The sequence below is a fragment of the Tuber melanosporum genome (genome assembly GCF_000151645.1).
Source record: "Tuber melanosporum whole genome shotgun sequence assembly, scaffold_61, strain Mel28".
Taxonomy (NCBI): domain Eukaryota; kingdom Fungi; phylum Ascomycota; class Pezizomycetes; order Pezizales; family Tuberaceae; genus Tuber; species Tuber melanosporum.
Genome location: NW_003299108.1, coordinates 63,171 through 206,704, shown reverse-complemented (window position 1 = coordinate 206,704; position 143,534 = coordinate 63,171). Strand labels below are relative to the sequence as shown.

General features: G+C 44.7%; 11 protein-coding genes; 4 read left to right on the top strand and 7 right to left on the bottom strand.

The window, feature by feature from the left end:
• Positions 1–15,268: 15,268 nt before the first annotated feature.
• GSTUM_00009848001 (uncharacterized protein) lies at positions 15,269–23,488 on the bottom strand. XM_002840951.2 has 7 exons: positions 22,620–23,488; positions 19,967–22,535; positions 19,465–19,768; positions 19,338–19,399; positions 17,945–19,271; positions 16,685–17,569; positions 15,269–16,615 (listed from the first exon to the last, which is right to left on the bottom strand). Exons 2-7 carry the CDS (start codon positions 21,250–21,252, stop codon positions 15,968–15,970), a joined length of 4,512 nt encoding a protein of 1,503 aa, XP_002840997.1. The 5' UTR covers positions 21,253–22,535; positions 22,620–23,488; the 3' UTR covers positions 15,269–15,967.
• A 45,285-nt stretch (positions 23,489–68,773) lies between these two features.
• GSTUM_00009846001 (uncharacterized protein) lies at positions 68,774–70,536 on the bottom strand (the record flags this gene model as incomplete). XM_002840950.2 has 5 exons in its annotated part: positions 70,442–70,536; positions 70,118–70,360; positions 69,210–70,059; positions 69,109–69,170; positions 68,774–69,056 (listed from the first exon to the last, which is right to left on the bottom strand). Exons 2-5 carry the CDS (start codon positions 70,216–70,218, stop codon positions 68,774–68,776), a joined length of 1,296 nt encoding a protein of 431 aa, XP_002840996.1. The 5' UTR covers positions 70,219–70,360; positions 70,442–70,536.
• A 3,834-nt stretch (positions 70,537–74,370) lies between these two features.
• GSTUM_00009844001 (uncharacterized protein) lies at positions 74,371–75,410 on the top strand. XM_002840949.2 has 1 exon: positions 74,371–75,410. Exon 1 carries the CDS (start codon positions 74,461–74,463, stop codon positions 75,160–75,162), a length of 702 nt encoding a protein of 233 aa, XP_002840995.1. The 5' UTR covers positions 74,371–74,460; the 3' UTR covers positions 75,163–75,410.
• A 722-nt stretch (positions 75,411–76,132) lies between these two features.
• Positions 76,133–77,062, top strand: GSTUM_00009843001 (uncharacterized protein; the record flags this gene model as incomplete). The annotated part of the gene is made up of 2 exons (XM_002840948.1): positions 76,133–76,543; positions 76,589–77,062. 2 exons carry the CDS (start codon positions 76,133–76,135, stop codon positions 77,060–77,062), a joined length of 885 nt encoding a protein of 294 aa, XP_002840994.1.
• A 2,755-nt stretch (positions 77,063–79,817) lies between these two features.
• Positions 79,818–80,813, bottom strand: GSTUM_00009842001 (uncharacterized protein; the record flags this gene model as incomplete). XM_002840947.2 has 4 exons in its annotated part: positions 79,818–80,069; positions 80,130–80,480; positions 80,544–80,710; positions 80,773–80,813. The coding sequence occupies 4 exons, from the start codon at positions 80,811–80,813 to the stop codon at positions 79,996–79,998; spliced, it is 633 nt and encodes a 210-aa protein (XP_002840993.1). The 3' UTR covers positions 79,818–79,995.
• Positions 80,814–92,566: 11,753 nt separating this feature from the next.
• GSTUM_00009841001 (uncharacterized protein) lies at positions 92,567–93,652 on the bottom strand. XM_002840946.2 has 2 exons: positions 93,183–93,652; positions 92,567–93,112 (listed from the first exon to the last, which is right to left on the bottom strand). Exons 1-2 carry the CDS (start codon positions 93,349–93,351, stop codon positions 92,706–92,708), a joined length of 576 nt encoding a protein of 191 aa, XP_002840992.1. The 5' UTR covers positions 93,352–93,652; the 3' UTR covers positions 92,567–92,705.
• A 937-nt stretch (positions 93,653–94,589) lies between these two features.
• On the top strand, positions 94,590–96,059 carry GSTUM_00009840001 (uncharacterized protein). XM_002840945.2 has 2 exons: positions 94,590–95,347; positions 95,393–96,059. The coding sequence occupies exons 1-2, from the start codon at positions 95,178–95,180 to the stop codon at positions 95,874–95,876; spliced, it is 654 nt and encodes a 217-aa protein (XP_002840991.1). The 5' UTR covers positions 94,590–95,177; the 3' UTR covers positions 95,877–96,059.
• A 1,411-nt stretch (positions 96,060–97,470) lies between these two features.
• Positions 97,471–101,604, bottom strand: GSTUM_00009839001 (uncharacterized protein). XM_002840944.2 has 13 exons: positions 101,462–101,604; positions 101,271–101,405; positions 101,015–101,185; positions 100,719–100,950; positions 100,521–100,667; positions 100,406–100,442; positions 99,509–100,285; positions 99,359–99,448; positions 99,087–99,310; positions 98,903–98,972; positions 98,648–98,740; positions 98,278–98,590; positions 97,471–98,227 (listed from the first exon to the last, which is right to left on the bottom strand). Exons 1-13 carry the CDS (start codon positions 101,487–101,489, stop codon positions 97,827–97,829), a joined length of 2,718 nt encoding a protein of 905 aa, XP_002840990.1. The 5' UTR covers positions 101,490–101,604; the 3' UTR covers positions 97,471–97,826.
• Positions 101,605–102,240: 636 nt separating this feature from the next.
• GSTUM_00009838001 (uncharacterized protein) lies at positions 102,241–103,858 on the bottom strand (the record flags this gene model as incomplete). XM_002840943.2 has 3 exons in its annotated part: positions 103,350–103,858; positions 103,055–103,295; positions 102,241–102,988 (listed from the first exon to the last, which is right to left on the bottom strand). The coding sequence occupies exons 1-3, from the start codon at positions 103,669–103,671 to the stop codon at positions 102,241–102,243; spliced, it is 1,311 nt and encodes a 436-aa protein (XP_002840989.1). The 5' UTR covers positions 103,672–103,858.
• Positions 103,859–104,337: 479 nt separating this feature from the next.
• Positions 104,338–105,789, top strand: GSTUM_00009837001 (uncharacterized protein; the record flags this gene model as incomplete). XM_002840942.2 has 3 exons in its annotated part: positions 104,338–104,403; positions 104,458–104,632; positions 104,687–105,789. The coding sequence occupies 3 exons, from the start codon at positions 104,338–104,340 to the stop codon at positions 105,694–105,696; spliced, it is 1,251 nt and encodes a 416-aa protein (XP_002840988.1). The 3' UTR covers positions 105,697–105,789.
• A 1,211-nt stretch (positions 105,790–107,000) lies between these two features.
• Positions 107,001–109,177, bottom strand: GSTUM_00009835001 (uncharacterized protein; the record flags this gene model as incomplete). XM_002840941.2 has 4 exons in its annotated part: positions 107,001–107,591; positions 107,640–108,251; positions 108,310–109,016; positions 109,086–109,177. The coding sequence occupies 4 exons, from the start codon at positions 109,175–109,177 to the stop codon at positions 107,284–107,286; spliced, it is 1,719 nt and encodes a 572-aa protein (XP_002840987.1). The 3' UTR covers positions 107,001–107,283.
• Between the last annotated feature and the right edge of the window lie 34,357 nt (positions 109,178–143,534).

Below are 143,534 nucleotides of genomic sequence, written 5' to 3'. Positions count from 1 at the left end.
AACCCATCGAGCCAGCAGGCAAGCCAGCAAGCCAACCCGGCCCGACTTGACAATTGGTACGGTACAGTAGCTTATCGAGCTTGAGTTGACTTGACCTTAACATTCCCTACCCGTAATAATATCTCTATTATACACCCATGGCGCCTATCTTTTCTTCCCAGTTGCTGCTCAAACCCATCCTATCCCTGGTTACCTTTTGCCCTGAACCCTTTTTTCCCCCCTTCGAATCCCTCACTCTTTACCAATGGACGCTGGGCGCGGTATGATACCCCCAGAGTACTTGGGGAGCTCTTCGCTACCTATGATAATTATATTTTGTTTTTACTTTCTAAAGGGTCAATGCTCGCGCAATTGCTTTTTTTCTTTCCTATTTTCTTTTTCAAATCCTCTTCCGGGTTCGAACAAGCTTTGCTTTTTCCTGCTTTCTTTTTTGGTCATCGGAACTGCGGCACCTTGGCTTCACCAAACCTCAAACAGCCGCGGATTTGATACATATCTGAATTTGTGGAATTGATGACCGGGTCACCTTACTGTGCTCCCGTATGATACTTTCTATCTATTATATCTATCGCTCTATCGCTCTCTCAACCGTTTTCTCGTAATAGGGGGAGAGAGGGAGGGGAGGTGTTTGACATCAGCTTGGTTGGATTGGAGTATTAAAATAAACATTCAACTCAATTGCACTTTTTGCCCCCTTGCATCTGCCCCCTTCTCCTGATAAGGGGGAGAGGGCAGCTATTGTGGCTTCCGCCGGGCTATTGATATTGCCATCATCATTTACTTTGGCTGGTTGGTTTAAACGATGTACGAGTACTCGTACAGTACTGGTACGGCAGGAAGGGGGATGCTAACTGGAGTATGGTAGCGAGTCCCTCATATCTACTTGTATCCATCTATCCATCCGTTCATCCATCTTTCACAGGCGCACTCTCCATCCTCCTGGAATAGTTGCCGGCATTGGTCGGGAAGTGGGGGGGGGGAATACAATAAAAAAAGAACTAGGGGCGAATAGCGTTCATCGTGCGCCCTCTTCCTCCCTTCCCCGTCCGAGTGATGCTGAGGGAAAAGGTTGTAATCAAGCAGTCTTCCCGTTAAACGGAAAAAGGGTACAATTCGCGGAGAATTGGTTTGCCGTCACCACTCAGAAAGGGAAGCTGCAGCTAGTGGCGGAGGGTGAATCTTGGAACGGGGTTACCTCTAACAGCGTAGATCGCGTCTGTTCCACTCCCGTAGTCTGCTTTGTGCTATCATAGAGTCAGAACTGGATATACATATGTATAGCGGAATGTTACTTTATTTGGTGGAGGTTGCTGTATCGTTGTGTCGGTGCTATCGGGGGGAATGGTTGGTGCTGGTGCTGGTGCTGGTGCTGGTGGCGACCGTCAGGCTTGGTGGTACAGTACAGTAGAGTAGGTAGGGTACCGGTATGTACCAGTATCAGAAGACGATTGTTCGTTGCCCAAAAATAAAGATGATGATGATTGTCATCTGAATAAACAAACAAACATGCCTGCGCATCGAGGTCTCTCCACATCCTCGGCCTTTTCCTGCTGAACCCCCCTAATCGCTGATTCACTTTTGTCTCTGATCGATTACCGTGCCCCTGTTTCGCTCTCTCGCTTGCACTCTCCTTCCTCTTCCTTCTTGATCCTCAGACGGACTGATAGAAATCGAATATGTACCTTCCCGCATTTCAGTGAACCCCCCTCCCTCAAAAGAAATAATAATATTTTTTTCGAAGGAAATAATGCAAAGTGAAAGTTTCTTTTATTGTCCTTGCCCTGCGAAAATGGGCGAGTCGAGTCAAGTGAAGTTACATAAGTCGTTTACAGGACGAATAGGATAGCGGTATGGTATATACTAAAATAATAAAACCAGTGCCAAACGTGCCCGGCTCAATAAACTGGGGGTTATTTTTTCCTACTTTCTTCCCCCCCTTTTCTCCTTTCCTAAAAACTTGGATTAACATGAGTGAGCGAGTGTGAGACATGGAATTCACTTGTATGATACTTGCGTGGCATATGCTACGAGTGAGTGCTCGAGTACTACCGGCCCTGTCTTGTATTGTGTAAGTATTATATACCATGTCGCCTGTTCTACTTGTGGAGCTAGGTAAAGCAGAGTTACTGGTATGTACTGTACGAGTACGAAGTACTGCAGCCTGGCTGCTGATTTTCTCGCCTTGCCTTGTTTTGTATTGTCTCAAAGACGCGCTGCGCAGTACCGGTACGGTACTCGAGTACCTTTTACTGTGCTGCTCCAGAATACAGTAACATGTCTTTCACCATGAACTACCCCTTCCCTCCTCCTTCCCCCCCCCCTCCTCACTTCCCCACCACCGCCAACCCCAATACCGGAAACTACGTGACCCGATCCACCTGACGTTCATCACCTGAAAATACATGACCGACAAAATCTAAGCAACTATTAGACCTGAAGGTGCTGTCCTCCCTCCTCCCCCTCCCCTCCTTTCGTTCCCCGAAAGCAAGAACAAGGACAAAAACAAAAAAACCAGCTGCACACAGAATATCCTGAAACAAGGCTTTCAGTCAGTGAAGGAAAAACATTCACCACTAATGCGACTATCATTTTCATGCTCTTTTGGTATAATAATATTGTTATTCATTATGGTTTAGGACTATATAAGGTCTTATACTAGATATTATCCGCATGACCTGCTTTTTTTTCTTTCTTCTTTTCTTTTTCTTACCCAAAATATACATACATACCATAACTTCTGCGTACCGCGCCTGTGTATAATCCCCCCCCCCTCCTTGGAATCTAATCACCTTTGAGGGGATATACTATCTCTGTCGAGATAATGAACGTGGCAGTTAGACATAGTTCAGTTCAGCTCAGTTCAGTTCAATTCGATTGAAGGAGGAGGAGGAGTAGGGACAAATCATGCTAACAGTTTCATACTTCTTCATCATCCCTGATCAATTACACTTTGGGCATCGGACCGGGCAAGCCAGACAAGCGAGTTAGCTCGCTCGCTAGTCGGCTAGCTATCATAGTTGGCTAACCCTTAGGCGGGCAGACAGTTGACGAACGGACATACAACTTGACAGGTATACGAGACATTCAAATACAGGGATATACCAAGCTCTGGCAACCAGCCATACATACATGCCTACCTTCACACATACGGTACATAACGAGTCCAAATGGACAGCGGGAGAGACAACTCATCAACTTCACGAACATGGAGCGACATGATGGACAACGGTCACTATCCTGTCTAATCCGTCACCTAGCCCCTCCTGTCATGGGAAGACACACATACACCCAACCCACCCACCCACACACCCACACTTACACTAATACACATACCCCTCAGACCTCTCGCTTGTCAAAGGGTAAATGGGAAGAATGATAGACGAGAGACAGAGACAGGAGGACGGATGGACAGATAGACATATCAAGCTGTGATCGTGGTGCTTCGTGGGGGTCATTAGCGATCACTCGGGGTGTGACCGATCATGTGTCACCTCATGTCCAGCGCCTGTTTCACAATTTATATATTGAGCACTTTGGAAAATATTGCCCTGGAAAAGGGGGAGGGGGGGCGGGGGGAAGATGGGGAGGGGGAAAAAAAAACAAGGAAAAAAGAAAAAAAAAACGGTCCAGTGGTTATAAGTTGTGTTAAAGTGAATTAATTTTTTAACCCACTCCCTTCTAGGAATGTATGTATGTATGTATGTGTGTATGTGTGTGTGTGTAATGATATGTATATGGAAAACCTAAAGGCTCAGAAATATATGGTGGGGGGGGGGGGTGCGAATGAATGAATCAATGTGCGCAGTTTTGGTAGCTGGCTATCAACGACGGACGAGAGCTAGCTATCTAGCTAGCTATAGCTAGATAACCAGCTAAGTTCTACACGGCCGATACGGTAGTAGTTAGGTACTGGTACACACGCTACACCGCAAATCAGGGAAAAACCCAGATATGGGAGTGATGGGAGGTACAAGTACTCAGATATGTCTGAAGAGAGGAAAAAAAAAAGGAAGAAAAAGAGAAATAGGCAACAATGCTAAGAAAAGTGCTATACCTTTCCCTCCCATCAAACCTAATCCGTAAGTTACTGTAAAGAAGGGGAAAAAAAAAAAAAAAAAAAGGTCAAGCGGGGTGAAGTGAAAATTAGAGAGAAAATTAGAGAGAAAACAAGACAAAATAAAACAAAATAAAACCCAGACCCGGGGTTAACGGCGCCAGCAGTGAGGGTGTGTAGATCAGTTCTAGCCCCCCTTTTTTTCTTTTTTTCCCTTTTCCCTTTTCCCTTTTTCCCTTTCTCCCTTGTCCTTTTCTTTTTTCATAATAATATTATCATACCTCTCCCTCAAAAAGCTATCATACTCTTCAAGTACCCGACTTTTTTTACTTTTTATGCTGGCTCGTACACAGCACACACGATCTTTCCCTATCATGCCTATCCGCATGTCTCCCACGGAGGTCGGCGGGTGGAGGAGCTAGGATGGCGGGGAAGTCAAAAACGGGATAGAGAGAGAGAGAGGTAATGGACGATTTGTTCGCCAGTCCGCCGTTCCCCCCGTTCACTCATCCTACGATACTTGACACATCCACACCATCTCCTTCCCTACCCTACCCCCCCTCCCCCTATGGGACGAAAAGACCGGTGGCAATCATATAATATCACTCGCCAGTCCGGTTCCCAACGACGATCAATTGAAGCGTATAGGTTATGTTCTGGATTATGTATGTTTCAGCGGGGCGGGAGCGCTCACCTTTCTTTACCTTCCCTCTATAATCTCTCTCCCCCCCCCTGTTCTTCGCATCAACCGGTCCCCCCCCCCCTTTCTTGTGATATTTCTTTTCTTTTCTTTTCCTTTACGGGTGTGTGGTGGGATGGTGATCTGAATTAATGCGTCCTACGAATGGGTGTCTAATGTGTTCCAGTAGGTGTATGGGTATGTTGGCGTGATAAGTTTTTTTCTTTCTTTTCTTTTCCCCTTTTGGTTTTGGTTTTGGTTTTGGGGGTGATATAGTCACTGGTAATATATGATATTTTTGGAGGGGGAGGTTTTTCCTTGTTATTATTATTTTTTTAATCTATACCACGCGAGAATGGTAGAGTAGCGGGGAGTATGATGGTAGGAATGCTCTCTAAATCGGAGGATTTTGGTTCGATAGTGCGCCGTTCGTCAGGGTCACGGATGAAGGACTCATGAGCGGCCACGTAGTGGATAATGTGTAGAGGGGTATGAGTATGAGTACGAGTACGAGTATGAGGAGGAGGAGGAGGAGGAGAAGGAGGTGAGAGTACAGTGTATGGTATAGTTATGCCATCCTAAATTAAAGAAACCACTTTTGTGGATCGTACTCGAGTATAGGGGATATTAGGTTTGCTGATCTCTGTTTTTCTTTCTTTTCTTTTCTCTTCTCTTCCTTCTTCTGCAAGGCGTTTTTTGTTGTAGGACTACGGAAGGTTTCATTGAGGTGCAAGGGAAGGAGGGAAAGTGAAAGGAGAGGCGGGGTGAGTGCCTGCTCCCACTCGGTTGTTAATGTTTTCGAGCTCCCTGATATGATATGATATGAGATGTGATAGGGGTCACCGGTACTGTACAGTTTACCAGTGATCTAATACGATGAGGGATCGGAAATGACGGGTGTTGCGCCCGATATTTTGAAACCCTCACCGGGGAAGCGGGAGTGATGACTTACCGTACGTAAAGATACTTGTGCCAGCGGTCTCTCACTCTCACTAGACTATCCGTGATCCACCTTCATCACCCGGTGCGCGGAACAAACAAAAATAACTGGTTTCATTATTATCTTTCCTGTGGGAGCCATATAAAGTAAAGTAAAATAAAATAATAAAAAAAGCAGGTTTATTCACTCTTCAAGTCAGACACACACACACTTCTCCATTCGTTTACGGCCGGTTGAGGAGAGCGGGTTAACAGGATGATCAAACGACTTCTTGATATCGTGTGCCTCCCCGATTTGGAATGCAAACCACTCGGACATCTTTGCCCCACGTAGCCTGAATTGGGTTCGTTACGTGTACCAATCTCTTGGACTTGATCATTGCTATATCTGGCTATCGGAGCGGCGCTCATAGGAGGGCTAGCATTAAGTAAGATTGTATGTCACTTTATTGCAGGAACTTGGGTTCAGGCATTCCCTCCAATCTACCAACGAGCCTCTTTCTTACCCCATTGATCCAGTGCTTTATGGGGATCATCAACGAGATAGGAAAGTTGGACGGAATGTGAATTCAGTTTAGAGCTGGGGGGGAGTGGTTCGCAGACATCCTTCAGGTATCGTATCCTTGTCCGCCAGCAGCTTTCGGTAACGGGGGGATGGGGCACTACTGTAACTGCCGGACCCCCCTGCCCACCATAACTGACTGATTTTAGCTTATGGGTGTATGGTGATTTGATATTAGGCAATGGGAGGGTGTTCGCGAGTTGATCGCTCGAACTGCCTCTGGGTGCCGGTAGGGGGGGGGGGTGTGAGCTGGTGGTGGCTAGCGTTCACGGCCCGTTTCTTATTGTACGAGTACTAGCTGGTGTATAATTTCTCGTTCAAACGCTAAAGGGGCTAGTGTGGTGGCTCCAGCTGACCATTGGTGGAAAACAGGGTGTCATTCATTGCCCTCGGGGGTGAGGGAGCGAATTTCAGAGCGAACGACTATGATCAGAAGTCCATACCGTGAGGAAGCCCGAATAAATTGTTGATGGCACATTTCAGAATTTAGGATTGACCTGTGTCTCACGTGGGACCGCTGCTTCCATAGCTGAGCTTTCGTAATATATTTAGATATTGGACTCGCTTTTGCCGTCTAGGTTAGCATTGGGGAATGGATAAGGTAGATGAAGGAGTAGCGAAACCTTGTATCATCTTTTACCGGCCGAGAATAGGAGATGAGTTGAATGGTTTGATGAAGAAGTCTTCGGCACCGGAGTGCAGGAGAAATGATGCTCGAGCACAGGCAAATGCGGGGATCGAGATATGGATCCCGGATGTCAGTTGGTGGTTTTTAGGAGATGGAGGCCATCACTACAAGTGTACCCCCTAAATACCCCCCCCCCTCTCACTCATAAGGCAAGCTAGCCAACCAGCACATACTAATGAGGAAGGAACAAATTTGTGCTTAACTCGAGTTGGTCAAATCCAACATCGCCGACGCACCTCTAACCTTTTTTTTTTTTTTTGAAAATCCCTGATTGGCGGAGTATTCTGCATGCTTTCCGCTCATCGATTCGATGCAGCTGCGGTTTCAGGATAAATAACTTTGTGGATGGGTGGATGGATTGGTTAGGTTACCTAGGGCTTTCTGTTATGATATGCACTTTGATGCTGCAAGGTTACTACTATGATACTCCCATTGAATGGTCATAGGTCAAACTTTATCCTCCACAGTGCTAAGAGCTAGCAGCGGAATCACCGACCTGCTCTAGATAGATAGATAGATGAGCTACCAATCTCCATTGGATCGCTAATCTGCTGTTAGACTTGCCTACAGCCTTCAGGATACGCGATATTTGACCTCGTCAGCGCTATTCAAAATCCGTCTTTCCTTTTTTTTTTGTTGAGTAACAATTATGGAGAGTGCCCCCCAGCATGGGCCTAGACCCTTACTGAAAGATTGTAAGCCGAAAACATGCGCAGAGCTCTATTGGGAGGAGGTTTTTTTAAATTTTTTTTACGAGATCCTGGGTGTAACTCTCTGGCACCCTGGCGCAATAGCATATACTTTGACATGGCCGCCCTCGCATAGCCACAGCGATATAATTGTAGCCTATGACAGCGTCCACCAATCGGGGGCGGGGGGCGGGTGCGGAGCGGAGCTCGTCTACCCCATGTAGACCGATATCAATTTCCTAACCCGGGTGATAATGCATGATGGAGTGAAGTAGTTGGCGCAGTAGAGGGGCGTAGGGGAGTCATGGGGCTACTTCGATTGGGGGTGGTTTAATATCAAGCTGTCTTGTGTGAGTGAGAGATTTCCGAGCCCTTTCGTTAATCTACTCTAGGACCTCATGATGCGAACCGTGTATCATACCCAGGGATAGGACTTGTTCGATTTAGGTATCATATCTCTTTTTATTCACTCATTCCCGAATGTTGAATGAAGGGCCATTGGTACCAACTCTTCTCGGGTTTCCCTCGTGATCAGACCTCCCGATCAGTGGGTTTATAACTCTCGTCTCAAGTTATGCAGTTAGCTGAGTATGCCTCGTCGGGCTAAAGATATTCAGCAAATCCCAAAAGCCTTCTCACATAGGGGGCCGGTCGAAGTGGCGAATTAAGAATCTATACATTATCGCTCAAAAAGAAATGAGTGACTAGAGTATATTTAACCTAGCCTGTTAGCGATGGAAGGAATTCCACGACAATACTGAGGTGTATGAGCCATACCCGGGGGTGGGGAAAACACATCATGATGATATAACCAATAACCTACCTCAATGGTCTTTTGACCCCTGCTCTCTTAGGAGACCGTCATATTCGACACCACCAGATCCCGGCTTTATGCAAGGAGCTTCAATGGCTATCCCGTGGAAGGAAAATTTGCTACATCGTATTCCCCTTGTAGAGAATCAACACGATTACCTCGTTACTGTCGAGCGTTTCATCTTCAGAAACTTTAACACAGAGTATTCTTCGTGAACACTACCATAAGATAAACCAAAGCAATTCATAAACCTTTTTTTTATTTCCTTTTTCATTTTTTCGAACATGGGCAACCCCGAAACACCCGTTCCAGACGCTCCCACATTCCCAGAACATTAAAAATTTCTAAAGTTTTGTCCAACCAGCTGCAACTGAGGGTCTGCGAACCTTTACCGCAAGTGCATTCCTAGCCGATATGATTGCCATAGCAGCTCTGCTAAGATATTCACCGGATATCACTCGTCATGTTGAGATTTCAGTTTTTGGCGTCTCCTTCATCGCGCTGGATCCGTCGGGTGACGGATTTAGAAGGTGCGGCTCTCGAAAGGCAGTGCACTGTATCGGCCACCAGCCGCCAGTGGCGTGTTTGGTCATCGCGGTGTTTCGGAGTCGTTGTTTCTTTATTTATTTCGAGATGAATGTGTGATCTGCTCTCCAGGATGTATGATACAAATAAAGCCTGATTTCGCGCAAAAGTGGATAATACCCTTTGCGAAAACAATTTTCCTAATCTTGGGAACTCGAGGTAGAGAATCTGAGCGCAGCATCTCGATAGAGGCGATTTTGGGGTTGTCAGAGGTGTTTTAGGAACCCCATGCTCCCAGAGTATTGTATGTCACACGTTATCACTCGTACCAACATGCATCGACACTTTCGGGGTCGGTGTTCGGATAGCCCCTCCTTCTTACCGCCCTCGTCTGGTGATGTATTTGGAAGTATATCACTTATTAAGGATACAGTTTTGGTTATCCACTCACCCTCGCTGTGTTCGGGGATCGTGATGTTCGGAGGTCCTCTCTTTTCTTTACTATTTATGGGCTCCTGTATTTATTCCTCTTTAGTGATAATCAAGGCACTTTGTTCCTGCCCCTTTCACCCCACGGTCATACAATTGACCTAAAGTCCAATACTCAACACCCGTCAAACCTCGATAATACTATTCAAACAGGGCCATCCAAAGCTCTCATTCCACCCTGAGCGCAGGGCGTAGAGCAAGGAATCTTAGTGTATCCACCAACACCCCAGCAGTAGTGCGAGTGAATCTACATGTCGCTTCGGAAAGAGTGTAGGAAAGGCGGGAGATGCATTGTCACAAAAACTTCGTTACTTGCTCTTCTATTCAAACCAACAATAGAGATAGGGTGGGTATATATATCATATAAAACGTGGTAAAAGCACCCTAATTCTTCCGCAGATCACTACACGTATCTCTGCGTTTCCACACATGTCTCCATTCCACTACACACTCTCGAGATGACAAAAGGGGGGGGGGTTGTCTGGGGAACTTTCTGCGGAGATCACGATGGATCCAGAACAACCCACCGCACTCCCAAAACTTTTCACGATCAACGGCAATGCACACTAGCTACGTCTAGTAGCTCTTGGAGGGAGGGGGGTGGGCTACCTAATCACCCTCAAGCTATAAAATCCGGAACCTTTCCATTTTTGCCCATCCTCGTCACCAAATATCACGCTGCCATCACAGGTGCTCACTCAGCATCCTTGTCCAATACCGAGGATCTCTCTATGTAGTATTATATATATGACTTGTATAGAAAAAGAAAAATATGAGTCAGGTAACTGTAGGTACATTGAAGAATTATGGTATGTGCTATCCACAACTTGAATGTGCACCTATAATATAATTTGTTTAAATTCTATAACCTCTACAACTTCCCAACTGATTCAGAAAATAAAAACCTAGGAACTATTCTCATAGGCTTTCTCTATATTCCTAGGTTTTTATTTCTGAATTTGTTTCATGGTTGTAGAAGCTATTGAATTTTAAAGATTATATTACAGGTATACATTTTGAATAACATATACCTATAGATTTTATTAAATACCAATTTATTTAGTTGAAATTTCTTTATACAAGCATTTTACTCAAAGAATAATATATCTACTAATGGTTTCTCTATATTTAGATAAAAATATCTATTACTGAAGAATAAAAAATAAATAATAGTTTTTAAAAATATATAAGAATATTAAATATAAGTCTTATAGAGATTTAAGGCATCTTCTGTTTCTGGTATAATAGTCAAAATTGATACTAGTATAGTGAATATTAATATATTTTTTTTAGAGTAAAATACAAGTCCCTAGCATGAATGGACTAAATACTAGGGAGTCTTAAGAGCTGAAAGTACTCCATTAAGGACATTGAAACACCCCAGTAAATAGTGAAAGTAGTAAGTATAAAAATAAGTAAAAAGAGATAAAGTTAATAAATAAGTAAATACAGTCCACTGCATGTTAGAATAAAGTATTAAAACTGTAAAATATCATAAATGTATACAAACAAACTGCCAAAATTTAATTAGAGAAAATATTGCCAATAAGTAATTATTTTCTATCTAAGAGAATTATAAGCCATTACTTATATCAATATTCAGAATAATGAAAATTTTAAAGTATAAATAAGTATCCTATAAGCAATAATTCTCAGTCAAAATTTTGCAATTTTCAGCAGGCTGGACATACTAACAGATTGCCAAAAACCAGAAACTAGTTATTAGTATTGTCAATAATATCTGGTATGTACACTCTACCCCGAAAAAGCCTAATAGATATCAGTTTTTCCTTGATACTCTCACTTATTACTAACTTGTAATGGCTGCTACTATGAGCACTACTTATTAAAGATGACTTGTGGAGGTCATACCTGTGAAAGAATTCTCTGAAAAGCATTTTAGATAGAAAGTTACTTCAAAAGTAGTCTATAAAAAGTCTTTCCTCAATAAGTAGAAGTGAGGACTCCACAGATACTTTATAATAAACTACTAGGAGTAAACCAAAGACAATTGATAGCAGGCGATTTGGACTGACAGTAGTATATTTAGCTGTTGGACTGTACAAGTCACATTTAAGTGATCTGACATGTAGGAGAATACTATTCCAATAATTGCCTCCAACAAGTTTTTCAAACAAGATATGATTATATTATGAGGTGGTATTTTGGAAGGAAAAATAGGTAATGAAATTCCTTGAGATAAGGACTGGAGCACAATATTTTCTAAATATTATATTGACAATGTTCTTATCTTAATACTGTAGCCATTTTATGAGTAAGAGAATAACCACTCTGCTATTCATTCTCTCTGACTTATAGAGGATAGAGCTTTAGCCTAATATATATATCATACTCAGTGGCTTTAGGAGTAGTATGACTGTTATATTTCTATATCCTTGTTAGTATATAGCGATGGGCAATGATACCTCTTATATTTATCTTCTTATGATAGTTCTTATGCCTCTTAGTCTACATTACCAACACTCAATTAGGTAATACCTATTGTCATGAACATATAAGATATTGCCCTTAGGCTTGTGAGAAATGTAAAGGATAAAGAGCATGAAGATGTTTTATTTGTATAAAGTAATAAGTAAGAAAATTACTTAGAATATTCAATCTAATTTTATGTATACTTGTACCGCTGACTCCAGCATATGATAAGTCCTAGGGCTGGAACCCCAAGTTAATGCTACCTGAACACTACTAATCCTGAACTAACCAAATCTCTGACTCCATACCTCAAATATGCCCATGCTATGCTCTGACACGAATACTAAATACAAGACTATCAATGATAAAGAAAGTTCTCCTCAGCCCAGCCTACCTGCCAGCCAAGTAATCCTTGCAAAAATCCAAAATTCCACTACTACCATCTGAATATGACCCCATAATAACCTCCTCCACAGTAGAAGCTGACCTGAGTATTCTCACTCAATAATCTAGAGATATTGCCATCGACCACACCAGCAAACTATCATCAAATCCCAAAACAAAACAAACACCCAAAGTCTAAGCGCTTAGACTCAAAGGAAAGCCAATTTACTGAGCAAGAACTTCCTAGTTGAGGGGGTACAAACTGTCATAAACTATCCGAGGAGCACTACAGTAGTAGCACAGCCCAAACATCTCAATGGAAGGAGTCAGAGAGATTACGTTCTCAAGCTGTTAATACTTGGCTGAACATACTTAGGTATTATTCTGCACATACTTCTCAACTCTCTCCACAGATAGTGGACCAGCTGTGGACTCCATAGTAGTGGAGTGTAACCAAACGCATACTGGTAAAGGCGATGACTTATCAGAGTCAGAGACAAGTGGCATGTGTGAGGATTGATTACATTTTACCCAGAGCTTCTTGTTTCTCTTCCTCTTCTCACCCCCAGGTGCAGGTCTAGAGACAGGAGTAGATGGACCACCCTCGGCCCCACCTACCGCCACAGGAAGGATGCTATAAGAGGCATTATTCTGACCAGCTATGGGCTCAGGCACCTGCCCCACCCAAGGGGGTAATACCACTGCAGCTGGTGCTACCATAGTAGATTCCTACTATCTACACTAGGAGTATGCACCTCCATCAGCCCCAGTGAACTAGAAACTAGACCACCCATACTAATACCCACAACCACAGCTGCAGGTAAGGGCAGGATAAATGCTGGAGCAATATTCCCCATAGGCGCTTCTCTGCTGACTCTTAAGAGTTCTTAGGATCCAGCCCACCTCCTACAATTGAGACCACTGTGGTAACTGAAATGACTGAGGGGACAGGCAAAGAGGAGATAACAGTAGAAGCAACAGCAGTAGTCAGCAAAGTAACTAAACTGTGAATATGTTTACCTTGAGAGACAAGAACAGATGTCAGAGTAGATACTTCCTTTTCAGCATGAAGAAATTATGAAGAAAGGACAGAGATGTGGTGCTAAAGGTGAGAGACTTTGGCCTTTAGGATGAAGTTGTTCTTCACAGCACAAGACAGAATCACTGATGAATGCAGAGCAGAAGTGGCTGAAGGGGTGGAGGCTCACTTAGCTATTGTAACTGTAAAGAGGCAACTTAAATGAACAGATGTAAAAATAGGTACAAGGAAGTAAGAACTTCCAGCAAACGTAGAGAGAGGGATAACAACAAGGCCTAAAGAAGGTGCTTGAGGTTAAGAACTTAGAGTCTATTGTAAGATAGAAATTAAGAACTCTGATTGGATGAGGGTAAACTTTTACGTTCTGAGGCAAGGTGAAAGTAAGGACAAGGAAATTACTTAGAATAAAGTGTGAAGAGCCTATCCTTCTTAGCTGTACTGGTCTCCTTATATAGTACTCTCCTTGCAAACCCTAACCCTGATGACTCATAATTATGAGTTATGTGAAATCCTTGTAATAAGTCACATGACTTGAATGAGTCAGATGCATGAAACCCATGACTCATAATCGAGTCATGTACGAAACATAACAAATCATAATATAAACAAGTCATATGACTCAAGTGAGTCATATGCGTGAGACCCATGACTCATAATTGAGTTATGTACAAAGTCATGTTACCTCTGTGACAATGACATTCTGAATCTGGACTGGCTCTCCTCTTCTTTAGACCTTAATTAGATTAAAAATGTTTAGTTTATCTAAAAGGATAAATTAAACAAGTAGCATTTATAGCTATAAGTATTAGAGAAAATAGTAGAAGCAATACAGGAAGAGTAGGATTGAATCTCAGAGGTACATCTTTTAATCTTTATTGATTAAAAAATACAAGCTATCATCACCACTTCTGGAGGTTATACTTGCTAGTGAACTTTAAATAATTTCTAGTCTTTTTGTATTTATCATTATTTTCAATATTTTTAATCTTTAATATATATATTATATAAAGAATATATCTTTTGATTATTTTTATACTAACTACTTTCACTATTTACAGGGGGGATTTAGCATTCTTTACAATGGACTTTCCACTCTAAATACTACCTGGTATTCAGTCTGTTCATGGCAGGAACCTGTACACTTATAATATATTTTAATTTTTTAAATATATGCTTATACTATTCAGGTAATTACTATCTTATTATAGGTTAAACCTATAGTATAGTATGTTTTTTTATTGACTATTGTCTATCTACCAGTATTGTAGTCTATAAATAAAAACTTTAACTATTTTTCATCTGATAAAATAGAAGATATTTTAATTATAAACTTCAGCTACATGGTTGTGTTGAATAATTTTAAAGATCCTGATACAATCTTTAAAGAGTATTATCTTCTATGATATGAGTGTTATTTTAGAGCTGTAAAAAAATGTTCTCTCATATATTTAATGTTTCTTTATAGTGCTTTAGTAATATTAACTCATGTATTTATAATTACCTTAATGTTTATACTACACCTAGTTTAATCTAAAATCATCTCCCAAATCTTAAGCATTAATTTCTATATTTATAGTTCAAGACCCAAGTATATAATAGGTAATTTTTGTTAAAATTTTATACTAAACTTTACAGATTCTAGTGTCAACATAGTGTCAAAAATCAAAGATATTTTAACTTTATTCTTATGCATAATTCTACTCAGGCTGGTTGATAATCTAGAAGTAAATTTTATTTTATTTACATGCTGATTTATTGGAACAAGTTCAAGGTTGAAGTATTAGCTGGTATCATATCCATTACTATACAAGGGTGTGAGGACTTTCCGGACACGACTGTGCCAGTATAATAATTTTATTCATCTAACAACCACCAAGCACCCGGACCAATCATTATTTCTCTAACAGCAAAAACATCACCGCGGCCTAATCTACTTGCACCCCCAAATAACACCAAAGCTATAGTACTATAGCGAATTCCCCTGCAATCCAACCCAACGATTCAACCATCTAAACACCCTATGATACCATCCCAAAAGGCATAACAATCCAATACTAGTTCCACAAAACCCGCAGACTGCGGTATACACACCCAATAAACCCATCATAAAAACACCAGACTAAACCAACAACCCACCCCCGACATAAGTAGTAAAAATGAGACTTGATTTTTTCTTTTCCCTCGAAGACTCCACCCAAACACCAAATAGCTTGCCACCTATTGCATATTTGTCGAAGAGGTCACAGGTATAAGTTTAATAAACCGGTTCGCCTAACCATACCCAGCCCCCAGCCCACGCAAATCGTGATCTTCAACAGATAAATAAGCAGAGCTAGGCCAACTCGCTAAGTTAAGCCATGATCAAAAATACTATGAGGCAAGGCTGTGAACAAGCAAGCAAGCAAGCAAGCAATAAAGCAACCGCAAAATCTACCCCCGCCATGCTGGTTCTTAATAATGAATGAAATAAGAAGAAAACAACTGCCCAGTTCGCCCGCAAAAGGAATAAGGAATAGAAAATGCGAAAAAATGAAAACAACAGAAGATGGGTACAGGATGCATGCTGTTTAGGAAAGAGGGGCATTTTCCGCTTGCTAGGGATAAGGTACGCTATGATGGGTATGGTATAATGGTATGGGTATAACAAAAGCAAAGGAAAGCAAGGTATCATATCATTTCATCTTCTGAACCCCTTCAAGATAGATATCCCCCCCCTCACCACTAACCCACCTTCTCCATGCTTCATGATAGGCATCTTCCAAATCGCGCACCCAGCGTTTTGTATCGAAGAGCGCCGACTTCCACCGATGTTCAAACAGCACCTGCCTGATAGTCCCCAATTGCCCAACTCCCCTCCCCTCATCATTATCGTAAACGAGATTGGACACCAGCGCCGCCGCCCGGTCTTCATACTCCTCCTCGCTATCAACAATAAGACTATTAGCCATCGCCTTCCCCTCCGGCGTCTGCGGGACTGCAGCACGGAGAATAGAAGCGGCGATGCGGGAACACATTTTGTGCTTGTGTCGTGGGAAGGTCAGTAATGGCGTTCCAGACCAAAGGACGTCTGCAGCAGTAGTGTGTGCGTTGCATTCCGGCGTGTCGAGGAAGATGTCGCAGACTTGTGCTCGGGATATGTGTTGGAGCTTTGGAGCAACGTCTGTGAAGATTATGCGGGAGGCGATTTCTTCCCCCGCCCAGGCCACTGCGAGTGCTTTTAGGTTGCTCTCGCCGAGGTCGGGAAAACGGAGGAGCCAGAGGACGGCTTTGGGCACGCGGGAGAGGATTCGGAGCCAGGTTCTAAAGGTTGTTGGCTCGATCTGTAACAGTGATTAGTGGTGATATTGAATGATAATGGTGTATGGGAGGCCGGAGGAGGGTGCTCATACTTTATATAGCTGGTTAAAGTTTCCAAGGATTACATTATCCGGCTTAAGTTGAGGGAATAGCTCCTTCCTTTTCGCCCACCGACGTGTCTGCTCTTCCTCCCAGCCTAATTGTCTTGATTTTGAATCCGGCGCGCTCTGCCTATGGTCGCAGCAAAAAAAGCTGTACTTGGCAAATATAATATTCTCTGAATAAACCCATTCTCCATTATCACTTGTTGTGCCTTCGTGTCCTTCATCCTCAAGATCGACATTTCGTCTCCAGGGTCGCAGAGTTTCTTTAGGAATTGCCGTCGAGTCGGCGTAAAGATAATCACACCACTCGGCCCCCAAAGTGCCAGCAAATCCCATAAAGCTCATTTGAATTGGCGCTGGCCTAGCAGCAAATATCTCATTCCGGGCACCTCGTGTAAAGCCATTAAGGTTAATTAGGATATGGATGCCGTCGTTGACAATTTGTTGGACCAAACGATCTGGCCCCCAGCTGTGGGCATCGTGGAACACAGGTGATTCCCTCTCAATCTGTTTCCTATGCTCTGAGTTATCACTCGCTGTGGTAGCATAACAGTAAGCTTTGGCGCGGGCTGGGTCATGGAGGCCAAACACGGACTGCATTAGATGGGCTAGAGGGTGATTATTAAAGTCTGATGAAACATAGCCAATTTTCAGGCAGGGTGCTGGTGGCGCTGGTGGTGGGAAAACATGAGGCGGAAGCCATGGGGCTCGTAATGTAGAACAGGATATTCGCAAACCATTCCTCTGAGAGATCATTCTGACTTGCTTGGCCGAAAGCGGACAGGTGAATGTATGGAATGGGAGAACTGTTGGGGCGCTTGGGGTTGACAGGCTTGATGGAACTGTGGGCCTGGAATATTCATTCAAGGATTTCTCAACACCTTGGACATATTTTTCCTGATACCACCTCCAGACAGTCCTGCGAGATGCCCTCTCGATGAGTCGGATAACCTTTGCTCCTTCAAACGGTTTTCCAGCCCAACCTTCAACTCTTTTTACTAACGATCTCTTCCTTTCCTCTGACCACCTCGCCCCGTCCGCCTTCTCAAGTTCCCTCAATAATGTGTCTGCGACCTCCGGAACAGCCACTACACCTTTCCCCCAATGTTCTCCATCTACCAACTGCTTCTCTACGATCTCCACAACTCGTTTCATCCACCCACTAGACTCTGTTCCAATTCCCTTAGCATCTATCAATCTCCCGTTGTCATCAACATGCCATCGGTCCCTATTCCCCCCATCCCTCACAATGCCGCCTCTTCCCTTCCAATCGCAAACACTATTGAGGGCATTTGCTAATCCGCACACAGCTTCCGCAAATTCTGGACTAGCTTTCACTGCCCTGCGGTAAAACTCGATAGCGTCACCGATGCGACCCTGATCCTTGACCGCATTGGCTAGATTCGCGAGCGCAATATCGAAAGTAGGGTCGCAGGCAACAGCCTGTTCATACATTTTGATTGCTGCATTCAATTGGTTGATATCCTTGAGCAGGCTACCTAAATTGGTATATAAATGCGCGTGGCGTGGATCAAGGCTGAGACCAAAGTGATAGTACTGCAATGCAAGATTGATGCCAGATGCCTGCCCAACACCCGGCGACCGCGGAATTATAGAAGGCGGTGATGTCGTCAACGCAGACACTTGCTGAACGCTAGCTAGCAAAATGCCGACATTATTGGCCGTCGAGGGGCTAGGGTGTAATGAAAGGGAAAGATAGTACAGGGCTAGGATATCTTTGACGTCGGCAGCTGACCTTGGCCCTCCCGCACCTGCCCCATGCCCGGACGACATACCGTCTTGGAATATTTTTGCGAGTGAAAGTAAGGAATTACTTGCAGTGGATATGGCCGCTCGCTTGGCTGCCGCACTTGGAATATCGCGTAGTCCCGGGAGTTCTCCGGTTGGGAACACGAACTTAGTGGTGAGAACAGCCTTCTCCGGTGTTAGCAAGACTGCACCTGGATTAGCTGTAGACAATTTTTCCGAGGCGCAGACACCATCGACGGCTGGTCTAAGTGCAGCAAGAATCTTGTTTATTAGCCCCTTTATTCCACCACGTTGCATGTCAGCACCAAGCAATACGGCATCCTCAAAGGCTTTGGCCGCGCCAGCATTATCCCCCAATGTATAGAGCATATTTCCCTTTGCATGTATCAAAGCTAGCATACGACCATTGTCGGAGGAGGGAATAAGGAATTCGCTCGATCCATGGTATACAGCGCTCTTAGCCGAAGGAAATTTGGCATGGTTTTCCTCTGCGTCGTAATCAAACTTTAACTCTGGTGAAGCTGAAAGAGACGTTGAGGCCGATTCATCACCAGACCCACTGCTGCTAAGACTAGGATTTCTTCCATTCAAGCGGTTTGGGCGGCGAAGCTTAGACTCGACAAAATTGATGATATCGACAGCCTCTTTCCCGCGGTGCTCGCCACAAAGCAGACCGACCAAATGTTCAACTGCTTCGAAATAACTGGGGCGTTTCTTGACTGCACGAATCCAATATTGCTCTGCTTCCTCACGTCGGTTTAAAGAAAGAAGCGTCGCAGCTAAATTTGACAATGCTTCCACGTGACTATGTACATGAGAGATGTCAGCATCTTTAGATGAAACAAGAATTGGACACCGTGAGAGGTTGTACCCGTGATCCACCTCCAAGATTTTGGAATACCAGTCAATCGCTCTATTTAGGTCACCCAAACCCTGCTGGAAGCATTAGACTCGCCCCTTTTGCCTAGGGATAAAAACATGGTGAAAATGGCACAAACATATGCTAAACATCCTCCCAAAAGCATCCCGTCAAGCCAAACCCAATTACTGCCCGCACATAACTCGTTCAACATGTCCAACGCCGCCATAGCTGAGGCAGTCGCTAATGATGGCCTTTGATTGATCACACTACCAAGGCCACCAAGGGGTGTAATATTGAGCATGTGTGCCGCATTATTACCGATGCCACTAGAAGCTGGGTGTAATGAGCCTGCAGAGTAGCAATCCCTCGGCTGTTTCTTCTCGTAAGCTTGCTCACCGCTGGACCAAATACCATGAGTGCTGTGCTCAGAGGGATTGTCACTGCCGTCAGGAATGTGTACTCCATCAACTCCGCCAAAAAACTCATCATTATTTTCGAATAGTGCATTTGAATGAGATGAAGATGTGCCAATTTCCGGATGATTTTGCTCTTGGCCGATACTAGGCCTTATCCGTTTCCTTCGGTCCGTAACTTCTCTATTCACAACAAATCCCCCAGGCATAACATTTTGGGGTGACGGCATGGGGCTTGGCGCGGAAAAGAGCTGTTGGGTACGGGCATTATTAGATCGCCAGTTGTCCATCTGAGATTGTAACGGAGGCCGAGGAAATAATCTAACCTTTAACTGTGTCCGTGACCTATTAGCTTCCGGAGAATTACCCTCTGGCTGTCTCTGCTGCGCTTGCAGAGCAGCCAGAAGGTCGACATAAACTCCATGAGCCCATGTTAAGATCTTATCCCGAAACTGAGGGTTTGTGGTATCGTGGTGAGCAGGATTGGAGCTTGGCCCATCAAGCTGAAGATGCTGAAGTTGAACCTCAGGGGTATTTACCAAGGGGGAATTCAGTGGATATGGCGACGTTATGTGCGGCGGAAATGTTGATACAGAAACAGAATCTATTGCTGGAAGCTGCTGGGATGTCCATAGCAGGGCTCCATTTGTTTGATGCGGCGATGGAGTATAAACCGAGTTCACATAGTATACAGGAGCTTGTGGTAGCTGCGTAGGAGTCGTGTTTCCATTCCCCCATGCACCATAATGACCGTACCAGTTGCTATCTCTCGGCACGGGATTGTAGTTACCGCAGCTCATTAAACTATTAAAATCCTCGCAGGAAGCGGTTGGTGCTGTTATAGGGTTGTAGAAAGGTTGAAAACCACAAGGCCTCCCCCCTATGTAGATGTTATCGGATATTGGTGGAACCATCTGATTTTGCTGAAGTAAAAACTGTCGAACATATGGGTCTAGGTTGTCGTCCAACGATGCCTGACCACTAGGCTGGGTGACCCACATTGTTGGAGCAATATTTCCTCCACCAACTATCATATCCGCACTTCTCAATTCCCCTCCCCCATCCCAGGGTCTCACTCCTTGCCCAACGTTATTATCCCAGGATAAATGTCTCGTAAGCTGAGGGTCTGAATGGACTTGTGGGCTATTTGATTGCGGTGTGGGAAGGAGAATGTGTTTAGTTGGCCTGGACCACTCCATCGGGGCCGCGTCATACGCAGCGGGGAGGGTGCCCGATGGCGTCTTCCGTCGAAGTAAGTTCTCCTGGTACGTATGTTGGGAAGGGGTGGGCACGGCTGCCGAGAAGGGTTGGGCTCGATACATTGGTCGAGTAGGCAGGCCTTGTGAAATACTCGGGTGTTGAAGATTAGGTTGGTGGTGCTGAAAATAGTGCGGATTCGGAGCGTTAGGGTTGGAAGGATGTAGAAGTTTGGACATTAGTATAGGTGCAGCGGCAGCTCGAGCTCCCGTCTGATCACTCTGATGTCGATGGAAAGCGGGTGAAGGCAACATTCCGAGAAGCGGTGTCTATAGCAAAGCTCAGGGCTGAAGAAGGTTTGTGGCGACGGTGACCGACACTGTAGAAGTGAAATAGGCAAGGAGGTTGATGAAGGCAACACCAGGCAGCGGTCCTGGGATGACGCGAGACGGTGACGGCAGTTTCGTCTTTGCCGAGGGGTCCTGCTTAGACGGTTGCTGCATTAATTAGCTGATCCGTCCGGTGGTTTGTACCTCTGCTATTCTTGTAATTTTCCTTCCCTGTTTACCGCTGTCCCTATCTGCTCGCGAATGCGGTGGAATAAAAGTGATGATAATGACGGAGATGGTGGGGAAAAAGAAAAAAAAGAAAAAGAAAAGGCTTTCCAAACCACTGGAACCACTTCCCACTTCTTCTGCGGGCTTCACTGCCACAGCCTCCCCCTTGGGTGTAATTGGGGTTTTATTCCTCGGAACAGCCTCTGTGACGATGAGTCTGGGTGGCTGGCAGGGCTGGGATTTGGGGGGGGGGGGGAACGAGGAATTTCGATGGAAACGCTAGCAGCAGAGACAGATAGCAGACATGTGAGACGGCCAACCGTCTCCCTCCTGTCAAGATCCGCTTACCTCAAGGAAGCCAGTCCAAACCCGACTCAAGCTTGTATTTTTCACTCCTCCTCACTCTCTTCTCTTTCTCTGTCCCCCTAAAACCTTCTCCCTCTTATTTTGTCCAACCGACGGAGCTGTTCTCACCCGCACTTTTTTTCTCTTCCTCGCTCTCAGCTTCCTCACTCGGGCCCTGTGCCCTCCCTTTCAACGGCTTCTCACCCCAGCACTTGAATCTCGAGGGTCGATCTTTCTCCCAATCCCAATGCCTGAACGAGCTGGATCCAAAAATAGGCCAACCAGAGAAGAGAAAAAAAAGGGAAAATGGCAAATAGAAGCAGAGAAAGAGAAAACAAATAAAGGGTTTTAAAAACAAAAGATATAAAGAAATGGTTAAGAAGAAGCGGAGGGGTAATCAGAAGTGAAAAAGAGCAGAGCCAAGTCGAAGCAGAAAGTGACAGGATTAGAAGAAAGAAAAAGGAATTGTCGACGGCCTAAAGCTATTGATTGATTGATTTTTTTTTTCCTGCGCTCTTCCTCTCTCTCGCTTCTCGGTCTCTTTCTCGGCAACTGTCAAAAATTTTGTAGGGTACGGCGTCAACGTATCAGTCTGTGGATTTCTAACTTTCCATCACTTTCTTAGCGCTGTGCAAGCAAGGCTGCTTGTGGAGTTGTTCGTTATGTAGGGCGAGTACAGATTCCCTGTCCACTGCCTTTTCAACACAACCGAAGAGATCACAAACACTGGTAAGTACCGGGAGGAGAGGCCGACTAAAGAGAGGGAGCGGAAAACTTACACAAAGAGTATCTGCTCGGCAGGTTCCTCCTGCGAACTGTGGGCCGAATGGAAACGCGACGATCCTAGAATATCTGACCACTTCACGATAAAGCTAAACGTCCGCTTACTGCCACACACCGTTTTACGATTCAGATTTCAAAAGAAGATCATCTCGCAACGAACAATCAAAAACGGAAAAATATAAACACAAGTGAGCAAGCGGGAAGGAGGGGAGAGGAGGGGAAGGTAATAGTTGAAAAAAGCCGAGTGAGATGGAAGGAGAGGAAGAGAGGAATATGAAACAGTCTGAGGGGGGGGACGACTTGCTATTGAAATGGTGGTAGCTGGGCGAAGCTGAGCGTCTTTGAACAAATTGTGCAAAGGTCAAGAGTACTGTACAGCACGGGTGTGCAGGGGCATGCATATATTTGGCTGCATGATGCAGGTGTGGCAGCCCGCAACTATGTGGCGCGAAGGAAGGCTTGATAGACGAATAAAACTCCAGCTCAAAGCCGTTATGATACCTCCCCCTCCACCACCAATCCAATCGCCCTAAAAAAATGAGATAACCAAAAGGAAACCAACATCACATCAAATAAAAGATCATATCACTTCCCTTCAAAACAAAAAACAACAACAAAAGAAAGTCTACCGTACCCAATTCTCATCTCATGCACCAATCCACCGGCCTAGTAACCGAAGAAGCAGGTTCCAACAGGAAAACACCACAGAAACCGTTACTCCTACCCGGTATTCACAAGGATCTCACCCTACCGGTACTCGAGTACTGTCCCAAAGGATAGTATGTGACTTACTCGCATACCGTAGCAGGAACAAATCGGTCGTAAAAAAAAACTCCAAACTCTCCACTCGTATCGTAGTAGGCGGGTAATCGATTTTTCGCGATGCAAGATTTCCCCTAGATAACTGCCGCCCCCACTTTGCGGCCCTCCTCTCTCTTGTGGAGGAAGGGCAAAACTCTTTCTCCTTTCAGAAGTTCGGCCGTTGGGGGGTTTTACGTCTTGGGGAATGATTGATTGATTGGTTGGTTGGCCTATTAATTGCTTATTCCCGGCCGCATGTATCATATGAGGCACAGATCATTTACATTCCTGGAACGGATTGGGGCTGCTCAGACTGTACGAGTACTGCACACTCATTACTCTGCCCGTATCATTCTGCTTCTGCCGTACTCGTATCGATCTGTAATGTACAAGTACTGTACTCGAACAAGTACTCGAGTATTGTAGTGGGTGAGTAGAGCATCATGCTATATTTCGGATTCCTACAGTAGAAGTATCGGTACTTCAAATTAGTCGGGCCGCTGAAAACCCACATTGCCGGTGGAGCACCGAAGAGAAAAGGGATTATCCGTCCCAGCCTGTCTTACTAGTACCATATCACGACAGCAGCACCGCATCACAACACTAGCAGTATAAGGACACTTCTTGTCCTCCTCTCCCGAAAGGTACTCGAGTACGACCACTTTTGCACCCTGGATTGACTTGACTCGCGTATAGCGCTGTAAAAGAAAAAAGAAAGGAAAGGAACAACCTTTCCCCAACCTCCATGATTCCATGCTTAGGCTGCTCGAGTGCAGTACCGTATCACCTTTTCCTCCCACTCCTCCTCGTACAGTACTGTACCGGTACACCAGCAGAACCACGCTTTCCCTCCTCTCCTCTCCTCCCCACCTGCCTTCTCCAACTCTTCATTCTTATGATAACTTACCACACCGCACCCGCCAAAGCTCCTCCCCCACTGCTCGAGTACAACCACTTCTTTGATGCAGTCTACTCATAAATTACGTACTCGAGCACTCAACAAGCCCGCAGATCATTTCTCCCCACGCCCTCCCTAAAACCGAATATAGTAGGGAGTCTCGCCGTGCTGACTCAGATCTGGGATATGTACTACGGTTCCAGGGGGTTCACCGCAGTACGCGTGGAGATTTCTCGATTCATGATATAATTTCGCTGATTGACAAAATCCATAGACTACTCGTAGAGACTAATGTGAAGAGAAAGGTGGGGTTTTTAGTTGGAGTTCCAAGGTGTGGGATGCTGTCAACTTGAAAACTTTTCAACACTACCGGCGCGGTAGTCATTAGACTACACCCACCCTCCTTGCTTTATTAAGCTCGACATTGTACGAGTACCGAGTATCTCTGAACCAGCAACCCGCTTTGTTAATCACCTCCAGAGCCGGTACTGGTACCGCTAAGTTACCGCTGCCTATTTACCCAGTCCGCGGTTCATGGATTACGGATCTCTTATTCGAGCCGCGCTGGACCGCCATGGTTTCAATCTACCGGTAATTTAGAGGTATTATCCTGGCAGGCTGAGACTCCCTACAGATAGCCGTCCGATCGACAGCCCTCCGACAAGGATGGCAAAGGGAGAACCGTATCCAATCAAGCAAGCAGTCAATGGGGAGCGTGACTGGAGAGAAAAATAAATAAGACAAAATTTAATGAAGCTAGGTATCATAGGTTATCCTCTCGTTCTGTTCCATTTTCTCTCTCCCCCAATGGATGGAGGAAGAAGGGTTTAGAGCTTTTTGTTGAAATGACCTCTCTCACTTCCCTCCCTCCCTTTCCTTTCCTTGTGTGGCGGCGGGTGTGCTCGAATAGTACCGCATCGGCAGTGGTGCTTTGGAATAGTTGTGGGTTTGGGTTGTCATTTTGATTAGCGAACCTGAGGGTCGGTTGGGTGTGTGGGGCGGGGGACCGGAGCGAGGTGCCCAGGAGTGGACACTCCGGAAATACTTGGATGTGGGTGTTAATCCGTGAACACCGTCGTACCGGTATTGGTCAAACTGCCGTAAATACATATTAGTACCCCTTCTGGCAAACGGGAAATCGCGGAGTGTTTGCCGAGTTTTCTCTCTCTTTAGAATCATTAGACTTAGTTACAGATCGGAAACTACTTTACCATTCATTGGGAATGTACTAGTACACGTAACTGACCCTGGTATCGGTATACGGTAGTTAGGATTAATTTTTTGAAACTGGTATCCGAGTACCGGTGCTCGTTCAGCCCAGCTGAAGTTAGCTCTTCTGTACTGTATCTACGGTGCAAGGCGTTTTAAATCTGTACCAAGCCCGTTGCATTCTCAAATGTCTCTATTTATCATGGCAAAGGGTCAACTTTTGCCTGGTGATTTTTGTTTCCAGCTCCACAATCTGGAGTCGATAGCAACATAATATTATCATAGAAGTGTGTTGAGTTTGTACTGTAAATCTGATTAAGAACTCTTATACTATATGTAAGAAAATATATACATTCTATCTAACTAGTAAAGTAAATTTCTTGGCCGAGAAGTCCACCCCACCTGAGAGATATATTACTGTGCAAGTACTTGTATTTCCATCTTTCTTACCAAGTTATTTGTAAGAAATATTAACTTTACCTCTTCTGTTTACCAACACAATTATATAATTCAAGTTGTTTCCACTTAAACTTGGAGTTTATTCATTTAATATTTGTATATTTTGATCAAATAAGATAATATGAGTAATGGTAGTTAAGTAATTCAAAAATCAAACCTGTTAGATGATAAAGTTAAACAAGAAAACTCATACAATACTAGTAAATCTTAGTCCCTTTTTGTAAAACACTAGCCAATACTAGCAAAATTTAAGGATTCACTCATGGTTAAGAAAATAACTCTTCAGTTTTTAAGCAGGAAAACACACTTCATAAAAACTTATAAAAAATTGAAATATTTTTTTGAAAATAAACCAGTACTGCATGTATTTATTTGAAAGTAGAATTTTTCTAATAGATTTATTACTATATTAAAATATTAAGTATTAACTGATATTTTATAGTAAATGTCCATGACATACTGTTATTGAAAAAAGTTTCTATAAACTTGAATTCTATAAAAAAACAATTTCTAACTTCTACTCAATTTTCTCTAATATGTAACTTTAAGTATTAGTACTATTACTACTTCTTATTACCACAACTGAAGAATAATTAAAAAAAGTCTATTTAAGTTACTAATAGTGGAAATTATTTTACCAATATATAAAAGGCAAGATAACAGTAACGTAGAGAAGTATTACCTTATTATAGATATTATTTTAGTATAATAAAATAATAGAAATTAAATCTAGCTTTTTTTAGATACTTAAAACTAATTATCTTATTTTTATTAGATATATAATTGTTTTTTCCTACTATCAGATTTATAAAGAAATCTATATTTTATTAATTTTATTTAATAAAAAGTATAGAGTAATTTTGTATTACAAGTTTTTAATTTTTAATTTCTTTTACTAATTTAATATTATACTAATATGATTGAGGATATTTTGAATCAAAATCTAGATCAGAACTTTTTTTTTATGAGATTTTGCATTAAAATTTATATAATTCAATAACTGCTTCTCTTTTTATTTTTATTTTCCTCTAGAGTAAACATTAAGACTAGTATTTTATAAATATATAATTATTTAGATATGTAGAACTTTCTTGTTAATTTAAATAAGTTTAGCTTCATTTTTATTAGTATAGAAATAATTACTTAAATCTATATAGAAGTTCCTCATATCAGAAAACAAATCTCTTGCATCTTAAAAGCTAGTGTATTTTTATATCTTTATACATGCCTTATACATTTGGAGAACATAAGAATATTTGAAAGTATTACAAGTCAACTATTCATATCATACAACTAGTAATGATATACAACTAATCCTTCCTCATACTATATCAATATATATAGTAATCTACTAATTTGAATAATACTTTCTCATATCATGCTATATATAGAAGGTTAGATACAAACTAGTAGTAAAGGTATATGAGATAGTTAAGGAGTATGAAGGTTCTATTTAGACAGTTATATATAGAAAAGAATAATAGAGAATCTGTAACAATCCTACTCCTCTATACTTAGTTCTTCAACAGGTAATGACCTTACCTCTTCTGTCTCCCAGATACCTTGATAGCTCAGAGAGTTCCTATCATCACTATTACTTCTGCTAGTGAGGATAATATTGTACTCGCATTACCTCTTATAAGCAAGAATACTTTCTCATATAATGTTGCGAAAGTGTATATAAAGTATTGATATAACTTGTAGTTTAGGAAAGAACTTAAGTGATTGCATGAGAAGTCTGTATTGGAGGTCCTCTTTTTTTTTCCTTTTTTTTTTGTTATCCTTTTATTTTACCAGTTTTATGTAAATAAGGTTCGGGAGTCCTATCAGCTAGTACTATGGAGACCCTTACCTCCTCCCTGCCATGTTCTCCAGTAGCCAGTAGAAAAACCATAATCCCAGAAAGGCTAACACTAGCAGCCAGGTGCCCAATGCTGAGATCCCACAACTTGAATGCTGAGGGGTCTTACTTAGAGCCACTAATATCCAACCTGTCCTTGATTTAAAAAATCCCGTGCCAGTCTCCCACATGCCTATCTACAAACAGTAAAGACAGAAAGCCCAGAAACCCATTATTCAAAGCAAGGAAATCTACAATTCCGACAATACACCCCCAACTGAACAGAAGAAAATACAAACCAAGGAAACCCCAAACTGCCAGCTGAAACTAACCTCTCACCTACAATGACTTGATACTGGGCCCAATCTGTGAGACAGACTACACTGGTGAAGTCAAAATAATGAATAGGCACACTGGATAAATGACATAAATATATGTCTGGAACATATGGCCTGCAGAGATAAGTAGGAGAAACCATAAGGAAAGAGGGCTCACTGTAGGTAAGAGGTAGTGGTGAAATGAGAGTTCCAAGCTGTCTATTTGGGAGAGCCAATGGGGCTACCCGAGTTAGCAAAAGAGGGAATGGTAGTAGGATATCAGCCAATAGTAGTATGATACCAGCCGATATAACTGAAGAGAAAGAAGGAGAAAGGGCCAGAGGCCCCAGTGTAAACCTAGCTGAAACTGAACCATTACCATATTACTAAGTCTCTTATATAGTTTCTTGTTCTCTGAGAGATAACGCCACTTAGTGGAAGGGATCCTATGAGCAGGTAGGGAGGCAGAAGGGCTAGAAGAGGAAGGCAATTGTAACTTGAATTAGGCAACTGGGAGAGTATAGCCAAATCTCACTGCGAGACAGACCCAGAAGTTACTAGCTAAGGTGTTCTCCAATAGAAATCATGCAAGTGGGGAGAAAGGCGTTCACCATCACCAGCACTGACCGGAAAGGAAGAGAGGAGGCCAACCTTGCCAATGCTAAGTGAGCCTCTATTAGCAAGACAGGACTACTGGATAAGCCCAGATAACCTCCACATCAAGAAGCCAAGAGACAAGTGAGGTAAAGGCAGGAGAGGAGAGTAGAGTTAACTGTACTCCCAGGAAGAAACCAGCTAGAGTGCAGAGGAGAGTGCAGGAGTCTATGATAGTTGACGTGGAGTTGTCAAACTATGTGGGAGGAAAATAGGAGTGATGGTGTGTGCTGTACTGAATGTCCTTTTTCTTTCTTTCTTAGAATCATTTAGTTACTTATTTAAGATATAAGAACATCACATACAGCACTAAGCTATAGCATTAAGAAGATCCCTTTACCCTAGACCAAGAGAAAATCCGTACCCCCAGGACCCTCTGGTATGGGCCTAACAATACACACTCCAAGGACGATCAACTCAGGTGCCCGGTCCTCAGACACCATGACTTGAACATAACAGAGTTTTGCCTAGAAGCCAACCAAATATCCAAGAACATTCCTCACTTGAAAGAAAACCCACCCACTAACTACACATAGCCAATAGTAAGGAAACCAAACAAACTAGGCAGGAAAGCATAAGGAAAAATATCTACCTATAAACTACCGAAAAACCACAAAGAAAAGTATACTACCATCTACTATTGCCAGATTGCCAGATGTAAAACCACCTCCAAAGTGAGTAGCCAGTAGTAGGCCTAAAGGCTGATGCCCCAAGCCTGCTGAACCTAGGAAGTAGTATAATACCAAATTGCATGAGCCAAGAAATGGGGTTACGGTGCCAGATCTAAGGAGTAGATGGTTTGGTAGAGAGAATACCACCCAGCAGTAGGCAGCCAGCTGAAGGAGGAGAGACAGTAGGGTGTAAGCTGATACAAGCAAAGTTGAAAGGTGGAGGGAGGGTCAGAGGCCCCAGAAAAAACCCTGTCATATAACTGAACTGTTGCCGTATTACTACATCTCTCATGTAGTTCCTTGTTCTCTGAGAGATCGTGTCACTTAGTGGAAGAGATCCCACAGGTGGTAAGGAAAGGAAAGAGTGAGGAGAGGAAGATGACTACAACTTGAACTGAGTGACTAGAAGGGTATGGTCAAATCTCACTATGAGATAGACCCTGAAGTTACTAGCCAAAATGTTCTCTAAAGGTGATTGTGCAAGTGGAGAGAAAGACTTCCGCCACAGCCAGCACAGACCAGAAGTGAAGAGAGGAAGCTGACTGTACAAAAGCTAAGCAAGCTTCCCAAGTAAGACAGTACTACTGGGCAAGGCCCAAATAACTCTCCTATTAAGAGGATAGAGAACAAGTAAGGCTGAGTTGGGAGAGGCCACTGAAGAGAAACTGTACCCCTAAGCAGGAACCACCAATGGGGCAGAGGGGAGAGTAGATGGCCCATGATAGTTGACTGTGATGTTGTCAAACAATGTAGGAGGAAAATAGGAGTGACAAAGTATGTTATCTTGGAGGTCCCTAGATCTTGCAATTTATTCTGATATCTTACTCAACCCTAACCCTGTGTGACTCATATCTTCGCATCACCATATTCTATGACTCATAATCGTGAGTCATATGAAATCTTCAGTTAACTCATATGAGTCAACTGTACAATATAACTAAACCAATCATAATCCTTATAACAAGTCATGTATACTAAATGCATTATATATGTGAAACTCATGACTTATAAGTATGAGTCACGCGTGAAAGTTGTAACATCATATGACTCACAACTGGGAGTCATGTGAAAACCTTTATTCCACTTCTTCAATCTGCCTTGTTATAATCTGATTTGTGACAGAATCTTTTATCCTTATACTTTAATGATTTTATTTACAAGTTTCCAATAAATACAAATAAAGAAACCAGCTAAGCCTCTGTACACAAATTCCTACATACCAAATAATTTGAGGTTCTAATCTATTTTAACTCTTATTTAACGATCCCTCCTGGGATGGTTAGTTCTTAGCGATAGGGAACGATACTTTTCTCCTCTTTCTTCTTCTTTTCTTCATCCTATAATAGCGCTAGGCCTCTGCCTACATTACCGATAGTACAAGACCTCTGTCTTTTATCGGGAACACCTATCATAAGCTTTCTCTAACTCTTCTTCGTAAAGAACTTTCCTTGGCATAACAATAACGTTGCAATAACGATAAAAATCGTAAAGGTGTTTTATATTCGTTAAAGTAATAAGTAGGAAAAGTACTTAGAACAAAGCGTGAAGAACCTATCCTCCTTAGCCACATCGGCCTCCTTATATAGTATTCTTCCCATCCGTAGTCATGTGATCCAAAGTGGTCACATGTACAAAACCAAATCATAACAAACTAATCATGTGACCAAAATGGTCACATGCTCAAAACCCATGACCTCATAATGAGGTCATGTGCAAAAACTCATAAACCAATCATAACACAATAAGCAAGTCATATGACTCGACTGAGTCATATGTGTAAAACCCATGATCTCATAATGAGGTCATGTGCAAAACATAAATCATATGTGCAAGGCATACCCACGAGGCACACTCGCAAGGCACACTCGCTAGGAGCAAGTCCCATGACTCATATTTGAGCCATGTACGAAAGCATCACAAATCCCACACATAACAAATCATATAACTCGAATGAGTCATATGTGTGAAACAATAACATACCTGTGACTCATAACTATATGTCATGCGAAAACCGTTTCCTTGCCAAGCCACATTTGTGACATCTTATTACAGTTGTCAACAATCAAACAACATAAAATCTAAATAAGTCTAGGTGGTTTACTTCTAACTAGCCAATTATAAATAAACTATCCTTTAGGTGGTGTAAAAAAGTAAAATTCACACTATACCTATATCTTACTTATCATAGATGATACTATTCTAGTAACAAGAAAGTCACAATACTGGATAGTAATGTTAGGAATCTGTTTAGAGTACTGGGATTCAATACTTAGAGACTACTTTAAGTAGGGTAACCCCACTCAGAATCAGTATCTCTGGTTTTCAACACCCATCTCTGGCTCCTATACAGGGTCTACGCATCATTATATATATCTATTTCAGATGTGTCCTGTGACTATATGTTAGGCAGAGACAACTTGATAGACTTCAAGCTTATTTAGGCCAATCGAGATTCGTTTTTATAGACGGAGATTGTCTAGGAAGGCTCGAACTTTGCTCATTTCATTTATGACTACTAGGAGTGAAGTAAAATAGGTAAAGTAGGGTAGAATCATAAAAACAATATTATATTGTTAAGGTCTCTTCTCCGTTGCTTGATGATGTCTAAAGCTTGGGAGTTACTTCGATATTTATATTCCGCATCTGAATGTTCGCGGACTACATCTATTTATCATACAACTATGTACTTCTTTAATCGTAATTCACAACGTCGAGTTTTCTTCCAAGGTGCGAACACCTGTGGACCCTGAAAACCATCACACCCTCTTCGGTCATTATGATATTTCTTCTTAGGAAATGTACCGTCTCCAATAGTAATATCCCGATTAGCAGAGTCTTTGGACTTATGGCCTAGTTCTTAAGTTGAACTGAGTTGGCTCCAATTGTTTTCGCCATTGATAAAATGATCAGTTTTATCTATGGCTATATCTACAAAGGTGGTCGTTATTACAACTATCGTAGGTCGTCTGACTCTGATCCTTTGTAACTCCATACCCAACCAATAGATTTTCTCTGGATGACTTTTTATCCACTCGTAGGAAGCTATTCCACCAGATTGGTAATTAATCCCTTGGTTGGCAACCCTTCGTTGCTCTCTGGGTAATAGGTTTCAGTAACCATTGTAGTATTGAGGATCATCCCTTGATTATAACGTATTCCAAAACCCAGTTGCAACACTTCGTGAAGTTCGCTAGCTTATTTGGTAGTGTCTTTTGGAGTTCTAGACTCTTCTGGTGGATGTAAATGTATTGGTCTCTAGTAGAGATCCTTTACCATTTGATACTATCTCTTTGTGCGAAACGGTCCCATTACTTACGGCTCGTACCAAAGGTATTCAGTCTTTGGAGTCAAGTAACTCTCTGAGAAGTTTACGGAATCACTCCGTTCTACTTCTCAGACCTAGCCGAAGGTCCCCTCTCATATATCCTGTAAACAGGATCCGGTCGAATGGACGGCAGTGACGTATATGGTGTTATTCTAACACCTTCAATTCTGTAGTAATATAGTCACAGGACGCAACTAAGATTGATATATATAATGACGTGCGGGCCCCGTAAGGGGGCCGGAGGGGGGTGTTGGAGACCAGAGATTCCGATTCTAAGTGGGGTTACCCTACTTAAGGTGGTTTCTAGGTGTTGGGTTCTGGTATTCCTAACACTATAATACTACAGAATTAAAGATATCAGAATAATACTGTAAATGTTGCTACTGTATATCCTACCAGATCCTGTTTCCAGGATATATGAGAAGAGTCATTCAGCTAGGTCTGAGAAGAAGAACAGAGTATATCTGTTAACTATTGAGAAGGATACTAGGCTTCTAAGATGGGATATTTCTGATATTGGCTCTAGGTAATGGGACATTATTGCACAAAGATATGGTATTGAATGTTCGAAGATCTCTACAAAGAGACAACACATTTTCATCCACCCTACAACAATTAGAAGAGTCTAAAACTCCTAGAAAGTACCACAACAGAAGCCAACAGACTTCTCAGAGTATTATAACTAGGTCAAGAAATATGTGATGGTTGCAGCAATTATTATCAATACTAAACAACAACTAAAGCTCTATTACCAAGTACAATCAGGAGTAGTTGACCAAGGTATTATTTGCTAATCTGATAGAATAGCTTCCTACAAATCAGTAGGAAGTCATCCAAACGATATCTGTGAGTAAAATTAAGAATTATAAAGGTTTAATATAAGTACCCAAGGAAGGTTGCATATACGATTACTTCTGTAGAAGCACTTGGTAGATAAAACTAAACATTTTATCAATAAGGGAGACAGTTGGGGCCAGTACAGTTCAACTTAAGAACTAGGTCATAAGTCTGAGAACTCTTTGCTACTACTTCCTGCTTACAGCGGACCTATTTTCCTTACAGGTTTTCCTGCTCGCGTCTGTAGGCTATATGCTCAAAATATACATTTATGTTACCCATCTAGCATACCTATTCATTATTTCGACTTTGTGGGCATAGTCTGTCCCACTGGTTGGGACTGGAATCTGGTGGTTGTAGGTGAGGGGTTGGTTTCAGCTGGCAGTTTGGGGTTTTCTTAGTTTGAGTTTTCTTCTATTCTGTAGGGGTTGTACTGTTAGGATAGGGGATTTCCTTGCTTTGAAAAATAGGTTTCTGGGCTTTCTGTCTTTACTGTTTGTAGATAGCCATGCAGGGGACTAGCAGGGAAGCTTGTTAAACTAAGAACTAGTTGGGTAGCAGTAGCTCTAGGTGAGATGCCTCTGCGTTCAAGTCATGAGATCTGAGGATCGGGCACCTGGCTGCTGGCGTTAGCCTTCTTGGGATTACAATTTTTCTTCTGGCTGCTGGAGAACAAGGCAGGGTGGAGGTTTGGGTCTGCTTAGTGCAAGCTTATAGGATTCCTGTACTTTATCTTTGTATTAGAATAGAAAATAGAAGGATAAAAAAAAAAGAAAAAAGGGGGTCTGAGAACTCCAAAGATCGGATAATTACTATGTAATGATCCCCTCTGGACAGTTAGTTCTTGGCGATAGGGAACGATACTTCTCTTTCCTCTCTTCTTTTATCTTTGTCTTACGATAGCTCTAGGCCTCTGCCTACGTTACTGATAGTACAAGACCTTTGTCTTCTATCAGGAACACCTATCATAAGCTTTCTCTAACTTGTTTTCGTAAAGAACACTTCTTGGCGTAACGATAATGTTGTAATAAAGATAAAGATCGTAACGGTATTTTATATTCGTTAAAGTAATAAGTAGGAAAAGTACTTAGAACAAAGCGTGAAGAACCTATCTTCCTCGGCCGCATCGGCCTCCTTATATAGTATTCTTCCCGTCTGTAGTCATGTGACCAAAGTGATCACATGCTCAAAACCTATGACCTCCTAGGGAGGTCATGTACAAAAACTCAAAAACCAATCATAATGTAATAAACAAGTCATATGACTCGACTGAGTCATATGCGTGAAACCCATGACCTCATAACGAGGTCATGTGCAAAATATAAATCATATGCGCAAGGCTTACCCGCAAGGTACACTCGCAAGGCATACTAGCTAGGCACACATCCCATGACTCATATTTGAGCCATGTGCGAAAGCATCACAAATCCCACATATAATAAATCATATGACCCGAATGAGTCATATGTGCAAAATACTAACGTACCTGTGACTCATAACCATGTGTCACGTGAAAGCCTCTTTCATGCCAAGCCACATTCGTGACATACTATTAGAAACAATACAGTTCTCCAATTGACAAAATAGTAATTACTTAAGAGGATGTGATAATTTTGAGTGTCTCTTAGTATTTGAACTTTAAGAGAATACCCAACATTGTAAGTTATAGTTAGAGAGGTACATAATTTGTATGAGAGATAGAAGTAGTCTGTGAATACTCAGATGTGTAATATAAATATTGAAGTACCTCTTAAACCTTTAGACATCATTAAGTAATAGAGAAGAGACCTTAATAATATAATATTTTTCAGAGGATTCTACTTTACTTTACTTCGCTCTTAGTAGTCATAAATGAAACAAGCAATCCTTTGAGCCTTTCTAGACAAAATCTACATCTACAAAACAAATCTCGATTCGTCTAGATGTGTCTGAGTCTATACAGATTGTTTCTACCTAACAAAATTTCCAGTTAGTAAGAGGACAAATAGAACGTCAAAATACTGAAAGTTACTACAATATCAAATAAGTTTTAATATAACCAGTACAGGTACTAGGTTATTTGTTTTATTTTATGTTTTGTTTTGAGTATCGATTTAATACTTGGTTTGTTTTAAGTATTGTTTGATACCTGATTTTGTTTTATGTTTTGTTTTAAGTATTACTTTGATACTTGGTTTGTTTTAAGTATCATTTGATACATAATTTTGTTTTATGTTTTGTTTTAAGTATTGTTTTGATACTTAAGTTATTTTACTAAGGCATATTATTTGATACTTTTGTTTAGTTTTGTTCATGCTAGACATAGACAGATTTGTATATTTAAAGACTGCCTGATTTCAAGATGGAAAAAGGGAGACTTTAACAGACAGTATTTCAATATACTTAGTTGAACGGTTACTTTTTAATTTTCCCTGTACACCTTCAAAGCCTTCTTTAGCTCTCAGCTCTCACCTCTACTCTGGTAGAGCAGGCCACCTGCCAACTATTGAATCTACTACAGATAACGTGATTAGTACCTTAAGAACACATTACATTTAAGAACCTCTTTCTTCTTTCACTCTTCATAGATAAAATGAATACATTATTCTGGTTAGGCGAAAATGATCTGTATAGACTCAGACTCTGTTAAGCCAATCAAGATTCATTTAATAGACGGAGAATTTGTCTAGGAAGACTTCAAGGGTTACTCATTTCATTTATGACTACCTAGAGCGAAGTGAAGTATAATAGAATCCTGAGAAAAATATTAGATTATTAAGCTCTCATCTCCTTTGCTTAATGATGTTTAAAGCCTTAGGAGGCACATTAATATTTTTATTCTGCATCTGAGTATTCGGGGACTACTTCTATTTCTCATACAAATCATGTACCTCTCTAGCTATAACTTGAAATGTTGGGTATTCTTCTAAAGTGCGAATACTAGGAGATCTTGAAAACTATTACAACCTCTTTAGTAATAAATATTTTGTCAATTGGAGAACTGTATTGTTTCCAATAGTAATTATCTGATCTTTGAGTTTTCAGACTTATGGCCTAGCTCTTAAATTAAACTGTATTGGCCCCAACTGTCTTTCCTATTAATGAAATGATCGGTTTTATCTATAGTGCCCATCTGTAGCAGTAGTTGTATATGCAACCTTCCTAGGTAGCTGACTTTAAAACTTCATAATACTTGATTCAATTAACAGATATCTTCTGGATAACTTCTTACTGATTCGCAGGATGCTATTCTACCTGATTGATAGATAATCTCTTAGTTGATAACTCTTGGTTATCCTAGGTGACAGGACTTTGATCATGGTTTAGTATTGGTGATAATTTCTGCAATCATGATATATTCTCTGACATAGTTATAATACCCTGAGAAGATTTTTGGCTTCTTTGGTGATACTTTCTACAGGTTCTAGACTCAGCTAATTGTAGTGGTATGGATGAGAATATATTAGCTGTTCATAGATATCCTCTAATATTTAATATGATATCTTTATGTGAAAATGTTACGTTACTTACTATTAGGCAGAGACAAGCTGTATAAACTCAGAGTTGTCTAGGCCAGCCAAGATTCATTTCTGTAGACAGAGATTATTTAGAAATGCTTGAAATAAATTTGTTTTATTTATTACTACTAAGAGTGAAGTATAGTGAAATAGGTAAAGTAGAATAGAATCGTAAGAATAATATTATATTATTAAGGTCTCTTCTCTGTTGCTTGATGATGTTTAAAAGCTTGGAAGATACTTCAATATTTATATTCCACATCTGAGTGTTCGCAGACTACATTTATGTATTATATAAACTATGTACTTTTCTGATTATAACCCACAACATTAGGTATTCTTCAAAGATGTGAACATCTGGAAACCCTAAAAACTACTACACCCTCTTTGCCAATTACTGTATTGATAACTAGGAACTTTACTATTCCTAATAGTAATTATCTGATCTTCAGAGTTATTTAGACTTATGGCCCAGTTCTCAAGTTGAATTGAGTTGGCCCCAATTGTCTCCCTTATCCATAAAATGATCAGTTTCATTTGCAGATTGTATCTGTAGAAGTAGTCACAATGTCAACCTTCCTAGGTTGCCTGACTTTTAATCTCCATAACTCTAAATCTAACCTATAAATATCTTCTGGATGACTTCCAACTAATTCGCAGAAATCTATTCGACTGGATTTGTAGATAATGCCTCTGTTGGCAATTCTTTGTTGCTCTGGATAACAGCTTTTCAGTAATTGTTTTAGTGTTGGGAATTATTCCTGCAACTTCAACGTATTCCTGAGCACAGTTATAATACTCTGTGAAGTCCATTAGCTTCTGTAGTAATGTTTCTCAGAGTTCTAAACTCTTCTAGTTATCATAAGGTGGGTGCGAATGTATGAACCTCGTGTAGAGATCCTCTAACGTTCAATAGTATCTCTTTGCACAAAAATGTCCTATTATCTACAGTACTTGCCAAAGTAGTCACAACTTTAAAGCCTCATAACTCTCTGAGTAGTTGATAGATTTACTCTATTCTACTTTCCAGACTTAGCCAAAGGTCCCCTCTAATATATTCCATGAACTGGATCTAGTAGAATAGACAGCAGTAATGTACAGTCGTGTCCGTAAAGTCTTCATACCGTGGCTGCGCAACCACACAACCACAACACCTATTCATGGAAAATTGAAAAAAAATTCAAACAACTCAATTAAGAAAAGTATATAAATAGAACTAATAAGCCTTAAGAAAATATTATTACCACTTTGTATGACCACCATCTGCATCTAGTACAGCCTGTATTCTCTCAGGCATCCTACCTATCTACCCATCCAACTTCTCTTGGAAAATTAAATCCCATTTCTTCTTTGCTGCCTGAAATAATTCAGCAGCACTGTGAGGCCTTCTATCCAACCTAGAGAATCGATTTCTGAGGGCTCTTTTGAGCAGAGCCCAAGTGTTCTCAATAGGATTGAGATCTGGTGAGTTGGGTGGCCAAGGCAATTTTTGATAACTATAGTCTGACTGCAATTTTCTGTTTTCCTCACCACCATTCCAGGAGGCATTGTCTGCTACTAGGTAGATGTTGTCAGAAGGTCTATCCAGACCTTCTATAAAAGAGATGAGGTATGGCTGGTGGATTTCAGTTGCATATTTGTGGGAATTGAGGCTAAGTCTGTCTCTTTTGCTGGTCCTTTCTTCCTCTCCCCTCTTCCTCACAAGAATTGACTCAGTCCTGCCACCCTTCATGATTGCAGCATAGACCCCAATACTAGTCCTCCTAGACTTAAAGCTAGGCTTCAAGTTTTTTTCTTTCAGCTCTTCACTAGGTCTAATTCTGACCTTCCTGCCAGTAGGATTTGGATCATAGATAATGGTGGCTTCATCCACAAAAACAACCCAATTCCATGCACCCCTCCAATTCCTCCTTTTCCTAGCAAACTCCTTTCTCTTCTCCTTCTGTTCTTTCCTCCAAAAAGGGTTTTTTCTAGGTATCAGAAGCTTAAAACCAGCTTCTGATATGATCTTATCTACAGATATCTTTCCCAGACCAATAATCGCTTTTTTGGTAATGTTGTATAACGCTAAATAAGGCTTGGCATCAATAATGGACTCCACTATCTTTCCTTTTTGAGGGGTAATTGTTGTTGGTCTTCCAGATCTAGGGGCATCATGGGTATTTCCATCTCTTAATTCAGCTCTTTTGACTACTGATTGAACAGTTGCCTTAGAGATACCCATAGCCTTAGAAATTTTATTATACCCCATATCAGTATGTTTATACAGGGCATAAATTTCCTTATTTTGGTCTTCTCTAGCTCTTCGGATATATGGGGGGGTCATGGTAGAGGCAGTTGTTGTGGGGATGGAGGACAACACCGTTGCAGCACTGGAGTATGAAGACTTTATGGACACGACTGTATACAGCATGATACTTAACCCTTAAAATTAGTAGCGTTATCGTCACAGGATGCAATTGAGGTAAGTACATATGATGATGTGAGGGTCTCTTAAGAAGGTTGGAGAAAGGTGTTGGAGACCAGAGATTCTGATTCCAAGTAGGGTTACCCTACTTAGGGTGTTTGCTAGATATTGGATCCTGGTATTCCTAATACTTACAGTCTATGCTAAAGATATCCTATTTTTAGGGTCAAGTGACTCTATCGATAGTTGATGGATTTATTCTGTTCTACTTCCCAGACCTATCCAAAGGTCCTCTCTCATCTAACCTGTGAACAGGATCCAGTTGAATAGAAAATAGCAATATATATGGTGTTATTCTGATACCTTCAATTCTGTAGTATTATAGTTACATGACGCAACTAAGATAGATCTGTATGATGATATGTGGACCCTACAAGGGGCCCAGAGTAGGGTGTTGGAAATTAGAGATTTTGATTCTGAGCAGGGTTACCCTACTTAGGGTAGTCCCTAGGTATCGGATCCTGGTACTCCTAACAGTTACTATATCTATACAATTTTGACCAGAGGTCTTCTCAGACAAACTGATTTTCTTAGTATATTTGGCAGTCTACTACTAGCAGTCTTTATTCCCTGTTAAGGGGTTCCCATACCTTCTACCTTTAGAACCTGTAGAACCAATCTTGGGGGTTTCTGCCACTGTCCATATATTATAGAAATAATAGTTGGGTACATAGGACTGATTGGCTGTCTTTTTGATAACCTTCTTAAGCTTATTATCCACTCTCACCTAATTATAAACAGTGTCATCATTTTATCAAATGCTTGTTTAGTACCTATGCAGCACTTAAGATGTAGTATCTGAAGGTGAGGTCTAGAGCTCTTATACCTATTCCTCATATAGGTTGATGATACACCTCACTCATCTCTCTAGGTGCTTCATCTTAGCCATACTGTCACTCACTGCTCGGTACCCTTAGTGCTGTCTGTTTCCTGTCTAGGTTTTAGTCTATTTCCGCTACTAAATGATTTGCTACCCTCCTCTTGAGTCCTCATCTTTTGAGGCCCATCAATGTCCATGACGGACAGAAAAAACATATCATTTTTACTCTCTCTGGCCTGCTTCTGGATGTTCACTACGGGCGCTTTGCTATTCCCTCCCCCCATCGTATTCCCATTAACTAACAAGGCTACACCTTCTTCTCTATCCCTGTTGGCAACCTAGGATGTCCTACCCACCAGTGAGGTGTTGGCAAGGGATACTATTATGGGCCTAGATGACGGAGGCAATTCTGAAGCTACTAGTTTGGGCGACAGCATCTATATGTTCTTCCTAGGAATGGCTTCATCATCCTCGGCCTTTGATGAATGCTGGGCATCCTCTCATGATAGATACTTGTAAGGTTCTCTGAAAATCCCCCACAACACCCAGGCTCCACTGAACATCCAACTCCCAGATACTATGCCTGAGACTCCCAATGCCACTCTGGCTTAAGCAGACTCGATTATGGCAGATGTCTGTGAAATGTTAGACGCAGGTAGGACCCCCTCTTCCGGACCCCACTCAGGTAGTGTAATTGGGTCCATGTTAGAAAGTCTAGAGAATATCCACTCTGGGAATACTCAGCCCCTCTTCTCCTCAAAATTGGGGTCGATTGAGGATGATACAGTCTAGGATGTCTAGACCTGGATGAATCAGGAACCTGTATTTAGAAATGAAGGACTAGAGGGCAGGTGTTAGGAATACCAGAACCGAATACCTAGGAACCACCCTAAGTAGGGTAACTCCACTTGGAGTCGGAATCTCTGGTCTCCAACACCCCCCTCCGGCTCCCTTATGGGCCCGCGCGTCATCATATATATTAATCTCAGTTGCGTCCTGTGACTATATTACCACAGAATTGAAGGCATTAGAATAATACCATATACGTCATTGCCGTCCGTCCGACCGGATCCTGTTCGCAGGATATATGAGAGAGGACCTTCGGCTAGGCCTGAGAAGTGGAATGGAGTAATTCTGTCAACTACTCAGAGAGTTACTTGGCTCCAAAGACATGACACCTTCGGCATGGGCCATAAGTAACGGGACAATTTCGGACAAAAAGATGATACCAAATGGTAAAGGATCTCTACTAGAGACCAATACATTTTCATCCACCAGAAGAGTCTAGAACTCCAAAAGACACTGCCAAAGAAGCCAACGAACTTCACAGAGTATTGCAACTGGGTTTCAGAACATGTCGTAGTCATGAGGTAATTCCCAATACTACAATGAGTACTAAAACCTACTACCCAGAGAGCAACCAAGGGTTGCCAACCGAGGGATTAATCACCAATCTGGTAGAAGTAGCTTCCTGCGAGTTAATAGGAAGTTATCCAGAGAAAATCTATTGGTTAGATATGGAGTTACAAAGGATCAGAGTCAGATGACCTACGAGGATTGTATTGATGACCACCTTTGCAGATATAGCCGTGAATAAAACTGATCATTTTATCAATGGTGAAGACAATTGGAGCCAACTCAGTTCAACTTAAGAACTAGGCCATAAGTCTAAAGACTCTGCTAATCGGGATATTACTATTGGGGGCAGCACACTTCCTAAGAAGAAATATCGTAATTACTGAAGAAGGTGTGATGGTTTTCAGGGTCCACAGGTGTTCGCACCTTGGAAGAAAACTTGACGTCACGAATTACAATTGAAGAAGTACATAGTTGTATGATAAATAGATGTAGTCCGTGAACACCCAGATGTGGAATATAAATATCGAAGTGCCTCCCAAAGCTTTAGACATCATTAAGCAATAGAGAAGAGACCTTAACAATATAATATTGTTGTTACGATTCTACCCTACTTTACCTACTTTACTTCGCTCCTGGTAGTCATAAATAAAACGAGCCAAGTCCGAGCCTTCCTAGACAATCTCCGTCTACAAAAACAAATCTCGATTGGCCTAGACAATCTTGAAGTCTATCAAGTTGTCTCTGCCTAACAGCAGGGTGAATTACTGGGGATGGGTTTACCGGTTGGAATGAGCAGTCAAGGTGCTGACTGATATTGTCGGCAAGTAAGGAGAAGAGATAGAGACCCTGCATGGTAAGTTGTCCTCCTACTGTCACCCTCCTCCCGCTGTGGCCGACAGTTCTCCTACTGTTTCTTTGGAAGCAGTATCACCCTTTGCCTCCTCTAAGGGAAAGGAGACTTCTACAGTGGCTCCGACTGCTAAAGCCTCCTTTACAGAGATGGTAAAATGAATGGCATATGTGCTAAAGTTTCCTCCCACTCTACAAAAACCAGCCCCTCTAATGTGCCTCACGTTGGTAGCCTCTTCCTACCAGTTCAGCCGTGGTAGCTTTTCCAGTGATTGGGGGGGTGGTCCTGCTTGCGGCTTGTAGTGGTGAAGAAAAGTCCATCTACTAGGAAGAGGAGGGTGGAGAAGGAGAAGAAAAGAAGGAAGGCAGGAGATGTGGCAGGTGGCAAAATGGTGCTACCAGAAGAAGAAGCAAAGTTGCCAGAGAATCTGGTAGCAAGAAGGAATCGGTGACTCCAGCCAAGAGTCAGGAGAAGACCATTGACAGATAGGAACCAGTTCCTGCCAACCAGTTGCCACTAAGGCTCTTCTGTTGCTCTACCAGTTCCGTCTGGACCTGCCACTATTGCTAGTTTGAAGGTGGTCTCAACTTCAGCACGACAGGAATACTACTAGGTCCCAATAGAACCTCCTGATCCACTCAACTCAGTGCCAACACTACCATCATCATCGCCAACCCCGGATAGTAGGAGAAGGTACATCACTTTGCGGTTTGCTACCTCCTAGGTAGTTGTCCTACCAGAGGACATTAACATCACAGCAATCTGAAACTGTATCCACATGATCTTTTCTAAATTAGGAAAGATTCATGGAAAGGCTTCTTATATCCATACTGGGCATGTTTGGCCTGAGATTAGATGTATCTTTCTGATCCTAATGGTACACTCTCTTCCAGAGTTAGGTAACTGACTCAACAAAGCTAGGCTTGACCTGCTTAAGAAATTGTCACTCCCAGAGTTAAGTTCCAGATGAATCTGGATAAAGTGGAGACTTTATTTCTGGTATTCCGCTTGCTGACACAGGACAAGGGTTGATTTGGAGAGTTAAAGGGTGGACTGAAAGTGTGGCATTTGATGGCCTCCATACTGGCTTGGAGCAATCCAACACAGGTGTAGTTACTGTTTCTCGACCTGACATTATGGGCTCTATCCATACTATGAGGCTGGCTAATGCTATCTCATATAGCATGTACTTTGTGATTGAAAAGAACAAGGCCATCAGGGAAAGGTTAGTCTAAGGCAAGATCTGATTACGAGGAGGTACCCACAACATTTTGGTCTTTGAGGAGCACTACCTCCTTAAGGTATGTGGTAAGTGCCTGGAGATTGGAAACTTTGAGGTCACCTGTAGTCGCTCCCCCCCACTGCCAGTACTGCTTTGGAGTACACTACTTCCAATAACATATGTTCAACAAACTTGCTTGTCTAGGGGGTATAGGCCAGGCTTGCAGGTACACTTAGAGGCAGTGCTAGCTCTGCGATCAGATAGACTACTTCACAGGATATAAGTGTTGTCTGGGCATCAAGTTGTCTTCCCCTATCCTAGCTTCATTATCATCTAAAAAGAAGTCAGTCTCATCGGCGGAACCTGCGAAGGGATCAGAACAATAGGAAGCACAGGTAAAGGGTAGTCAGAGAAGATGACTCTGCTGTAGAAGATCTCCAACACCCAGGTTGGTTGAAATCAGTAGTGACTAGGAGAATGATGTGGCCCTCTACCGTAAGTCAGACAAGGCCAAGGGTAAGGAATCAGTGCACCCCTCCCCCTCACTCTCCCCAGCCTGTGGGATTTTGAAATCTACTGCCTCCATCAATCTTAGCTGGAAGAATATGTTTTGGACTTCCAAGGATCAGGTTGACAGCTCCCCCTTTGTCTCTGACCCTTGCGGCCCAAATGGATCAATTAAAGCCCTCTTTCAATGCTTATTACGATAATAACATTAAATGTGAGGAGGAGTAGTCAGAATCAAATGCTGGAATTTGATTTGTTTTCTTTTGTTGATTTATTTTTTATTGTTGAATCTCTAGTTGATCCAGAGGGTCAACATATAGATATAAAAGTTGATAGGTGGGATTTGTTTTCTTTTATTAAAGGGTTGGGTATTGAGGTGTTTATTTAGTTCCATATTTATGGGATTTTTGAGATGGTTGGGCAAGGAGAAGGTAGTGCCCATGTTGGGTTTGTGGAAAACGGAGTGAAGAAGGTACTCACTGGAGCTTACTTTCGACCTGGCAATACTAAGAATCAGTTTGTTGGATAGTAAGATGAACTCGGGGAACTAGACATAGCATTTGGCAATTCTAACGCCAAATATCTAGACTGGGACCCCAATGCAGACCATAATAACATGGGTGGATGGTGGCTGAAACAATGGTTTACAACCCCACCTTGCTGTATGAACATGGCGCCTCCAACTGTGTCTACCTTCTATGACATTTCCAGAATCGGCCTATGCCCACACTGGATACTGTACATTAGATATTAGTACCTGGATGCTTCCGCCTGCGAGCATAGTACTCATGTCCTCAAACTGACAGTTGACCTTTCTGACAATATGATGAGGCCAGCTTGGAAAAAGGCAGTCTGGGAAAAGGTTGGAAAACAGCTAGATGACTTGCAAGAGGGGGAAAATAGGAAGTTGTGGGAAGACATAAGAGGTGTGGTGGAGGTACTCCCATGGGCCTCTATTAGCAGAGGTCAGTGCAAGTAGTGGATACCGGACTTAGAAAAGATGAAGTTGGATATGGCTCAGTTGAGAAGGTACTTCAAGTATAAGGCGGAGTGAATGGAGGACTTCAAGTTGGTCAGGTATGTTTACTGAGCTTGCCTGGTGAGGGCCAAGTTTGAGCATATCAGATCCAAGATAAATGAGAGCTTGAACCCAGACAACTTTTGGCTGACACCGAAGTTGGAAGCTAAGTGAACACTTCCCTCTATGTCCTACCCAGATGAGTCCTATACTACCACACATTCCGACATCAGTGACCTGATTGCACAAAAGTTGTCCTCTGGTGACCTTACCCACTTGGTGGATTCCAGAGTTCACATAGATAGTTCTCAAAAGATGGAAATTACTCTTACCAGATTCTCTACAAATACAGGTCCTGGTGAGGATAATATAGGTTACCCTTCCTACAGCTTTAGAAATGAAGGAATACCATAATATTATGGTGTCTTGTTAACTACAGACTATGTTATAATATTCTGAACTGGCATCGGGCAGAGGTAGTTCTCATATCCAAGCTCGATAAACCCAGGTACAACATTGTCAAGTTATGGAGGATCATACATCTCCTTCCAACTCCGGTAAAAGTTGCAGAACAAGTGTTCTTGTTACAATTCACTGCTTACCTCAATCTGGAAGAAACACAATTTGGCTCCTACTAGAAATGAGGGGTTCATGATGCCATGGCGGTTGAGTTTGAATTCCTGTGGTATAATGAAGGCTATAAGCGGCTTATCCTATCTATGGACATTGAGGGGGGCTTTGACAACGTTGATGTTGACCTCCTATCTGATTTTCTGATAGCTTGAGGTTGATCCCTACACCTAAGTCAATGGGTTTGAAGATGGACTGCCTGTCGTTTGATTCGCTTTCGATTTAATGGATGTGATTTTCATATCTACTATGTTAATAAAGGGATGTCTAAGAAATTGCCTCTTTCATCCTTCCTCTTGAGCACCTATGTGGCAGATATATTTAAGACATGCATGTGGTACTCTCCTAGTGTTTGTCAGTTGGTAGCCTCATATGTTGATAATAGGGTCATTATAGTGGCAGCGGAATCTTACAATGCTGTCCAATACCATACTGGAAAAATATTCGCAAACTGTGATCGCATAGTCAGGGCCAGAGGCATGATGTTTAGTACCCTTAAGACCCAGTGGATTGGGTTTGAGGATCCGGCATGAGAAGGAATGAAGTAGTTGGGAGAAATAGTTTTACCTTCTAAGGATTTTCGTATTCTTGGATAAAGGTTTAATGTATTTCTTAACTTTTCTTTTCATATAAGATATTGGTTGGAGCAGGGATTAGATGTGAGGAGGAGGATTTTAGTGTTGGCGAGAAGGTTCGGGAGTTTTGGTAGATTGGGAGTGTGGAAAACTTACCACTTAGTACAGGCAGCCTACCTTCTGAATATCTACTACAGACTTGAGTTTGTAACTGACTATATGTAGTATGTGAAGCAGATTCAGGTTCACATTAACGATTGCCTCCGTTTATTTTTTCAGACCTCCATAAAGCCAGCAAATAACATACTCTTAGCCCAGTTTGGGATATCACCTGTTGCCATTCAAGGCAGATACCTCCAGCTGAGGTATTATAGCCGGTTCATTAACTACTAGTATTGTGACCATTATCCTTGATTCAGTAAAATACAGTTGGATTGGAAAGAGGAAGATATGGTGGCATGGTGGCAGACCTCGGATCAAAAACTCACCTGTTGCCCTACTATTTCAATTTTGAAAGGTAAGGTAGTGATGGCTATATGCCACTATGTACTGTACTCAGACCTTTGTACATCCTCAGACGTGATTATCTACACAGATAGATCTAAATCCTCTGAGGGAGCCGGTGTGGCATGGACGGTATTTGAGAAAGAGGCCTTGACCTATATTGATAGGTGCTCGGTTACCCCATTATGGAATATTGTTGAATGCGAGCTGTTTGCAGTTGTCTGTACTCTCCGATATACTCCTGATGTGGATAAGGACTATCTAGTTTATGTGTTCTTGGACTGTATTCCGGTACTCACCCTGGTTGACAACATGTTTTCAGATGGTGACTCAGCTGAGTTGTGGGAGGTTATGGTACTGCTGTTTATTGCCTTCTCTCATGTCAGTCTTGGTTGGATCCCTAGACATATTGGTATCAATAGTAACAAGACAGTTGACCTCATAGCTAAGACTTGTATTGGATATTCCTTGCGCTCCCTGCTTTGGAACGGGGTTAGCTTCAGAATCAAACATGTGATTCTTGCTTGGGAGTTATAAAAAAAAGAGTGGGGGTCTTGGCATAACAGGAAGAGTCACAGTTAATATACTCATGAACCTACGACACCTCAGCCCCTACGAGGCCTCACCTGTGTGAATTTATATATTTTGTTAAGGATCTGCAGTAGAACAGGCTTGGCCAGCCATGACAGCTGTAAAGGGAAAGAAGACAGATACCACTGGACTGACTGCCTCCGCTATGCCAGAGGAGGTCCTGCTAACAAAGACTGGTATAAAAATTCGGCATTTTTGAGGGGGAAGTTCTAGTGGACAGGTTATAGGTAGTTAGATCTGGGAATTCCTCATTATATTAAGACTGTGGAGGGGGGAGTTGGTTGTAGCAGGTAACTCCTTTGATGGCACACTGATGGTAGAAAGGAATGGTAGGATGGTGATAATAGGGAACCCAACAACTTGGATCTGGTATGAGTGAAAATACGACAGCAGCAGATGGGTTTTACTGGGTACGGTAAACATACCAAAGAAGTGGTTCTTCCTGCCTGACCAATAGCGATGTGACTGTCTTTGCTATGGCACTGCCATTTCTGCCATGGCTACCTAGAAGTGCACTACCATTACAGAATACTTTGAAAAGCAGCCTCCATGTCTCTAAACGGGTCACAATCGATTTTGGCATTCTCAATACCAGCAATAGAATGAGCTAGACCTTGTAACACAGATATCAGTAGTTTTAAGGTGGGCTAAGGTAAACAAGTTGTTAAAGGTACCCAGTTGCTCCTTTTGTGGTTTGTTATTGATGGGAGGATACTTAGATCTTAGGTTGTACTACAAGAGGACAGAGGGTTGTTGGGATAGACTGTATGTTTTATTTGTTGAGTATGTGGACCAGATTGTGTTAGAGGTGGTTAGGAGTGAGGGTATGAGATGGTGGCTAGGTGGTGAGGTGGGAAGACATGTAGATATTGGACAGCACTTAAGCGTCAGAAGTGCTAATGAGCCCAGATAGGTAGTGATTTTTGGATTTATGTTGGGAAGGAGCAGTTGGAAGTCAGAATGGTCCGCAGTAGTATATTTTAAATAGTTTGTTTTATGAGGCATGGGGGAGACTAGTCGTATACCAGTATTGGTGGTACTAGTATAAATAAAATTAGATTGAATTCTGAGTACTTTCCTCATCCTTACTTTCACCCCATCTCAGAAGTGAGTACACCAATACTTTGCCTTATTTCACTCACGATAAATACTTCATCCTTGATCTTTGTTTGTATTTTTCATTCAGGCAGTCAGTTAGAAGTAGTTGTTCTTGCTTAAAAGGCACTTCAGTGTGAAATATCTGCACCCTTGTCCTAGTAATCATTGAGTGTAGTATTGGACGCAAATGGTGTCTTTGATAGCCTCAACTTCTACAGATTCTCCTCCTCCTTCCAGGATATTGTCTGCTATTTAGTTCAACTCCAACCCTTCTTCTTCACTTGAGACTGCCCATGCAGTCTTATTTCTCACACCTGCTTTCAAGGCTGACAGAAGCATCATACTTACAATTACACAGTCTTATGTTGTACCCAGGAGGACTTTAGTTTCCTACAGTTTCACTACTGTCATGGATGTCAGAATCAGGTGAACCTACAGTTAGTTGTAAAAGTTCAGCAAATGGTCACTGATGTGACTATTGCCATGATGATAGAGGTGAAGGTTTTGATACGAGACTTCCTAATGAGGAAAAGCTGTTCAGCCACATGTGGCTTGGACAAGAGCTCTATCACAGGACTCTTTGTTTGGTTCAACTCTGACTACAGCTCAGAATACTCTCCAGCCCTCGAACTCTCCCCCCTAAAGATTCTCAGGTTATTGTCTCTAAATTCTCCCTCACTCCAACCAAAGCCAACTGAACTACCTTTATAATAGAGGCCAGCTCTTGGTCTGTTACCCCCTCAAATACCATGGCTGCCAAGGACAAGATGCTCAGTTTTCTCTACCAGGGCCCTTTCTGCAGGACCGGCTCCTCTACCTCCTTCTTCCTAGCTGGAATGTCATCTGGTGAAAGAGCTCTCTACAAGAACTTGAGTTTCAAGCTGGATGACTCTGATGATGAGGATAACAACCCTCCTACTACTGTTATGCACTGCCGTACATAGTCGGAGTCTCCCGTTAAACAATTTACCGCCACCTTCCTTAGTCCTCAGTTCTTAAGGGCTATCAATATCAACAAGAGTCAGAGAAAACAAATCGTTCTGACTCTTTCTGGTCTGCTTCTAGATGTTCACCATGGGTGCTTGGCCATTCACCCCCCTATGGTGCTCCCATCAACCATCGGGACCATACCCTCTTCTCTATTCTCACTGGTGATCCAGGATGTCCTGCCTACCTCCGAGGTGATGGCCAAGAACACTCCCATATGCCTGGACAAATGAATGTAACTCTGAGGTAACTGGACTAGGCAATAATATACACACCCCCTCTCTGATAATGGCTTCATCACCCCCGGCCTTTGATAAATACTCAGTATCCTCTCCTGGCGGATTGTTGGAAGGCTCATCAGAGATTCCTCATGATATCCAGACCCCGCTGGAGGTTCAGCTCCCAGATACCTCACCAGAAACCACTCATGCTACAATAGCCTAGGCAGACTCGATCATAGTAGGTGTCAGTAAAATGCAGGATGCAGGTAGAACCCCCTCCCAAAAACCCTACCCAAGTAATATAATTGGATCTATATTAGAAAACCTAGAGGATATCTGCTCCAGCAACACTCAACCCCTCCTCTCCTCAGATTCTGGGTTAATTGAAGATGATGCAGTTCAGAAAATCTGGGATTGAAGAAACCAGGCCTTTATGATAGGAGAAGAAGGTCCGGTGGCTGGGGTGAACTACTGTAGATAGGTTCACCGATAGGAGTTGCCGGTTAAGGTACTGACTGATATTGTTAGTGAACAAGAGGAAGAAATAGAGATCCTATAGGGTAAGTTGTCCTCTCACCATCACCCCCCTTCTGCCATACCTCACAGTACCTCTACTATCACTTTGGAGGTAATACCACTCCCTATTCTTTCTATGGGAAAGGAGACTGTTATGTTAGCTCCTACTGCTAATGCCTTCTTTATGGAGGTAGTAAAACAATTAGCATAGATGCCAAATCCCCTGACTGCTCTACAGAAACCGGCACCACCAATAAGGCATATGTCAGTAGCCTCCTCTTACCAGTCCAGTAGCAGCAGCTTATCTAGCAATGGAGGTGTAGTCCTACAAGTAGTACAAGGTGGTGAAGATAAGTCTGTTCACTGGTACGAGGAGGTTAGAGAAGGAGAGAAAAGGAAGGAAGGAAGGAGACATGGCAGACGTCTGAGTGATGCAGCCAGGAGGAGAAGGAAGGCTGTCAGGGAATCTGGTGGTGAGAAAGAATCGGTGACCCTGGCCGAGACTTAGAGGAAGAATGCTGACAAGCAGAAACCAGTCTCTACAACCGCTACCCCTACTGTCCTACCAATTCTCTTAGGTTCTACTACAACAGCTCGCTGTAAAGAGAACATAATCTCTCCACAACAATAGTTCTGTCGAGTACCAATGGGGTATCCAGATCCAGTCAACTCAGTGCCGGCACTCCCACTATTGTCACTGACCCTGGATACTAGGGGGCAGCATATCACTATGCAGTTTGCTACCTGCAAGGAGGTTGCCCTACTAGAGGGTGTTATGATTGAAGCAATCCAGACCCATATCAGTATCTTCCTAGCTAATGAGGGAAGAATTCGGAGAACTACACTATATGTCCTTGCCAGATATATTATACCCAAGATTGGATGTATCTTTATAACTCTGGTAGCGTACTCTGTTTCGGAACTAGGTAACAGACTTGATCGGGCTAGGCTCAGCCTTCTTAAAGACCTGGTACTGACAGAGTTTGAGTTCCAGAAAAATGTGGAAACAGTAAGGATTTTTATTTCTAGTGTCTCGCTTGCAGACATAGGAGGAGGATCAATTTAAAGGGTTGAAGGGTGGACTGAAAGTATGGCATTTGATGGTCTCTGTACTGACTTGGAGCAATGTAACACTGGTATAGTTACCATTTCCTCCTCTGACATTATGAGCTCCATCCACACTATGAGGTAAGCTAATATCATTACATATGTCATCTACTCCGTGATTGAGAGCAACGAGGCAATCAAGAAACAGTTGGCCGAGGGTAGTATTTGGTTATGAGGAGGTACCTATAACATCTGAGTATTTGAGGAACACCACTCTTTTAAGGTGTGTGGTAAGTGTTTGAAGCCCAACCACTTTGGGGCCAATGGTGGTCGCCCTCTCCACTCCTAGTTCTGCTTTGAAGTACACTTCTCCCAGGAATACACGTACAGCAAACTTAGCTGCCTGAGAGAAATAGGTCAGGCCTGTGGGTATATAAAGAAACAATGCTAGTTATACGACTGAATAGATTACTTTACAGGATATGAGCAGTATCCAGGTCTCAAGTCATCGTCTCCCACCCCTGTAACATGTTCGCAAGGTACTAATCACGTTATCGGTAATAGATATGATAGTTGGCAGGTGGCCTGCTCTTCCAGAGAGGAGGCGAGAGCTGAGAACTAAAGGAGGCTTCGAGGGTGTACTGGGGAACAAAGAAGTAACCGTTCAACCAAGTATATTGAAATACTGTCTGTCGAAGTCTGCCTTTTCTATCGTAGAAACAGGCGGTCTTTAAATACACAAATTTGTTCATGTCTAGCATGAACGAAACTAATTAAAGGTATCAAGCGATACACTTTGGTAAAACTTCTTAAGTATCAAAGCGATACTTAAAACAAAACATAAAACAAAACCAAGTATCAAATGATACTTAAAACAAACCAAGTATCAAAGCGATACTTAAAACAAAACATAAAACAAAACCAAGTATCAAACGATACTTAAAACAAACCAAGTATCAAAGCGATACTTAAAACAAAACATAAAACAAAACCAAGTATCAAACGATACTTAAAACAAACCAAGTATCAAAGCGATACTTAAAACAAAACATAAAACAAAACCAATAACCGAGTACCCGTACCGGTTACATTCCCCAAAACAAAATAACTGTTTAAACAAACAAAACCTAATAATCATCAAAGGCAGATTCCGAGAAACTCATGGCTTCAGTTTCCGCCAAAAACTCTTCATCATAGGTATCACACCAGGGACAAGAGGAAACTCTAAGGAAACACTTAGACTCAAAGAAATCTAAATCACAGTAGTCACGAATACCAGATTCGTGCTATACATCAACCCAAGCATGATCGCAATCAGGACAGTAGTCAATCCAGAGGATTTCGAAGTAGTCTTCAAGTTGGATAACATCGCGGTTCAACAACAGTCCAACAACCTGTTGTCGCTGCCTCACATTGAGCTCCAAATAGTTTGACATCGTTATGGTATTCGGATGGTGATTGGTGACTAGATAAAGTTGTCGAGAGCCTGCTCCATAGCCTGGTTCTCCTCATCTCTGCTTTCGAACTCTGACTCAAAGTATGGTGCCCAAAATCCATCTCTAGCTTCGAGTTCTGCGTGCCATCTCTCAGTTTCTGGCATTGTAGGTGTCCAGCACATGGTGATATAGTTGATCGTTGGGGGGAGGGATTCGTTTGGCATATTGTCTTTCCACCATTCGTTCACCATATCCATAGCGTGCTCTAGTCCCTCCAGTGGTTCCCAACTGTTTTCGCTCGTCGGATATCCTTTCCATTTGACTAGGAACTGATCATTTCCATGCCAAAGGCGGTGGTCTCTGATTTCTTCAATTTCCCATTCATCTTTCTTTTCAATGATGATAGGTGCGGGTCGAGAGTGGGTTCTTCCAGGGAACTTGGAGTCGTCATTTGGGTGGAATCGTTTGACAGCAGAGGCATGAAAGACTGCAGTATTGCGGCGGTACATGCGTCCATTCATCTGGACAGTGTAATTCTCTGTATGCTCGTCAAAAGATATGACTTTGAAGGGTCCGCGCCATCAGGGTTGCAGTTTCTTGCTGCGTCCGACATTGGTAATGAACATGTTACCGTGAACCATGAGCATGTCTCCAGGTGAGATGGGGACATGTTTGTGTCATCGTTTCTGGGCGGTAGTGGTGCTTCAGAATCGGGCAGCCTTAACAGCTTAGAAGGCATCGTTCCGAATTGCTTGGTGGCGGTTTAGATGGTCATCAGAGGCAGGGACTGAGGAGTTCTTAAATAGTGTTGTAGGTAGGAGGGAGTATTGATGGCCAAAGACTGCCTTGTATGGTGACATTCCCAATGTATCTGAAAATCCAGCATTGATATATGCAGCGAGCTCAACAAGGGCTGGTTCCCAGTTGGTTTGTCGTTCATTGATCATGTTCCTAATTCCAGTCTTAACCTCGCGGATTTTTCGTTCTGCCTGGCTATTAGTCTCATGGTGTCCAGGGGCAGCCATAATGTGGTTTATTCCGAGGGAGGTCATGGTTTGCTTCCAGAATCTGGCGGTAAAACGGGGATCAGCATCACTGACAATAGATAAGGGGTACCCGTGGGGGGTAAACAAGTATCGTTGGAGGTTATTCCAGGTGTCTTTAGAGGAGTCGGTGACCTTCATTGGTATTAACCAGGTGTATCCAGAGAATTGATCCACAGCTACCAAGATGGTGTCAAATCCAGCGGATTTGTTGAATGGTCCTGCGAAATCGATGGCATATGATTCGAATATTTCACATGGTAGTTGGAGGGTTTGTGCCTTTCCTTCAGGTAGTTGTGTTCACTCCTTGTTTGCCTGGCAGAGTTCACATTGTTTGACGAAATCGCGGAAATCCTTGCGCATCTCAGGCCAGTAAACATATTCTGAAGCATATTGAAGGTTGCGGTCCGCGCTGTGGAGTCCTTTGTTGTGAATTTCGGATATGACATATTCTCTAATCGTCATTCCGTTGAACATATGGCCTTTTGGTATGTATAGGCAATGTTCACCGTAGCGGGTGCTGGTAAAGACCATTCCGTTGGATATGTTGTAGGGAGCAAGATCTCCATGCCTGGAGCTATCCATGGCTTTGAAGTAAATTGGGTCATGGCGGTATTCTGCTATCATTTGGCTTCGGAAAGAGGAGGTTAATTCTTCTGTAGTTGATCTAACATCCCGTTCATCCTCGATTAGGGATCCTCTTGTTGGTTCAATAGGGGCTTCCTCTTCCTCAAAGGTTTCGTAGAGTTGGCGCCGATGCTCAGGAATAGTAGGGGGTATGACCGAGACAATGGTCTCATTGTTGTATACTCGTAAGGGTCCACCATAAAGTGGTCGTGAATCGATTATGGGAGGAGAGGATGGCGGGGCTGACTGTGGGGGGTGTAAATAGGATATTGCATCCACGTAGGCTGCTGCTTGTTCGAGTTCTTCAAGACCTTGGTATCGTGTTGGAGCAGGATTAAGGACATGAGGATATTGGGTTGACTCATTTCCATTGATCATCTCTTCTTCTCCTTCTGCGGTGTCGAAGCTGGTGTCTTTGGAATTATCAGCAGGCATATAGTACGGTCGCTGGTATCTGTTTCCGAACTTAATTTCAGTCTGGTGAAAAGGGCAGGTGTCGTGATAACAGTGGGACCAGTGGAGTCTGCTTTGTTCAAGTTCATGAGGAGGTGTGCTGCGGAGCATGCAATTGTCTTTCCATTCTTCATCAATGTCCTTTCCTCGTTCTGTTCTGGCAGCACTGTACATGGTGTAAGAGAAAGGATTGGAGGGAGTGGCAGAGCTGGTGGTAGCCATCGATGGTTCTTGTTCATAGGAGGTGTCATCAGGGCTGTCCTCGCTTTGTCTTGTGTGGTCGTGAACGAGAGGGGGGTCTGCGATGTCTTGATTCTCATATAGGCGGGAGAGAGCATCAGCTAAATAGTTCGTTCTTCCAGGGGTATAGATGATTTTTGCATCATATTTGCTGATTTCACCTATCCATCTTGTTCTTCTCCTTCCAGGTATCTTTTCTGTTTTAAGATTGGTGAGGGGTTGGTGGTCGGTAACAATAGTGAAGGTATTGCCCATCAGGATGTGATTGAAAGCGGCGAGAGCATCAATCACAGCAAGGGCTTCCTTGTCTGTTGTTCCATAGTTCATCTGTGAGTTAGTGAACTTCCTGCTGTGTAATGCCGCCGGTCTTGCCGTTTCATGGGAGGCCCCTTGCCTAACCCATGCTCTAACTCCAACATCCGATACATCAGTAATCAGCCATATCGGTTCTGGTTTACTATAGTCGATAGGTTGAATAACGTTGGCGTTTTTAATCAATTCCTTGATGTTGGTAAAGGCTTGGTCATGGGTGTGGGTCCAGACAAATTCTGCATTGCCGGTAAGGTCTGTAAGCGGTGCTGTCACAGTGGCATGATGTGGGAGGAACTGGGAAATATAGTTGACTAGTCCTAGGAATCGCATGAGTTCCTTTTGATTCCGGGGTGTTGACCATTCCATTAAACAGGCTATTTTTCCAGGGGCTGCGTGTATTCCTTCATCATCTATGACATGTCCTAGGATATCAAGTTTATCGGCAAACAGGATTGATTTGTTTCTGCTAGCGTAAAATTTAGCTTCCCTTAGTTTAGTACAAATCAATCCTATATGGTAGGCATGTTCTATTTCGGTGTTCGAGAAGATGAGAATATCATCAATGTAAACCCAAACAAAATGGTGGAGGTATTCGCTTAGGAGGTTTTCCATAATTCGCATAAAGGTGGCGGGTGCATTCATATCACCTTGTAGCATAACTCGGCTAATGAAACTTCCGAAGGGCGTTTTGAAACTGTTGTAACGTTCGCTTTCTGGGTCTAGCCTTGTTTGGAAGTAGGCATCGCTTAGGTCAATCTTACTTCGGAACCTAGCCCGTCCAACTGCATTTAGGATTTGGGTTTGGTTTGGGATAGCCGAGCTGTCCATAACCGTGTTTTCATTCCTTAGTTTGAGGTCAACCAATGAGTGGATTCTTTTGCCATCTGCTTTGGGTTGAACAAACATGGAAGCGGTACCTGGGGCTTCTGCCCGGTAGATGACTCCTCTTCTTTGTTGTTGGTTGATCCAATCACAAAGCAGGCTTTTGTATGCATCAGGAATAGAGTAAGTGGGTTGGTTTTTGAGATTGGAGGGGTCTCGAAGGCGGATGTGGTGGTTCACCTCCCTCATAGGCGGTAGTTTTTCGGGTATTTAATCAGGGAAAACATCAGAGTATTCATCCAATAGTTTTTGGGTAGTTGCTTCACAGACTGCGGCTCGGTACTCTCCGCTTGTTGGCTTGCATGAGACTCTGACCTTCTGATCTGGGAAATCAATGGTTGATTCCCCACACCTGATTATAGCTTTGTGGCGGTTCAGGAATGACATGCCTATTAGGGCATTGTATTTGGCTAGGTTTCCAATCAGCATTTCCTGGGGGGGTAGTATAGCAGAACCAAGCCGAATAGTCGCAGAACAGGTTTTATGGCTTGTGGATCGTGATTCTTTTACTGCCATATTGACTGGTATGGGTTGGTTAAGGTCTCGGGTTGGGAGTCCATGGACAGAGACAAAGGCATTACTGATCATATCTCTTCCGATTGCGCCAGTATCGAATAGGACTCGAGCCCTTTTGCCATTGATCAGCATAGTACCTTCTAGAGCGGTGTGTGTTTTGAATGTAGCCGGAGGTCGAACACGGTTGTATTCCACATCGATATATCCAATGTGGATCTCTTCATACTGTACGTCTGGCATGGGGCGTAATCGCTTTCAACATTGTTGGCTGACGCCTCTTTCTTAATAGCCTTTCCTTTTCCTTTCTTCGTAGGGCAGTTCTTTGCCATGTGCCCTGTTTTTCCACATTCAAAGCATTCTCCTTTTTGCCGTCTCGTTTCTTTGGAGGATTTTGTTTTCTTCTTGAAAACCCGTGGGGTATCGTCTTCAGAGTTGCTGGAGGCTTTGTGTCGTGGCTGGCTGTTCCTATTAGAGGATGTCTGTGTTTTGTAGGCCTTGGTCTCATGGAGAATGGTGTCCTTTCGTTCTGCTCTTGCAATTATTACTGCAATATCATCGCCATCTTCCTCGAGTGGTTCTACTTCTCGCCGGAGGGTAGGGTGCATGGTGTCGTAGAATCGTCGCTTCAGGATGTATTTGGAGATACTTCCTCTCTCCATTCGGTCCTTATACATTATTAGGTCCATAGCCACATCGGTGATTCGCTTGACATGCGTTCCGTTAACTTGCTGGAGCCGGTTGAATTTGTTGTATAGGAGGTCGTTGGTTATAGAGGATTGGAATCGTCCTTTCAGGTAATCGAGAACTGTAGATCCTCTTAATCTTACATTCCTGCCGAAATCCTTATAGCATTGGTGGTATGCGTCGGTTGCCTTTCCTTCACAGAATGATCCAATGATAAGTCCGGTTGTAGGGTCTTCCACATCTTTTCCTTGTAAGAGTAGGAAGTGTGAGAGTTCTGTTGCCCATCACTCAAAGGCTTCAGGTTTGAGGTCTTTTCCTTCTCCTGTGAACTTTGCTGGGAGGTGGAGTTTAAACTTAGGGGGTTCAAATGCTGCGGGTACCTCCTCTTCTTCAGGCCTTGCCCGAGATTTCCCTCCTCCAGAGGGCCCTCCTCCTGTGCTAGCCATATCTGATTCGCTACTGGATTCGGGGTTGATTGGAGGTTCAAAGGAAGGCTTCTTTGCTGGAGTAGAAGGGAATTCTCCTGGAGGTTGTGTATCTTCCGTGTTTGCAGGATCGCCTGGCTCCTTAGCAGAGCGCCGGGGTTGTTTCTTTCTTGTAAGGTCTTGCCGTGGGATTTGCTTCCCACTCCTGGTCGTCAAAGACTCTATCTTGGGTTTGAGATGAAGCCGAATGTGCTGTAATTCTGCCGCTTCTCTCCGCTAGCGTTCTGAGGTGGATATCGATAGGTTGATCAGGCCAAAATTCGGGGACAGGTTCTTAACCACTTGCTGAGGTTAAAAAAATGTAACGTGTTCGCAAGGTGCTAATAACATTATCGGTAATAGATACGATAGTTGGCAGGTGGCCTGCTCTTCCAGAGAGGAGGCGAGAGCTGAGAACTAAAGGAGGCTTCGAGGGTGTACTGGGGAACAAAGAAGTAACCGTTCAACCAAGTATATTGAAATACTGTCTGTCGAAGTCTGCCTTTTCTATCGTAGAAACAGGCGGTCTTTAAATACACAAATTTGTTCATGTCTAGCATGAACGAAACTAATTAAAGGTATCAAGCGATACACTTTGGTAAAACTTCTTAAGTATCAAAGCGATACTTAAAACAAAACATAAAACAAAACCAAGTATCAAATGATACTTAAAACAAACCAAGTATCAAAGCGATACTTAAAACAAAACATAAAACAAAACCAAGTATCAAACGATACTTAAAACAAACCAAGTATCAAAGCGATACTTAAAACAAAACATAAAACAAAACCAAGTATCAAACGATACTTAAAACAAACCAAGTATCAAAGCGATACTTAAAACAAAACATAAAACAAAACCAATAACCGAGTACCCGTACCGGTTACAACCCCACTATCATCATCACACAAGCAGGAGCCAACCCTATTGGTGAAACCTGCCAAGGAGTGGGAACAGCAGGCATGAAAGGCAAGAAAGAGCCGAAGAAAATGCAGCAGGCATAGGAGATCTCCTACACCTAGGCTGATTGAGATCAGCAGTGGTAAGGAGGACAAGGAGGCCCCCCACCATAAGTCAAACAAGGCTAAGGATAAAGAACTGGAACATCTCTCCCCCTCCTGTTCTCCAGTATGTAGGATCTTAAAAACCACTACCACTATCAAACCTGGCCGAAAAGATACTTTCTAAACTGCCTGAGATCTGGTTGACAGCTCCCCCTTCACCTCTAGCCTGTGTGGCCCAAGTAGATGAGTTGAAACCTCCTTATAATACTTATTACAAGAATAGTATTAAACATAGGGAGGAGTAGTTGGAATTGGACACTAGCATTTGATTTGTTTTCCTTTATTGATTTGTTTTTTATTATTGAACCTCGAGTGGATTGAGAGAAACAACATGTACCTATAAATGTTAATGGGTAAGATTTGTTTTCTTTTGTTAAAAAGTTAGGTATTAAAGTATTTGTACTATCCCATATTTGTAGGCTTTTTGAGTTCATTGGGTATGGGGATAGCAGTACCTAAGTTGTATAATGAGAAAAAGCGATGAAGAGGGTACTGGCTGGAGTTTACTTTAACCTGGCTATAGCAAAGAACCAGGTTGTTGGATAGCTGAATGAACTTGAAGAACCAGACATCGTGTTTGGTGATTTCAACACCAAGCATCAAGATTGAGACCCTAATACAGACTACAATAATATGGACGACCAGTGGCTGAAACAGTGGTTCACAGTCCCAGCCTACTGCATAAATATGATTCCTCCAACGATACCAATCTTTCAAGACATCTCCTGAATTGACCTTTGCCTGTACTGGGTGCTGCAAAGTAGATATAGGTACTCAGATACTATGGGTTGCAGACACCTTGTCTAAGTCTTCAAATTGACAGTTGACCTTCTAGACAATATGATGCATCAGAGATTGGCTTGGAAAAAAGGCAGTTTGAAAAAAGGTTAGGAATCAGCTAGATTTCCTAAAAGAGGTAGAAGATGGAAAGTTGTGAAATGGAGTAAGCAGTGTAGTAGATACACTCCCATAGGTTTCCATTAGCAGAGGTCAGTGTGAGTAGTAGATACCGGTGTTGAAAAAGATGAGGCTGGATGTAGCTCAGCTATGAGAGTGCTCCAAATGTAAGATGGAGCGAATGGAGGACTTCAGGTTAGTTAGGTGCATTTCCCGGGCTTGCCTGCTAAGGACCAGGTTCGAATATATCAGAACCAAGCTAGCTGAAAGCAACAACCAAGACATCTTTAGGCTGACACGGAAGTTGGAATCTAAGTGAACACTTTCCTCCAAGTCTCATCCTAATGGATCCTATGCTATAATACATTCCGACATCAGCAACCTGATTGCCTAACAGTTATTCCCTGTTGACCTCACCCCTTGGGTAGATTCCACTGTCAATATAGACAGTGCTTAAAAGATGGAAATAGCCCTCACAAGATTCTCCACAAATGTGTCTAGGTGAGGATGAAATTGATTATCCCTTCCTGCAGTTTTGAAAGCAAAGGAATATGACAACACTGTAGCATCTTGTGAATTACGGACTACATCACGATATTCTGAAATGGCATCGGGCTAATATGAGTATTATACTGAAGCAAGACAAGTCCAAGTATGACATCTTCAAATCTCAGAGAATGATACAACTTCAACTGATACTGGTAAGGATTGCAGATTGAGTGGTCCTGTTACGGTTGACAGCTTGCCTTGATCTGTGAGAAACACTGTTCAGTTCCCGCCAGAAGTGAGGGGTTCACAATACTATGGCGGTCGTGTTTGAATTCCTATGATACAATGAGGGCTATAAGTGGCTGGCTCCGGTTGATAGATGTTGAATTGGGATTCAACAACATTAAAATCAACATCCTGTCTGATTTCTTGGTGGTCCAAGAATGCCCCTCAAACCTGTGTCAATAGGTTCAGAGGTGGACTTTCTGTTATTCAATTCACTTTCACTTTAATAGATGTATCTTCCAAGTATATCATATCAATAAAGAGGTATCTCAGAGCTCACCTCTTTCTCCCTTCCTCTTTGGTGCCTATGTGACAGATATATTCACATCACAAATGTGACACTCTCCTAGCATTTGTCAACCAATAATCTCATATATTAATGATGGGGTCATCATGGTGGTAGCGGATTCTTGCAACACTACCCGATACTATGCGGGAGAGGTATTTGCTGACTATGATCACATAGCCAGGGCCAGAGGTATGGGGTTTAGTGTCCTAAAAACTCAGTGGATTGGGTTTGGTAATAGGAGGTAGGAAGGAATAGAGTTATCAAGAAAAATTGTTTCACCTTGTGAGGACTTGTGTGTTCTTGAGTATAGGTTTAATGTATTTCTTAACTTTTCTTCTCATGTAAAGTATTGGTTAGAAAGGGGATTGGGTGTTATGAGAAAGATATTGGTATTGGGAAGAAGGTTTAGAAGTATTGGAGGATTGAGAGTGTGGGAGACTTACCACTTAGTACAGGCTGCCTACCTTCCGACTGTTTATTACAGACTTGAATTTGTAACTGACCACATATCGTTTATGAAGCAGATTCAGGTCCATGTCAACAATTGCCTCCATTTGGTATTTCAGACCCCTATGAAGTGAGCAAACAATATCCTGTTAGCTGAGTTTGGAATGCCACCTGTGGCAATCCAAGGCAGGTACCTACAATGGAGATGTTATTACCGATTCATCAATTACCAGCACTGTGACCAGCACACTTGGTTCAGTACAATGTAGCTAGATTGGAGGGTGGAAGGTATAGTCGCACATTGGCAGATCTCGAATCAGATACTCACCTACCACCCTACAGTTTCAATTGGGAAAGGCAAGATAGTGATGGCTGTACACCACCTTTCCTTGTATGCGGACCTCTGTACATCTTTGGATGTGGTAATTTATACGGATGGGTCTAAGTCATCTGAAGGAGCCCATGTGGTGTGGGCGATATTTGAAAAAAGAGCCTTGACCTGTGTTAACAGGTGCTCAGTTCCCCCATCATGGAGCATTGTTGAATGCAAGCTATTTGCAGTTGTTTGTGCCCTCCAACATCCCTGGGATATGGCTAAGGGGTGCTCAGTTCAAGTATTCTTGGATTGTATTCCAGCTCTCACCCTGGTTGACATGTTTTTAGAAGGTGACTCAGCTGAGCTGTGGGAAGTTATAGCACCTCTGATTAATGCCTTCTCCCACATTAGTCTTGGTTGGATTCCTGGTCACATAGGCATTTTCGGCAATAAGATGGTTGACCTTAAGGCTATGAACTGTGTTGGATATCCCTTACACCCCATACTTTGGTAAGGAGTTAACTTCATAATGGGACATGCAGCCCTTACTCGTGAGTTGTAAAAGGAGGAATGGGGGTCTTGACATGACCTTAAAGGACATGGGTATTATGCTCATAAACTCAAGGCACACTGGCATCTTCACAGCCTAACCCGCATGGATTCCTAAGCTTTGTTAAGGATGCACAGTTGACCAGGCCTGGTCGGCCATGACAGCTGGAATGGGATAGAGGATAGATACCACTAGGCTGAATGCTCCCAATCTGCTAGAGGGTGTCCTGCTAATGAAGACCTATTTAAGGCTTCCACAGTCTTGCAGTGGAAATCCTGGTGGGTACAACATAGGTGGTTGGTACTAGGAATTCCTCGTCGTATCAGGGCAGTAGACAGGGAGTTTGTTATAGCTGGTGACCTCTTCAATAGCACACTGATAGTTGAAAGAAATGGCGGGACAGCAAGGGTGGGAGACCTAATGATATATGCACAATGCGAGAGGAAACATGATGGCAGCAGGTATGTCCTACCTGGGGAGGTGACTATGTCGAAGAAGTGGTTCTTTTTACCTGACCAATGACAGTACAACTATCCCTGCTGTAGTACTGCCATTTCTGTCACAGCTACCAAAAAGGGTGCCACTTTTGCAAAACGTTTTGGGAAGCGACCTTGTTGTCTTCAGACGTATTACGATCAGTTTTAGCATTCTCAATACCCATAGTAGGATAAGCTAGACCTTGCAATACAGACATCGGTGGTCCTAAGATTGGCAAAGGTGAACAAGTTGCTGAAAGTAGCCCACTGCCCCTTTTGTAGTTTAGCTTTGGCAAAGGAGTACCTTGATCACAGTTTGCATTACAAGAGGACAGAGTGTTGTTGGGAGAAACTGTATATTTTCTTTGTTAAGTATGTATGTGAAATTGTGTTGGAGGCGGATAGGTGTGAGGGTATGAGACAGTGGTTGAGTAGCGAGGTGGGAACATGCATAAATCCAAGGTGACACTAGCTATTACAAGCCCCAGTGAGCCCACATAGGTAGTGATTTTTAGATTTATATTTGAAAGAAGCAGTTACGAGGCGGAATAGTCCGCAGTAGTGTATTTTAGATAGTTTTAATTTGAGAGCGAGGGGGAGACTAGTCGTATACCAGTGTTGGCAGTACTAGTATAAATAAAATTGAATTAAATTCTAGGTACTGTTTCTACTTATTCCTTTAAGGAATATAAAACATCATTACGCTCTTTACCATTATCACAACCTTTATTACTATTATGACGAGAATACTCTCCATGAGGTAGAGTTAGAGAATACTTACGATATGTATTACTAATAGAAGAGACCAGTCTTGTACTATCAGTAACCTAGGCATATGCCTAAGAGCTATCGTACAGCAGAAGAAGAAGAGAAGTATCATTCCCTGTCGCCAAGAACTAACTATCTGAAGGAGAATCATTACATATACTCTACTGGTTAAGAAATCTAGTAAACCATTCAGCTGAAATTATAAACATATTTGGTATACTACCATAACATTTTATGAAAAGTTCATACAATTTAGCTCTAAACTATCCTCAGTAAATTAAATTCCTCTTCTGTCTTTTTTGTAAGAATATTATAAATAGTTTTCTTTCTATCCCTGACTATTTGTACATGTATCTTGCTGATAGTTATCTACCAGAACTTCCTGGCTGGTTCACAATACTATTCCTAACTACCTACTACTGCTGTCTGGTACTCTTAGGAATTTCCCAAAAAATAGAAGCTTCCTTATAGATTAGTTAATGATACTGTGAACTCTGTACAGCAGGTACTCAGTAATGTAGTAAGAAGAGTATAATCTATAATATCTGAGTCTTGTTGTAGGAGTCCTGTATTTTCCTTATTGGTTCTTGCTCACAGTAAATTCTCACTTCTAGTGACTTAGGCTTTGGTCCAGGTTATAATATTTCTCTGAGACAAGGTGCTACAACTGGTGTACTGGAGTGTTGAACATTTAGTTCATTTGAGTAAGTTGATGAAGACATCACTGAATTGCTATAACACATGTAGTGAAGCATAATGACTATTAAAGTGCATATAGCTAGTCTTGTTTGGCTTGTTTCAAGGAGGTGAGGTTGACCTGTCAGATTTATTTAAGTAAGATCTACAGTCTTGGCTTGCTATATTAGTTATAATGCATACATTATAAGTACTCAAAGTGCTTGGCAAAAAACCATATAACTTGAGATAATACAGTATGCTTTGCAGGATATACTTACTTTTCTTGTATAAGCCACATTATGTTGTGTCCTATTTTAGACAATTGTAATATTATCATACATACTTGCTTTTAAGTCGGTTTTCTAATAGGCAAAGCATGCCTGTTTTTTTATTGTAATTATTATAATCATCTCAGGGAAGATACACTTTCAGTTTAAATGCTCTGGTAGATTTATTTAATAGCTAGTAATTTAGCAATCTACCAGATTGCAGATTACCCTCATTATAAAAAGTGGTCGTGTTGAGGTTCATTGAACTTCATGTTCTTTTATGGTTGTCATGTGCTCATTTTAATCGTCCGGCACCGTGGTTGAGTAATTAAATTCATATTTACAATATCTCTAGGATATCTGCTACATAAACTCTACCCTTCTTGTATCACATAGTCTTTTCCTTCCTCCTATTTCAGGCTACCACTACTAGCATCACCGATATTGCGGACCCAGATACTACTTTCAATATGTTTTCTAATACTTTATTTACTTTCACCCTCATAGTCGGGTTGTTTCTCAGTATAACAAGCTCTCTCAAGCGCTTCCAGTTTTTCCTCAGTGCTCTCATTATCGGTCTTTGAATCTGCGAATCATAATCCCTCTGCTGGTCCAAATGAGGTATAGTGGTGCCGCCAGGTATGATGAACTGGATTAGTCTTTGAGTTGCAAGAATATACGAATATCTGATGACTTGAAAGGAAAGGTCTTTTTGATTCTGTATTCCTTTCTCTTCATTTGATATGCTTATTTCATGGTACTCTTCCTTGTATGCAAGCTACAGTTACTCTCTATGAAAACGGTATGGTGATAATACAGCAACATTGGCAGCATCTACACACTATTTCCTCAATTCATCTTCTCCCTATCAGGTAAACACCAGCGCAATGGCAAAAAAGCACTGGAATCTGCACCAGAGTAAGGGATTTCAACAATCTTTTCATCCCGTATCCAGAAGTTTACTAAAACATTATCACGGCGACTTAGATCACGATACAGGTCAGAATTGGCAACACCCTCCAAGTGTGGAGCGGGGGCTTCCGCTGGTTCAACAGTGTACCGTGGGATCCTTTCGCTCTTCATAAAGCGTCCGGCTCACAGAGTAGTTGGGTAACGGCACACGCACCGCCAGCTCACATCCTCGTGCTCTCATACTCCTTCCACCCAAACTCTATACAGAGCTGCAGGTTCCACGTTTCCCGATCGTGGGGAGCTTTACCCCGCATTAGCACCATCTCCCTTTTTCATCGCATCCCCCCTTCACATTTCACGCTTCATATCACCCGTTATGGCTCCCTGGATGATTATATTCCGACAGTGACCTCACAGTATGAACCCCTAACTAACCTGTCTTGATGGTCCTACAGCACTCTTAGGCTTTCCCGAGGAAGAACCCCTCCGCTGGAGAAAATAAACCTCATCTCAAGGGTTTATTACCTGAGCCCTTGTAACAGGAGTACCTTAGTATCCTTCCTCCACATAAACAATTCTGGCTAAACCGCTATTGTACAGTACTGTCCTCGGCACAGCTTTTTATCCCTCCTCCTCCTGCAATAGGCCGTGGATAATGGTTATGGCAAAGGGCGAGTTAGATGTTTGACAACAGGATATTCTGTACCCTTGATACTGGATTGGTCATTAGCGTTGACTGTATATGGCACATGATTGTTTGGAACGGGAGGGGACATTAGCATCTGCAGGTTCCCGTAGATTACACATCACCGTTTCTGCACCCCGTCGCTTATGGATCGCCGGTCTCTCTCTCTTTTTTTTTATTTGTTTTTTGCCAAAGGAGGCCGTTCATGGGCTGGATAGTTTACAACTCATCGTTGGAAAACTTTATCCCCTTTGCCTAGCCGAATGAGGATTGGATGCATAGTTGAAGACGTTCTGCCAGGGGGTTCATGAGACAAGCTCGGGCTCCCACCGGGTTGTCCTCCCAGACCACCCCACTACTTTGTTTGGTGGTGCCACGGTCCATCGTATTCGGGTACTGCGCAGTGAGCCTCACCGGTCCACTCAATTTGTGGGGGAAAGTGCGGGGTATTTATCCCAGGCACTGCTCAGCTTATGATACTATATCTGGAGTCGAAGAGTGGGTGGTGGGAAAAGTCTGTACGAGTGATATTTTATGATGCACTATACTTGTTGCACCTGGTAAACCTATCAAACTCGATGGATTATGGCCGGACCCCGAGGGTACGCAGTAGGTGTGTCCCAGAAACCAGAATGGAAATACCGTTTCGTAATTCTCCCGTGAGCTTGCGAGTCATACCGTAGGTACAAGTACGAGCATATATCGTACGGTACCGTACTTGTATCAAGATACCGGCGAAATCGAATAGCCAATCGGCCCCGGATCCCCCCGATCAGAGACAAACAGCCGGAGAAGGTATGGCGTCTTCCAGGCAGAGCGCAACCTGGGGAGGCTGAGCTTGCTACTTGTACATCTCAAATACCGTAGACCGGTAAATTTATTCGTTATTTGTTTTTACCTACCCGTACAGTACGAGTACTCGTACACAAGCACCCGAGAACAACGTTTTTTTCGTGAGAGACAGGGATTATTTCGCGGGTTAACCTAAATTAACTGTGTGCGAAAAACATATTCCCGGATGCCCATACGGTTAACCCGCAAATGCTAAGCCTACCCGGGCTGACGTCGCAATTTATATACGATACATTGGTTCTTTACGGCAACTTTCATATCGCAATCTGAGTCAAAAAAAATCCTTTCGCGGAAAGCACTACCTGTAATAGTACTAACTCACCCTAGCCTTGTTTCCCGGTGTGATATGAGATCGGCGCTGAGAAGGTTTGACAGGATGGCGAATGGTTAGCTATGGAGATCAAACTTGACACCAAATTACCCTACCTATCCGTCGGGCTGATTTATTTTTATTTTTATTTTTTTTTACCCGTCGAGATTTACGAGTACTATGATACGGCATCATACTCCGCTAAGCTTACGGTACTGGTATTGCGCGCGGCGACAGTTATTTCTTCCAATTCGAGAATATCCGAATAAATTTAGTCGGTTTTCTAAGAATGTGAATCGGGCTGAAAATGGATAAAAATAAAACGCCTTGTATAATTATGTGGCTGTGCGGATTCGATTCGATTCGCCAAGGCATCTCATTTTCAGTAAAAGGGGTTCTAATCTAATAATATTATAATGGTTTGACTACCGGTACTGTACGGTACTAGTACTCGTACGGTACCCCGAGGTTATCTTGGCTTTCTTTTAACATGCTTTGTCCAGAGTCGGATTCTTGTGATGATAACCTACAATGCTTCCCCGAGCACCGAATGCGTGATGCCAAAGGGTTCAAAGTGTGGCTGGCACAACGTACAGTACTGTACAGTACAGGAATTTCTGCTTCTTCCGCTAAAAAAGTAGACAAGTTCGAATGGCCCTGCAACTATGATAAATACTACACCATAATTGTGGAAAAAATGGAAAAAAGAAGAAAAACACGGTTATTCTCAAGCATCTTGTTCAGCGTGAGGTTTTTTTTTTTTTTTTCTTTTTTTTTTTTTGCCATTATGCTATTTGTCACGGATCCTTAGGATATATAACAATCCTCAACGCAAAGAAGAAGTAACTACTGGGTCAAGTTCTATCATAGTGCACGTTTTGAAATATTCGAACCATACTGGCCCGAACATTAAGTAGGACCAAAGTAAATTGCCATTCGGGTCCGAATTTAGTTCGGGCAGCTTGACACAGATAATTTGCCATACTCGAGCACAAATTTCCGATCCTTGTGTTATGGTACTTCATACCGGATCTTGTACGAGAGTACTGTACATCGATACCACCACCCCTTGAAACATACAGTATTCGGTTGAGCCCGGGTAGAACCATTCCCAACCGTCCATACCCCCAATCGGAAGGAAAAGGTATTGCTTTTTCGGCATCCCGGGCTTCCAAACTCCCCAATGCCGTCCAGTCCGTTGCCACAAACAACAGCTTGACGCCGGCGGACCATAGTTAAATTCCTACGATACTGTATACTGTAGTGCAGGGATCAAGATATAGGGCTAACCTTCTCCTGCCCCCCTTTTCACCCAACCCGAAATGCCCAATACTCCACCGGGGCCGTTTTTATCGCCGGCCTCACAGCCAATGTCATTGGGTTCGTAGTAGGCATCATTGTCCAAACTCCATTTACGCACGGGAATAGCAGTCGGTGCGGATGTGAAGCCTGCCCGGTACATTTCCAGTCCTGCCCAAGCTATCATGGCGGCGTTATCGGTGCAATACTTTTGTGGAGGGACGACGATGCGGATGTTGTAACCGCTATGGGAAAGGTAGTTCGAAAATCTAAGTCATGGGACGTTAGCCAGAGCGGGGAATGTGATGTGGGGAGCAAAACATGTTTTTCAGGAACTTATTCGCTGCAACACCCCCGCTTATGACCAAAGCACCCGGCGAGGTCTTGGAAGCTTCAAGAGCAGTAACGACTCTGCTCGCCACATGCTCGAATGCGACCATCATAACCTCCCTTCCTAGCGCCCTCCGTTCCTCTACGGAAATACTGCTTGGGCCACCATCTTTCATGCAAAAGTATCTATCCAGAGTACTCCCTAGTCCACAAAATGAGAAGGCACCCGAAAAGCGCGCCTTCTCGCTCCTGGCCAGGGGCTGGCAAAGCTTCCATTCCCCCCACCTTTTCCCCTTCTCCTCATCTTCTCGCTTTCTCTCGGGGGTCTTGGGCGGGTTATACGCATACTCCGGTTCCTCCTCGGGAAAGCAAAACTTTTCCAGCGCTGCCCCGTAAGATACCGCCTCGGGGCGACTATCCATGACCTCTTCTGGCAATAGCCTCCGCGCGCACTTGTCCACCATGTCACCCAACGCAATATCTATCGTCTCGGCAAGTATTTTGTGACTAGTTAAACCACGACTCTCCAGTAGAATGGTATGTCCCCCAGACACTAACAAGGTCATGAAGGGAAATTCGACCCCGCCCTCGCCACCGTTCAGCGCAGCAACCAGTCGAGGCGTTAGAGTGTGCGCTTGCATATGATGCACTCCGATCAATGGAATGCCCCATGCGACGCTCAACCCCTTGGCCGTATCAACCCCTATGGCTAGCGCAGCGAACATACCCGGACCCCGTGTCACTGCTATTAAATCCGGTTTCCGTGATATATCTAGGGATTGCAGGAGGGGCATCAGGTTCCTCCGATGGAACTGCGCCGACGCAAGAGGGTGGATGCCGCCGTAGATCCGGTTCGGGCATGTCAGTGTTTTATGAGCCAGGAGGGTTGCCGTGCCCGGTGATTCGGGAGGGCTGTGGAGAAGGGCTACTGAGGTATCATCGCTGGGGTTGATATGTCAGTCAGTACACAACCCTTATGGCTTTGGAGGGCGGGAGGCACCAAGAGGTCTCGATGGCGAGGACCGTAAACCGACGGGCTTGCACTACGCTCTGCAATTGCCGGGCGAAGCGAAAGTTTCGGGAGGTGAGGAGTTTTGACATGATGGTGGAACCAGTAATGTGTCAGGTGTCTGAGATCGACCCTCACCACGACCAAATCCGACAGCGAACGGGCCCCAACAACAAAGTTTTTAGAGAAATGCTCTGGACAGAAGAACTACTTGAAATTTACCCCTCTTTAATTCTACGAATTCCATTTTTTTGGTAAAGTGAGTATGGTTGAGAAGGGTAAGAGGGCATTTTGGAAAAAAGCGCGTACACTTACAAATTGATGCCAATGCACTACTGTTTCGTACGCACTACTGAGCGAAAAAGAAAAAAAGTGAACAAGAGGTTTGATTTTTTGGTGTCCGGCACTGCGTGGTACTCGAGTAGGTTCGGTGGCATCTTTGGACGAAGGTGATTTGGTGGTTTGTTGTTGGTGTGATATCGTGGTGGAAAAAAAAAATCTGTGGTTGAGATGCGCCAAGACCGGCTAAAGGGCTAGGTTCACATTTGGACAGTCTCAATACCAGTATCATAGTATGATACTAAGTAGAACAGTAATAGCAGCAGGCAGGCAGTCCATAGTGATAGTGGGAAAAATTCCTTTTTCCGCATGAGAGAGCTATGCTGCGCTAGTCCTCGCCATAGAGCACTGGTAGGGTACTGGACAAGCAGTGTTGCACACCCCCTTACCTAACCCAAGCACTCGAGTGCCGTAAGCTCCCATCATGCCAATGTCCATCACAACAGTCCAAGCTGCTACAGTACTACCGGTACGGGTACAGTACGGACTACAGTTTCCCGATCCGAGACAAACAAGAAGACCCGGCCCGAGCGCTTTCATGCAAAGAATGTTCTGGGCCAAGAAAGAAGCAAGGAAGGCTCCCCAACATGGCGTAGGTTGATATTGCACTCCGGTGAGAATATGTAGGATGCTCACCGCTACTCATGTGCTACTAAATTATCATCCCGAAATGTAGTTATCCGTTATAACATGAGTGTTGTTGTGCCCTTAGACGCCGGGGTGGTGGTAATTGTTTGTGTGATGAAGACGGAGGAAGCCGTCCCCCAGGCGCGAGTAGCGCTATCACGGTACTCTTACTTGTACTCTACCGGTAGGCGTCAGTCACCTTGGCGATGGCGCACAAAGTGTTGTGTGAGCATGTCCAGGGATGATATGACGTGGGGTATTAGTCCAATATCGTTTTCGCGAAGGTCGTCGTCGGTTTGTCGGTCCCACTTCCTCCACTGTTTCTCTTCTGTTTCCCCTCCACCCCCACGGTGAGTTCAGGCTGATTCCTTGAGAGAGGTGAGAAGGTAAAGCAGGCTCCGGGAAATACTCGTAGGGCTCGGGTGGGAGAAATCATTAAGGAATTTGGTCCAAGCACCAGCGACCTTCCCGAGATCAAAAGGGGGAAGGAATAACTAATGTACTAGTACTACGAGTAATTCTCGATTGCACTGATCCTAGTCCGGGGAGATGCACGCGCTGACGAAGCATGATACTGGTGGGCCTCAACTCGACCCAAAGAAAAATGCACAATGTCAAGGGTGGTGGTGCTATTCCTGATTTGGGACGAGTTAGACTAACTCAGAGCCTCAGGCTCACCCGTCGCTTTGTCAGAACGTCCCTCAGCACCCAAACTCCAGCGTCTCTCATATCATACTGGTACGCATTGATATCATGAGACAATATTATAAGAGCCAAAAGAGCTCCGCGCCACCATCCATCACAACGATGCTTCGGACCCATTGGTGTTGGAGCGATGTGGTGAAGGTAGGGATGAGAATGATTTGTCGGAGTTGAGCATACCATAAAAAGTGCTAATTCCCTGCGCCTACGAGTATCACACGGTGGGGCTGGAAGTGCCGCCTGGACTGGACTGGCTGATGGCGATGGTGGGGCGGTATTTGACACGACTGAGACCCGGGGCCGGTGAGGGGTGAGGGGGACCGTATTGCATCGTAGCCTAGCTGGGAGGGAGGGAGGGAGAAAAAATCTCTTCCCCGAAGATTGAGGAAGACGTTGCGCTACGGTGCAGGGTGCCTACGGGAGGTGGTATCATAATATCATACCCTACCCGAGTGCTGTAATGTACTGTACTAGTACGAGTACTCGTACTCGTACCTGGCAGCGGAACTAAACCGCTCGTACCTAGTCTAGGGTGTCAGAGGACTCCCGTATGATACTGCAGGTACGATAATATGATACGACGGTGCTGTCCAGTAGCCTCGATTCAGGCTGCTTGCTACCTACTCGAGTACTCGAGTACTCGTACAGTACGAGTAACACTCTACTAGCGTTCATACCGGCAACTCACAGTGCATACCATGATACTAATCTTTTTTTTCTTTCTCCTAGCCATACTAGCCAACCAAACCTCCACCCCCATCCCATCCTCAGCCCAGCCTTCCATCGAGCACCCCGCGACAACCTTCCCAGAACGGCAAGCACAACCACAGTCCACAGCCCGCCATCTTGATTCGCGCGCCGCCCATTATCATCCCTTCTCCAACAGCGAAAAATCAAAGAGGCGATTGGCCCTCGCAGCGTCAGCGCAAACGCGAAACGAAACAAGGACAAAACCACATTATTCAGCTCACCGTGGCCCCCCCCCGGCACGATGCGATAGCCGTGATCCGCAGTGACGGACAAGGCCCGGGACGTGATTGGTCCATCATCTGCAGAGGAGATGATGCACGAAGGAGGAGATGGGATGGGGTTATTGCGCAATTTGAGGATTTGGGGGAGGGGCGGGTCTGTGAAAATTGCCATGATATCGGAATGGTATGCGGAGTCGGAGGTGGGTGTGGTGAGGGTTGCTTTCCCAGCCGCGGGGTGGGCAGACGAGGGAGCACGACACTCCACTCCTCTGCCCGAGCGGAGGAATACCGGTACTATAGCAGGCGCGACAGCTTACGCATGCATGCCCCGCGTCCCCTTTTACCGTTGCTTCAGAAGAATATCCAAAACCAAAACTTCCGTTAAGAATTCCTGACGGCCCCCTCCCTCCTCCAGATCCAGTGACAGCGCGAGCGAAGGCGAATAATGTTCTCTCCCGTTGCAGCCATGTTATTCTTCGAGTTTTTTGTTTTTTTATAGCCCCCGAGACACCATATTTATCTCCCCTTTCGGAGATTTTAGAGTTTCGCTTGGCGACGTTGATCAGGGGTTGTCGGCTCTGGTTGGCTCTTGCCTCACCTATTTTGTTGGAGATTTATTTACTCGTCGATTTATTCCCCGATATATGACACCCAATTGGTCATTCTTCTCTGCGGGTGGGCGGTTAATCTGTTGAAACGAACTCACTTCTTCCCGACCGAGTTTTATTTTATGTGCTCTCGTTTCCACGGCGGGAGGAGGGGTGGGGAATCCAAATTAAGATGTTTGAGCGTTGGGAGATGGGTAGACTAGAGTAACTGTACTCGTACAGTACCGGTATCATAGTACCCGCACTGCACGAATACTCGTACTTGTTGCTCATCACCACGGCTACTGCGTGATTGGGGGAAGTGGACGGGGGGGAATTATTATATAGAGCAATTTCATTTCCACCGAATTCTTGTGTCGCTCGTTTGTTCAACTTGCATTTCTGGCAATCTGCATTGTTTGGATTTTTTTTCCTTTTTCTTTTTCCCCTTCCTTTCTTTTTCTATTTCCCTCTCTTCTTTCCTTTCCTTGCTTTGTTTTATTTATTTATTTATTTCTCTCTCGCTCATTCCTTCCTTCTTATATCAGACGGGCTTGCCCTTTGCGTTTTTCTTCTTCTTCTTCTTCTTCTCCGAGTTCTGTTAAAACGGTAGTGCCTACACCCGCCTTTTGAACGGACTACTATCACTCTCCTTATAGACTTGTGTGTTAATGCGGTGAGGGCGCCGTTAGTACTTACTGTTACGGGCTACCACATACCACGATACACACATATACAAGTACAGGGAAATACCCTTTAGAGTTTGATACTCCGAATTTCGCCGCTCTTCAGCACACTAATTTTCTTTCTTATTCTCCTTCTTTCCTTCCTTCCTTCGGGTATTCTTTAGACTATTCTTGCATTTCCTTTCTTTTTTTCTTTCTTGTCATTTTCGGTCCTACCTTTCTTCCGCTCCCGGTCCACGTTACACTCTTCAGCCCTTCCCCCCCCCCAAAGTAGGCCGACCGATATATAACTTTAATACCGCCCACAAACTCGCCCACTCGCCCACTCACCACCGTTCTGTCATTCATTCCCTCCCTTGTGCTCCCAACCGCGCACACTCTCTCACCAATCATCCATCCATAACCAAACGATATACCGAGAAATGCACCAAACAACACTGAACGACGCCGCCCTCGCCCTCTCACGGGTCCTGACCTTCCACCGAATCCACCACACCTTCTTCGGCGGCTTCGCCATCCTAGCTACGGGCGCGGACCACCGCGAGTCGAAAGACTTGGACGTCCTCGTCTCCGCCCCCAAATCGACGATAACCGACATCCTCTCCGACCGTCGCGACTGGCTGGAAATCCCCCAATCGAGGGAGGACTACGTGGCCTACTTCTGGAATTCGGGTTCCTTCACCACCTCCCCCCTCGAGCCGAAGCACATGGTGCTGGTGGAGATGTTTGTCGGGCAGCACGACAAGGCTCGCTTCCCCGAGAGTCGGAACACGGTGCTCAGGGGCTGCAAGATGGGCACCAGCTACGTCCCCATCGCCAACGAGGATGTACTGTTCCGTGGAAAGCTGAATGCCTGCGCGAGCAGGGGGAAGAGGAGCGACGCTCAGGATGTTGACTACCTCGTCGCCACCTACGGGGAGAGGTTGAAGGTTGTCGCCAAGAGTTTGGACAAGAGGACCGTGGGATTGGCCGTGAGGAGGCATCCGGAACTCAGGAAGGTACTGGCAGAGTTGGGCGTTGGTACCCGCGGCGCAGTTTGGGGGGTTAGGAAGGCGAAGATTGAGGCTGCGGACGTGCCGCAGATGTGGGATGTGCATCGGGGGTTGGGACTCGAGTGCGCTTAGGGCATTCGCCCGTTCATTCATTCATTCACTTTGTCATGGCTGTTGATGGGTTTGGAATTGGGATTGGATGGAGTTTTTTTTTTTTCTTTTTTTTTTCTGCGTGGCTAGTGGTTGGGGGAGGGGTAATGGTGTGGGTTATTCGTTCGTTTTATTTTTTGAAAAGGTGCATCGGTTCTGGTTTTGGTTCTTTCAATTTTTTCTCTCTCTTTTTTCTCTTTCTCATCTCCATCTTCTCATTCCCGGGTTTTTCACATCTTGTTTAGCGATGCATAGCGTTGGTCTCTTTTATGGGAAGTGGGGGATATTACAAAAAAGGGGGGAGGAAGGGGCATGACATTCGGGTACTGAACCGTTCCTATGAGATCGGAGGAGTATGTAATAGAAACAGTATAGTTATCAACTGGACTGAGTGAGTGATAAAGTGTGTTTAGATTTTTTTTTTTTTTCCTATTCCCTTCTTCCTTCATCATAGCTAACGGTGATCGGGTCATATATATATATAAAAAGGGAAAATAGAAAATGAATAAGATTATGGATAGTACAAGTACCGTACTCTGGTTGTACAGTACCGGTAGTAATACGTGACATATAAAAGTCTAAATCTCGCTTGGACTCGCTTCCATCCTGATGCTTATGGGTGCACACAGTACGAGTATGGTAGGTGGTGGTTGGTGATGGTGCCTTGCATGCCCTCGCCGGTGATCGAGAGAGAATGCATAAATCTGATAAAATGTAAACGAGATCTTTGTGAAACGATGAAACGAAACCACAAGCGACCATCTCTAGTAACTCCATCCCAGCAAGTACAGTTATCATAGTTCTATCGCCTCCCCCCCTTATCCACCATCAATCAATCAATCGATAGTCGGTTTCAACCTCCACCACCCCTCACTCACTCACTCACTCACTCACTCACTCGATCAAAAACGAGGACGAGGAACGACCAAATAGGAATAAAAATAATAATAAAATGCCCCGTCTAAAACTCTCCACAATCCCAAAATCACTTTCTACCCACCTCTTCTCCCCAACAGCAACGACCCTCACCTCCCCCTTCGCCACGACGACGCCGGCGTCAACAACAACCTCCTTCCAAATCCTCTCAGACCTCCACCTGGAAGCGACGCAGACGCCGCCAAATACTTACGAGACCTTCCAAATCCCGCCACGAGCGCCATACCTCCTGCTGGCCGGGGACATAGGCCTCCTGACGCCGAGCCACTACCCGCGCTACCTCCACTTCCTGACGGCGCACGTGCACAAGTTCCGCCAGATCTTCCTGACGCTGGGCAACCACGAATTCTACCACCAGTCCCGCGACGAGGCGCTGCGCGCCGCGTCGCGACTGGAGAGCGAGCAGGCGCTGGAGGGCCGGGTGAAGGTGCTGTACAGACGGGCGGTGGAGGTGGCGGTGGAGGTGGGGGAGGGGGAGGAAGAGGTGGTCTGCGTGCTAGGCGTCACGCTGAACACGCACGTGCCGGAGGAGGCGGCGGCCGAGGTGGCGGCGAGGGTGCAGGACTTCAGGATGATACGGGGCTGGAGTGTCGACGCCCACAACAGGGCCTTCCGCGAGGACGTGGAGTGGCTCAAGGGCGCCGTGGCCGGGCTGCGGGGGCGCAAGGCCGTCATCGTCACGCATCATGCGCCCCGCGTCGGCGGAACGAGTAAGCGTGTGTTCGAGGGCAGCTCGCTCGCGTCGGCCTTCGCCACGGATGTGGTTGGCGAGGTGCTCGCTGCTGGTGGCGGTGAGGGCGTGGGCGCCTGGGTCTTTGGTCATACCCATTTCTCCGTCGACTTTTGGGTCAAGTGGAAGCGCGGCAGGGTCCGGCTGGTGGCCAATCAGAGGGGGTATTTTGGGGAGGAGGCCGGCTTTGATGTTGGCTTGGTGGTGGGCATTTGATGTGATTTTGGGTTTGTTATCGTCAGGGGGGGGATATACATACAATATACGGTAAGGAGGGACTGATTTAATGACTGTAATGACTTCTTCTTCACGACTTTGTTTATTATTACGCTTGTCATGCTTTTTTTTTTGTTTTCGCCTGTATCATGTACGCACACACGTTGGGTCTCATAGTTTTGGAGTACGGTGAATCAATGGATTATATGTACTTGAGTGAGTGCGAGTGTCTACAGCTACGGGATGATCGAGAGTGGGCATCTGGAATCAATGTCACTCGCGGGAGTGGGTGAGAGCCAACAAGCGACCTTGGACTCGAGAGTGTCGGTATTCCCACATTATCATGGGAAAAGCCAAAACACCTGGCACCAACACCAAATAAACCAGGCCGCCGAATTCATCGTTACCTTACAGCCGAGTGATACATCATGCGACGAGACAACCTAACCATTCGCTGGATCAAATCAACAGGTAGCGCAACAGGAGGATAAGAATAAGAATAGCAGAATAGTCCCTTCATCAATATAAGACATTCCCCCCAAGGCATTTATTCCCGCGCAATGTCAACCTTCTTCTCCTCATCATCATCCTCCAATTCGTCCCCAGCGTCAGCGGGATCCTCTCTAACTTCCAGTTCCATCCCCACTGGCACTTCCACTCCCACCGCCCCAACCTCACCTCCTCCTTCTCCTCCGCCGCCTCCTGCGGGATTTTTAGTCTTCGCAGCCCTCGCATTCCTCTTCGATCTCAGCCTAACCACCGCTGCCGGTGGTGGAGAAGGTTCGACGTTCTCGCTCCCACGGGACTCCTCGCCGGGATTTTCCGTTGTCTTTCTCTTCGTGTCTGTTTGAGAATTATACATTCTCGTAGGCGGGGCGCCACCGGGGGAGCACTTTTTGCCTTTCTCCAATAGAGCACGGAAACCCATCTCGACGCACTAGTCACAAGTCAGTACTGCCCGGAGAAGGATCCGACTCCACTATGGGAAGGAAAAAGCGCACCTTTTTTTCCACCTGCTGCCATTCCAGCCCCAAATTCCCTGCTAGGCTCTTGAAGAATCCCACTTTGGCACTAACAAACTCCATCGCAAGGTCCTTCTCGCGCTCGGCATTCCATTCCAGCTGCGCATTCGTGACCAGTCTGGCGTGGCGTTTCCGACAGGCGTTACTGGTCTTACCTGGAAAGAGGGGGCTGATCTCTACCCATTTTTTGCCCGAGGTTTTGGATGTCAAGAGAAGTTCGTCATCGGTTGTTGACCAGGCTGCGGTGGGTGGGGTGGTCGGCGGGGCCGTGTGCAGGGCTCGCATGTAGGGTTTTGATGGAAAGTGCTTGGGGGAAGCCTTCTTTGGTTTGGATTTTGGCATTGGTGGTCGGGTGGTCTTGGAATTGGGGGGTGTGGGTTCTGGCCATTGAGGGGTGGCCTTCGGTTTATATGGGGGTGGAGAGGATTGTCTTGGGACGCGATAGATCGTAGCCACTTCTAGATGGGGGAGAGGAGAATGGAGAGGGAGGGACTCGCCTGTCGGTTCGAGCAAACCACGGGTGTACGCAGAGGCAGTGGTGGACAGATAGATGGATTGGGGTGGGGTGGGGGGAATCAAAGTAGCACTCACTGTAGGTGAGTTCCCAGGTTTGATGGTGCGTATGATATACCTGTTCCGCTGGTTATAGAGTGCGCAAACATTAGTACAAGAACATTTGGCAACGATATTAGGATACCTTTGAAAAAAATCCGATCTCAGAGGTATCACAGGAATAAGACTTGAAGCTCCTGAAAATAATCCCGTTGTCACTCACTCACTTCGCCCAAGTAAGTTCATGAGCCATGGAAGGACTTACCGTAAACCACCTCACCATAGCATTCAACCCCTCCCGACACAAGTCCCCAAGTTAACAAACATAACCATCCCCTATCCGGCCTCAAACATCTACCTAGCCTCAACTTTCCCCTTAGACACAAATTTTTTTTTTCCGGCCACATCCCGACCACCTCAATCACCGTATTAGGCCTCAAAAAACGGCTTCGCACATGATACCTGTCGCCCTGATCGTACCTGCAGCATGGCGGGCTGAACTACCCGAGACCATGAATGTTTTGTAGGATACAGTTACCATGCTTTGGCTCGATGTATTGAGTCAGAGTGATCGGCTATGAAGTGTGCGCGAAGTTTGGTGTCAAGTGTTGAACTCTCTCAGTAGTGGAGGTGAGAGCGGGAGACGTGTGTTTTGGGTCGAATGAAAACGGTTATTCGTTGGGCGGGCCGACCACGAAGACGATTGTGAAAGAAGGCATTGGCCGGTATATTTACATGATATATTCGACCATAGGATATCAAAAGTGTGACGGCTCAATCGCTATCAACCTATTACACAAGGTAGATCATAATCTACGAGTACTGTTTGGTGGAGTAATTCCAATGCCGACTTTTTGACGTGATGGATTGTGGGTTGTGTTGATATGGAGAACGTTGGTCCGGATTATTTTGCCTTCGGACACAGCGGTATAGGGTCTGGCTGGAGGTGTTTTCTTTTTATTTAGTGCGGAATTTACCGTCTTCATTTCGATCCTCTAATTAACATTGGTGGACGCCTGACATTTTCGATGGGAAATGCCGCATACGAATTGCACAACGCATACCGGTAAGTGCAATTCTGACGAAGAACGGAAGCAACAGCCAACAGATCATAACCGACCCAGATGAGGTGAACATGTCATCATTTACTGATATCAATAATGGGGGTAGCCATCGTCTTGTTTGAAATGTGGCGAACCGCGAATAAGATCTCCATTGGGAGCCTATCATATCATAATTTTCAGGAGCAAGTACGGTACGGTACTCGAGTATAAGCAGAGGCGCCTGCCAATAGTCATCACATAAAACCCTTCTCCTCTCCTCCACTCCAAATAAGCCATGAATCCATGCATCCACTGTTTATTTCTCCCTCTTCTTTCCACGAATGTTCTTCCTCCGCTGCTTAATCATATGAGTGTATTGGTTATACAATCCTAACCTCATTGTTAGCCCATTGCCCACTCAGATTCATCAATCCTATAGGAGGGGTTTACCAGGGGGATATGTAACCAAAATCCCAACAAAGACCCAGTACAAAATCTCATTGTAAGACCTCGCCTCGCTAAGAGCGCGGTAGATGCAGAGCGCCTCGCTGCCAGCGCCCATAGGATACAGGACGTAGAAGGTGTTATACCTCAACCAGGTCAAGAACGCCGGTGTCCGGCCAACGATGCTGGTCACGTAGTAGCTATAGCGGCAAATCTCGGTGACCCCCCAGGCGAGGAGCATGGTCGAGTAAAAGAACGAGCTCTTGGGCTGTTCGAAGGGGCTGCAGACACCCCACACTAGGAGGATTCGGGAGGAGACCTGGAGGAGGGTTGTGGAGAAGGAGCTTCGGAGGAGACCTGGATATCGCGGATAATGTTAGTTATAGATTACTTGCAGAATTGAGGATTGGGGGGGGTTACCAAGAAGAATGTGGAACACTTCCAAGATTGCCAATGTCTGCGCCCATTTTGTGTAGTTCCCTACACCAGCGTAGACGTTTTCGTGCCCGACGAGCGGCAGTAGGAGGAGTGTGCGGCCTACGACACCAAACCAGAGCACCACAGAGACAGCATTGTAGGCGATTAGACTAATCCAATTGTTAACGACGGTTCCCTGCCAGACATGTGAAAATATAGGGGGAGGGGCTACTATTGATCCTTGAAGGGTCGACGGGCTTTAGATCGCTCCATATTTGTTGTTGTGGAAGGTGGTGATGGGGAGGTTGTATTTTTGAAGTGGGAAAATGCAGGGCTAAATTGTTGGGGTCGCGGCTCAACGGCACGGTGAGGACCTGCAGCCTGTTGGGTTGAGAGGCGGATTATTGATTTCCCACAACCTTTGCATGTGTTGCCAAGAAGCTACTAATCTAAGGGAAACCTTGACGTGACTCTTTTAAATTTTGTGCTATTTTATAGTAGCAGAGGAGGATCAGCTCCTATGGATTACTGGGTTCGATACCGGGGCGTAAATTGGAGCTCTTATCTTCGCTATGATGTAATAATTCACCTAGAGTTGGAGCCGTTTATGGGTCCACGCTTGATCACTCGGTTTCATAATGGTGGAGGCTATGCTACCTATTTCGAGCATTTCTCGTGGGATATTTTGCACCTTTCTTGCATATGGGCATTGCAAGAGAAACCACTAAATAGAGATGCCTGCACACTATGGTACGGTTTTAGGGGCATGTCCAAATCTATCTAGTGAACCTGTCCAGTCAGATCCCTATTCTCCAACTCGCCCTCAGCAGCAGCGAAGCACTTCGGGCTGGCGGGCGGGATAAAGGGAAAATAATGGAAGGGGAGAGAGCCAAAACCCAACTAACGAGTAACAAAGCATTCTTCTTCTTCCGAGACCTCAATATTGGTAATTTGCGGTGGAAGTTGACCCAAGGTCCAAGGCCAGCCTAGAGTCAACGGAAGGATATGAGAAGGGAAGAGAGTCTGATGAAGTCAATTTTATCTAACTCTCTCATGATGTTAGAACGCCTCTGCCAGTGCCCTGCGAGCTAGATTGAGTGGCAAGCCAAGCAGACGGAAGAAGCGAACTCCATATCAGAACCCAACATCTTTACTGCATTTATGGGCCACAAAGGGGAAATTTGTGTTCCTTGTAGTTTTAGGTACCCAAGATAGAGGAAAATCATCGACCACTTCTCGTAGGCTAACTGCTAAGAGAGTGGCCGCCACTAACGTTTACGGGAAGGCTGAGGGTTCTATTCTCCTCTGGGGCCTGGCTGTAGTAGGGATAAAAAAAAAGAAGAGTAATCTCTGGTGGACCATCCTTTTTCCATCAGGATTATCGGAAATTCTGTTCTAATATATGGCTCCTGGATTTCGGGGCGGTTTCAGATAGGAATGCTTTAACCCACACGATTTTTGGCGTTCTTGTATCAGTGTTGGGGCAGCCTTTATGGTATGGGCTGCTATTGCATACCGCCAAATTTCTGCGCACTTACGGTTTTATGTTACAAGAGCTGGGCTGGAGAACATACGTTCAGTTAAAATCACACGCGAAATAGTCGCTTTGCGTTTCAAGTGAGGTTGGCTAAGCTATGTATGGATATAAAAAAACGTGTTGAAATTTGTGGAGGAAGGTAGTGACCCATGGTCAATGGTTGAAATTCCAATAATCTTGTGGGAGATTTCTTTCACCTCGGAATTGTGGTGATTTATGGAAAAGGTTCTCCAAACATGTCTTTCTTCTGCCATCACTGGAGTACACTAGGGGATAGGGATATACATGGAGGAAAATGTATATGTGTAGTAATCCATGGAAGGATCATGATTGCATTATGTTTTATATAATATTATACTCCTATCTCGGCCGTTCGTTTAGATAAGGTGGACGAGAAGGGAATGGAGTGCACTGCCATACCTTTCCTAGCTTTCCTACAGTTACTCTAGAATGCTCAAGTCCCATTCAATTCTACTGCTGCTCCATTTATTAGTTGCCCCCAAGAAACGGAAGGATGAATATGAGAATAAGAGTGTATAGGGGAGCGCCCGGCCAGGAGAGTATGCGTGCAAGTTGCTAAGAGGGATGACAAATATGGTGGAAGCCACGACGAGGGTTAGGAGATTAAACACATGGGCCTTCGATGCCCATGTGCTCAGTGTCAATGAACTATACTGATAGTCAAAGGAAAAAATTCGACACAGCATCCATTCGAGTTTGGTGGCCGAGCACCTTGAGGTCATGCACAACCGCGTAGAGCAGAACCTTCAGAAAATCGATATGCCGGTGCAGTTCGGACACCCAACAGCGGTATCGGAACTCTGTCTCCGGCTTTCTTTCAACTACGGCAGTTTTAACCTATGCCGACGGAATGTTGTAGCCATTTCCTACAGAACCCGAGACACTTTCCCTTATCTACGATACCGGGCGATGACGTCTGATACTGTTCTCTGTTCGTGTGTGAGTCATCCCACCTCCTGCGTGAATCGGGCCACCCACTATAATATTATGATACTATGCTAATATCATGCCATCATGGAGGACAACAGTGCCAAGCGCTCTACCAATCTACCTCCTCTTAGGAGCGAAGTCCCCTGTAGACCTCCCAGATCTTCAGGTAATGGGTTCTCACCCCTTTAAATTGCAGGTTTACTCTGTCGACAAATTGTGAGAGGCGATCCACAAATGTGCGATCTTTGTTCCCACGATTGCGATCCAGTCGTCTATTTGTGGAAGAACACGGTTGGATGCTGGGTGGCGTCACCTTCTAGCACTCGGTTGAAACACACTCTCTGAGTTGGTTCATGGTCCCTTCCCTGTTTCGATGCTTCCAGCATTGTATGGGGTTAAGCTGTGTGGGCATTTCGTGCTTGTGAGTTTCTATGTTTGAATTGTTAACCTATTTTGAATTAATTTGAGTTTTGCTGGGGGGGCGTTAGTTTCCCTTTCCTTGTTTCGCTGTTGGTCGCGTACCGGCAAGGATTATGTGAGCAGTCAACTTGGAATGGTGCTGGTATGATACCTGTCTCTGTTCGTGGATAGCATGGTATACTCTTCCCAATCTTTCCGTCGAAAGAATATATTTGATATTAGTGCTCTTAACAGTGTAGCCTGTTCCCGTTGTCGTTCCTTGGGAATACAGAACAAATTCATCTTCATAGGGTCCTGATTGGAGGCCTGATATGTATGCTAGGCGTTCTTTCACTCTTAACAATTCAGCTAGTTCCAAACCTTGACCAGCGTGTCGTTATACATCGCATCGCGCTACCCCTAAATTGCGCAAAACAAAATAGGTGAGACTGCAATCTTGACAAGATACTTCGTTAGCGGCAGCTCATCTCGATCAGCTTTCTTTAGATTACTCGACGAGTGACTCCATATGAAGCCCAGCTGTGTGAGTACGGGCCTGTACGGCGCCGAATTTTGGCCACTAATTCTATCATGGAATAAAACGAGTTTAATACGTGACCAAAACAAATGCCACAAACCAGCGTAAGAGTTGTCTATGATCGCTCGAGGATGTAAGATAGAAAACCAATTTCCGCCTTTCTCCACGGTCCTCTCAGCTCCCATCGCCCCTGGCCGCCCCCTGGCCGCCCATCTCCTGGCACCGCCCAACGCCCCATATGCTTGGGACTATGACACCCCCTCTCTACGAACGTCCATCTTGGGATTTCCACGGCTGGAAGGGAACTGCCTTCTATTATCTCTTTAGCTTCAAGAGCTCTTGGTAGCCAAGTTCGAGGGGGGTCACAAGTGCCTATGGCCATTGTGAAAGTGACCTTGAACGTCGACTATCAGGTCCACCTCTGGTAATAAATGAGCCCATATGGTAATTGCGGTTTTCCTTCCCGCCGTCATATCTATAACACCTTTTTTTTTTTTTTTTTTTGTTTCCTCCCGTTCCCGCCTTTAATCGCGGGGTTTGGTGCCGGAGGGGTTGGGAGCTCGATGCGCCCCAACCAGTGCGGGGCGTATCATACTTTCTTCAAAGAGGGGTTGGATGAGATGAGAGGTGTTTGCAAGGCCTGTTTTCTGAAGCTCGCACACGCCAAACCCTGGAAGGCACATCTCGGCCAAGACATCCTGGACCGGTTCCACGGCGGGGGAGCCAATTTATAGGCAGCCCACCCTCTTAGAACTCTGAACCTTCCTAGTGGTAAGGCTGTGGCCCTGATGGGAAGAGAGTGTGTGACATAAAGTATTTATATCACTTTCTCTACCTCCTGGACCGGAGTATACAGGCTGATTTTGGATCTAAAGTAGATGGCGCGTGGGATAAAGTGCCCTTTGGGGGTGCTCTAGGAGGTAAATAGTCGTAGAGGCCTCATAAGGAAGCTGGTGTCATAGAAACACAACGGCAAAGGAATAGAAACTCCATGCCCATACCATGGCTCTCGTTTCCCTTTAAGCTCTCCTTCTCTGCCACCTTCAAGCCAGAGCCCAGCTCTTCATACCCCCATACTTTCACAAAACATATATGATACAACATCACTAAAGCAAGCAGCCATGAACGCCGCCAACACCCCCAAACTCTGGCCCGAATACACCACCCTCTCCTCGATCGACAGCTTTCTCCTCTCCCTAGTGCTCCTCCCCATCCTTATCACGATAGTCTACAATCGCTACTACCACCCGCTCTCTCCCTTCCCGGGCCCATTCCTGGCAAGTATCTGGTCCGGCTGGCGCGACTGGGAAAACTACCGTAACATGGAAGACCAAGAGCCCCTCTTACACGAACGCTACGGCCCCATAATTCGTATCTCACCAAACACTATTTCGGTCGCCGACCCGGACTGCCTCAAGGAGATATACACCCGGACCAATTTCCCTGAGCGGCGGCGATCCTTCCCGCATAATGGAACCGTCGATGCTTACCCGCTTGGTTCCTCGGTGCTGCTGCATACTGAGTTGAGGAAGGGAATTATGCTGGATTATTCTGTGGGCACGGCGGAGTCGTGGGAGAGTATTGTGGATGAGAGGGTTAGAGAGCGGGTTGGAAAGTTGAAGGCAGTGTACAGCGGCAGCGGGGTTCGGTTTGGCTTTTCTGAGTGGGCTAGGTATTTGAGTGTTGATTTGGTCGGGTGGGTGGTGTTCGGGGTTGACATGGGGTGTACGCAGAATGGGAGAGATGTGAGTGAATCTCGTGCCTTAAATTGCTGGCTGGGGGGAGAAGCTAATTGTAATGTCCGTGGTTAGAGCGGAGGTCACATCCTGGGATCCAAAAGTGGATTGGGGGTTGCCGGGGGGTTGGCTAGGTTTCCAAATATTTATAGGACACTCGCCAGCGATTCGTTTATCCGCAATATTTTGATGGCGAAGGCCGACAAGGAGGAGGGGCTTGGGGTCATGCGAGAAAAGGTTGGATTAATCATTGATGCAGCGTGGAAGTCTAGGGAGGAAGCAGAGGCCCGTGGAGAAGAATGGCATCTCAACGACAAAGGTACTACAAGAGGGGTTACTCTGCTTGAAGGGTTAGTACCTTCGGTCCCCTTCCCATTCAAGCTTATGCAAATCCACGACACTAACTGCCAGCAGAGCGATGTCCGCCAAAGGCTCTGACGGTACTAGACTCACCAAAGAAGAAGTGCACTCGGAGTGCTTCCTTCCCTTGTACCCCCATCTCCCCCCCTTCTCAAACCGCTCATACAAAAGCTAACACACCCACTAGTATCGTAGGCCAAGATTCCACCGCCCTCGCCATCACCAATCCACTCAAACTCCTCCTGGCCAACCCACGCGTTCTCGCAACCCTCCTCTCCGAGCTCACAACCCATTACGCGCAAAAACCCCTTTCGCACATCCCGCCTTGGACCGACATTGTAGACCTCGACGCCAAGCTCCCCTACCTCTCTGCTGTCCTGCGCGAGTCCCTACGCCTCCACCCATCCTTTCCTGTGGGTAGCCCGGGCATGGTCCCCCCATCCGGGATCACGCTTACCCACCGCAATCGCCTCTACACCATTCCCGGGGGCTACGAGATCAGCGTTAGTCCCATAGTCATCGGCAGGAATAAGCGGATTTTCGGGGAGGATGCTCATTGCTTCCGTCCTGAGAGGTGGTTGGAGGGGAACGAGAAAGAGATCAAGAGGATGAAGGATGTCGGTTTCGAGTGGGGTACTGGTAGTAGCGGATGTCTTGGGAAGGCTCTTGCACAAATGGCTGTTGCTAAGGCTATTGTTATGGTCTTGAGACACTTTGAGGTTGAGTTGGCGGTGGTCATTCGAGAGGGGAGGTGTGGAGGTTAGTGTCTATCAGAGCTCATTGTGATACTGAGCACTGGGTTAAAGTAGAGGCGAAGGGGGATGGCCAGGAGGAGGAGGACTCGAGGAGTAAGTGAGCGCCGGTGATTCGCTTGAGTTGGTCATGATTTTCCCAGTGTGCAGTGTGGTGAGCTCTGGCCTGCTGAGTTGTCAGGCTAAAGAAACAAATAAGAGCCCGATATAGTAAGCCATAAAGTAAGCCATAAAGATGGCCAAAATCTAATTAAGATGTTTTTCCCCCCATCGGTATCAAGAGAGCCGAGCACTGCTGTTTTTATGCCATGATTCCCCAAAGGCATGATTTATATTATAGAACAGTGCCTGAGTCCCGTCGCACCATGGATCCCAAAAAGCCTTACCAGGGAGCCGGCCCGAAGTGGGGTCCCTACCGTCCATCCAGGTCATGTGGTTTCGCGCGTGCGATCCCAAAAACAAAACCGGGCTTCATCCCCTTAACATGGATAGGGTTTCCGAATTTCCTGTTACTGGCACTTCTACCACACCGCTCTCGGCCAATCGCGACACTGGATCCCTGCACGGCAGCGAGGTTGATGGCGAAAATCTCCAAAGCACGCTAAAATCGGGGGGTTTCTTTTTTGCTTCAAAATTTCACATCATATGTATCCAGAATCGCGAGTACTCGGGGTGCAAGTAGACGGAGCTGGCTGCTGTGTGCAGTACAAGTACTCAAATCTCTTTCCCATACCGCACCCACTAACCGAATTCGCCAAGTCGGTCCCAGAATGTGTTGACTCCGGCCTAGTTACTCGTAGATATCGTCTCGCTCTGGATTGTGGTGTAAACGGTGGGTTGTTAACGTATTGAGTGGTGCATCGGGTATTGTGCTCGAGCACGGGTGTGACCGGTAGATGTGTTACGGAAGTCAGCTATCATAAGCATAATTTTTTCGTTGGAACTTGCCGTGACAAGGCACGTGACCAATAACGCGCCATTCTTATCATGGCAGGAACTATGATATCGTACCTATGATACCTCTAAATTTTCGGGATGTCACAACCCCCATAGGGTTCGTGGTGTTTGGCAGCATGTTGTTTGAGGGTTAGAATTGATAAGCCTTATGAGCCGGGGATGGGATTGACTTGTGAGTCCGAACCAGTATGGAGGCATCACCTCTGTAATTGGGTAAGAAAATTAGTTGCTCTTTCCAAAAATGAAATAGTATAGAATCTAAAAAGCCTTCAGGAGAGAATATTTCCCACAAGTGCATTGGTACGCGATCTTTCCAACTTCCCAGATATGGATCGGCGTTCTATCGGGAAAACCACACACCATCACTCGAGGCTAACTCGGAATCTCCGTGGCTGAGATCCTCAACCAGCTATTGGCCACATTCTTCACAGTACACTGTGGTTGCTCGGCATCCCGGACCTCCAATCGGAGTATCACTTAACAGGACAATCAGTTCGTCATAGGCCACGAGACCTCTCACAATTGAACACCAATCAGCACGCTATTCTCAGGACACTCAGGATAAGTACTCAGAGATCCTTCACCAGGTAGGAAACCACCGGAAAACGCACCCAATATTCCGCTACGATAATGATGTAGAAATCCCCCCTCACGCCTTACGACCTAAGTATCGTGATCTATGGCAATAGGTCTTCATCTCCCTCACCCCCATACGCCTATCAGGCAGCCATTTGCTAGAGGAGTGTCAATGTCGGTGCTGGCGCAGGAACGAAGATCAGAAGCAACCTACCACCCGTGAGGAGAGTTTGAGCTGGGGCCGGGGAGCAGGACAAGGGGTGGTGACAGTAGAGGCAGCAGTGATGCTATGATACCGGGGGGAACTTTGGAAAAACGGTTGTATCCCCGGGGTAGGCAGTAAAGTTAGTGGGGGAGGCGTACTTACTTGGACCCTAGAGGATGGACTGTAGAAGATCGGAGGGTGAGCTAGAATAAATGATGAGTTTTTTTTTAGGGGTTCTTCAAGGAATTGAGGATTGCTTTGAGGTATCACATACGCAACTGCTTTTTCATCGTTGTTTTGAAAAGCGCAGTCCGTGTAGAGTCATGGGAGATCACTCACTCAGGAAACCTGCCCGCGGTTTCGCAACCCGATATATTATACATGTTATCGCCCGAGAAACAATTATCCATCCCCCCCCCAATTAAATCCCCCCAATGGGAATCGTGGGATAATTAACCCGAGTCTCCAAGTCACTTTTATTGGGGATTCGGGGTTATTACCGGGTTAGCCGAGATATCATAATACGGTAAGCTACCGGCTTACTCGTACTACCGTAGTACAGTACAGTACCCACCATATTTCCTTTCCCTCCTCCCCAGAACCACCCCCCAGCACTACACCTCTTATTTTCTCCTGAAGATCCCCCATGGAAAAAGCGCACAACTAATCTAGTCCATAGCAACTGTGAAAGGGCCCCCAAAAGCAACATTTAACAAACCCTATAATATATCGTCGTCGGGGTTTCGCCCGGGTAACCGTTCACAGCCGGGTAACCTTCTCCCACCTTATATAAATCCACACAACTTGTCTTCCCACTCAACAATCAACCTCCCCAAATCAAAGAGAAGAAAAGAAAAAAAATATCAACAACTACTCAAGGCACAACACTGTGAATAATATAATACCATACCATAAAAATGTTATTATCATACTCAATCAACAAATTCCAACATCATTCATCCCCCAGTCCCATTTCCTGAACTCCCCCCCCCTCCTTGCCAACACTCTGGTGTAACCCCCCCTGTTCTATGGCTATCTCCTATTTTGGCGCAAGGAAGATTAAAAAAAGACTTTCTACTCACCGTTATATCCGAACTGGTGGGTGTGGCGGTCCATTCTATTTAGTCTACATTTCTCACCTTTCCTCATTTACCTCTGCGGTACCTGTATTATCCATCGTAGGTGCTTTTCGGCTAGCGAGCGAGTGAGTGTCGTCAGCGTGGATGGGGGAGTTTATCTTGGAGTTCCTTTTTCGGGGGTTGGAGTTCGGTTTTGCTCTGTTCTGGTGTGGCTGGCTGTTCGTATTGCTTGCGTCTGGTTTGTTGGGGGTCCGTCTATCGTGTGAAAGTACACTGCAAGAGCACATAACTTGGAGACTGGAATCATCTTATCTTGGGTTGTATTGGGAGGGGTTGGTTTGGCCCATTGTATTGTTTCGTACTGTATCTGTTGGATTGAGTTTATGTTGACAAACAGGTATGCCCCTTCCTCCCTTCTACTCATCCTCCCTTCTACTCATCCTCCCTTCCATAGCTGACATGAAGCCAGACCGGCAATGATACCCCCAACACCCGGTAACCCCCCTACCCTCCAAAACTTAACCTCGGACTCCCGTCCCCTACCGCTGCGCATACCTGACAGCAGCGTGAAAGTTCGCTCGCTGGTAGCCTACTTCAACCGGAAACTCCACAAGGAGGCTATTCCCGTAACTTCCGCACCTCATCATCATCCCGATTGGAAGGCGATTCCGAGCAACAAGGTGAAGTCCCTAGTGCTGAAATTCTCCCGCGTGGGGATTACCACGCCGGTGAGTAATGATCGGATTAGCATTGCCAGTCCTGTGCCTGTTAATGGGGGGTACTCTCGGGTTGGGGAGGTGGTGGCGGTGGGTGGCGGTGGGGTTGTGTCTGGAAGTAAAGGTGAAGGAGGGGGTTGGGCTCCCCTGAGATCTGCGTCGTTGCCGGTTAGTGATGTCCTGTCGTGTGCGATTTCCTCATCAGGGTCGGTTAGGGATACGGATGGAAGTACCTCGGAGGATCTGAGGGCTAGTAATTATCGGAAGTGGGATGAGTTGCGGAACGTGAAGGGGGGGAAAGGGAGGAAGAATTCTAAACGTGGGAGAGGAGGGGGGAAGTCAGGTTCGATTGATGGGCAGTCTGCAGTTGCGGGAAAACCTATGCGGAGGAAGGCTTCCGTCAAATTCCCCGAGTGCGAGACCATTAATCGTCCTATCCAGGTTATCAGCATCCGAGGAGGGCCTCCCGAAAGGCCCGAACAACTGGATGATAGACTGTTCGCTGGCTTAGAAGGGCTCGCGCAGAGAGAGCGCCTTTGGTCTTCTCCATTAGGATTTGATCCTACCGGTGCCGACTCTCTTGCGCCACCATCTGTCTTGGGTTCCGAGACAGCAGCAGTGCAGAAAGAATCGGATGAAGATATGAAGTCCCATGAAACAGGGAATGCTGTTTCTGATCCTGTTTCCAAATGTCCCATATTAGGGGCTGTAGGTAGAACTTTTAGATCGATTAGGGGTTCATTCAGGAAGAAGGCTCCTCCCCAGAAAATGCCCCCGGTTTCTGCTACTGCGACAGAAGGGATGTCAGAGCTAGTTGGTCGCGCCTCGGAGCAAGCAGGGGATACGTCGGGATTTTCCGTTGATAACGCTGTCTCCAACTCTGCACTTGGACATGACACTGCTTGTACCGCAAAGTATTTGACAGTCCGTGAGCCATTTTTACAATCTTGGAGGTCTTCAAGCGCCGGGAGCTCTACCTCGGGGGCGGGACATGAGGCTAAGGAATTGGACAAGGACGAGACTCTGCGCTCGGAAACTGAAGACGGGAATAACAGCCGGGAAGGTTTGATAGGTACTGCGTCTGACAAGGTATTAGATGTTGATAAAGCTTTAGACCCAGCGCAGATTGGGGGCAGCGATAGGAGAAGATCTCCAACAGGCTCGCCCCTTAGAGACCTGTCACCGACCGTTCGAGGAGGAGTTCCCTCGGAAGAACTTGCCGGAAGGTCAACTTCTGAAAGGCGAAAGCCCAACACCAGCAAGGAAATTGTGCGGGAGGTTCCAAAAAGAAATATTGTCCACGACGGGCAATGGATCATAGATCAAAAGATTCTAGGCGAGGGAGGTGTAGCTAATCGCGGTACCAAGAAAATACAAAACGAACTGGACAACCACAGCTACCACGGCCGGACTTCCTCTTCAAAGTCTGACGTACCCCGGCTGACACCCAAAGCGAATAGCACAGGGACAAACTCCTACAACATGCTCCCTCCCCCGCAGTCACCCTTGGGTTCTGGCGGTAAGTATGTGGTCGATTTCGAGGAGGAGGAGGCGGAGAATGATCAGTATCAAGACTGCGTGGGAGAGCCTGAGCAGGACCGCCTCCCGCCCCCGCCGTTACAGGAGTGTGCGGCCAACTCTGGCTTACAAAAAACCAAAGGACCCTCTGGGATGTACTACCCACCCTCCCAAGAGCGGAGTGAAGGCTATGACCCCCAGCCTATCATTGAAGGGTTTCTGAGTGGGGATAATGAAGGGCTTGGCGGGTCTGGAGGAGGTGGTGGAGGGTGGAGGTCGCTGAGGAATAACAATGAGCAGTTTAGACGCGGAAGGAGGGAGAGGGTGAAGTGGACTGTGTGAAGGTTTGTGTTTGTTCTGTTTTTGTCCTGTTTGGGTTGGAGTTTGACCAAGTTGTGCGGTTTGGCTCGGGCTCTCTGGGCTACTGTATGTTTTATGCAAAGTACAGTGGGCTGGGTAGGATACGCGAAGCCTTTTTTCTTTCTTGATCGCTGCCTTGATCACTCATAGTGTACTCGGCATCCTTTAAAGTTTCCGGAACGTGGGTTGCGTGCCCGTGGCCCAAGTAGAGCAGTTTCCGCGCTCCAGAGCAATCAATTGCCCCATAGTTAATCACATTCATTTCCCGCTCCGGAGACTTTGAAAAACGTCGAGTAGAGAATGCCCGCTACTTACTAAGTATGATAGGATGTAAGAGGGGTATCATGGGATGGATGGTTATGCGTCTATTGTGATGCCGTAGTTCTAAAAAAGAAGAAAAGAAGAAGAAAAACCCTTTTTTTGCCATTCTCCAAAGATAAAATCATAAACCCATACCCCCCCCCCACCTTATCCTAAAGTATTACCAAACCTCATGTGGCAAAACCTTAACCTCCCTCCCATTCTTCCTTACACTCTTCCGGTGCTTATCCCTACGCATAGGTTTCCGCATATCATAAGCATCCTCATCCCCATCCCCGCCAACCGTAGCGCCACCGCCACCACCGCCGCCGCCGCTGCTGGAAGAGTAATACTCCACGACGGTGCGATAAACCGAATACCCCATCCCTTCATACATCCTAATAGCGATCTCGTTGGAAACACGCACGTACAGGTCGACAAAGTAGCCGTTGTACACGCTCGTGGTGACGCGCTCGAGTTCGTCCATCATTGTCTTTGCGAGGCCGAGGCGGCGGTAGTCGGGTGCTACGGTTACGGCGGTTACATGCCCGTGCCAGTCCTTGGCAGTGCCCTCGGCTTTACCCATTACTAGGTTTGTCAGTGCTGCTGTTGGATGGATAGCGGTGCCGCGGGGGGGGAGGAGGAGGGGTGCAGGTACTGTAGCCCATTATTCTTCCTTGGGAAGACTCCATTACTGACATTAGCGTCGGCCATTTCGCGAGGTAGCTGAGGTAGAAGCTTATATCGTAGTTTTCGGTCAGGACGTCGAGGTTTGCGAGGTTGAGGCGGAGGAGATCGAGGGGGTGGAAGGGGCGGAGGGAGCTCATTCTCTTTTTTCCTTTTTTTCCTTTTTTTCCTTTTTTTTAAATATATATTTTTTAATTCCTTTATGAGGGGGTGTTGGGTGGGGTTTGGTGGGGTGTGTTGTTGTTGCTTAAGTGGTTTTGTGAGGCTCTTTTCGCCTTTTTTTTTTCCCTTCCTCTTTTGTTTTCGAGGGACGGGAGTGGGGTGGATTAAATTGATTGATGGTTTGAATTGCTTGGGGGATGGTTAATGATCCAAGATTCACTGGAACTTGTATTGCCCCCGCCCGTACTGGATTTGTGTTATCGGGTTGCTTAATCTATTGAACGTGGTGGTGGTGGTGGTCATGATGGTTGGGATAGTTCCTGGAGATTAAGTTAGGGTTGTGGGTGTATGGTAAATTATGATAAGATGAGAGAAACAATGCACTGAATTGAATTGTGATACCGGTATCATAGTAATAGTATTAATAATATTATTATAATACAAGTAACTTTGACTTATGGTTGGGTAAATCAGGTGCTGCGCAAGTATCTTACTGCGGAACGATGTATATGATGATGGAAGGGGAATAGCTACTGTACTGTACCGGCTGAACACATTACCGGTAAATAATAACTATTATAACGGTAACTATTATCATTGATACGGTTTTCTAACTCTGCCAAAGTGTACGAGCATAGTGGGAAGTTGAGGGAAAGAGGTGACACGCAGTCCTCAACTTTCTGTCTCATTTTGTTGACCTTCATCTCCGCTGTCCCCTATTCGCCCACTCCACTCTGTTCTTACTGTATCATACTGTGCTGTGCTGTACAGTACTGTATATAGTATACACTATACACCTTGATCACTAACCTTTCCTTTCTCTCTCTCTCGCTTTCTCCCTTACCGTGTGCTGTACATGTACCGGTAGTATAGTACGGGTACTGCGCTCCCCTTCCTCTAACATTTATCGTATAGCCCCTCCTCCGCTTGCACTTTAGGACATAAGCACCCACGACTGCCAACGATAACCTCTCAAGTAACGCGTACTCTGCATACAAGTATTGGGCTACACACACACACACACTCTCTCTCTCGCTCTCTTTCCTTGGCTCTGATCCATCTTCTCACCATCCCTGCAATTGGCTGATACAGCCATCCTATCACTTCAACTCAAACTTGAATCGAATCTTATTCAGGGGGGGCAAGCAACCGACAGATTAATACAAAAACAAACAACTTCTGATCCTTTCACCTCCACCACCACCACAGTATGCACACACACATACACCCCTCTCTCTCCCTCTCTCACAACTAGACGCACTAGAAATATTTCCTTCTGCTGCACCTTCCATTCACTACGGCGTACAAGAGATACCGGTAGATTTCCTTCTCTCTCCCTTTTTCCTTTTCTTTCTTTCTTTAGCCCATCGCCCAGATTATGGCGCACACCCTCTACGAGTCGCACATCGACGCCGCATTCGCCGATGAGGACACTTCGATAAATGGGTACGATGACGACAGTATGCTGGTTACCCCCCGAGGGGACGACAGTGGGAAGTTCACTGGCGCGGGTGGTGGAGGAGATGCTGGTGTTGGTGGTGGAGGTGGTGGTGGTGGAGGGTTGGGTTCCCTAGCGGACGAACTTGCCGGGGCCATGTACGAATTCTAACGTGACCACGACGCAGAAGAGGCCGGCGAGGGGAATGGGTATGGGGAGGGCGGGCCTGAATGGCGGGATGGGGGTGGAGGCGATGATGGTGGGGGGGGGGTACTAAATGGTGGTGGGGGGAATGGTGGGGTAGGAGGGGGAGGAGGGACTGCCAGTGATTATGATAGGAGCGATTATGGTGATCCGGAAGACCTCATGGCGGGAATCTCATTTACGCTTGAGGACAAGATTGGACAGATTGAGAAATTGGCTGCCCAGAACAAAGTGATGATGATGCAAGAGGAGGACGACGAGATCGTATCCAGACTGATGGAAGGTTTACAGAAGCTGCCGCCGCAGAGCAGTCTTGAATCGGGAAGCAATCGGTAATCCCCCCCTTCTTCACTCTCATCACTAGCTCACCTCCCTAGTTTAATAACCGCCCACAGCGCTCTCGCAACCCACATGATCCACCAAGCCCGCACCCTCCGCACCCTCACCCTCAGCATAAACTACTCCAGCGTGCCGCCGGATGACGACACCTTGGACCTCCTTCTCCCACTAATAGATCTAATACCGCGCCCGGCTTTCGGCGCGCTCACAGAGCTCGCGAGCCTCCACGCCCTCACATTCTCTCTCGTCTCGCAGCTCTCCTTCCTCTCCGACACCCTACACATGGCGCGCCAGTCCTCCATCGCCGCCAATCGGAAACTGCGCGTGGCGAGGGAGGCCTGCGCCGACTGGAAATCGGAGTTGGAGCAAGTCGAGCGCTCCAGGCGCTGGATCGAGGACGGTGATTGGGACGCCAAGTGTCGGAATAGAAACGCGGCGAATGTGTGCGCCGAGGTCACGGGTGGATTTGAAGACGTGTGTAGAGGATTTGAGGAGAGATTGAAGGCTCAAGGTGTTGCGTGATTTCTTCCTCTCGTAGAGAGATGGAAGGGACACGGGCTTTGCATAGTAGCTTGCGTTTTGTTCCTTTCTGTTTTGTTTTGTTTAGTTGGTCGGGGTAATTGTTGGTTGGTTGGTGGTTTAATTGGATGGATTGAGGGGAATTGGGTGGGCTGGATTGGCTTGGCTTGGACTGGACTGGGTTTTGGCGTAGATAGAGTGTTGGGGTTAGACTTTGACATGATATAAAGAACTCTATAATTGCTGCCGTTTCCCCCGCTCAGTTTAGTTTTCTAGTCTTGCCAGGAAGAGTTTCCCTTGGTCAAGCCTATTACTTACTCTTGGTATGCGTAACGCGACTAACGTAAAAGAACAGAATACTGCCTCAATCCGATCCAGAACCAAACAACCAAGAAAACTCCCCTTCCCCCGAGTGACATCCCGTGACCGCTAGACACGATTAGACCACCCCTTTCCACTACAGCCCCACACCTCCACCCCTCCGCAACTTGCACCCCCCGCACCCGCCATAAACCTCCTCGAGCGCCTCAGCCCTGTGCGAAGAATTAACATACCCCCAGCCCGCTCTCCGTCATCCCCTTCCCCTCCACCAATCCCACCCCTCCCTCCCTCTCGGCTACGCACCAAAATTTTCGACGGCAGCATCGTGACGGGAAGGGGTATGTTGCCGTAGATAGGCTATCATACCCTGCCAACTATTCGTCGGCGGGCGGTGGGGATGGGCGAGTACTCTATCAATTAACCCTCCAAACTCTCTGGTTGGGTATCCTGCCACCTGTGCTGCTTCGCACACAGGGGCATTCGAAGCCGTGGGCTTTTCAAAGGAATTGGATTAGAGTGTTGCACTGGTGGAATGTTTTTTGGGGGGTTGGGGGAGGGGGGAGGGGAGGGTGTTGAGAGGATCGTTAGTGTTAGGGAGAGCACTGTCGCCACTAATTTGCACGGATATATGGTACTGAACTCGCCAGAGACGTTTCGATATGCGATTGCGGTACTAGATATCATACCTACTCCAATTTCGGGTTTGGGAATTGTGTATGGTACTTCTTTCCTCCCGCCCCTCCTCTTCTGTTAATCAATTACTTGTATCATACACTTTCCCACCTCACCTCTTGAACCCCGCCCACCATAACTCCCCTCCCCACGCAAACCTCGACCCCAAATAGGTCCCGGGGGTTTATTGCACCGTCACCGGGAGCGGAAAATGAAGGCCCACCACCACCATAAGTCGAGAAATGCTACTGCCTCGGCTTCCATATGCCCCTTATACCCAAGAGTAGCACTGTACTCCCCCACTGCCTTCATCTTGCCTACAATCAATCAATCTTGGTAGCAGGGGTCAGAGTGAGATTCAGTGATGGAGTGCTATCCGATCCATCATGGCTGGGGCCAATACCTCTACTCTATGATATCATATCATACTTCTCATATACAATGACTCGAATTTCAGACCTGTAAAATGGAGGCTTGGCATGATACAACCGTAACAATGACTACGTAAGACATTAACCTACAACACATTTTACAACGCCCCATGGTCCACGATAGACGACCCCCACGATATGTGTTGCCAAACACCGGCGTAAAATTGCGAAGGTTAAGGTAAAAGAAGGGGAAATTTATTAATCAGTGGAAGAGGTTAAATCCTAATTAAGCAACTTTAATTGAGTAAAACTGGTGTCAAAAGTAGAGTTTATGGACTGAAAGTTGCCCCACAAAACTGAAGTTTTGAAACTCTAGAAAACATTGTTTGGAAGCAGCGTGTAGCTAAACGCCCCAACCCACCCAAACTGCTGTTTGGGTAGGTTTACCACTCAAACGTCACGTTACCAAACACCCCTTAGAGTGCTATAGCCAATCAAGAACTTCTATCCCCAAGAATTCCAACACAATGAACATTTTATTCACAGTCTACCGAAAATCACCCAACAGCATCAGAGGCACATCACCATATCATGCCCGTAGTCCTTCGAATTTCGCCACCAACTCTTGTAGAGTCTTCTCCTCTGCTACCATCTCGCCGAGTCGGATTCTGTCCGCCTCCTGAACTTCAGCCCTCACCTTGCTGATATAATCCTTGACAGCTCGAGCCTTCTCTAGCCTCTTTCTGCTCTCAACCGCCTTCGCAATCTTCTTCCTTGTCTTCTCAATTTCCGCGTCAACGTCTACACGGCCTTTAACGAGGAGGTAGACAGTACAGGTTTCCGAAATGACAAAGGCGCCACAACCGTCTGGGAGGGAGTCGTTTTCTCCCAGGATTTGGAGCGATTCAAGGCCCTTGACGAGCGCAGAGATACTTGGCTTTTGCTCCGAGGTAGTGGAGAAAGTTTCGGCGTCCTTAGCGTGGATGTATGCTAGGGATGGTTAGTGATTCGGGTATAACAGAGATAGTGAGGAAGGCTACCTTCTGCTTTGTCTTTTATCCCGTATTCAGCTTGCATTGAACGGATACCCTTGACGACAGAGAATGCGAGGTCGTAAGACCTCTCGGCATCCGGATTATCCAACTCCTCGGTGTATCTTGGGTATGCAGCCTTGACGATTGTTGGATTAGCGTCATTAGGACGCCTCGGAAGGCGCTGCCAGAGCTCTTCCGTAACGAATGGCATGAAAGGGTGGATCAACAACAGTGCTCCCTCAAGGCATGTGTATAGGGTATCTTGAGCCGAACGCTTTTGTTCTTCAGTACCCTCTAAAATAAGGGGTTTCGAGTTTTCCTTCATTACCCACAATCATTAGTCCATAATCCGAAGGAATGGGTTTAGGTGTCTCACGATGTAGACGTCGCACAACTCGTATAGCCAATACCGATAAATCTCATCTGTAGCCAATAAGAAGTTACGCTCCTCCAATCCTTTATTGGAATTCTCAGCGGCCCTATTGAACTTGTGTAAAATCCACAGCTCAACCAAGGACTCTTTGCCAGTCTTCCTGGAGTCGGGTCTGGGGACGAAACCATCTCCCAATCTCATCAAAGCAAACTTAGTAGCCTGATACATCTTGTTGCAAAATTTCCTGTAACCATCAACAACCTTAATATCCATGTTGATATCCCTACCACCAGTAGTGTAATGGCAGAAGGCGAAGTGCATTGCATCGCTACCGCATTGAGGAATGCCATCTGGAAAAGCCGTCTTTTGGTAGTTGGTTGCTTGCGCTACCTCCTTTGGATCTAGGTTTCCGAGTAGTAATTTTGCATGTAGTTTATCTAACGAGATGCCATTAATGATGTCCAACGGGTCGATAACATTCCCGAGAGACTTGGACATTTTACGGCCATCTGAATCTCTAACAAGCGAGTGGCAGAAAACCTCGTTGAAAGGGACTTTTCCTGTCATTTTTATACCAAGCATAGCCATACGGGCAACCCAGAAGAACAGGATATCCCATCCAGTCTCCAGGAGGGAGTTGGGGTAAAATTTTGACATGTCGGGTGTCTACAAGCGATTAGAAACAGCGGGTACAAAATCAGAAACGAGGGATACCTTCTCGGGCCAGCCCAAGATAGAAAACGGCCAAAGACCAGAAGAAAACCAGGTATCCAAGACATCAGGATCTCTGTCCAAAGTGAACCTCTTGCTGGGGTACAGCTTCGCAGCCTTCTCCTGGGCTTCCTCCTCAGTACGAGCCACCACCCAGTTGTCATTGTTGGTATAATCAAAATCAGCGATATTTTCACCCTCAAAGTGAATAGACCAAGCTGGGGCCTGATGCCCCCACCAAAGCTGCCTAGAAATACACCAATCCTGAATTCTCTCAAGCCAGATGAAGAATTCCTTCTCGGATGTAGCAGGTCTAATTTTGATCTCCCCATTGCGCACAGCTTCCATAGCGGTATCAGCAAGGGCCTTCTGTCGTACCCACCACTGTGGCTTCATCTTGGGTTCAATGATGTCCTTCGATTTATTGCATAGCGGAACACTCATAGGATTGTCCTTCGTCTCCACATAGAGTCCCAACTTCTTCAGCTCCTCAACGACAACTTTCCTAGCGGTAAACCTCTTCATTCCCTTAAAACTCTCACCGGCGTTCTCATTGAAACTGCCATCATCGTTCAAAATGTTGATAAAATCTAATTTATGTCGTTCTCCAATCGCGTAATCGTTAGGGTCATGCGCAGGGGTGATTTTGACAGCGCCAGTACCAAAGTCCTTCTCAACATATGTATCGGTGATAATAGGGAGTAGGCGATCGATGAAAGGGTGCTTGGCACACCTGCCATGGAGGTGCTTGTAACGCTCATCATCCGGATGGACGGCAATGGCGCTATCTCCCAACATTGTCTCGGGACGAGTAGTTGCCACGACAATCCTCTCATTGCTACCTTCGATGGGGTAGGCAAAGGATACAATCATACCAAACTCGACCTTCTCGTCATAACCCGGAACAGAAAGCATTGTCCGACCCTTGAGCTCGATATTGTCTACCTCCAAGTTTGATAGAGTAGTATTGAGTTTACAACACCAGTTCACAAGACGATTGGCCCTGTAGATGATCCCCTCCTCATGTAGACGAACAAAGGTTTCCGCAACGGCCTTTGACAAGTTCTCGTCCATGGTGAAGGCTTCTCTGGTCCAATCGTAAGACGCTCCCATCTTCTTGAGCTGGTTCTTGATCCTGGTATGGTACTCCTCTTTCCATTCCCACACTAGTTTTGTGAATGCCTCCCGCCCAAGATCGTGTCGGGTCTTTTTCTCCTTGTTCCAGAGCATTTTCTCTACCACACTCTGTGTGCTGATACCTGCATGATCGAATCCGGGCAGGAAGAGGACCGTCTTCCCCAACATGCGATTCCTGCGAAATCATCAGCGCAATGGCCCATCTCACCGAATTGAGCCGACAAACCATCTGATCATGGTATCCTGAATAGCGATAGTCAAGCCATGCCCGATATGTAACGCACCTGTAACATTCGGCGGAGGGGCTGGAACCATGAACATCCCTTCAGGCTTAATTCCACCTTCGGGTGTGAACTCTGGACTGAAGAATCCCTCCTTCTCCCACCAGTCGTACCACGCCGATTCAACGACCTCGGGATTGTAAGACTTGTAGGCTGGATCATCAAGAGATTTCAGAACTGTCGCCCGTGTCAGCCCCTCAATTTCCCTCGTGAAAAAAAATAAGAGCAAACTAGAACCAACTCTTCTTCTGTCCCGGAGGAGTCTCCTCCACATATGGCGCGACAACAGCAGTCTCTACCTTCTTCCCTTTTTTCTCGGCTTTTGGGGGAGCGTTCTTTTTAGCCTCGTCAGCCTTCGCCTTTTTCGCAGAAAACCTAGCTTCCTTTTCGGCCTTCTTGCGTTCCTTTTCAACTATTCCGAACGCGCACAATTAGCCCCTGCCCTTTCCCTCCTGCCTTCAATGGGCAACTATAAGGGAGTAAGGGGGTGTTCATACGCTCTTTTTCAGTCTTTGGCTTTGGTGAACCCGCAGCTTTAGCATCAGCATTCACGGCATCTTGAACAGCAGCCTTTTTCTCTGTCGAAGGGCTGGAGACGGAGTCTGTGATAGGGCCTGTTTCGTGGCCGATCGCTTTGCGGAAAAAGAAGAATTAGCTATCTCAAACTACGCAGGCCCGGGGAACAAACGATTTGATGAGGCTGAACTTGTCGCCATGGTTTATGTTTTTTTTGGCGGTGGACTGCGAGGATGTCGATTTCAAGTAGGAGCTAAATTAATCGCTGGGATGTGTGAGAGAGTTATGGTAAGAAGAGATGAGGATGGTTATTTGCGGGGGCTGAGGGATAGAGAGTAGGTGGGGCAGTCTACAGCGGTTATAACTTAGTGCATGGTAACGGGGCATTGGTTTGAGGGAGTTCGAGTCATGGCACGGTGAGTCAAAATAGGATCACCAAGTCACAGCACCTCTGATAGCGAACTTCTACCTTATCGGTGGTCTGAGATTTAGAAAAAGGTATAATAGCCGCAATTTACTCGGAATTCAGCGACAGAATCAGTATTTTATTCCTATGACACAGAGCTCTCGTGAAAGTTTCGTTGCAGCCAAGATACAGGTTGAAGAGAAAGATGAGCTGTAAAGTAGACTACTTGTGCAAACGCTGAGGCCAGTATTATAAGAATTCAAACCCCAGGCGATGAAATTATCCCCAAGCAATGGTCCAAAAAAAGAGGGGGTACGACTTTCTATTACATTTTTTGAAACCCCCAAACTCAGAGGAACCACAGAATACCCAGTCTCATTGATAGTATCTCTCCATTACACGCTTACATATTTCCGGCTAAAACAAAAAGTAGAGAGTAAGCAGACTCACAACACCAAGTAATAGGGAAACGTACTTTTGTGACAAAAGAAAAGAAAGGCTAGAGTAAGAAATATTGGATGGCAAAATTGCGGGTGTCATCTCGTTCAATTGAACATATCCTCCGCCTTGTCCCTTCTTCTCCCTTTACTCCTCTTACCACCACCAATATCCTCAAATACCAATTCTTCGCCTTTAGAAGTCCTTAGCTTCTCCGCGAATAAATTGTCCCTCTTCACACCTCTCCCTCTAATTTTAAGGCCCTCTTCTCCATTACTTGTTCCATCAAGGTTGATTCTATCCTCCAGGCTTCTTCCAGGCATGGAAATCCTATCCTCCAATTTCTTGGGAAATAGCTCCAGCTCTCCATCTGCCGAACCACCCTTCCCCGGGGGGGACGGGGGACTGAGTGAAATGCCCTTCTGCGGAGATAGAGACCTATCTGATTTGAAACGTTGGTTACCGAGCTTGTTTGGAAATAGCTCTCTAGAGCCAGAACCCTCATGCTCCGCACCCAGTAGATCGCGGCCCCTGTCTCTGCTCAACAGAGATCCAACGCGCTCCGGGAATAGCTCCTTGGTCCATCTAACCCGTGGGCCGACCTCCATTGGTTCTCGCTTTCTTTCAGGAAACAGTTCTATGTTCTTGTTCCGGCGGGGAGAGATAGACCTTGACCGGTCATAGCTACGGGATTGCCTGGCGTTGTTACAACTTTCCCGAGTTGCCGTGTCATCATCGTAAAAGTCTGTACTGAATTGTTCAACGTCGTGGTTACGGCGGCGATCGTGTTCGCGAGAATCGAAATACCGTCTATCATATTCTCTGTCTTCTCTACGGCGGGTGCCTTCGCGTTTCCTAAACAACAGATGGTCAGGGTAAAGCTCAGTAGATAGAATAGACTGGCTGATTCGGAAAACATACTTTCGCTCCATCTGTTCTACACGATCCTCCTCAGGATGGAATAGATAAAATCTGCTTCTATCTCGAGCACCAGGTTCCTTCTTATCATCCACCTTTGCGATCCGAACGTGCAACCTGGAATCCGGATGTGAGGATGCTGCCTTAGCAAGCCTTAACTGGAGAATAGGGAGCTCCGCAAGTTCAGCTGCAAGGGAGCTTAGAGACGCAAGCGCAATGTCGGGCGATTCGTAAATGAGGTTACCTGTGGTCACCTCTCATCAGTTCAGCCCAGATAACGAAGCTCAGAACTACTTACAAGAGGTATCGTCAATCCATTGCACTCTGGTCGGCGCTGGCTGAAAATGTTCGCTCGCAAATGCCTTAACCTCGCTAGTCTTCATGTTGTCCACGCCTCTTAGATGCACTTTCTCGGGTGTTAAATTGTCGATTGTAGAGATCGGTTCGTCCACCTCCATGGCTTCGTCTGCGTCATTTTGTGCTTGTGCCTGTTGTTGCGCTACTAGCAAACCGGCGGAAGCATCCTCATAGTCCATAAGGTCATCTTGATAACCGTTATAACTCAGTTGGACATCGTCCTGAGCGAAGGTCTGTGGAGGGGGAGCGAACCCTGTCGCCATATGGTCTGCCCTTAGGAATGTATGTTGCGGTTGGAGTTATCGGTGTAGGAGGAAGTGGTGTTCTTGTCCTATCATACCAAAGCCAAAGCCAAAGGGGGATATGTTCGAGCCAAGGTATGATCTTATTATTATGATACGTATTGTGAACACGTCAAAAGGGAAAGGTGTCGGGGAGGTGTTTAGCGGTATATAAGGCAGGTCGCTGGAAGGTGTTTGCAGGTTGCGGGTACGGTAATGGTTGTTGCTTTACCATAGCCTGAGGCCACTGGCATTGTTGGGAGAGCTAAGCAATTAGGGTTTGCCAGGGTTTAGGGTCCAGTTGAGCCTCAATTCCTTGGCAGTGCGGGGGAAGACAAGACAAAACTGAGCGACAGACCCCAACTCCAAGCTTCGGTCATGGAGGTCCGATAAGTCATCTTATCATACAGCCATCTGCGCACTCTGCAGAGTTTAACACAAGATACCAGTGGACCATTAGAATACCGGTATTATACCACGAAAGCTTAAGAATAGAAGGGATGAGCAGATGTGTAAGGTATGAGTGTACCGAGTCTCACAATTGGGGCTCAGGCCCTGTCATGGCGTCATAATCCTGCATATCATATTCGAGCATAGACAATTGTGCCAAGTAACCATAATTTACCCTGAAAACTCATTTTCCCCGCCATGCCCGCACTAGACTCTTCCGCACTTCTTGTAGCCCGCTTCTTGCAATCGAACGGCTATGAAAAGGTTCGCAGCACTTCTTCCCGACTTCAACAAAACAATACTAATCCTCGTTCCTAGTCCCTCAAGGTCTTCCTGGAAGAATCTAACCTGGACGAGAATTCATTAGATCCCGGTCCAGCCGGTGGTCTAACCATAGAGAAAGTGCTTGATGAGAAGCGCCAATTTGACTTGTCGCTCAGCCTAGAGAACGTGGTAATCGCCGACAATGACGAGCCAGAATTCTCCATTCCCTGTAACCTTAGTCCAACCCTTCTTCATCACTCACAAGGCAGCTAACAAATAGAAGACCCCTCTATTCCCCACGTAGTATCAGATCCAGGCATACTAGCTTCGAATGTCCTCTTCATAGTAGTAGTGGATATCAGAGCCCTCGGCGGGCCCACCTTAATTGTTACCACGGCGGACCGGGCCCTCCGAATCTACTCAGCGACAGTACCCCACTGCTTACTAAGATCCTACACTCATCTACACTCATCGGCAATCCTCTGCTGTACTGCTATACACTCTAAATGGCTCATCTCTACTTCAATGAGCGGGCATGTGGTGATATCCGACGCCGCAAGTGGAGATGTCATCTCCAGTGATAAGCCACACGCCAAATACGCTGTGAAGATCCTTGTTCACGAAAAGCTCCCTTACGCTGCGACCAGCGGATACGACAATACCATTGTGCTGCATTCTCTAACCTGTGGGGACGATGGGACACCAAAGCTATTGGAACTCCACAGACTCCGATTTGCAGCTCATCCAGAGGGAATATCTTTCGTTGCCCTCCCAACCGGCGAAGAAGCCCTCGTCTACTCCCTTCGGGATAGTACCTTTCTAATCTACCATCTCCTAGCTCCTTCGCTTCCGGTGCATTCGAAGAGAAACCTATCTCCCACAACAACATCATGGGTAACCTTCCATGCAATGTTCATCCTCCCGCATCCCAATGACAGCTCCCTCTTGGGGATAGTTACGTCGTCGGTACCTCACATGAAGTTTCTACTCGTACGAGTCGACAGCGAGGAAGTGATCATGGAGGTATTTACCGGTGCGCCGCAAAGCGTGTACAGCACGGCCGTGTTCGGCTGGCGAGCGGGTGGGGACGGAGTGTGGGTCAATGGCGACGACGGAGTAGTGAGGGGGATCGAGCGGAAGACTGGGAAGGTGATGGCGAGATTAAGGGCGTCGGAAGGCAGCGAGAAAGTTAGATCGCTCTGGACTGGGGTCGTCGGCGGGCAGGAGGTTCTGGTCACTGGCGGGTTCGATAAGGGGATAAAGGTTTGGGTTCCAGAAGGGGTAGCGGCATAGACACACTTCAGGCCCTTGCCATCATCATATTATTATCATAGCTACAATGTAATCGCTTGAAAATCAGGTATTAATTAGCGAAATCACACAACTCTCATAAGTATTCACGAAAATAAAATAAGAACCCCTCTCTCCCCCGCTCCCGCTCTCCCTCCCCGCTGCCCCCTGCCACTCTCGAACGGAAAAGGGAAAACCAAAAATGCACACCCCCATCCCCACCCTCCTTCTCTTCAGCGCTTTAGTACTAGCCACTACCACCACCACCACCGCCCCCCCAATCCTAGGATCTCACCCCACGGGACCCCCACCCCCACCGCCATCACCATCACCATCACCACAGCCCCCACCACTGCAGGACCTCACGGAAACCTACAAACCAAACCCCCTCACCCACTTCGTCATCAAGAAACTCTCCACCCCCCGGAAATGGAGGTTGGAAAAACCCCCTACACCCCCTACACACCCCGCATCATCACCACCACCACCACCCTCGAGCTCCGCAACCCCGGGCGTAACCCTCCCCGTCAACAACGGATCACCCTACACAGATCCCGTAAAACTCCAACGCTTCGTACAAGATCTTCGTGCGAACCGCAGACCCAGCCGGCTTCGCGGGCGGGGTATTAAATCGAGTTCCCAATCTCTGCCGCTGCCTGGGGCGAAGGGGAGGGAGGTGGAGTCGAAGGAGTTAACGGAGGCTGAGTTCAACGCTATGTTTGAGGAGTATAAACTTAAGCATGATGTTGCGGTGGGGTCGCCGCCCAAGGGGGAGAGGCAGAAGAAGTGGGGGGGGACGAAGTACGGGGGTTATATTGAAGCGCTTATGAGCTCCCCGAGGAGGGGGAGAGGGAGGGAGGTGCCGCAATAAGGGAGGAGGAAGGGGAGTGGTGGTTTATAATGGGGCTGGTTCGTTGATTGGGTGCTCCTTGCTTTTGGGCAGGTGTGTTGGATTAGGCTAAGGAAATTTGTTGAAATATGCTTCTGGCACTACCGTAGTATCACTCGCACTATTGATTTTCTCCTTGCATTAGTCTTGATCGCCATCTCAAAACCCCCTTACAATATTGGTACTATTGAACATACCTCCTTGCCTTTCTTTTCTTCTCTCTGTTTCTGTTTACTTCCTACTGTTGATTTACTCGCAACTTGTATCTCGCCCTCAACAGTAGATAGTCTGGGTAGTTTGCTCTCTACTGAGAAGTCAATTAAGCAATTCATTATTCTTCTCGTCACTCAACCAGTTCCAAAAACCATCATTCCGTTCTCACTGTTTCAACAAAATTGTTGTGTAGAGGGTCGAGTGATTAGTTGTGAATGTGTTATTTGCTGATTGGGCAATTTGGGGGGGAATTGGCTCAGGAATCCAATTGAGTCTAGCCCAATGCATTCTCCTCTCCGCTGATCAAGACGAGCCACCCCTAGGATCTCCCTATGATTCTGTCGACAAAGATGTGCTCGGGGCTCTACTCGGGCAGCACCTGTCTCTCCCAATTATAATACACCAAAAAAAAGAGTTATTCTCAAACCCCTTTCTACAATAAACCCAACCCACCGCAAATACCTCACGGATAAAAGAAACAGAGTATCTTATTCCTCCATATCCTCCTTCATCCTCCGAACTTCCTCCGAAACATCCATAAACCCTTCCCGAGTTCCCATAATCTCCTCGTAGATCTTCAAGCACTCTTCCAGCACACTTCCCTGAAGGGCTATATCCTGAGTTAATGGATCTAATATCACAGCGCCATCTTCGGCGCCTATCTCCGGGCTGGGGGCAGCAACGGTGTACTGGAGTGAGTATAGCACCCCCGACAGGGGCGAGCACGTTTGTAGGATTTTATCGATAGCAGCGTTCATGTCTTCGTACGATGATTCGGTGACCGCGTGGAATAAACCTGTCTTTATCAGTAACATCCCTATATATTTTAAATTCGCAATCTCACATTGACCCCTGGGACACTCTCCCGTCACACCGGATCTCGCAATGACATAAACAGGAGCCCTCTCATCATCCCCAGGGACAACTGCAACCGCCGCGGCGGGGGTAATATTCTCGTCTTTGTACTTCTGCTCGAACAGCCAGCTTATCTCAGTTTCGATGACATAAATCCCCCTAGATACCGATTTTCCACCCGATGTTTTAACCTCCTTTGCCAGATCACTAGCTTCACCAATGACCCAGTCAGCATATACAGTCTCGCCGCTTTCTAGATGCGCTTCTAATTTCCGATTTCCATCGCCCGTTTCATTGGAGCACAGCGACTTGACGCCTCGGCCGAGAACATTGATTCCTCCGGCTATGGCGGCCGCACGGGATAGAACCTGGCAGAGCTCGGCGGAACCGCCGTATGCGATTGTGAGTGCCGCGGATGAGCGCACGTCTGGGATTTTGCCTAGGGATGTGAAGTGTGCCGCGAGGCGGGGGAGGGCTTGCTCGAGGGTGATGTCAGAGGGTGCGGATGGGAAGAGGGTTAGTGAGGAGATGGAGGTTGTGATAAATGGGGGTATTGGAAAGGTTGTGGAGAGGAAGGTCTGGAGCGATGTTTGGCGATTTTCTGGCGGCAGTGTGGTTAGATTTTGCTGGGGGTATATGTGGTGGGTATGGGGGAATACCTTCGAAAATCTGGGTAAACTTTTGGTCGGTAGGATCATTATATTTCACCACAAAGCGCAGAAATTCGCCGAGTTGTCCCCGGTCTTTGTCCGTTAGGTCTTTGCTCCAAGCTACGTCCTCGTACGTGCAAGGGACCTCCCGAAAATTATCGACCTTCCGCAGAGGAGATTCGCCGTTCCCTTGAGCCGTCATTCCTCCCACCGCTGCCTCTCCTCCCTCCAGAGCGGTCTTAGCAGCTGGCTTCTTCTTCCGCCCCTTGTTCCACCCAGCCCTCTTCTTCCCGGTCATAGACGCGAGCTTCGCGGCCTTGACCCCAATCTCCGCGAGCCCAACCACACCGCCTGTCCCAGTCGCCACCGCCGGAACCGCAACTTCCTCATCTGTCAAGCACACCCACCAACTCCCAACCGCATACCAGGAAAACCCGTCTGTTAAGTCCGCCCTCCGTAGCATTTCCAAAACGCTGCTGTGCCAGTAAATCAAATGCGGCGCTAAAGAAAGTGTATACCCCCTCCCGTTACCACCACCAACCCCCTCTCCAACATTTGAAACGACAACAGCATTTGTTATGCCGACCTCGTCTCCACTATTTACTCTCGCTGCCCACGCATCCGCCTCGGAGAGCGAGTAGAAGGCTGCAGCGCTACCGCCATAGTGAGAATTCTTGTCGAGTTGTAGGACGGTTTTCCCAGCGCGGCAAAGTGCTCTGGGTTGTGTTAGTACTGTGTATGAAATGTATATGGATGGTGGGGAGAGAGTTCGGGATAATAACTACACTGCAAGGAGAGACTGTTTGACTCCGGTCCCAGAAATTAATACGTCCCAGTCTGCCAAAGGGAGAGGTGGGATGTCAGAAAAGTCGTTCATATTGTCGCCAGGTGGTTGTTGTACTCTAGGGGAAACGAAGGTGTTCGAACTGCGGCAATTATGTCATCATGGTGGGGTGTCACGTGGTCGATAGATTTAGAAAGGCTTGGCACGGTTGAGAGCTTGTGACGAAATTCGCATTATTCGGCGTGATAGCATCATGGCTCACGGGAAGATAACGGCGTGGGAGGTTTGATGCGCTTTCCCTTAGCTGGAAGGTGTTTCGACCGAGCTGCACCTTATGGGAATAGTTGCTTTGCGACCGATAAACCGAGGAATAGAGGAAGGAGAGTTGACTAGGGATCCCAATGCACAGTACTCGGACATGGAAGTAAAAATCGAGCAAAGCAGGAATGATAACAAGGAACCTGGGGAATCTTGTCAATCACAAGTTGGAACAGATAGGGGAGTCAATGAAGTTGAAATCCTGGAGTTGTTGCATTTTGACCAATATGAATTCTGACGTTACAATACTCATTATGATAAGAAAGAGACAGTAAAGGTAGCAAATTGATAGCCCAATCTCCAATACTCATATCAATCCAAGTTTGCCATCATGGATATAGAGAGTAAGAAGAAAAAAACAGAAAAAAAACTACAACCTCCAGCGATTACACATAAGTATAACAAATTCCACACTATAGTTACTAGTACCAATACCATGAGCCATCTACCTAAATACTAAATATTAGCAAAATGCTTCACTCAAATCTGCAGATGACTTACCATGCGGGGAGTTCACTATGAGGTAGAATACAGTAATTATCAATTCATATGGCTACCACTCACAGAAAGAAGGTCGTTAATACGGGCTGGAACAGAGGATGTATAGCTGGCAATAGTGTCAGGAGTGAGAAGGTCCCATTCACTAAGAATAGCTTGGTGCAACTCAGGAACAGTAGTAGGTCAGAGGTTTTGTTTCGTGATATTGCGTTTTATCAATTTCTAAATCTCTTCGATTGGTGACATATCAGGAAAGCTTGCTGGCTACGGGAATAGATATGGCCCGTGTAATGATTCCTCTTCAGAAAGTAAGTTCTTGGTAATGGGGAATAATACTTTTCTTCATTTTCTTCTTCTCTTAGTCTTACGAAAGCACTAGCCCATCTGCCTACATTACCGAACGTAGAAGACCAATGTCTTCTACCGGAAACGCCTATCATAAGCTTTCTCTAACTCTCCTTCGTGAAGAGCTATCTTGGCGTAATAGTAGTGATAAAGATAAAGAACATAAAGATGCTTCTATATTCATTAAAGTAATAAGTAGGAAAAGTATTTAGAACAAAGTGTGAAGAACCTATCCTTCTTGGCCATACCAGCCTTTTTATATAGTGTTCTTCCTGCCAGTAGTCATGTGATCTAAAGTGGTCACATGCGCAAAACCAAATCATAATAAACTAATCATATGACTAAAGTGGTCACATGTTCAAAACCCATGACCTTGTAGCAAGGTCATATGTGAAAACTCATAAACCAATCATAACACAATAAACAAGTCATATGACTTCAAGTAGTCACATGTGGGGAACCCATGACCTCATAATGAGGTCATGTGCCAAATACCAATCCTATGCCCAAGGCATACCTGCAAGGCACACTTGCAAGGCACACTCATCAGATGCACATCCCATGACTCATACTCGAGTCATGTGTAAAATATCACAAATCATAACATAACAAATCGTATGACCCAAATGAGTCATATGTACAAAAAAATAACATACATACAACTCATAATCATGAGTTATGTGAAAACCTTTTCCATGCCAAGCCATCTTCATGACAGCCCAATTCTTAGTTCATTAACCTCCTTGGTTGTATTGATAGCTGTGTATGCAGAAGCTCTATCTTGTTAAAAGTAAATATAATCTGAGTAACTTCTTTGTTGACAGAGTTGTAACTACTATGAAAAGAGAATAGGATGAAGGATACTGTCACGAATGTGGCTTGGCATAAAAAAAGTTTTCACATGACACATAGTTATGAGTCACAGGTATGTTATTGTTTTACACATATGACTCATTCGGGTCATATGATTTGTTATGTGTGGGATTTGTGATGCTTTTGCACATGGCTCAAATATGAGTTATGGGACGTGCACCTGGCGAGTATGCCTTGCGAGGGTCCCTTGCAGGTAAGCCTTGCACATATGATTTATGTTTTGCATATGACCTCGTTATGAGGTCATGGGTTTCGAGCACATAACTCAGTCGAGTCATATGTTTTGTTTATTGCATTATGATTGGTTTATGAGTTTTTATACATGACCTCGCTATGAGGTCATGGGGTTTGAGCATGTGATCACTTTGGTTACATGACTAGTTTGTTATGATTTGGTTTCACACATGTGACCACTTTAGGTCACATGACTATGGGTGGGAAGAATACTATATAAGGAGGCCGATGTGGCCGAGGAAGATAGGTTCTTCACGCTTGGTTCTAAGTACTTTTCCTGGTCCTTGTTGTCGCTTCGCCTCAAGCGTTTCTTTTGCACCCATGGTGGACCTTGATTCCTTGGATTCTGGGGGAGATATCTGAGTTCGCTTAGTAGTTCCTGGGGTCTTTGGTGTTGAGGTCTGTTGGCATTGTGTGGTGGACTACATGTTTGCTTCTCGTTTCGTCGCTTGATGGTTTCTCACGATGCTGTCACTTCAAGCTATTCATCCCGGTCGCATATGAGCCCCTTTCAGTAAAATGTCTACGGCTTCATGTATATCGTCTACTCGCAGGTTTCGCATTCGATTGGGGGGATTGAACATTGTGTTTGGGGGGATCACTCGTGTCGTTCTTCGAGCCAGCTCATGTCTTTTGTTGGGTTTTAACGGAGTCCTTAGTTCTCGCGATACAAAACACTCTTGGGTTAGACTGATGACCTTCCCAAGTATCAACATGTCATACCAGCTACATCAATCTACTGGGGAGGGGGCCTCGCTGGCCCCCCCCCTCCTTGTTACTACATGTTTCTACAGTCAGAATCCTATGATGTTGTTTATCACCGTTCCCTTGGAAGTATTGTCCTTGCGGCATTTACGGTGGTTCAGCCAGGTATCTCCTCCTCACTACAGTGGGGATGGCTCTGACCCTGAAAAATCTTACCCCCTGGTGTGGTTATTGTTGCTGCCTGGGGTGGTGTGGGACAATTAGCTGCCAGGCACTCACATTGTCTGTGCATTTGGGTGGTTCGGTTATGGTCTGTGGTTGGCGGCTTCACCCATTGCCAGTGGGGCCTACCTTCTGTTTGTCTGCTTCTGTTCGCTCACCCTCACCCTTCTTGTCACGTCAGTTGGGGATACCTCTTGCCCATTGTTCGGTCCGGCCTGTTGCTAGGCCTGTGGGGCTGGCTTTGGCTGGCTCTGCTTACCTTTTCCTGACTCGGTCGGACTTCGGTTTGGCTGGGTTGGATGGTGTGGCTGGTGCTGGTGCCTTCCGGTATTGGTGCTACCTCCTTTGTGGCTCCCGGCTTTGGCTAGTGGGCTTCTCTCGGCTATATGGAGTCGAGGGTTGTAGCTCTGTTGGCATGGCCAAGACCGGTGGCTGCCTGATGAGGTTAGGTATAGCTATCCTGTGGCTCTCAGATGGTTGATCTGTCTGAGGGGCTGAGGGGGCTGGATGGGCTCTGTGGCACCTGGTGTGTAGGGCTTGGGGGCGGCTAATTAGGGGGGGAGAGGTACCTGCGAGCACCGGTCGGGCATGCGTCAGGTTGGGCAATGTCTAATTAAGTGTTTCCGGCCTGATGGGGCTGTTGGGTGAAGCTGCTGAGTGCTGGAAAGCTCCTCGATGACCCGGATGGTTGATGGCCACCTGTGCGGATAATAGGTTGCGACCACCTGGTTGGACTTGTTTGGGTCTTGCATGCTGGGCTTTGTGGGGTTTGTTTGGTTTCTTTGGTTTGGCAATGGGCATGGCTGGCGGGGGCAAGGCACTATGGATGGGAGATAGGCCCCACTGGCCATTTAGGTCTGTCACCATCTCTATGTCTTTCTTTTGTTTATGTGTTTGTTTTGGGGGACAGGCAGCAGGTACAGGTCCTCCTCACCATTACGCTCTTTAGAGGTACTTGGCAAAGTGGGTTTATAGGGTTGACGGCCGGGCATGCGGATGCTCGAGGTGGACATGTTGGTTACCTCCTCTCTGCCATTGCGTCGCCTGTAGTTTATATTTGTTTGGGGGGGGTTTTGTTAGTTTTCTACTGTGGTGGAGGTTTTGCGGGACAGTGTTTAGACCGGGCAGTAGTGTTTTTATGTTTTGTTGGATGAGGAATCTGGTTGAGTAGGTCTCTTGCTCGGCTTCGGCTACGCTTGGTGCTGGTTGGCTTCATACTTGAGGGGCTACGGATTTGGACCGGAGCAGGCGCTGGGTTGTTTGATGGTCTAGTAATTAGTTCTCGTGCGGGCATGACTCGGGGATGGCAGGTGCGGGACCGTAGACTTAGTTAGCTTAGGATTAGTGGTATACCGGTTAGCGGTATCCCTGTGTCGGCTGGGGCTTGTCGTATGCCAGTGTTGGCGGTACGAGTTTAAATAAAATTAGATTGATTTCTAAGTACTTTTCCTACCTATTACTTTAAGGAATATAAAACAACTTTACGATCTTTATCTTTATTGAAACGTTACTGTTATGCCAAGGAGAGCTCTTCACGAAGAAGAGTTGGAGAAAACTTACGATAGGCCTTTCCGATAGAAGACACAGGTCTTGTACTATTGGTAACATAGGCAGAGGCCTAGCGCTATCATAAGACGAAGGAAGAAGAAGAAAGAGAAGAGAAGTATCGTTCCCTGTCGCCAAGAACTAACTATCCAAGGAGTGATCGTTACAGATATATTCAACATAGGTTTGTAAGGAAATTTTGCTCCAGATAGCTGTTTTTCAGACAATTTGAGGTGACTTTTGGGTTCCACATATCACTTCCCAAACTATAACTGTTGAGAGTTTCTTAAATTTTGGAACAACACAATCATCATTATACTCTTTATCAGACTTATGTGTAACACTAACCCTATCAGAAATCTCTCAACTATCAAAAGCGGCCTCGCCTGAAAAAATCACATTACTAAAGTCATTCTCGCTCCAGTCTTGAAACCCAATGCCCCAGTTAAGTCTCTTTTTTTCAGTCTTTGCAGTCAGAAAAGGCTTGACTTGTATAATACGATGATTATAACCTTCGCTTTGAAAAATACAATGTAGAGACCAATCGGAAGCTCAGATTCCTACTAATTTAGTGACTTCACAAAGAGGGAGGCAGTGGTTCTGGGAACTGGCAGTTGTAACCTCAATAAGCTGATGTTTTATTGATGTAGTAAATATCTGTTTATGGCCACAAGGAGGAAAAGGATTTTGCACCAATGTTGGGCTATGGTAGATTAGGTAATAGAGGCTACCCATAGGTATATGAAACTTTTCATGAAGTTGATGGTATGTCTAGCCACCATCCTAGTGAAGATGTCTAATAGTGTCTCGAGTTGAAGGCATAATTACTTGATATGGCTTTTGGTTTTCTTCTTCTCTTTCTTCATTGTCAGAGTCCTGCCAGTGTAAAGGTCAGTTTAATCTTATATATATGTAGTATTGAGACTTACATTCACTATAGGTAAATGGGGTCCAGGTAGACTTCTAATTAGAACTCGGCTACCTGAGGTCTGTTGATGCTCATTGTGCTATTCAATATAGTCATCAAATGACACATTAGCTATGCCTTCAACCAAACTCCCAGTACTGCTTGAACCGGACATAGATTTCGTAGATTGAGAACGAGTAGTAGGAGATATAATTGGTATCTTAACTTGAAATCATTTGTGTAGGCTTGATTTACTTGAATGCTTTTCACTTTAGTAGACGAAATCATGCTTTTTTATTTTCTATATTTTCTACAAATCCTGTTTCCTCTATTCTCTTATTCTAACATCATACAGATATCATCTGTCTTAAATTACGTCTGCTGAGTGTTGATCCAGACTCTTGTTGATACTCACTTGCTGATCTTTTCTAGAATTTTGGCCAACTGAGACTTCATTGCAATAACAGGATTACTCGCATTACTCGATTTTTACTTCCATGTCCGAGTATGTACTTGTCCTGTCGTGACGTTTGTAAAATGGACTGGGCTTGCATAGTGGTACAAGGGAATGAATAGTGGTGCAAGGGGTACTTGGAGAGAGTAATGACCAATGAGAATAGGTCAAATAGATTAGTTTTAATATTATTAAAAGACAGCATTCATAATAACAGAATGTAAAGTATTTTGTAATTTTCTGTCTTCATTCTGAGATCTGAAAGATCCATTAAAAGCAACAAAATGCCAACACAATGAGGATGAACCACTTCTGTGGCTGAGAGGGGACATATTGTTGACCAATTAATCCTTGAAGGACTTTAAAAGATAAGGATAAAGGAGATATTGAACAAACTGGAGTACATATACATACTTGTTCAAATAGTATTCAAACATATAAGCAAGCTAGTAAGAACCAAATAACAGATCTTTGTCATATGAAATCTTGACTCCTCTTCTAAACTCTGTTAAAGAAACTAATATACTGTACATATAAGCTTTAAAAGAGTATTTGGTAGGGGTAACTCTGACTCTCTAAAATGCAAATTATTACTAGATGATATTTTCTTAGTAAGTTAAAGTAGGTATTATTATTATTATTATTATTATTATTATTATTCAAATATGAATACCCTAAATATACAATTATATATAAGTAATAGAATATGTAAATATTATAATAATATTATAATGAAGAAAAATAATAATATTAAAACATGAAATTAGCTGATAAACAATTTCAAAAGCCTAGTATTATATGAAAATAAAATTTATCACTAGAAACAAATAGGGAAGCCAACCATTAATGCCAATTAGATAGATTGATGACTTGCTTCTGTTCTCTATATTAGAAACATGACTGGTAGAAGTTCAGATTTACAAATAAGTTCTGTTTTGAGACTAGTAGCGTCTAATTCTATAGTATGATACTTATAATATTGTGTATTACATTAAAGAAGTATATTAACTATAAAATATAGATAGAAAATTTACTTAAAAAGCAACAGTATTGTTTTAATAAGTTCTGTACCTATTATTATATCTTTTTAGTTAATAACTACTTACTAATTTTCCAACTAGTAATATTATAATAATAGAGAATAATACTCCAGTATATATCTACTATTACAATAATATTTCTTACTAGCATCTTAATTTGCTTTATAATTCTCTGGCCAGCTGTTATCAATCAGGTTTGTGACAAGTGAGAAAATAGTGTTTTTACATAACTTATGACCATAAGTCATAGGTGTTAATTATTTTAGAATAACTCATATTTGTTAGTCATATGATATTATAATATTCATGTATAACTTACAAGTATGAGACATGAGTTTTATGTATGTGAGGCAAATAGTACATATAACTTATTATGATATTTATGATTAGTTAAAGGAATGTTGTACAGTTGACTCATAAGAGTCAGCTAAATTTTTTAATTTTTTAATTTTTATCATTATGTATTCATTGTTAAGGTACAAGAACTTGTGTACAGTACTAGGTATGGTGTAAAAAAAACCTCAATCTCAAAACAATCTTCAATAAAGGAAACCAAACTAGTGCTTTCAACTGTTGCGAACAACCAAGATCGCAAAGCGCTTATAGCAAAAATCAAGGGAAATAATTAAACTACAGTGACTAGACAAAAGTCTTGGTGATTGCGCCATATGAGACAAAGTCCGTACCCTGAACGGTATTGCACAATCCTATAACGGTAAAAAAAAATTGATATTAAAAATTACGGTACATGTAAACATCTCACTCAGCCTTAGTATTTCGTATACTATCCCTTAGCTTCAATTACCGTAGCCACATGTGAAGGCATGGATTTCCAGAGCTTTTCAAAGACACTCTCTGGTATTGTCTCCCATACCAATGGTAAGACCTCCGCCAATCGATCTCGCACTCTCTCAGGACCACCAGGGGTATTTAGGATATTGGAATACTGTTTATGCAATCGGCGTTTAAGCTCAACCCATGTGTGTTCAATCGGGTTGAGATCAGGTGAAAGTGGAGGGTGATCTTCCAACTCAATTCCATTCTCAGTAAGCCACGCCATGGTGTCACGAGCTGTGTGCACCTTTCCGTTATCCTGCTGAAAGAGAGGATCTCCGACCTCATCTGCGATCTCCTGTATAGGTGGCCCTAAATGGGCATCCAATAGTCTAATATAGACATGTCTATCCACAGTTGTATCCCTAATTGGGACAAAAGGACCTCGGCGCTTTCCCCAAAAACAGCTCCAAACCATTAGGCCGACCTCATTGGTCTTCTCCCTAGGCTGAATGTAGTCTGATAGCCACGTTTCATGTGGTGATCAAAATGCCCAAATGCGCCGAGGATCTGCCGATTTTCGCACCATACACTCGTCACTATAGAGAATACCCTGAAAGTCTTCTGCAGTCCAATTCTTCCGGGCAAGGGCCCATTTTAGCCTAGCCTTAGCATGTTTTAGTTCCAATTTAGGTCTTGTTTGTGCAAGCTACTTTTTAACATTGGCTTCTCAGAGAACACGATCAATGGTGCGAATTGAAATATGAGGGGTATATCAGTTCTGGAGTTCTAAACAGATCATCGCACGATCTCTTTTACAAGCTCTGATAATTGTGCACTTTTCTCGGCGACTAAGGAACTGGGGATGACCTGATCGGGGTTTATTATCCATTGATTCGCGAGCACATGCGCGTGCAAGAAAGTTCTGAACTGTTGACTAATGGCGGCTGACCAGATTGGCAACAGTCGAGATCGTTTGAAAGACATAGAAAAAGGCAATAATCATGCCTTTTTCAGCATCTGTCATCTCTCGGCAGGCTGTTTTAGGCTAATGAGCTCATTTAGGAGGCGTTGTATAATTGTTTTAGGTGGTGTAACATGATAGATCTCCAGGAGAGTATGTACGCGATTTTAAAGGGGGATCATATTGTGTTCGCTTAGCTGTTGCTGACTAAGCGATCACCAAGACTTTTGTCTAGTCACTGTAGCTAGGAAAACAAATACAAAACAGGTGTAACCCTTCCAATAATCCAAAAAACCAAATTATGTACAGGGAGGAGTAGGATGAGGGGCAGTAGAAACTGAGCAGGTGGGGGAGAGAGCCTGGTCCCAGTATGTGGACATGTCATGGGGGAATACTATAAAGATAGCAGTAATATAGGTGACCAGGCTATGCAGCAAGACTGAGGATGACTGAAATGACTTATCTTTGCCAAGGTTTTTGAACTCTTGGAGGTAGCAGCCTCTGGCCTTTTTGCAGGTCAGGTATGTTTTGCATGGCATGTTGGAAGGTCTCTGGCTTTGACTTGCAGTAATGGTAGAGATTATAGGCTTCGGGGTCCCATCCAGAAGTGTGTGTGGCTAAGTAACTCTTTCTGGCTATCATTTAGTGGATGTGTCCTATCATGAATTTTCTCAACCCCATTAAGGGGTATAGGACCAATGACATGGAGTATGCATAGTGTGGGAGGGTGGGAGTAGAAACTAGGTGGACTATGTATAGAGGAGCAGCTATCTGCAGTCCCTCTTTTAGGCTTAGGAAGATAACATTTCCAGGTTTAGGAAAAGTGTAATGTGTTCGCAAGGTGCTAATCACGTTATCGGTATTAGATACGATAGTTGGCAGGTGGCAAGCTCTTCCAGAGAGGAGGCGAGAGCTGTGAACTAAAGGAGGCTTTGAGGGTGTACTGGGGAACAAAGAAGTAACCGTTCAACCAAGTATATTGGAATACTGTCTGTCGAAGTCTGCCTTTTCTATTGTAGAAACAGGCGGTCTTTAAATACACAAATCTGTTCATGTCTAGCATGAACGAAACTAATCAAAGGTATCAATTGATACTCTTTGGTAAAACTCTTTAAGTATCAAAGCGATACTTAAAACAAAACATAAAACAAAACCAAGTATCAAACGATACTTAAAACAAACCAAGTATCAAAGCGATACTTAAAACAAAACATAAAACAAAACCAAGTATCAAACGATACTTAAAACAAATCAAGTATCAAAGCGATACTTAAAACAAAACATAAAACAAAACCAAGTATCAAACGATACTTAAAACAAACCAAGTATCAAAGCGATACTTAAAACAAAACATAAAACAAAACCAAGTATCAAACGATACTTAAAACAAACCAAGTATCAAAGCGATACTTAAAACAAAACATAAAACAAAACCAAGTATCAAACGATACTTAAAACAAACCAAGTATCAAAGCGATACTTAAAACAAAACATAAAACAAAACCAAGTATCAAAGCGATACTTAAAACAAAACATAAAACAAAACCAATAACCGAGTACCCGTACCGGTTACAAAAAGGAAAGGGGCAGGAAGGAGGGCCTTAGAAGTCAGAGGGACTCTGACGAGTTGGCTGATTAGTTTAAGAATCCTGTGGGCTATGACATCCAAGGGAAGATACTTGTACAATAGGTAAGCGCTCAGAAGTTCTACAGTTTAGTGGGTTGTAGCCAAGGGTCAAATGTGTTGTAAGCAGATGGTAGTCTTGGGGGAGTAGAATTCTGATGTGGTAAAGAAGGAGTGGTAAAGTTGCGTGATTGTAGGATTTCTTCTTGGTGGCTGACAAACTATCCTAAAGTCAGCTAGGAGCTAGCAGTATTTGATGAGATATTAGATTGAGGGGAGGGACAACTTGCAAGGGAGAATACTAGTAAAGGTGTCTTTGACACAATTGATTATCCACCACTGGACCTGTCACTAGAACACTACAAGTCAGTTGATTATAAAAGTGGAAGAAGTGAGGTGGTCCTCCCCAAAGAGTAGGATAGGTATGAGGAGCGAGGCTGCTAGTCTGTGGCATAAAAGGAGGGCTAAACCCTTGCCTAGACTAGGGAGCCTTTTGACCATAAAGAAGGTGCCTTGAGCTAAGGCTAGACGCTTGAAAAAGTATACATTGTTTGCCCTGTGAAGAGTGCAAAAAGGAGGTTTGAACCAGTACCTGAGCCAATAGACCACTACTGAAGGTTGGGAAGAAAGGTTATCAATTACTATCTGGAGGATGGAGGGGAGACTATTCTGCTAAGGGCTATGTCAATGTATAAGTTTGATCTTAGGAATAGAGAGGAAACCCTCAGTCTTCAGCCCCTCTAGGTGAGTATCTTTACTGAAGAGTGTAGATACTGGATGTTACTTTTGTATCAGTTGGAGATGATGGTTACAGTGAAGTTGTTAACATAGGAGAGAATGAGGCTTTTTGTAACAAGGCCCTTTCAGGTGGTTAGTGCTTGGTGATGGGGAATAATACCTCTCTTCTTGTTCTCAAGCATGATAGTTCTTAGGCCTAAGCCTATGTTACTGATAGTACAAGACTGATGTCTTCTATCTTTAATGCCTAATGTATGCTTTCTCTAACTCTACCTCATGTAGAGTCTTTTCGTCATAATAGTAATAGAGGTCATGATAATAGTAAAGAGTGTAAAGGTGTTTTATATTCATAAAGATATAAGTTATAAGTAGGAAAAGTACTTAGAATTCAATCTAATTTTATTTATACTAGTACCACCAATGCTGGTATATGACTAGTCTCCTCCAAGTACTAAAAATCAAAACAATTTAAAATACACTACTATGGACCACTCTACCCCGCAACCACTCCTTCTAAATATTAATTCAAAAATCACTGTCTATATAGGCTTACGGGCACTCCTGATGACTCTCATCACCATGGATTTACGTGTCCTCCCCCCTCACTACCCAACAACTGAATCATACTCTCATCCTCATCCACCTCTAATATAATTTGTCCTACATACTCCACAAAGAAAACATACAGTCTATCCCAACAGCCCTCTGTCCTCTAGTAATGTAAACTAAGATCAATGTATCCTTCCGCCAAAACCAAACTACAAAAAGGGCAGTGGGACACTTTCAACAACTTGTTCACTTTTACTCACCTCATGACTACTGTCATCAATATTGCAAGATCTAACTCATCGCATTGCTGGGATTGAGACAGGCAAAACTGATAGTGACATGTCTGGAGGCACTGATGCTGCTGTTCGAAGTATTTGGTGAAGGTGGTGTCCTGCTGTGTAGCGATGGCAGAGATGGCCATACTATAGCAGATACTCGTAGTGCTATTGGTTGAGTAAGAAGAACTATTTCTTTACCGTGGTCCTCATCCCAGGTAGAATGTATCCGCTGCTGTCAAGTTTTCTCTCTTACCAGGTACATGTTGTTGGGCCTCCCACCATTGTTGTCCTGGCATTTCTTTCAACTCTCAGTGTACTATTAAAAGTGTTACCTGTGATGACTAATTCCCTGTCTACTACCTTAATATGATGAGGAATTCTCAGGCTCAACTATCTATAGTCTACTCACCAGAATTTCTACCATGAGACTGTTGAATCCTTATACAAGTCTTCATTAGCAGGATACATTCTAGCATTATGGGGTAACTCAGTCCAGTGGTGTCTATCCTTTATTCTCTCATAGCAGTCATGGCGGACTCGGCCTGTCCTACTGCAGATCCTCAATAAAATGTAAGAGTCCATGCGGATGAGCCTGTGGAGGTGTCTGAGTGTCTTTGATTCATGAATATAATATTTATATTCTTCTCTGTCATGTCAGGACCTCCATTTCTCTTTTTGTAGCTCCTGTGAGAAGGCTGTATATCTGATTCTAAAGCTGATCTCTTTCTAAAAAAGGGTGCACAAGGGACGTCTAACACAGGCCTTAGCCTAGAGGTTGACCATTTCAGTGCCAGCGATGTCCATGTGACTGGGGACCCAACTTAGGCTTCATTACTGGGCCCCGTTTCTCAGGAGCGTGGATAAAATAACCTCGGTTAATCTCATTAACTGGAAACAAGAATTAGCTAAATCGGACTAAAACTGACAGAACTAGATTTATTTGAAGCTGTTTAACTTCAAAGAGCTATAACTCTTTCAGATTTGATCTGATTTGGATGGTTCTTTTTAACCTGAAGTTAATAATCTGGTCTTGGCACCCTATTCATCAGAAATGGGACCTTGTAACGAACACTAACCCAACTGAGACTGACATGAGAGAATGCACTAAACAGTGGTACTATGACTTCTCACAACTCAGCTGAGTCACCTTCTAAAAACATGTTGTCAACCAAGGTGAGAGCCAAAACACAGTCGGAGAACACATAAACTGGAGACCCTTTGGCCATATCCTGGGCATGTCAGAAAGTACAGAAAGCTGTAAACAGCTTGCATTTAACAATACACCAAGATAGGGGTACCAAGCACCCATCAACATGGGTCACAGTCTCTTTCTTAAATACTGCCCTTGCTACAGGAGATCCCTCTGAGGACTGGGACTTGTCCATATATATGATCATATCTGAAGATATACAGAGGTCCGTATTCAGTGAACGGTAGTGCATAGCCATTAGTGCCTTGCCTTTCACAATCAAAACCATAGGGTGGTAGGTGAGTACCCGATCTGAGGTCTGCCAATATGGGACCATACCTTCCTCCTTCCAGTCAAGCCATATCATACTGAACCAGAGATACTGGTTACAATATCTGTAGTTGATGAGCTGGTTATAGCATCTCCATTGTAGGTATTTGCTTTGAAAGACAACAGATAGGATTCTGAACTTAGCTAACAGTATGTTGTTTGCCAGCTTAATCGGAGTTTGAAATACTGAGTGGTGGCAATCATTGACATGGACCTGAATCTGCCTCACAAACAATGTATAGTCAGTTACAAATTCAAGTCTGTAGTAGATAGTCAGAAGGTAGGCTGCCTGCATTAGGCGGTAAGTCTCCCACACTCTCAGTCCCCCAACACTCCTAAACCTTCTCTCCAATACCAAAATCCTCCTCCTAACACTCAACTTCCTTTTCAACCAATACTTTACAGGAGAAGAAAAGTTATTTCTCCCAACAACTCCATTTTTTCCTATACTCTACTTCCAAACCCTATCCACTGGGTCTTGAGAGCACTAAAGCCCATACCTCTGGCTCTGGCTATGCAATTGTAATCTGCAAACATCTCTCCTGCCTGGTACTGGGCAGCATTAGTGGATTCCGCTACTACTATGATTATCTCATCATTAATATATGAGACCACTAATTGATAAATACTAGGAGAGTGTTGCATGTATGATGTGAATATATCTGCCACATAGGTGCCCAAGAGGAAGAGGCAAAGAGGTGAGCACTGAGGTACCCCTTTGTTAATATAGTAAACCCAGGAGATACATCGGTTCAAGCAAAGGGGAATTGACTGAGAAAACATCCATCTCTGAACCGATTGACATAAGTTTGGAGGACATTCTCAAGCCGCCAAAAAAGCTGACAGGAGGTTGACATTAATATTATCAAACCCTCCTTTGATGTCTATTGATAAGACCAGCTGCTTATAGCCTTTGTCGTATTGTAGAAATTCAAAAACTACTGTAATAGCATTATGAACCTCTCATTTCCAGCGGGAAACAAGCTGAGTTTACCACAGATTAAGGCAAGCAGCTAATGGTAACAGGACTCCCTATTCTGTGACTTTTGCTAGTGTCACAAGAAGAGGTATCATCCTCCAGGACTTGATAATATCATACTTAAGCTTATTGAAATTGGGTATGAGAACCAATATGGCCTGATGCTAGGCCAGAATATCATAATACAGCCTATGATCAATAAGATGCTGCAAGGTTGTTGTATCCCTTCCCTTCTATAACAGTAGGAAGGGATAACTGATATCATCCTCGTCCGGACCCGTATTGGTAGGGAATCTGGTAAGCTCAATTTCTATTTCCTGAGTACTGTCTATATCAACCATGGAATCCGTCCAATAGGTGGAGTCACCAAGGGATAACTGTTGTGCAATCAAGTCACTGATATCTGAATGTGGGGTACCATAGGATCTACCTGGGTGGGACATGTAGGGAAGTGTTCGCTTGGTTTCCAACTTCTGTGCCAACCTAAAGATACCTAAATCCTTACTCTCGGTAAACTTAGACCTGATATGTTTGAACTTGGCCCTTAATAGGTCTACTCAGTAAACACACCTAACCAACCTGAAGTCCTCTATTTACTCCAACTTGCCTTGGAGTACCATTACAACTGAGCCACTTCCAACCTCATCCTTTCCAATTCTGGTATCTACCACTTGTACTGACCTCTGCTAATGGAGGCCTGTGGGAGTGCGTCCACCACACTTCTTACTCCATCCCACAACTCTCTATCTTTCACTTTTTACAAGGCATCTAATTGCTTCCTAAACTTTTCCCACACTCCCTTTTTCCAAGCCGGCCTCCATTGCATCATGTTATCAGGGAGATCAACTGTCAATTGCAGAGCTTAGGTACTGTGCTGGTAACAAGCATCGTCCAGGTACCAATATCTAATATATGGTACCTGGTATAGGCAAAGGTCAATTCTGGAAATGTCTTGAAAAGTTGACAGTGTTGGAGGAAACATATTCATATAGCAATTTGAGGCTGTAAACTACTGTTTCAGTCACCATCCACTGATTTTATTGTGGTTTGTTTTAGGGTTCCAATCTCGATGCCTGGTATTGAAGTCACCAAACATGATATCCAGTTTCTTAAATTTGTCCAACCACTCAATAAACTAGTCCTAGGTATAGCCAGGTTGAAAATAGACCCTAGTGAGTACCTTTACCCCTTTCTCCCAATATCCAAGTGTGCTCTCCCTTTCCCTTACCCAACCATTTCAAATATCCTACAAATATGGGACTAAACAAATATCTCAATACCAGACTCTTTAATAAAAAAAACATATTCTACCTATTAACATCTATAGATACATATTATTCTTCCAGATCAATCCGAGGTTCAATAATAAAAAAGGAAATCAATAAAGAAAAACAAATCAAATACCAGCACCTGATTCTACCCACCACTGACTACATTTAATGCCATTGTCATAATAAGCATCAAACGGGGGCTTCAACTGATCTGCTCAGGCTACAGGGGCTAGTGGCAAAGGAGAAGTTGTTCTCCAGATCCCAAACAGTCCTGGAGGGATCATTTGACTAAGTTTGGTAGTGGTAGTAGCTTTCAGGATCCCACATGCTGGAGAGGTAGAGGGGAAGAGACATTCTAGTTTTTTACCCTTGATCTTGTCCGACTTATGGTGGGGGGGCATATCATCTTCCTCATTACTGCTGATCTCTATTAGCCTGAGTATAGGAGACCTTGCACGACTGTGGTATCCTCCCCAGCTCTTTCCTGTCTGCTTTGTCTTCTGTTCGGGCTTCTTGGAAGGTTCTGCCAATGGGACTGCTGCCCATTTTGCTGATGGGCCAGGTGGGGTGGGGGATGATGACGTGATGCTGTTGTACAGTTCATATCTTGTGAAGTGGTCCATCTTATTGCAGAGCCAAGATTGCCTCCTGGTATGTCCACACGTCAAGCATACTCCTGCGAGGCAGCTGAGTTTACCGCATATGTGGTTTTGAGAGATGTATACTCCAAAACAGAACTGGCAATGAGAGTGCTACTACAGGTGGCCTCTTAATGGCTAGTTTCCAAATACCTACTATAAACGTTGTGGGGAAGGTGCTTCTTGAAGACTAAGACATTGCGGGCACCTTCTCATAGCCAGATCTTACACTTAGTAAGGCTGTCCTTGATCAACTCATTCTTTTCAACCATAAAGTGGATGCCATATGTGACTGGATTAGCTAGCCTCATAGTATAGATAGAGCCCGTAATATCAGGCTGAGAAATGCTACCTATACTAGTGTTGGATTGCTCCAAGTTAGTCTGGAGGCTGTCAAAGGCCATTCTTTCTGTACACCCCTTAGCCCTCCAAATTGACCCTTGTCCTGTATCAGCAAGTGGGATAACAGAAACAAAAATCTTCATCATTTCAAAATTTCTCTATAACACAAACTCTGAGAGTGATAGGTCCTTGAAGAGAGTGAGCCTTACTTGACTGAGCTGATTATTTAGCTTTGATACAGAGTGTGCTACCAAGGTCAGGAAGATATATCTGACCTCAGGACGGATATGTCCAGCACAGATGTAAGACGAAGCTCCTTAAACCTTCTACTAATTGGACAGGGAGACTTTAATTCAGGTCTAGATCACCTCGATGGTGACAACCTCGGGTAGGGCGACTTCCTTGTAGATAGCAAACTGCATAGTGATGTGCCTCTCTATAGTATCTGGAGTCGGTAACAATGGCGGTAATGCCAGTATCAAATTGAGTGGGTCTGGAGGTTCAAGCGTAACTTGACAGATGTCTTGCCATAAAAGGACCATAGTCTACCTACTGCTAGTAGAGGTAGCAGGGCCTAACTGAACTGGTAGCACTACAGGGGTAGTGGTTGTGGGGACTAGTTTTTGCTTGTCAGTTGTCTTCTCCTCAGTCTTGGCTGGGGTTGCGGATTCCTTTTTACCATCAGATTTCCTGACAGTCTTTCTTCACTTTCTAAAAGTACCACTCAGGTGTCTGCCTCATCTCTTTCCTTCCTTCTTTTCCACTCCTTCTCTATCCTCCTTTTCCCAGTAGATGGACTTCCCTTCACTACCATGAGATATATGCAGGACTACTGTCCCATGACTGGAGAAGCTGCTACTGCTGGACTGGTAGGAGAAGGCAGCCGATGTGTGGTGGTGGGGTGTACTGGCTTCTGCGGAATGGCAGGGAGTTTTGGCACATATACTATCTGTTTTACAATCTCTGTGAAGGAGGCTTTAGTAGTAGGAGCCATCAGAGCGGTCTCTTTTCCCTTAGAGAAGGCAGGAGGTAGGAGCACCTCCGAAGGGACAGTAGGGGTACTGATGGGCACAGCATATAGGAGGGTGATAGTTGGAGGATAACTTATCATGTAGGGTTTGTATCTTTTCTCCTAATCTGCCTACAATATCTGTCAGTATCTTGACTGCCCATTCTAACTTGTGAACCAGTTTCTAGTAATTCACACCAGCTACTAGACTACTATGACTGGTCACAGGACCCTGGTTCATCCAAGCTTGGACTTCTTGGACTATATTGTCCTCGATTGACTTGGTTTCTGAGTAGAAGAGGGGTTGAGTATTACCTGAGTGAATATCCTCTAGGCTTTCCAATATAGACCTAGTGATATCACTTGAGCAGGGTCTGGAGGAGAGAGTTGTTCCTGCATCCAACATCCTGCAGACTCCCCCCATGATCGAGTCTGCCTGAGCTAAAACAGAGTCTACCATCTCGGACTGGGTATTCGGGAGTTGAACCTCTGATATGGTCTATGTGTCAAGTAGGATGCCTGGAAAACCTTCCAGCTACCCACCATGACAGGACACCCAGGGTCTAAAACCTGTGGGTGATGAGGTCATTTCTGGAGAGGGGACATCTATGCTGTCATCTAGACTGGTCACCTCCGAGTAGCATCTATCATCCAGGTCTATAGAGGTATTCCTGCATATTACCTCAGAGGTGTGTAGGATATCCGGAGTTGCTAGAGAGGAAGGAGAAGAGAGTGTGGCCTCGATAGTTGACAGGAGTACCATAGGAGGAAGAATGGCGAATGGCTTATGGTGAACATGTAGTAGTAGGCCTGGGAGAGCTAAAATAATCTGTTTTTTCTGATCTTTATCAACATTAATGCTTCTTAAAAACTGAGGAACAAGGAGGAGGATTGTAGAGCATTTGTCAGGGGACTTCAACTGTATACAGGGATGGGTCCCCACTACGGAAAGAATATAGTCCTCATCAGCAGGGTCATCTAATTTGAACTTAGGGTTCTCATAGGAAGCCCTTTCATCAGATGATAGCCTAGCCATGAAGAAAGGGGTAGAAGAGCTGGTCTCATAAATGGGGCCTTATAGGAGGAAGCTGGGCACCTTGTCCTTAGCAGCCACATTGTGAGAAGGAGTAATGGACTAAGAGCTAGCCTCAGGAGTAGTGGTAGTCGAGTTGTCTTTAGCTGCGGGAAGGGAAGATTCAAAGAGAACAGCTTGAGAATCTATGGGGGAAGAGTCTAGGAGCCAGAGAGTATTCCAGGTCATGGTCAGAGTTGAACCGAGGGAAGAGTCCTGTGGTAGAGCACTTATCTAACATACATGTAGCTGAACAGCTCTTCCCTATAAGGAAGACCTCTACCAAAACCTCCACTTTTCTTATTATCACAACAGTTATGAGAGTGTCCTTTTGCTGAAATAGTGCATCAAACTGCAGGTTCAACATATTTGGTCACCTGTGACAGTAGTAGAGTTGTAGGAAACTAAAGTTCCTTTTAGGGATATTGTCAGACCACATAGTTGTAGGGATGAGGTCACAGTCAACGTTAGAGATGGGCGCAAGAGACAAGGCCATATGAGTGGCCTCAAGTAAGGAGGAATGGTTGGAGTTAAACAGAAAGAAGGACAATATCAGTGAGGGGGGAGGAATCCATAGAGGCAGAGGCTGTCGAAGATGCCATCATAGCCTAAGACTGCACTTAGTGATTACCGCCATCAGGCCATAGATATCATGCACTGAAGTGTCTTCTACACTAGTAGAACTACTTCTAACTAACCACCTGAAACAAAAAATTCAGACAAAGAACAAAGGATAAAGTATTTATTGCGAGTGGAATAAGGTAAAGTATTGGTGTACTCACTTCCAAGACAGGTTGAATGTATGGGTAGGAAAAGTCCTTAGAATAAAGCATGAAGAACTCATCCTCCTTGGGTCCTATTGACTCCTTATAGTATTGTTCTTCAATTCTTCTATCATGTGACCAAAGTAGTCACATGCATGAAAACCTATGACCTCATAACAAGGTCATGTGTGAAACACATAAACAAGTCATAAGACTGAAATGGTCATATATATAAACATCGTAACATATATATGACTCATAACTATGAGTTATATGAAAACTCTTTCCTCGCTACGCCACATTCATAACACCTCTAGGCACTGGGAGGTGGAAAGAGATGTAAATGATGAAATCAAGGGGAAGATAGGGGAGTCCTACAGGGTTCCTACTTAGAGTGGTTTGAAAGCCCTTAGTGAGCCCTGAAAGATTAATTGGCAGTGTCTTCTCATGAGGAAGAACCTAACCCAAGAGCAGAGATTGGGGAGGACACTCTTAAAGCACAGCATGTGGAAGGAATTCTTGAAGAGACTCTATCAAAACCCTCGTGGATATCAAGGAAGAAGGTGGAGACTACTAGCCTGGGTCAATGAAGGGTTTGAACTTCATGGATGAGATTTACACATGTATTGAATATACTAAAGTCCAGAAGTAAGCTACATTGATGATAGTCGAGGAGGCTGAGAGATTGAGCAATGGGAGAGAGAAGGTTGACTATAACATACTCCAGAATTCTGGAGACCATCTTATAAAGAATACCAATCTGGAAAAAATTGGGCTTGTCATAGGAGGACTTATATAATTTGTCGGGGACCACTCAATTACCCATTTCAGAGTGCTGGAGTGATATCTAAAGGTAACCAGAGGGGAGAGTGGCTTGACCAGGAGGGACAGGCAGGTAACATTGACCTTCTTTCATATCCTATAAGGGATTTAGTTTGAGCTAGGTGCTGAAGAGGCTCAGGACTTGTAGAGGGCAGAAGATATCTCTGCTACTAGGAGAAGGGGGTAATCTTTGAATAAGTGAAAAGTGGGAGGGCAGAAGATGGGAGGTTTTGGGGGAAAAAGGTTAGAGAAAAGCATGTTGTTCAGCTCATCAGTAGAGGAGACGCCTGGCATGGAGGGATAGTATTCTGGAGGTTTGCTAAATGTAAATCCTTTTTTACCGTTTATACTATTTGAGTTATCATGTCTTCTAGGAATTCAGACTAGTACTCCATTTTAGCCTTCTTAATCGCCTTGAAATAAGTGTTCTTGGCAGCTCGGGTACTATTTTTAGCATTGGTATTATGTAAGTCGTACTCTATCTATGTACAAGAGTAGTGTACTTTTCCCAGGTCTAGCTTGATATTGGACCACCCTAGTTTAAAACTTAGGAAGGATTTTGTCATAAGTGTATATACTGGGTGAGTATAAGAGTGATGTAGTTTAGGTTGAAGTTAAGCCATAAGCTAAGGGCATATTAGATCAGGTGAGGAGGAAGAGAAGTCACATTGAAGGAGCAGAGGGTCACATATACTTCAGACCTAAGGGTGGCCCACCAGTGGGTTATAAGATGGGGAGGAGACATCAAGGAGGAGTAGAGCTTAATGGAAATGGGAATGTATATTAGCAAAAAAATAACACTGCATCAGATATGTGTGCTGTACAGCCTGACGTAAAGATTCAGTTACTCATATTCTATTGATCCTAGGCATCCAGATTGTCCAGTTACATCCTGGGTGTCTTTAGTGTCTGGTTACATCTAACTTGTCTGGAGTTCATCCTAATCAAGTATGTGCTAATTTTCACCTTCCAATCTAGCCTTTATCCTTGCTAATATCTTGGTACAAGATAGTAGAAAGTCCTGATTATAACACTACTAGTAAGCTAAATACCAACTACCAGTATATTTACTAGACTCTACCCTTAGGACTAAATCTAAAAATATCCACAGAAATAGGAGATGGGTAGTATAAAATTCTATTTTACTCCCTTAAAATATCTGGGAGCCAAAATGGCCAACTAGTAGAATGTAAAAGTAAGTAATAGTTGTAATTGTTGGAGCAGGTAGTAACTTGGGTGTTTTGTTAAGCTTTTCTAAGTGTAATAATCCCTCCTTGGATAGTTAGTTCTTGGCGACAGGGAATGATACTTCTCTTCTTCAGTTTCTTTCCTTAGTCTTATAATAGCACTAGGTCTCTGCCTATGTTACTGATAGCACAAGACCTCTGTCTTTTATCAGGAACGCCTATCGCAAGCTTTCTCTAACTCTTCATTGTGAAGAGCTCTCATCAGTGTAATGATAACATTGCAATAAAGATAAAGATCGTAAAAGTGTTTTTATATTTGTTAAAGTAATAAGTAGGAAAAGTACTTAGAATTCAATCTAATTTTATTTAAACTTGTACCGCTAACACTGGCATACTACCAGCCCCTACCGTACAGGGATACTGCTAGCTGGTATACCACTAATCCTAAGCTAACTAAATCTATGGCCCCGCACCTGGTATCTCCGAGTCATGCCCATACAAGAACTAATTACAAGACCATCATACAATCCAGCGCCCACCCCGGTCCAAGTCCATAGCCCCTTTGGTATGAAGCCAACCAGCACTAAGCGTAGCCGAAGCCGAGCAAAAGACCAACCCAACCAGGTTCCTCGTCCAACAAAATATAAAAATCACTACCACCTGGTCTGAATACCGGCCCGCAAAATCCTCCACCACAGTAGAAAACCAACAAACAAACTCACGTAACCTACAGGCGATACAAGGGTAGAGAGGAGGTGACCAACATGTCCACCTCGAGCATCCGCATGCCAGGCCATTGACTCTATGAACCCACTTTGCCAAGTACCTCCGAAGAGCGTAATGGTGAGGAGGACCTGTACCCACTTCCTGTCTCCTAAAACAAACACATAAACAAAAGAAATACATAGAGGTAGTAACAGACCTAAATAGCCAGTGGGGCCTATCTCCTACCCATGGTGCCTTGCTCCCACCAGCCATGCCCATTGCCAAACCAAACAAACCAAACAAACCCCACAAAGCCTAGTACACAGAACCCAAATAAGTCCAGCCAGGTGGTTGCAACCCAATATTCGCACAGGTGGCCATCAACCATCCGGGTCATCGAGGAGCTTTCCAGCACTCAGCAGCTTCACCCAACAGCCCCATCAGGCCAGAAACACTTAATTAGACATCGCCCAACCTGATGCATACCCGACTGGTGCTCGCAGGTGCCTCTCCCCCCCCAATCAGCCCCCCTCAAGCCCCACACACCAGGCGCTACAGAGCCCATCCAGCCCCCTCAGCCCTTCAGACAGCTCAACCATCCAACTGCCACAGGACAGCTATACCTAACCCCATCAGGTAGCTACTGGTCTTGGCCGCGCTAACAGAGCTGCAACTCTCGACTTCATGTAGCTGAGGGGAGCCCACCAGCTAAAGCTGGGAGCCACAGAGGAGGCAGCACCAAGACCCGAAGGCACCAGCACCGGCCACACCATCCAACCCAGCTGAACCGAAGTCCAACCGAGTCAGGAAAAAGGTAAGCGGAGCCAGCCAAAGCCAGTCCCACAGGTCAGACAACAAGTACAGACTGAACGACTGGCAAGAAGCATCCCCAACTGATGCGACAAGAAGGAGGAGGGCGAATGAACAGAAGCAGACAAACAGAAGGTAGGCCCCACTTGCAATGGGTGAAGCCACCAACCACAGACCACAACCGAACCACCCAAACGCACAGACAACACGAGTATCTGGCAGCCAATCATCCCACACCAGCTCAGGTAGCAAGGATGAACAACACCAGGGGGTAAGATTTTTCAGGGTCAGAGCCATCCCCACCATAGCGAGGAGGAGATACCTGGCTGAACCACTGTATATGCCACAAGGACAAAACTTCCAAGGGAACAGTGATAAACAACATCGTAGGCTTCCGACCTTAGAAACATGTAGTAACGAGCAGGGGGGGGGGCCAGCGAGGTCCTCTCCCCAGTGGATTGATGTGGCCGTTATGACGCATTGATACTTGGAAAGGTCATCAGTCTAACCCAAGGGCGTTTTGTATCGTGAGAACTAAGAACTCTGTTAAAACCCAACAAAAGACATGAGCTGGCCTAAAGAACAACACGGGTGATCCCCCCAAACACAATGTTCAATCCTCCCAATCGAGCGCGAAACCTGTGAGTAGACGATAGACAGGAAGCTGTAGATATTTTACCGAAAGGGGCTTGTATGCGACCGTGATGAAGTGCTTGAAGTGACAGCATTGTGAGAAACCATCAAGCGACGCAATGAGAAGCAAATAAGTAGTCCGCCATGCAACTTCTAACAGACCTCAACACCAAGGACCCCAGGAACTACTGAGCGAACTCAGATATCTCCCTCAGAATCCAAGGCATCAAGGCCTATCATGAGGGCAAAAGAAACACTCCGGGCGAAGCGGCGGCAAGGACGAGGAAAAGTACTTAGAACAAAGTGTGAAGAACCTATCCTGCTCGGCCGCATTGGCCTCCTTATATAGTGTTCTTCCTACCTATAATCATGTGACTAAAGTGGTCTCATATGTGAAACCAAATCATAACAAACTAGTCATGTGACCAAAGTGGTCACATGCTCAAAGCCCATGACCTCATAACGAGGTCATTTGCAAAACATAAACCATATGCGCAAGGCCTACCCACTAGGCACACTCGCAAGGCATACTTACCAGGTGCACTCCCATGACTCATATTTGAGCCATGTGCAAAAGCATTACAAATCCCACACATAACAAATCATAAGACTCGAATGAGTCATATGTGTGAAACAATAACATACCTGTGACTCATAACCATATATCATGTGAAAACCTTTTCCTCGCCAAGCCATATTCGTGATATTAGCTCCTCTCCCCCTAAGTCTGAGTCTCATCAGGCTCTTTCCCTAAGCTTCAATTGTTCCCGTCCTGTTGAGCGCATGCACCTCAGAACCCTATCGAACTTGTCATCCGCTTCCCTCCATCTTACCCTCACCATTTCCAAGATGAGATTCGCCATCACGATTGTGTACCACTGAACATCATTCAGCTGTCTTAGCTCCGTAATCGTTTTATCGTTTGCTGAAATTGTGGCTTCGGCCTGACAAAGTAGTTCCTGGAGTCCTCGAATTTGCCTGTGTAGGCTTCTGGCGTCCGGTTCCATTTCCGTCGATGTGTTTAGGGCTTCCCTCTCTCTGGGCCTCATCCTCGAGGCTCTAGCTCTCTGCCCTACTGTGGCATCTTTTCCTTCCAACTCTTTCTTTGTCCCATCTTTCTGCGGGTAGTATTCAGCAGAGATTTTCTTCATCCTGTGCATCTTGCACATGTTGTTGAAGCACTAATTCCAGTTCTTTAGGGCATGGTTTGGACGTCGACTGAACCTTTTGTATTCTCTTGGGAACTATCCTGAGCCTTCCTTGTCCCTGTAGTGTGTAGGACATCTATCGTTGTAGCATACCATCCATGACATGGTGTTATGCTGTGCTTGTTTTTCCCTTTCCCGGAGTTCTTTGTTAGTCGACTCCATGAATGAGTATTCGGGGCTGGTCGGTGTGGTTTGGTCGTGGCTATCGCTCCAGCTCTCATGTTGTTGCAATGGCGTGGGAGCCTTTATCTTGCCTTTGTCTTGGTTGAACGTGATTGTTACCTGAGCTGGACTTGCCTGGGTATCACTAGTCCAAGGTTGAGATGGCATCTTGTGCATGTTCGAAGTTGTGTGTGAAGTACTAAGTTTTATCGTATTTGGGCGAATATTCCGTCCACTTGGCTCGGTATTGGAGGTGACCGTGAAAGAAGCGAGAATCCACAATTTTGTTGAGCTTGTATTCTGGTTCTCTGTCAAGTTCGATCGGTGGAGGAGGAATAATTGTTTGTGTGGGAAACTTGTTATTGTTATGTAATTCGAGGAGTGAGATGTGGAATGTGTTGTGTATTCGCATCGAGGGTAGAAGGTTGAGTTTATAAGCTCGGCTGCCCACTCTTTCCAGTATCCTGAATGGTCCGATTTTCTTGTAGTCTAATTTCTTTGATGGTCGCGTCGTATGAATATTGCATGATATTAGCCATACTATATCTCCCGGTTGTATGTTCAGATCCGGTCTTCGGTGCTTATCGTATTGTTCTTTTTGTCATTGTTGTGCTTGACTCATTTCGTATTGTAATATTTTGTGTAGTTTTCCCATATCTGTTTTGTCCAGTATTATACTATTAATCGTATGATATGTGGTCTGACTTGGTGGATATTGTCCGTAATTTGCGAAGAAGGGTGTGGTGCTAATTGTTTCTTGCTTTCCATTGTTGTATGCGAATTCAGCCATTGATAGTAGTTTTTACCAATCATCCTGTTGGTAATTGACATAGGCCTGTAAATATTATTCGAGTATCGCGTTTACCCGTTCCGTTTGTCCATCCGTTTAAGGGTGTAATGCTGTACTCTGCCTATTTTGTATCCTCATTTCTCCGGTTACTTTCTTCCATAGTCCTGATGTGAATAGTGTTCCTCGATTGGTAATGATATTCTTTGGGAGGCCGTGAATTTGGAAGACTTCTCAGAAGAATGTTGGTATAAAATCTCTTGTGTCGATATCTTTTCTGACTGGAATGAAATAACTCATTTTGGTCAGACGATCCACCATGCCCAGGATGCTATTGCAATTTTCAGATGCCGGTAGGTCTGTGATGAAATCCATAGTAATTGTTTCACATGGTTGTTCGGGAACTTCGTTCGATTTCTGTAATCCACATAGTGAGTGTTTAGCCATTTTCGTCCTTTGGCATATGTCACAGTTTTTGACATATCATTTGACATCTTTGCGCAGTCCTGGCCAATAGAATAACCTTGTGATGAATTCTGTAGTTTTAGCCATTCCTCCGTATCCTGCTGTTTGGATATCGTGGTGTTGTCGTATGATGTATGTCCTTATCTCTTCTTTTTCCGGAATCCATTGTTTTCTGTCGTACTACATGTTTCCATCCTTCCATTGGCATAAACCCAGAGGAATTCCTTTCATTTCCTTTTTTCCTTCCTTCAATACTTGTAATGATCCCTCTCTGTATAGTTAGTTCTTGGCGACAGGGAACGATACTTATCGGTTCTGTCTCCTTCTTTCTTTTGTCCTACGATAGCTCTAAGTCTCTGCCTACGTTACCGATAGTACAAGACCTTTGTCTTCTATCGGGAACACCTATCGTAAGCTTTCTCTAACTCTTCTTCGTAAAGCGCCTTCCTTGGAGTAACGATAATGTTGCAATAAGGATAAAGATCGTAAAGGTATTTTATATTCGTTAAAGTAATAAGTAGGAAAAGTACTTAGAACAAAGCGTGAAGAACCTATCTTCCTCGGCCGCATCGGCCTCCTTATATAGTGTTCTTCCCGCCTTTAGTCATGTGACCTAAAGTGGTCACATGTGCGAAACTCAATCACAACAAACTAGTCATGTGACCAAAGTGATCACATGCTCAAAACCCATGATCTCCTAGCGAGATTATGTGCGAAACTCATAAACCAATCATAATGCAATAAACAAGTCATATGACTCGACTGAGTCATATGCACGAAACCCATGACATCATAATGAGGTCATGTGCGAAACATAAATCATATGCGCAAGGCTTACCCGTAAGGTACACTCGTAAGGCATACTCATCAGGCGCATATCTCATGACTCATACTTGAGCCATGTGCGAAAGCATCACAAATCCCACACATAACTAATCCTATAACCCGAATGGGTTATATGCGTAAAACAATAACATACCTGTGACTCATAACCATGTGTCATGTGAAAAACCCTTTCCTCGCTAAGTCACGTTCATGACAATACTTCTCTTATTGCCTGAATTGTTTTGTTTCTTTCGTTTGCATTCTCAATTTTCCTTTCCTCCGTTGATGTGAATTGGATAACCTCTATTGCCTCGAAGTAGGTTTTTGGTAATAGTATTTGTATTTTTTGTTTGATTCTTTCATCGTCTTTCGTTTGTGGTTTGTCGCTTGCAATCCTTATGAGAGCGTCTAGCTTTCTGCTCTCTTTGCCTGGTCGGTATTTAATTTTGAAGTTGTATTTACTAAGGTATTCCATCCACCTTATCTGGCGGTCATTCAGTTCTTTCATAGTCATGAACAGGACCAGATTCCTATGGTCAGTTAGAACTCGAACTGGATGGTCATTGTTCAAAACATATCTCTTCGATTCCTTTAATACTTGTACTATCGCTCCTAGTTCTTTATTAGCAACATCCTAGTTGCACTCTGGGCAGGTTATTGTCTTGGATCGATAAGACACTGGCCTCCCTTTTCCATCTTTACATTGTTGAGATAGTATGCCTGAGCACACATATTTTAAGGCGTCTGTTTCGATCATTGTCCTTCAGTTTGGGTTGAAATAAACCAGTATGGGTGTCGATATTAGATGCATTGGTATTGCATCATATGCTTTCTACTCTGTTTCTCCCCATTCACATTTCTTGTCTTTCTTTGTTAGGATATAGAGTGGTTTTGCAAGCCTGCTAAATTCCTCTATAAACTTACGAGAAAAGTTGCAGAATCCCATAAAGCATGGAATAAGTGTTTTGTTGTTTGGTTTAGCCCAATCCCATATGGCTACTGTTTTGACTGGGTCGACCTTGACCCAGCTTCGATAGATGATAAATCCAAGGTATTCCATTCTTTATGGAATTCGCATTTCGTGGGTTTGACTTTCATTCCTGATTCTTGTATTGCGGCCATGATATTGCTGATATTCTTCTGGTGTTGCATGTTTTCCGAGTAGATAGGTATGTCGTCCAAGTATATGATACAACATATGTCGAGGTATTTATTGAGTACCCTATTGATCCATCTTTGGAATGAAGTCGGTGCATTGGTTAGCCCGAAGAGCATAACCAAGTATTTGAACATTCTGTATCTCGAGGCGAATGTAGTCTTCCATTCATCTCCTGCCTTGATGCGTATATTGTGGTATGTATCCTTGATGTTGATCTTGGTGAAGTATTTTGCAGACCATAGTCTATCCAATGCCTCTCCAATTCAGAGTAGTGGATATCGATCTTTCTTGGTAACTGAATTGAGAACTCTGTAGTCCACACAGAGTCTCATATTTCTATCTTTCTTTTTGACGAATAGTACTGGGGATCCTCCTGATGCAAAGGAGTTTCTGATCCATCCTTGCTTTAGGTTTTACTCGATGTACTTTCTAAGTTCTTCAATCTCCGCTTCTTCTAGTAGGTATAACCTCTTGTAGGGAATCTCTTTTGTTTTTCCCGTTTTCTTGTCTTTGTCCAGCTGAATTTTTTGATCAATTCCTGGTCTTGGAGGTGGTAGCTCCGTAGCTTCCTCTTCTTGGAACAGGTTCATGAATTGATGATATTCCTTTAGAATCAATTCTTTCCATCCCTTTTTGCTTTGGTATTTCTTGTCATAGATTGCTAGTTCCGTGCTGATGTTGATTTTCGCTAGGACTGCTTTTTCGTCTTCGTATATTTATTTGAGTATTTCTGTTGTATCTCCTCTTCGATAGTACTGTCCAAAGGCTTGTACTGTGATCTCCTTGATCTCGATTCTCTTTGTTGTATTGGGCTGGTTTTGGTCCATGCATTCAAATCTCTTATCTTTTCGTATGGTTTCTTCCAGTTAATCTACTTCGTGCAGATCCTCTTTGTTGATTTTTTCAATGATCAACTTTGCAATTCGATCGCCTGTTTGGACTTTGTAGTCCTCATGAGCCAGGTTGGCCAGGACCACTTTGATTTCACCTGTATAGTCGACGTCGATCATCCCTGCCATGGTCATGAGTCGATGTCTAACTGCGAGACTACTGCAGGGTGCTATTGGTCTATAGGTGCCTTCTGGTAGTCCGATGGCTATTCCTGTTGCTATCATTGCATGCCCGTTTGACAGAATCTTGATTCCTTCTTTGGCATACAGGTCATATCCTACTGTCCCATTGGAACCCTTGGTACAGTTTTTGTATCCGGACTCTCTTATCGTGCCGCAACTCGGCGAACATTGTGTGTAAAGTTTCTTCCTCCACTTCCCGTATCTGTGGCGAGTAGACCACAGCTGAACTATTAAGATATTGTATCGCACACAGTTCGCTGGTGAAGGTTATTTTGTTCTCATTCCAATCTATTGTCGGGTTATGTTTTCCTTACTGGAGGTTTTCCAGCTTTCGTCTTGCTGTCTCTTTGGTGTTGGGATCCCCAAATTTTTCATAAGGTGTCACCTTGAACTCCTCGTACATGATCTATTCCCTCTGTTTCCTTCCATCTTAGAATGACATGATCCATTGCGCTGTGAGTTCTTTTAGTAGAGATTCCGCATATGGAATCTTGATCTCATCGTGGTGTTCTCCATATCCCTTAACAGTAAAATTCCCTTCGCATTGTGCCAAGAATATTCAAAGCTTGTTTTCGGCTCTTTTGTTTGTGTTGGGTTCTTTTACTTTCAGTCGTTGGATGTTTCCTAGTCCTGTATTTCGTGTTGCTGCTAGAAATGTCTGAAACTGATTCTCAGTTATTCCAAGTATGCTAGTGCCTGGTACGGGAGCGGCCGGCTCCAGTGGCCCAGGTAATGCGGATCCCGACATTCTCTTAGGTCGTGGAGTTCTTGCAGGAGAGCTATCAACTGGTAATCCTTTCTCTGCGGTTACTGGGCTTGCTGCACTCGAGGGCTGTGCTGAAACGGGATCTACGGCATCATAGAATCAATCTAGGTTAAGGTTTTGATTGTCGATATTGATGTCTTCTTCCCTATCTGGGTTGAAGGATGCCATCTTGTATTGTTTGACGTCGCACTAGGTGACACTTTATAATGTAACGATCCCTCCTTAGATAGTTAGTTGTTGGAGATGGGGAACAATACTTCTCTTCTTCTTCTATCGTCTTATGATAGCACTAGGCCTCTGCCTATATTACCGATAGTACAAGACCTTTGTCTTCGGTCGGAAACGCCTATCATAAGTTTTCTCTTACTCTTCTGTATGAAGAGTTCTCCTTGGTGTAACGATATCGTTGCAATAAAGATAAAGATCGTAAAAGTGTTTTTAGATTGGTTAAAGTAATAAGTAGGAAAAGTACTTAGAATTCAATCTAATTTTATTTAAACTCGTACCGCCAACACTTGCATATGACAAGTCCCAGAGCCGGGCCCCTGGGTTGTTGCATCCTGGATACTACTAACTACGAACTAACTAAACCTCAAACCTGGTACCTCAAACATGCCCATGCCATGCCCCAACTCGAACACCAAATACAAAATCATCAACTGTAAAGAAAAATCCTCCTCTGCCCCACCGACCCGCCAGCCAAGTTATCCGTACAAAATACAAAACTTCCACTACCGTCACCTGAATGTGACCCCACAAAAACCTTCTTCACAGTAGAAACCCACCCAAGTGCCCCCACTGAATGATTCCGGGACACCCCGCCGACCACTCCGACATCCATCACCATTCTCAAACAAAAGAAACACCCTACTCCTAAGCACATAGACCTGAGAGAAAGCCGACTTACATGTGAAAGACTCCATAGCCAAGGGGGTACAAACTATCGTAGAGAATTCGGGGGGCATCACATTGGCAGTACAGCCCAAAAACCTCGATGGAAGCAGCCAGAACGAGACAGTTCCTAAGCCGCCGGCACTTGACCAAACATACCCAGGTATTCAGCTCCTCCTTTAACTCCTCAGCTCGCTCCGCAGGTGGTGAACCTGCCGCAGACTCTGTAGTAGCTGGTTCGCTACCGTGAACTGGCGAAGGTGATGACCCTTCCAAGTTGGAGACAAGTGGCACAGGTGAGGTCTGGTATTGTTTGACCCGGCGCTTCTTATTTTTCTTCCTCTTCCCACCCCCAGGTGCAGGTCTAGTAGCAGGAGTGAACGGGCTACTCTCATCACTACCCACCGCTACTGGAGGGATGCTACTAGAGGCATTACCCCAACTAGCCACAGGTGCAGCCACAGAGGACTCAGCCACCTGCCCCCACGAAGGGCGTGATACTTCCACAGCTGATGCCTTCACTCCAGGATCCACCTGTTAGGAATACCAGAACCCGATACCTAGGAACCATCCTAAGTAGGGTATCCCCACTCGGAATCGGAATCTCTGGTCTCCAACACCCCCCTTTGGCTCCCTTACGGGGCCCGCGCGTCATCATATATATTAATCTCAGTTGCGTCCTGTGACTATGTTACCACAGTATTGAAGGTGGTAGAATAATACCATATACATCGTCGCCGTCCGTCTGACTGGATTCTGTTCGTGGGTCATATGAGAGGGGACCTTCGGCTATGCCTGGGAAGTAGAACAGAGTAATTCCGTCAACTACCCAGAGAGTTACTTGGCTTCAAATACATGACACCTTTGGTATGGGCTGTAGGTAACAGGATGATTTCGCACAAATAGATGGTATCAAATGGTAAACGATCTCTACTAGAGACCAATACATTTACATCCACCAGAAGAGTCTAGAACTCCAAAAGACACTACCAAAGAAGCCAACGAACTTCACGGAGTGTTGCAACTGGGTTTCGGAATTCATCATAGCCGTGGGGTATTCTCAATACTATAATGGTTACTGAAACCTACTACCCAGAGAGCAACCAAGATTTGCCGACCGAGGGATTAATTACCAACCTAGTGGAGTGGCTTCCTGTGAGTTAATAGGAAGTCATCTAAAGAAAATCTATCGGTTGGGTATGGAGTTACAAAGAATTGGAGTCAGACGACCTATGATAGTTGTAATGATGACCACCTTTGCAGATATAGCCGTGGATAAAACTGATCATTTTATCAATGGCAAAGACAATTGGAGCCAACTCATTTCGACTTAAGAACTAGGCCATAAGTCTAAAGACTCTGCTAATCAGGATATTACTATTGGGGACAGCACACTTCCTAAGAAGAAATGTCGTAATTACCGAAGAGGGTGTGATGGTTTTCAGGGTCCACAGGTGCTCGCACCTTGGAAGAAAACTTGATATCGCGAATTATGATTGAAGAATTACATAGTTGTATGATAAATAGATGGAGTCCACGAATACTCAGATGCGGAATATAAATATCGAAGTGCCTACCAAGCTTTAAACATCATCAAGCAACAGAGAAGAGACCTTAACAATATAATAATCTATTTACGATTCTACCCTACTTTACCTATTTTACTTTGCTCCTAGTAGTCATAAACAAAACGAGTAAAGTCCGAGCCTTCCTAGACAATTTCCATCTACAAAAACGAATCTCGATTGGCCTAGACAACCTTGAAGTCCATCAAGTTGTCTCCGCCTAACACCACCCCACCCACACCAGGAGCCAGTACCTTAACCAGACCTGACGAATCAGGAACCGGTCCACCCATACCACCATCTAGAACCGAAGCTGCAGGAGAGGCCAGGATAACCGGCGGCACAACATTCCTCTGAGGGAGCTCCTCTGCTGGACCCCGAGAATTGTCAGGGCCTAGCCCACCCCCCCTAACCGAGACTGCCGTAGTAACTGAAGCGACCGAGGGGATAGGCGAAGAGAGGATAACTGTAGGAGCTTCAGCCGCCAGAATCATGACCAGACCGCGAACTGTATCATGTTCAGAGGCTAGGACTGTGGACAAGGTAGATATCTTTTTCTCAGTACGATGAAATCTCCGAGAAAGGACGCAGATGTGATGCCAAAGGAAAGAGACTTCAGCCTCGATGGTGAAGTTCTTCTCGACGGCACGAGACAGAACCACCGACCAATGTAAAGTGGACGTGGTAGAGGGTGCAGAGGCTCGCTTAGCTATTGCAACTGTGAGGAGGAGACCGTATTGAACAACTGAAAGGATAAGTAGAAGGAAGAAAGGACTTCCAGCAAATGTATGAGGAGGTATAACAATGAAGCCCTCGAAAGGTGTTCGAAGTTAAAGACTTAAAGTCTATTGTGAGATAGAAATTAAGGGCTCTGATTGGATCAACACCGAACCTTCACTACTGACACGGGGTGAAAGAAGGAGGAAAAGTACTTAGAATTCAATCTAATTTTATTTAAACTCGTACTGCCAATACTGGTATATGATGAGCCCCTGCCGGCACAGAGATACCGCTAACCGGTATACCACTAATCACAAGCTAACTAAGTCTATGGCCCTGCACCTACCATCTCCGAGTCATAACTACATGAAAACTAATTACAAGACTATCAAACAACCCAGCGCCTGCCCCAGTCCAAGTCCGTAGTCCCTCTGATATAAGGCCAACCAGCACTAAGTGCAGCTGAAGCCGAGCAAAAGACCGACCTGACCAGGTTCCTCATCCAACAATCATAAAATCACTACCATCCAGTCTAAATACTGTCCCGCGATATCTCTACCACAATAAAAAACCAAACCAAACAAACAAAACAACAAACTAAACCTACAGGCGATACAATGGCAGGGATGAGGCAACAAACATGTCAACCTCTCGTACCCGCATGCCAGGCTGTTGACCCTATGAACTCACTTTTCCAGTTGCCTCTGAGGAGCGTACCGGTGAGGAGGACCTGTACCTGCTCCCTGTCTCCCAAACAAAATACTATGAATAAAGGAAATATATAAAGGTAGTAACAGACTAAGAAAAAGGTCAATGGGTCCTATCTCCCATCTGTGGTGCTATGCCTCCTCCTGCCAAACCCATCGCCCAACCAAAGAAACCAAACAAACCGCACAAAGTCCAGCGTGCAAGACCCAAACAAGTCCAACCATGAGGTCGTAACCCACTATCTGCACAGGTGGCCATCAGCCAGCCAAGCTACCGGGGAGCTTTACAGCACTCAGCAGCTT

What these genes read in the sequence shown, in the direction of transcription:
- GSTUM_00009848001 (XM_002840951.2), bottom strand. Translation starts at nt 21,252, where the DNA reads ATGTTGCCTTCACCCGCTTTCCATCGACATCAGAGTGATCAGACGGGA. An exon ending in GGAAGGGAAGAGGCGGCATT is followed by an intron (nt 17,570 to 17,944) that starts GTGAGGGATGGG and finishes CAAGGTGTTGAG; the next exon opens with AAATCCTTGAATGAATATTC. An exon ending in ACTTTAACCAGCTATATAAA is followed by an intron (nt 16,616 to 16,684) that starts GTATGAGCACCC and finishes TCACTGTTACAG; the next exon opens with ATCGAGCCAACAACCTTTAG.
- GSTUM_00009844001 (XM_002840949.2), top strand. Translation starts at nt 74,461, where the DNA reads ATGCACCAAACAACACTGAACGACGCCGCCCTCGCCCTCTCACGGGTC.
- GSTUM_00009841001 (XM_002840946.2), bottom strand. Translation starts at nt 93,351, where the DNA reads ATGAGCTCCCTCCGCCCCTTCCACCCCCTCGATCTCCTCCGCCTCAAC. An exon ending in AGGAAGAATAATGGGCTACA is followed by an intron (nt 93,113 to 93,182) that starts GTACCTGCACCC and finishes TGACAAACCTAG; the next exon opens with TAATGGGTAAAGCCGAGGGC.
- GSTUM_00009840001 (XM_002840945.2), top strand. Translation starts at nt 95,178, where the DNA reads ATGGCGGGAATCTCATTTACGCTTGAGGACAAGATTGGACAGATTGAG. An exon ending in CTTGAATCGGGAAGCAATCG is followed by an intron (nt 95,348 to 95,392) that starts GTAATCCCCCCC and finishes TCACCTCCCTAG; the next exon opens with TTTAATAACCGCCCACAGCG.
- GSTUM_00009839001 (XM_002840944.2), bottom strand. Translation starts at nt 101,489, where the DNA reads ATGGCGACAAGTTCAGCCTCATCAAATC. An exon ending in TCCTCCGGGACAGAAGAAGA is followed by an intron (nt 100,951 to 101,014) that starts GTTGGTTCTAGT and finishes CACGGGCGACAG; the next exon opens with TTCTGAAATCTCTTGATGAT. An exon ending in GACATCATTAATGGCATCTC is followed by an intron (nt 98,973 to 99,086) that starts GTTAGATAAACT and finishes TCAATGCGGTAG; the next exon opens with CGATGCAATGCACTTCGCCT.